Source organism: Lepisma saccharinum, chromosome 7 (genome assembly GCF_977018435.1).
Source record: "Lepisma saccharinum chromosome 7, izLepSacc3.1, whole genome shotgun sequence".
NCBI classification, from domain to species: domain Eukaryota; kingdom Metazoa; phylum Arthropoda; class Insecta; order Zygentoma; family Lepismatidae; genus Lepisma; species Lepisma saccharinum.
The window spans coordinates 1,437-145,615 of NC_139235.1; the positions used below are offsets into that span (position 1 = coordinate 1,437).

General features: G+C 39.0%; 2 protein-coding genes and 1 pseudogene across 3 annotated transcripts; 1 reads left to right on the forward strand and 2 right to left on the reverse strand.

The window, feature by feature from the left end:
• The first annotated feature begins 41,398 nt into the window (after positions 1–41,398).
• Positions 41,399–109,291, forward strand: LOC145990111 (uncharacterized). Of its 2 annotated transcripts, none has more exons than XM_083125765.1 (6): positions 41,399–41,605; positions 75,432–75,542; positions 80,908–81,028; positions 83,362–83,447; positions 104,067–104,220; positions 109,004–109,291. In XM_083125765.1, the coding sequence occupies exons 2-6, from the start codon at positions 75,465–75,467 to the stop codon at positions 109,090–109,092; spliced, it is 528 nt and encodes a 175-aa protein (XP_082981891.1). In that variant the 5' UTR covers positions 41,399–41,605; positions 75,432–75,464; the 3' UTR covers positions 109,093–109,291. The 2 variants fall into 2 exon arrangements, with proteins under 2 accessions (XP_082981891.1, XP_082981892.1); XM_083125766.1 differs by lacking the exon at positions 41,399–41,605 and adding an exon at positions 51,014–51,132.
• LOC145990073 (chloride intracellular channel Clic pseudogene) lies at positions 49,514–50,198 on the reverse strand (annotated as a pseudogene).
• A 1,582-nt stretch (positions 109,292–110,873) lies between the features above and the next one.
• Positions 110,874–127,327, reverse strand: Tps1 (Trehalose-6-phosphate synthase 1). Its single transcript, XM_083124869.1, has 6 exons — positions 127,021–127,327; positions 123,693–123,849; positions 122,418–122,543; positions 120,643–120,792; positions 116,136–116,253; positions 110,874–113,343 (listed from the first exon to the last, which is right to left on the reverse strand). Exons 1-6 carry the CDS (start codon positions 127,125–127,127, stop codon positions 111,614–111,616), a joined length of 2,388 nt encoding a protein of 795 aa, XP_082980995.1. The 5' UTR covers positions 127,128–127,327; the 3' UTR covers positions 110,874–111,613.
• Positions 127,328–144,179: the final 16,852 nt, after the last annotated feature.

A 144,179-nucleotide genomic window follows, 5' to 3' on the forward strand; every position in this document is an offset into this window, starting at 1 on the left:
CCTCCGTTTCGCTTTCGTGTCGCGTCTCGCTTTCGCTTGTCGCTCTCGTGTCGCTTGCGTGTCGCGTCTCCCTTTCGCTTGTCGCTCTCGTGTCGCTTTCGTGTCGCTTGCGTGTCGCGTCGTATTTTCGCTTGTCGCTTTCGTGTCGCTTTCTTGTCGCTTTCGTATCGCTTGCGCGTCGAGTCTCGCTTTCGCTTGTCACCTTCGTGTCGCTTTCTTGTCGCTTGCGTGTCCCGTCGCAATGTCGCTTCTCGCTTTCGTGTCGCTTTTTTGTCGCTTTCGTGTCGCTTGCGCGTCGAGTCTCGCTTTCGCTTGTCGCCTTCGTGTCGCTTTCTTGTCGCTTGCGAGTCGCGTCACACTTTCGTTTGTCACTTTCGTGTCGCTTGCGTGTCGCGTCTCGCTTTCGCTTGTCGCTCTTGCGTGTCGCGTATCGCTTTCGTGTCGCTTGCGTGTCGCTTTCTTGACGCTTGCGTGTCGCTTCGCACTTTCGCTTGTCGCTTTCGTGTCGCATTCTTCTTGCCTTCTGTTCGCTTGCGTGTCGCGTCTCGCTTTCTTGACGCTTGGGTGTCGCTATCGTGTCGCTTTTGTGTCGCGTCTCGCTTTCGCTTGTCGCTTTCATGTCGCTTTCGTGTCGCTTTCGTGTCGCTTTGGTGTTGCGTGTCCCCTCCGTTTCGCTTTCGTGTCGCGTCTCGCTTTCGCTTGTCGCTCTCGTGTCGCTTGCGTGTCGCGTCTCGCTTTCGTTTGTCGCTTTCGCGTCGCTTTCTTGTCGCTTGCGTGTCGCGTCGCACTTTCGCTTGTCGCTTTCGTGTCTCTTTGTTGTCGCTTGCGTGTCGCGTCGTATTTTCGCTTGTCGCCTTCGTGTCGCTTTCGTTTCGCTTTCGTGTCGCTTTGGTGTTGCGTGTCCCCTCCGTTTCGCTTTCGTGTCGCGTCTCGCTTTCGCTTGTCGCTCTCGTGTCGCTTGCGTGTCGCGTCTCCCTTTCGCTTGTCGCTCTCGTGTTGCTTTCGTGTCGCTTGCGTGTCGCGTCGTATTTTCGCTTGTCGCTTTCGTGTCGCTTTCTTGTCGCTTTCGTATCGCTTGCGCGTCGAGTCTCGCTTTCGCTTGTCACCTTCGTGTCGCTTTCTTGTCGCTTGCGTGTCCCGTCGCAATGTCGCTTCTCGCTTTCGTGTCGCTTTTTTGTCGCTTTCGTGTCGCTTGCGCGTCGAGTCTCGCTTTCGCTTGTCGCCTTCGTGTCGCTTTCTTGTCGCTTGCGAGTCGCGTCACACTTTCGTTTGTCACTTTCGTGTCGCTTGCGTGTCGCGTCTCGCTTTCGCTTGTCGCTCTTGCGTGTCGCGTATCGCTTTCGTGTCGCTTGCGTGTCGCTTTCTTGACGCTTGCGTGTCGCTTCGCACTTTCGCTTGTCGCTTTCGTGTCGCATTCTTCTCGCCTTCTGTTCGCTTGCGTGTCGCGTCTCGCTTTCTTGACGCTTGGGTGTCGCTATCGTGTCGCTTTTGTGTCGCGTCTCGCTTTCGCTTGTCGCTTTCATGTCGCTTTCGTGTCGCTTTCGTGTCGCTTTGGTGTTGCGTGTCCCCTCCGTTTCGCTTTCGTGTCGCGTCTCGCTTTCGCTTGTCGCTCTCGTGTCGCTTGCGTGTCGCGTCTCGCTTTCGTTTGTCGCTTTCGCGTCGCTTTCTTGTCGCTTGCGTGTCGCGTCGCACTTTCGCTTGTCGCTTTCGTGTCTCTTTGTTGTCGCTTGCGTGTCGCGTCGTATTTTCGCTTGTCGCCTTCGTGTCGCTTTCGTTTCGCTTTCGTGTCGCTTTGGTGTTGCGTGTCCCCTCCGTTTCGCTTTCGTGTCGCGTCTCGCTTTCGCTTGTCGCTCTCGTGTCGCTTGCGTGTCGCGTCTCCCTTTCGCTTGTCGCTCTCGTGTTGCTTTCGTGTCGCTTGCGTGTCGCGTCGTATTTTCGCTTGTCGCTTTCGTGTCGCTTTCTTGTCGCTTTCGTATCGCTTGCGCGTCGAGTCTCGCTTTCGCTTGTCACCTTCGTGTCACTTTCGTGTCGCTTGCGTGTCGCGTTTCGCTTTCGCTTGACGCTCTCGTGTCGCTTGCGTGTCGCGTCTCGCTTTCGCTTGTCGCTTTCGTGTCGCATTTTTGTCGCCTTCTGTTCGCTTGCGTGTCGCGTCTCGCTTACTTGACGCTTGCGTGTCGCGTCGCACTTTCGCTTGTCGCTTTCGTGTCGCGTCTCGCTTTCGCTTGTCGCCTTCGTGTCGCTTTCGTGTCGCCTTCTTGTCGCTTTCGTGTCGCTTTGGTGTTGCGTGTCCCCTCCGTTTCGCTTTCGTGTCGCGTCTCGCTTTCGCTTGTCGCTCTCGTGTCGCTTTCGTGTCGCTTGCGTGTCGCGTCGTATTTTCGCTTGTCGCTTTCGTGTCGCTTTCTTGTCGCTTTCTTGTCGCTTTCGTGTCGCTTGTGCGTCGAGTCTCGCTTTCGCTTGTCGCCTTCGTGTCGCTTTCTTGTCGCTTGCGTGTCCCGTCGCAATTTCGCTTCTCGCTTTCGTGTCGCTTTCTTGTCGCCTTCTGTTCGCTTGCGTGTCGCGTCTCGCTTTCGTGTCGCTTGGGTGTCGCTATCGTGTCGCTTGCGTGTCGCGTCTCGCTTTCGCTTGTCGCTCTCGTGTCGCTTGCGTGTCGCGTCTCGCTTTCGCTTGTCGCTTTCGTGTCGCTTTCTTGTCGCTTGCGAGTCGCGTCACACTTTCGTTTGTCACTTTCTTGTCGCTTGCGTGTCGTGTCGTACTTTCGTTTGTCGCCTTCGTGTCGCTTTCTTGTCGCTTTCTTGTCGCTTTCGTGTCGCGTCTCGCTTTCGCTTGTCGCTCTCGTGTCGCTTGCGTGTCGCGTCTCGCTTTCTTTTGTCGCTTGCGTGTCGCGTCACACTTTCGCTTGTCGCATTCGTGTCGCGTGCGTGTCCCGTCTCGCTTTCGCTTGTCGCTCTCGTGTCGCTTGCGTGTCGCGTCTCCCTTTCGTTTGTCGCTTTCGTGTCGCTTTCTTGTCGCTTTCTTGTCGCTTGCGTGTCGCGTCGCACTTTCGCTTGTCGCTTTCGTGTCGCGTCTCGCTTTCGCTTGTCGCTTTCGTGTCGCTTTCTTGTCGCTTTCTTGTCGCTTTCGTGTCGCTTGCGTATCGAGTCGCACTTTTGTTTCTCGCTTTCGTGTCGCTTGTCGCTTTCGTGTCGCTTTCTTGTCGCTTTCTTGTCCCTTTCGTGTCGCTTGCCTGTCGAGTCGCACTTTCGTTTGTCGCTTTCGTGTCACTTGCGGGTCGCGTCTCGCTTTCGCTTGTCGCTCTCGTGTCGCTTGCGTGTCGCGTCTCCCTTTCGCTATTCACTTTCGTGTCGCTTTCTTGTCGCTTGCGTTTCGTGTCCTACTTTCGCTTGTCGCTTTCGTGTCCCTTTCTTATCGCTTTCTTGTCGCTTTCTTGTCGCTTTCGTGTCGAGTCTCGCTTTCGCTTGTCGCTATCTAGTCGCTTTCGTGTCGAGTCTCTCTTTCGTTTGTCGCTTTCGTGTCGCTTTCTTGTCGCTTGCGTGTCGCGTCGCACTTTCGCTTGTCGCTTTCGTGTCGCTTGCGTGTCGCGTCTCGCTTTCGCTTGTCGCTCTCGTGTCGTTTGCGTGTCGCGTCGTACTTTCGCTTGTCGCTTTCGTGTCGCTTGCGGGTCGCGTCTCGCTTTCGCTTGTCGCTCTCTTGTCGCTTGCGTGTCGCGTGTCGCTTTCGTTTGTCGCTGACGTGTCGCGTTGCACTTTCGCTTGCGTGTCGCTATCGTGTCGCTTGCGTGTCGCTTGCGTGTCGCGTCTCGCTTTTGCTTGTCGCTCTCGTGTCGCTTGCGTGTCGCGTCTCGCTTTCTTTTGTCGCTTGCGTGTCGCGTCACACTTTCGCTTGTCGCTTTCGTGTCGCGTGCGTGTCCCGTCTCACTTTCGCTTGTCGCTCTCGTGTCGCTTGCGTGTCGCGTCTCCCTTTCGCTTGTCGCTTGCGTGTCGCTTTGTTGTCGCTTTCGTGTCGCTTGCGCGTAGAGCCTCGCTTTCGCTTGTCGCCTTCGTGTCGCTTTCTTGTCGCTTGCGTGTCCCGTCGCAATTTCGCTTCTCGCTTTCGTGTCGCTTTCTTGTCGCCTTCTGTTTGCTTGCGTGTCGCGTCTCGCTTTCGTGTCGCTTGCGTGTCGCTTCCGTGTCGCTTGCGTGTCGCGTCTCGCTTTCGCTTGTCGCCTTCGTGTCGCTTTCGTGACGCCTTCTTGTCGCTTTCGTGTCGCTTTGGTGTTGCGTGTCCCCTCCGTTTCGTTTTCGTGTCGCGTCTCGCTTTCGCTTGTCGCTCTCGTGTCGCTTGCGTGTCGCGTCTCCCTTTCGCTTGTCGCTCTCGTGTCGCTTTCGTGTCGCTTGCGTGTCGCGTCGTATTTTCGCTTGTCGCTTTCGTGTCGCTTTCTTGTCGCTTTCTTGTCGCTTTCGTGTCGCTTGCGCGTCGAGTCTCGCTTTCGCTTGTCGCCTTCGTGTCGCTTTCTTGTCGCTTGCGTGTCGCGTCTCGCTTTCGCTTGTCGCTCTCGTGTCGCGTGCGTGTCCCGTCTCGCTCTCGCTTGTCGCTGTCGTGTCGCTTGCGTGTCGCGTCTCCCTTTCGTTTGTCGCTTTCGTGTCGCTTTGTTGTCGCTTGCGTGTCGCGTCGTATTTTCGCTTGTCGCTTTCGTGTCGCTTTCTTGTCGCTTTCGTGTCGCTTGCGCGTCGAGTCTCGCTTTCGCTTGTCGCCTTCGTGTCGCTTTCTTGTCGCTTGCGAGTCGCGTCACACTTTCGTTTGTCACTTTCGTGTCGCTTGAGTGTTGCGTCTCGCTTTCGCTTGTCGCTCTTGCGTGTCGCGTATCGCTTTCGTTTCGCTTGCGTGTCGCTTTCTTGACGCTTGCGTGTCACGTCGCACTTTCGCTTGTCGCTTTCGTGTCGCATTCTTGTCGCCTTCTGTTCGCTTGCGTGTCGCGTCTCGCTTACTTGACGCTTGCGTGTCGCTATCGTGTCGCTTTTGTGTCGCGTCTCGCTTTCGCTTGTCGCTCTCGTGTCGCTTGCGTGTCGCGTCTCCTTTCGCTTGTCGCCTTCGTGTCGCTTTCTTGTCGCTTGCGTGTCGCGTCACACTTTCGTTTGTCGCTTTCGTGTCGCTTGCGTCTCTCATCTCGCTTTCGCTTGTCGCTCTCGTGTCGCTTGCGTGTCGCGTCTCGCTTTCGCTTGTCGCTTTCGTGTCCCGTGCGTGTCCCGTCTCGCTTTCGCTTGTCGCTCTCGTGTCGCTTGCGTGTCGCGTCTCCCTTTCGCTTGTCGCTTTCGTGTCGCTTTGTTGTCTCTTTCTTGTCGCTTGCGAGTCGCGTCACACTTTCGTTTGTCACTTTCGTGTCGCTTGCGTGTCGCGTCTCGCTTTCGCTTGTCGCTCTTGCGTGTCGCGTATCGCTTTCGTGTCGCTTGCGTGTCGCTTTCTTGACGCTTGCGTGTCGCTTCGCACTTTCGCTTGTCGCTTTCGTGTCGCATTCTTCTCGCCTTCTGTTCGCTTGCGTGTCGCGTCTCGCTTTCTTGACGCTTGGGTGTCGCTATCGTGTCGCTTTTGTGTCGCGTCTCGCTTTCGCTTGTCGCTTTCATGTCGCTTTCGTGTCGCTTTCGTGTCGCTTTGGTGTTGCGTGTCCCCTCCGTTTCGCTTTCGTGTCGCGTCTCGCTTTCGCTTGTCGCTCTCGTGTCGCTTTCGTGTCGCGTCTCCCTTTCGCTTGTCGCTCTCGTGTCGCTTTCGTGTCGCTTGCGTGTCGCGTCGTATTTTCGCTTGTCGCTTTCGTGTCGCTTTCTTGTCGCTTTCTTGTCGCTTTCGTGTCGCTTGCGCGTCGAGTCTCGCTTTCGCTTGTCGCCTTCGTGTCGCTTTCTTGTCGCTTGCGTGTCGCGTCTCGCTTTCGCTTGTCGCTCTCGTGTCGCGTGCGTGTCCCGTCTCGCTCTCGCTTGTCGCTGTCGTGTCGCTTGCGTGTCGCGTCTCCCTTTCGCTTGTCGCTTTCGTGTCGCTTTGTTGTCGCTTGCGTGTCGCGTCGTATTTTCGCTTGTCGCTTTCGTGTCGCTTTTTTGTCGCTTTCGTGTCGCTTGCGCGTCGAGTCTCGCTTTCGCTTGTCGCCTTCGTGTCGCTTTCTTGTCGCTTGCGAGTCGCGTCACACTTTCGTTTGTCACTTTCGTGTCGCTTGAGTGTCGCGTCTCGCTTTCGCTTGTCGCTCTTGCGTGTCGCGTATCAGCTTTCGTGTCGCTTGCGTGTCGCTTTCTTGACGCTTGCGTGTCACGTCGCACTTTCGCTTGTCGCTTTCGTGTCGCATTTTTGTCGCCTTCTGTTCGCTTGCGTGTCGCGTCTCGCTTACTTGACGCTTGCGTGTCGCGTCGCACTTTCGCTTGTCGCTTTCGTGTCGCGTCTCGCTTTCGCTTGTCGCCTTCGTGTCGCTTTCGTGTCGCCTTGTCGCTTTCGTGTCGCTTTGGTGTTGCGTGTCCCCTCCGTTTCGCTTTCGTGTCGCGTCTCGCTTTCGCTTGCGAGTCGCGTCACACTTTCGTTTGTCACTTTCGTGTCGCTTGCGTGTCGCGTCTAGCTTTCGCTTGTCGCTCTTGCGTGTCGCGTATCGCTTTCGTGTCGCTTGCGTGTCGCTTTCTTGACGCTTGCGTTTCGAGTCGCATTTTCGTTTGTCGTTTTCTTGTCGCTTGCGGGTCGCGTCTCGCTTTCGTGTCTCTTGTTTGTCGCTTTCTTGTCGCTTTCGTATCGCGTCTCGCTTTCGCTTGTCGCTTTCGTGTCGCTATCGTGTCTCCTTCGTGTCGCTTGCGCGTCGAGTCTCGCTTTCGCTTGTCGCCTTCGTGTCGCTTTCTTGTCGCTTGCGTGTCCCGTCGCAATTTCGCTTCTCGCTTTCGTGTCGCTTTCTTGTCGCCTTCTGTTCGCTTGCGTGTCGCGTCTCGCTTTCGTGTCGCTTGCGTGTCGCTATCGTGTCGCTTGCGTGTCGAGTCTCGCTTTCGCTTGTCGCCTCTGTGTCCCTTTCTTGTCGCTTGCGTGTCCCGTCGCAATTTCGTTTCTCGCTTTCGAGTCGCTATCTTGTCGCCTTCTGTTCGCTTGCGTGTCGCGTCTCGCTTTCGTGTCGCTTGGGTGTCGCTATCGTGTCGCTTTTGTGTCGCGTCTCGCTTTCGCTTGTCGCTTTCGTGCCACTTTCGTGTCGCTTTCGTGTCGCGTCTCGCTTTCGCTTGTCGCTCTCGTGTCGCTTGCGTGTCGCGTCTCGCTTTCGATTGTCGCCTTCGTGTCGCTTTCTTGTCGCTTGCGTGTCGCGTCACACTTTCCTTTGTCGCTTTCGTGTCGCTTGCGTCTCGCATCTCGCTTTCGCTTGTCGCTTTCGTATCGCTTTCTTGTCGCTTTCTTGTCGCTTTCGTGTCGCTTGCGTTTCGAGTCGCACTTTTGTTTCTCGCTTTCGTGTCGCTTGTCGCTTTCGTGTCGCTTGTCGCTTTCGTGTCGCTTTCTTGTCGCTTTCTTGTCGCTCTCGTGTCGCTTGCTTGTCGCGTCTCCCTTTCGCTTGTCTTTGTGTCGCTTCCTTGTCGCTTGCGTGTAGCGTCGTGTTTCGCTTGTCGCTCTCGTGTCGCGTTTCGCTTTCGCTTGTCGCTCTCGTGTCGCTGGCATGTCGCGTCTCGCTTTCGCTTGTCGCTCTCGTGTCGCTTGCGTGTCGCGTCTCCCTTTCGCTTTTCACTTTCGTGTCGCTTTCTTGTCGCTTGCGTGTCGTGTCGTACTTTCGTTTGTCTCTCTCGTGTCGCTTGTATGTCGCGTCTCGCTTTCCTTTGTCGCTTCCGTGTTGCTTTCTTGTCGCTTGCGTGTCGCGTCTCCCTTTCGCTTGTCGCTTTCGTGTCGCTTTGTTGTCGCTTGCGTGTCGCGTCGTATTTTCCCTTGTCGCTTTCGTGTCGCTTTCTTGTCGCTTTCGTGTCGCTTGCGCGTCGAGTCTCGCTTTCGCTTGTCGCCTTCGTGTCGCTTTCTTGTCGCTTGCGAGTCGCGTCACACTTTCGTTTGTCACTTTCGTGTCGCTTGAGTGTCGCGTCTAGCTTTCGCTTGTCGCTCTTGCGTGTCGCGTATAGCTTTCGTGTCGCTTGCGTGTCGCTTTCATGACGCTTGCGTTTCGAGTCGCACTTTCGTTTATCGCTTTCGTGTCGCTTGCGGGTCGCCTCTCGCTTTCGTGATTCTTGTTTGTCGCTTTCTTGTCGCTTTCGTATCGCGTCTCGCTTTCGCTTGTCGCTTTCGTGTCGCTATCGTGTCCCCTTCGTGTCGCTTTCGTGTCGCTTTGGTGTTGCGTGTCCCCTCCGTTTCGCTTTCGTGTCGCGTCTCGCTTTCGCTTGTCGCTCTCGTGTCGCTTGCGTGTCGCGTCTCCCTTTCGCTTGTCGCTCTCGTGTCGCTTTCGTGTCGCTTGCGTGTCGCGTCGTATTTTCGCTTGTCGCTTTCTTGTCGCTTTCGTATCGCTTGCGCGTCGAGTCTCGCTTTCGCTTGTCACCTTCGTGTCGCTTTCTTGTCGCTTGCGTGTCCCGTCGCAATGTCGCTTCTCGCTTTCGTGTCGCTTTTTTGTCGCTTTCGTGTCGCTTGCGCGTCGAGTCTCGCTTTCGCTTGTCGCCTTCGTGTCGCTTTCTTGTCGCTTGCGAGTCGCGTCACACTTTCGTTTGTCACTTTCGTGTCGCTTGCGTGTCGCGTCTCGCTTTCGCTTGTCGCTCTTGCGTGTCGCGTATCGCTTTCGTGTCGCTTGCGTGTCGCTTTCATGACGCTTGCGTGTCGCTTCGCACTTTCGCTTGTCGCTTTCGTGTCGCATTCTTCTCGCCTTCTGTTCGCTTGCGTGTCGCGTCTCGCTTTCTTGACGCTTGGGTGTCGCTATCGTGTCGCTTTTGTGTCGCGTCTCGCTTTCGCTTGTCGCTTTCATGTCGCTTTCGTGTCGCTTTCGTGTCGCTTTGGTGTTGCGTGTCCCCTCCGTTTCGCTTTCGTGTCGCGTCTCGCTTTCGCTTGTCGCTCTCGTGTCGCTTGCGTGTCGCGTCTCGCTTTCGTTTGTCGCTTTCGCGTCGCTTTCTTGTCGCTTGCGTGTCGCGTCGCACTTTCGCTTGTCGCTTTCGTGTCTCTTTGTTGTCGCTTGCGTGTCGCGTCGTATTTTCGCTTGTCGCCTTCGTGTCGCTTTCGTGTCGCTTTCGTGTCGCTTTGGTGTTGCGTGTCCCCTCCGTTTCGCTTTCGTGTCGCGTCTCGCTTTCGCTTGTCGCTCTCGTGTCGCTTGCGTGTCGCGTCTCCCTTTCGCTTGTCGCTCTCGTGTCGCTTTCGTGTCGCTTGCGTGTCGCGTCGTATTTTCGCTTGTCGCTTTCGTGTCGCTTTCTTGTCGCTTTCGTATCGCTTGCGCGTCGAGTCTCGCTTTCGCTTGTCACCTTCGTGTCGCTTTCTTGTCGCTTGCGTGTCCCGTCGCAATGTCGCTTCTCGCTTTCGTGTCGCTTTTTTGTCGCTTTCGTGTCGCTTGCGCGTCGAGTCTCGCTTTCGCTTGTCGCCTTCGTGTCGCTTTCTTGTCGCTTGCGAGTCGCGTCACACTTTCGTTTGTCACTTTCGTGTCGCTTGCGTGTCGCGTTTCGCTTTCGCTTGTCGCTCTCGTGTCGCTTGCGTGTCGCGTCTCGCTTTCGCTTGTCGCTTTCGTGTCGCTTTCTTGTGGCTTTCTTGTCGCTTGCGTGTCGCGTCTCGCTTTCGTTTGTCGCTGACGTGTCGCGTCGCACTTTCGCTTGCGTGTCGCTATCGTGTCGCTTGCGTGTCGCTTGCGTGTCGCGCTCGTGTCGTTTGCGTGTCGCGTCTCCCTTTCGCTTTTCACTTTCGTGTAACTTTCTTGTCGCTTGCGTGTCGTGACGTACTTTCGCTTGTCGCTTTCGTGTCGCTTTCTTGTCGCTTTCGTGTCGCTTTCGTGTCGCTTGCGCGTCGCGTCTCGCTTTCGCTTGTCGCCTTCGTGTCGCTTTCTTGTCGCTTTCGTGTCGCTTGCGTGTCGGGTCTCGCTTTCGTTTGTCGCTTTCGTGTCACTTGCGTGTCGCTTTCGTGTCGCTTGCTTGTCGCGTATCGCTTTCGCTTTTCACTTTCGTGTCGCTTTCTTGTCGCTTGCGTGTCGTGTCGTACATTCGTTTGTCTCTCTCGTGTCGCTTGCATGTCGCGTCTCGCTTTCTTTTGTCGCTTCCGTGTTGCTTTCTTGTCGCTTGCGTGTCGCGTCTCCCTTTCGCTTGTCGCTTTCGTGTCGCTTTCTTGTCGCTTTCTTGTCGCTTGCGTTTCGCGTCTCGCTTTCGTTTGTCGCATTCATGTCGCTTTCTTGTCGCTTGCGTGTCGCGTCACAATTTCGCTTGTCGCTTTCGTGTCGCTTGCGTGTCGCGTTTCGCTTTCGCTTGTCGCTCTCGTGTCGCTTGCGTGTCGCGTCTCGCTTTCGCTTGTCGCTTTCGTGTCGCTTTCTTGTCGCTTTCTTGTCGCTTGCGTGTCGCGTCTCGCTTTCGTTTGTCGCATTCGTGTCGCTTTCTTGTCACTTGCGTGTCGTGTCGTACTTTCGTTTGTCTCTCTCGTGTCGCTTGCATGTCGCGTCTCGCTTTCTTTTGTCGCTTTCGTGTTGCTTTCTTGTCGCTTGCGTGTCGCGTCTCCCTTTCGCTTGTCGCTTTCGTGTAGCTTTCTTCTCGCTTTCTTGTCGCTTGCGTGTCTCGTCTCGCTTTCGTTTGTCGCATTCGTGTCGCTTTCTTGTCGCTTGCGTGTCGCGTCACACTTTCGTTTGTCGCTGTCGTGTCGCTTGCGTGTCGCGTCTCGCATTCGTTTGTCGCTTTCGTGTCGCTTTCGTGTCGCTTTCTTGTCGCTTGCGTGTCGCTTCCGTGTCGCGTCTCGCTTTCGCTTGTCGCTCTCGTGTCGCTTCCGTGTCGCGTCTCCCTTTCGCTTTTCAGTTTCGTGTCGCTTTTCTTTCTTCTTTCTTTCTTTTTCTTAGTTTCTCTCATCACTTCTTTCTTTCCTTCTTTCACTATTTAATTCTTTCTTTCTTTCCTTGTTTATTTATATTATTCTTCCTTCTTTCTTTCTTCTTTCTTTCATTCTTTCTTTCTTTATTTCCTTCTTTCTTTATTTCTTTCTTTCTCTCTTTCCTTGTCCTTCTATCCTTCTTTCTTTCTTACTTTGTTTCTTTCTTTCCTTCTTAATCTCTTTCTTTCTTCTTTCTTTCTTTTTTCTTTCTTCCTTTTTTCTTTCTTCTTTCTTTCTTACCTTCTTTCTCTCTTTCCTTATTTCCTTCTTTCATTCTTTCTTTCTTTCTTCTTTCTTTCTTTTTCTCTCTTTCTCTCATTCCTTTTCTCTTTAATTCTTTCCTTCCTTCTTTCTTTCTCTCTTTTTTCTCTCCTTCTATCCTTCTTTCTTTTTCTTTCTTTTTTCCTTCTTCCTTCTTTCTCTCTTTCTTCTTTCTTCTCTTTTTGACTTCCTTCTTTCTTCCTTTCTTTCTTCTTTTTTTCATTCCTTCTCTCTTTAATTCTTTCTTTTTCTTTCTCTTTTCTTTGTTTCTCTCATTCCTTCTTTCTTTCTTCTTTCTTCTCTTCTTTCCTTCGTTCTTTCTTCCAGTTTTTCTCCTTTCACTCTTTCCTTCTATCCCTTTTATCTCTTTCCTTCTCTCCTTCTTTCCTTCATTCCTTCTTTCTTTCTTTCTTTCTTTCCTTCTCCCTTTCCTACTTTCCTTCGTTCTTTTTCCTTTTCTCTTTTCTCCTTCATTGTTTCTTTCTTTCTTTCCTTCCTTCTTTAATTCTTCCTTTCTCTTTTTTCTCTCCTTCCTTCTTTCCTTCCCTCTTTCTTTCTTTCCTTCTATCTTTCTTTCTCTCTTTCTCTCTTTCTTTCTTTCTTTCTTCTTTCTTTCTTCTTTCTTTCTTTTTCTTTGTTTCTGTCATTACTTCTTTCTTTCCTTCTTTCTCTATTTAATTATTTCTTTCCTTCCTTGTTTATTTCTATCTTTCTTCCTTCTTTCCTTCTTCTTTCTTTCATTCTTTCTTTTTTCTTTCCTTCTATCTTTAATTCTTTCTTACTCTCTTTCCTTCTCTCCTTCTATCCTTGTTTCTTTATTTCTTTGTTTCTTTCTTTCCTTCTTAATCTCTTTCTTTCTTCTTTCATCCTTTTTTCTTTCTTCTTTCTTTCTTTCCTTCTTTCTCTCTTTCCTTCTTTCCTTCTTTCATTCTTTCTTTCTTTATTCTGTCTTTCTTCTTTCTTTCTTTTTCTTTGTTTCTCTCATTCCTTTTCTCTTTAATTCTTTCCTTCCTTATTTCTCTCTTTCCTTCTCTCCTTCTATCCTTCTTTCTTTTTCCTTCTTCCTTCTTTCTCTCTTTCATCTTTCTTCTCTTCTTGACTTCCTTCTTTCTTCCTTTCTTTCTTCTCTCTCATTCCTTCTCTCTTTAATTCTTTCTTTCCTTCTATCTCTCTTTCCTTCTCTCCTTCTTTCTCCTCTTCATTCCTTCCTTCTTTCTTCCTTTCTCCCTTCTTTCTCTCTCTCCTTCTTTCATTTTTCTCTTTCCTTCTATCTCTCTTCCTTTGTCTCCTTCTATCCTTTTCTTCTTTTTTCTTTCTTTCTTTCCTTCTTTTTCTCTTTCTTTCTTTCTTCTTTTTTTCTTTCTTCCTTCTTTCTTTCTTCTTTATTTCTTTCTTTCTTTCTCCTTTCTTTCTTCCTTTTCTTTCTTCTTTCTTTCTTTCTTTCTTTCCTTCTTTCTCTCTTTACTTTTCTCCTTCTCTCCTTCATTCCTTCATTCTCTCTTTCCTTCTTTCCTTCTTTCATTCTTTCTTTCTTCTTTCTTTCTTCTCTCTTTTTTCTTTGTTTCTCTAGTCCCTTCTTTCTTTCCTTCTTTCTCTCTTTCCTTCTTTCTCTCTTTCCTTCTTTCTCTCTTTCCTTCTTTCTCTAATTCTCTATTTCTTTTCTTCTTTCTTTCTTTCCTCCTTCATTTCTTTCCTTCTATTTTTCCTTCTTTCCTTCCTTCTTTCTTTCTTCTTTCTTCACTTCTTTCCTTCGTTCTTTCTTCCAGTCTTTCTCCTTTCACTCTTTCCTTCTTTCCTTTTTCTCTCTTTCCTTCTCCCCTTCTTTCCTTCATTCCTTCTTTCTTTCTTTCTTTCATTCTCTCTTTCCTTCTTTCCTTCGTTCTTTTTCCTCCTTTCTTTTTCTCCTTCATTGTTTCTTTCTTTCTTTCCTTCTTTCTTTCTCTAATTCCTTCTTTCTTTGATTCTCTTTTATTAATTTTTCCTTCTTTCTCTCTTTCCTCTTTCTTCTCTTCATTCTTTCCTTCTTTCTTCCTTTCTTTCTTCTCTCTCTCTCTTTCCTTCCTTCATTTTTCTCTTTCCTTCTTTCTATCTTTCCTTGTCTCCTTCTATCCTTCTTTCTTTCTTTCTTCCCTTCCTTCTTTAATTCTTTCTTTCTCTTTTTCTCTCCTTCCTTCTTTCCTTCCGCTTAAGGGCAAGAGGTAGCAAAAGGACAAGAGGTCGCATAAGGGCAAGAGGTCGCTTAAGGTCAAGAGGTCGCATAAGGACAAAAGGTTGCATGAGGGCAAGAGGTAGCAAGAGGACAAAGAGTTAGCTTCAGTGCACGAGGTTACATAAGGACAAATGGTCGCATAAGGGCAAGAATTCACTTAAGGGCAAGAGGAGGCAAAAGGACAAGAGGTCGCTTAAGGACAAAGTGTTTGCTAAAGGGCGGGAAGATTCATAAGGTCAAGAGTCGAATAAGGACAACAGGTCGCTTAAGACAAGAAGTTGCATAATGACAAGAGGTCGCTTATAGACAAAGAGTTCTCTTCAGGGCACGAGGTCGCATAAGGGCAAGAGGTCGCATAGGGACAAGATGTCGCATAAGGGCAAGTGGTCGCTTAAGGGCAACAGGTTGCATATGGACAAGAGGTCGCATAACAACAAGAGGTTGAATAAGTGGGTCGCACAAGGACAAGAGGTCGCATAAATACATGACTTTGGAAAAGGATAAGAGGTCGCATAATTACAAGAAGTCGCATAAGGACAAGAGGTTGAATAAGGAGAAGAGGTCGCGTAAGGACAGCATGTCGCTTAAGGACAAGAGTTCGCTTCAGGGCAAAAGGTCGCATAAGGACAAGAGTTCTCTTAAGACAAGAAGTTGCATAAGGACAACAAGTCGCTTAAAGACAAAGAGTTCGCTTAAGGGCAAGAGGTCGCAACAAGAAAAGAGGTCGCATAAGGGCAAGAGCTCGCTTAAGGGCAGACGTCGCTTAAGGACAAGAGGTCGCATAAGGACAAGAGGTCGCTTAAGGACAAAGAGTTCGCTTAAGGGCAAAAGGTCGCAACAAGAAAAGAGGTCGCATAAGGGCAAGAGCTCGCTTAAGGGCAGACGTCGCTTAAGGACAAGAGGTCGCATAAGGACAAGAGGTCGCTTAAGGACAAGAGGTCGCTTAAGGGCAAGAAGTCGCATAAGGACAAGAGGTTGAATAAGGCGGTCGCATATGGACAAGAGGTCGCATAAGTACAAGACTTTGAATAAGAAGAATAGGTCGCATAAAAACAAGAGGTTGAATAAGGAGAAGAGGTTGAATAAGGAGAACAGGTCGAATAAGAAAAAGATGTTGAATATGGGAGAGAGGTCGAATAAGGGCATTCTTTCTTCCCTTCTTTCTTTAATTCTTTCTTTCTCTTTTTCTCTCCTTCCTTCTTTCCTTCCGCTTAAGGGCAAGAGGTAGCAAAAGGACAAGAGGTCGCATAAGGGCAAGAGGTCGCTTAAGGTCAAGAGGTCACATAAGGACAAGAGGTTGCATAAGGGAAAGAGGTAGCAAGAGGACAAAGAGTTCGCTTCAGTGCACGAGGTTTCATCAGGACAATAGGTCGCATAAGGGCAAGAGGTCACTTAAGGGCAAGAGATCGCATAAGGACAAAAGGTCGCTTAAGGACAAAGAGTTCGCTAAAGGGCACGAAGTTTCATAAGATCAAGAGGTCGCATAAGGACAAGAGGTCGCATAAGTACAACAGGGCGCTTAAGACAAGAAGTTGCATAATGACAAGAGGTCGCCTCAAGACAAAAAGTTCGCTTCAGGGCACGTGTTCGCATAAGAGCAAGAGGTCGCATACGGACAAGATGTCGCATAAGGGGGTTGCACAAACACAAGAGGTCGCATAAGTACAAGACTTTGGAAAAGGAGAAGAGGTAGCACAATTACAAGAGGTCGCATACGGACAAGCGGTTGAATAAGGGAAAGAGGTTGAATAAGGAGAAGAGATCGCATAAGGACAGGATGTCGCTTAAGGACAAGACGTCGCTTCAGGGCAAAAGTCGCATAAGGACAAGAGTTCTCTTAAGACAAGAAGTTGCATAAGAACAAGAGGTCGCTTAAAGACAAAGTGTTCGCTTAAGGGCAAGAGGTCGCATAAGGACAAGAGGTCGCATAAGGTCAAGAGGTCGCTTAAGGGCAGACGTCGCTAAAGGACAAGAGTTCGCATAAGGACAAGAGGTCGCATAGGGACAAGATGTCGCATAAAGGCAAGTGGTCGCTTAAGGGCAACAGGTTGCATAAGGACAAGAGGTCGCTTAAGTCCTAGAGTTCGCATAAGGATAAGAGGTTGAATAAGAAGGTCGCACAAGGACAAGAGGTCGCATAAGTACAAGACTTTGGAAAATGAGAAGTGGTCGCATAATTACAAGAGGTCGCATAACCACAAGAGGTTGAATATGGAGAAAAGGTCGCATCAGGACAGGATGTCGCTTAAGGACAAGAGGTCGTTTCAGGGCAAAAGGTCGCATAAGGACAAGAGTTCTCTTAAGACAAGTAGTTGCATAAGGACAAGAGGTCGCTTAAAGACAAAGAGTTCGCTTAAGGGCAAGAGGTCGCATAAGGACAAGAGATCGCATAAGGGTAAGAGATTGCATAAGGACAAGAGGTCGCTTTAGGGTAAGAGGTTGCATAAGGACAAGAGGTCGCTTCAGGGCAAGAAGACGAATATGGGCAAAAGGTCACTTCAGAGCAAGAGGTAGCAAAAGGAAAAGAGTTCGCAAAGGGGCAAAGGGTCGCTTAAGGACAAGAGGTCGCATAAGGACAATAAGTTACATAAGGGCAAGAGGTAGCAAGACGACAAGAGGTCGCATAAGGACAAGAAGTTGCATAAGGACAAGAGGTCGCTTAAAGACAAAGAGTTCCCTTCAGGGCACGAGGTTTCATAAGGACAAGATGTAGCAAAAGGACAAGAGGTCGCATAAGGACAAGAGGTAGCATAAGGGCAAGAGATAGCAAAAGGAAAAGAGGTCGCATAAGGACAAGAGGTCGCTTAAAGACAAAGAGTTCCCTTCAGGGCACGAGGTTTCATAAAGACAAGAGGTCGCATAAGGTCTAGAGTTCGCTTAAGGGCAACAGGTCTCATAAGTAGAAGAGGTCGCATGAAGGCAAAATGTCGCTTAAGGGCAAGAGGTAGCATAAGGGCAGAGTTCGCTTAAGGGCAAGAGGTCGCATAAGGACACGAGGTCCCTTAAGGGCAAGACCTCGCATAAGGACAAGAAGTTGAATAAAGGGGTCGCATAAGGACAAGGGGTCGCATAAGTACAAGATTTTGAATAAGAAGAAGAGGTCGCATAAAGACAAGAGATCGCATAAGGACAAGAAGTTGAGGAAGGAGAAGAGGTTTAATAAGGAGAAGAGTTAGCATAAGGAAAAGAGGTCGCTTCAGGGCACAATGTCCCATAAGGACAAGAGGTCGCTTAAGGGCAAGAAATTGCATAAGGATGAGAGGTCACTTCGGGAAAAGAGTTCGAATATAGACAAAAGGTCGCTTAATGGCAAGAGGTCGAATAAGGACAAGAAGTCGCATAAGGACAAGAGGTTGAATAAGGGGGTTGCGTAAAGACAAGTGGTCGCATAAGTACAAGACTTTAATAAGGAGAAGAGGTCGCTTAAAGACAAGTAGTTCGCTTTCGAGCACGAGGTTTCATCATTACAAGAGGTCGCATAAGGGCAAGATAGCGTAAGGACAAGAGGTCGCATAAGGACAAGAGATCGCATAAGGTCTAGAGTTCGCTTAAGGGCAACAGGTCTCATAAGTAGAAGAGGTCGCATGAAGGCAAAATGTCGCTTAAGGGCAAGAGGTAGCATAAGGGCAGAGATCGCTTAAGGGCAAGAGGTCGCATAGGGACACGAGGTCCCTTAAGGGCAAGACCTCGCATAAGGACAAGATGTTGAATAAAGGGGTCGCATAAGGACAAGGGGTTGCATAAGTACAAGATTTTGAATAAGAAGAAGAGGTCGCATAAAGACAAGAGATCGCATAAGGACAAGAAATTGAGGAAGGAGAATAGGTTTAATAAGGAGAAGAGTTAGAATAAGGAAAAGAGGTCGCTTCAGGGCACAATGTCCCATAAGGACAAGAGGTCGCTTAAGGGCAAGAAATTGCATAAGGATGAGAGGTCACTTCGGGAAAAGAGTTCGAATATAGACAAAATGTTGCTTAATGGCAAGAGGTCGAATAAGGACAAGATGTCGCTTAAGGGCGAGAGGTCGAATATGGACAAAAGGTTACTTCAGGGCTAGAGGTAGGAAAAGGACAAGTGGTCGGGTAAGGGCAAGAGGTCGCTTAATGTCAAGAGGTCGCAAGAGGACAGAAGGTTGCATAAGGGCAAGAGGTGGCACGAGGACAAGAGGTCGCATAGCGGCAAGTGGTCGCTTAAGGTCAAGAAGTCGCATAAGAACAAGAGGTTGCATAAGGGCAAGAGGTAGCAAGAGAACAAGAGGTCGCATGAGGACAAAAGGTGGCAATAGGACAAGAGGTCGCATAAGGATATGAAATCGCATAAGCACTAGAGGTCCCATAAGGACAAGAGGTCGCATAAGGTCAAGAGATCGCTTAAGGGCAAGAGGTCGCATAAGTACAAGAGGTCGCATAAAGGCAAGATGTAGCTTAAGGGCAAGAGGTCACATAAGGGCAGAGGTCGCTTAAGGGCAAGAGGTCGCAAAAGGACACGAGGTCCCTTAAGGGCAAGACCTCGCATAAGGACAAGAAGTTGAATAAAGGGGTCGCATAAGGACAAGAGGTCGCATAAGTACAAGACTTTGAATAAGAAGAAGAGGTCGCATAAAGACAAGAGGTCGTATAAGGACAAGAAGTTGAGGAAGGAGAAGAGGTTTAATAAGGAGAAGAGGTCGCATAAGGAAAGGAGGTCGCTTCAGGGCACAATGTCCCATAAGGACAAGAGGTCGCTTAAGGGCAAGAAGTTGCATAAGGATGAGAGGTCACTTCGGGAAAGGAGTTCGAATATAGACAAAAGGTCGCTTAAGGGAAAGAGGTCGAATAAGGGCAAGAGGTCGCTTAAGGGCAAGAGGTCGAATATGGACAAAAGGTCACTTGCGAGCAAGACGTAGCAAAAGACACGTGGTCGCATAAGGGCAAGAGTTCGCTTAATGTCAAGAGGTCGCAAGAGGACAGGAGGTTGCATAAGGGCAAGAGGTAGCAAGAGGACAAGAGGTCGCATAGGGGCAAGTGGTCGCTTAAGGTCAAGAAGTCGAATAAGGACAAGAGGTTGAATAAGGGGGTCGCATAAGGACAAGAGGTCGCATAAATACAAGACTTTGAATAAGGAGAAGAGGTCGCGTAAAGACAATAGCTCGCATAAGGACAAGAGGTCGCTTAAGACAAGAAGTTGCATAATGACAAGAGGTCGCTTAAAGACAAGGAGTTCGCTTCACGGCACGAGGTTTCATAAGAACTAGTTGTGGCATAAGTGCAAGAGGTAACATGAGGACAAGAGGTCGTATAAGAACAAGAGGTAACATAAGGACGAGATGTGGGATAAAGTCAAGAGGTCGCATAAGGACAAGAGGTCGCTTAAAGACAAAGAGTTCGCTTCAGGGCACTAGGTTTCATAAGGACAAGAGATAGCAAAAAGACAAGAGGTAGCAAGAAGACAAGAGGTCGCATAAGGACAAGAGGTCGCTTAAGGTCAAGAGGTCGCTTAAGGGCAAGAGGTCGCATAAGGACAAGAGGTTGCATAAGGGAAAGAGGTCGCATAAGGGCAGAGGTCGCTTAAGGGCAAGAGGTCGCATAAGGACAAGAGGTTGTACAAGGGGTCGCATAAGGACAAGGGTTCACAACATAATAATTTATTTAATTAAATTTTAAACAGAATTCAGAACATGCTTGCAACACTTACATTTGTTTAATAATTCTACATTTGGTAATTTTGAAGTGAAGTCTATTACTGACAACAAATTATTTCAGTTTATCAGACTACGTAATGGTAATTTAATATCAGGTTCAGGTCAATTTATTGTCATTCAGAATTTGAATAATAATTTGAACACCCACAAATCAGTTCAGATTAACGAGGGGCAATCTATATTTTTTTAATTATCAGGATTTTTCTCAGATTATTGTGGATCAACAAATTTTACATACCAGAATTTTAGTTTTTGAACAATAAAAATAAAGGAAGTTGAATTACCACTTAATATTTCCAAGAATTTGTCTGATTTCACTATTCCCCAATCGACTCAGCTTGAACTTGCCTTAAAGCAACTTAGTCAATCTATTAGTAAGGGCACTTCTTTCAGGAATTAGTTTTAAACCCTTTGCCCATGTCTATATTAGTTTTTATTATTTGGAATTTATTGCTAACTGCAGCACTTGTGTATTATTTTTATAAGCACCGTCATCTTGCAAGACAGGTACATTCAGAGCAGCACAGCAATAATTTATAATTTAAGGCAACACGTCAATCATGGACGTTATACGGTTATATATTTTATTTAAATTTTCCTTATTTATTTTCAAAGAGTTATGGCAGATATTTAATCAATTTATTTTAATCATATTTTATTATTGATGAGGCAATTTAATTTAATTTAATTTTAAGAAAAGGCAATGGAATGAGTTTGGTCTTGTGTGCATACCGTGAATTAAATACACCTATCCTCAGCAGTTTCCTTTCATTATTATAATTTTCCTCTTATTTAACCTAACTTGTCTATACGAAACGACGTGGACGAGCAATGCCTACAACAATCGTGGTCATTTTTTTTGAATGACCTCCGCAGAAGCAGTCAACTACCATGCGGAGAGACTCGTCACCATCAACTTGAAGGAGGCATGCAGACATTTTAGTAATACTACAAGAGGATTACACTTTTACCGGGAAGACTGAATTCAACCATGAATTTCCCAGTTCAGTGGATCACGGATTATTGATTTATCAACCACACTTCGTGAAGGAACCAGATAAAATTTCCCTCCACACTGTTTGCAGTTGGGACAACATCTTGACCATCTCCCAAGTTCTACGGGTAATTTGTTACACCTTTTACATTGCCCCAAACTAAGTTAAGAAGACAAGTAATACAAAAGAAGAAGAGAAGCAGAGAGAACAGATATACTACAAGCAGCAGTTTTGGTTACAACAATAATTACAGAGTTGTTGTTCAAATTGTGCTTCAGTGTTTCCCCACACATGCACATGCAAGCTGATACATGTGTATTTATGTGGATGTTTCCCATGCATCATGGAAACGAATATTTTTCCATAGCCCTTCTTCACATGTTCAGTTCCGTACCATGCATGCTAGCCAGTTTTAACATGCATTATATTTTACATTATAATACAAGGAGGCGACAAGCACAAGTTGTGCCAATTAACCAGCGCTAGCAACAACTAGTGCACTTTTTTATATAAGAAGAATTTTTTACAACGGATAGCCAAACGGACATGCAAGTAACAGCAAAGCATTCCTACAGCACTTTCGAACATTTCAGGAAGTATGCTTTATTATGCCAATGTTTTATACATATGTTTATTCCAAACAGTTATTTTTTGTTTCATCAAGATGGAACATAGTAAGATACACATTTTGTACACAGGAAATTTTATTTCTGATGTTTACAATCAGAGCAGACAGTTTTGGACACTTGTAAGATATTTTTTTCTTTGTGCAGTTATATATAAGTATTTACAAGGCTATACTACAGTGTACATAATAACATAGTCAAGGAAATCGAACGTTAGTTTGGTTATCTAGGGTTTTTGCCTGCAACAGTTTTATTATTCAGTGTAAATAATTATGTGCATCGAATACTTCCTACTCATACATAGGAATAAGCGAAATAGCCAGTGACAGTTTATATATTTGAAGAGGCTTATTTGGCTTGCAACGAAGGGAAGATTTGATATAAACAGTGCATAACAATATTTTTCCTTTCGTTTGGTCATAAGTGAAGTGGCTATAAATTAAGCAAAACGTATTACATTTTGGTGTACATGCAGAAACAATGATATGTGTATTAGTGATAAGTTTACTACGAACACTGGTATACCAAGATTCAATGCAAGATATTACGTCTATTTTTTATGTATGTTCTACATGCTTATTTACGATTTTACTTACATATGTGAGAATCCAAGCTTTCGTATACTTACTTATAAACCTTGTTTCGTTATCGAAACTTATTTGAAGGGTCCACATCGGGCTCAATTCCATAGAAACATTGTGAACTATGGTTTTCCTTGCGAAAACACGTCGGCCATTTGCAGGCCTTGTTTACATTTGCTGGAAGTCAAGTTTTGCCATCGCGCTGGCGATGGACAAAAGACAAACGACCGAGCGCTCGCGACACGTAGGAATGAGCAATCCTAAATCAAAAGGCTTACGTACGCACAATTGTGTTACATGAACTTTTGTAACTACCAGTCATGTAATGATACATAATATTTTTTATATATCATATCGACATGCGTACTTATTATTATCGATTGTATTGTTTTAGGTAACGGGATAATTTTTGGGGGATTAGGAAACCGAGAGAAAGCTATGTTATGTAGTTAATTTTATTTTTGTTGTTTTTATATTTTGTATGTTTGTTTTTTTCTAAGAAAATATATGGAATTGGAAAACCTGGGTCAAGTCAAGCTTTGCGATTTAACTTTTAAATTTTCAACATGGAAAATTTTCTCCACGGCGGTAGAACGTGTCAATCCCTAAGATTATATGTTTATTTTATAAAGCCTCTCTGAATGCTTCACGTTGACCAGGGCATTCACTTGTTTTTCTCAGTTGTCTCAGCCTCTGAGGCATTTAAACAAAGCACAGTGTTGTGCTATGCAAACCTCCTGAGCTATTCAGGAAACAGGTAGTTTCTTCTGCCTATGGAGTCAGCGGTTTGCATAGTGGCAATTAAAAACACGATTCGGCATAGAGGAAGAGCTCCATGTCCTAGGGATATAGAGAGGAGAGAAGCTGAGAGGGGACTGACTTTGGATTGGAGTTGAGAAGGGAGAAGAGGTTAGGAGAGCAGTGGGTCAGAAGTGAGACGACGCTCTGGTCAACCAATTGAGAAGCCAACAGAGGACTTCGTATATTTTATTCATCATAATTCATCAGATAGACAGGTAACTATCCTAACACCCAGCCATGATTCAGGTTCAAAGGTTCACAAAACCCAACGAGTGACCATTGTCTTTTCTGCAGTTTGGTTCCTTAATCTCATTTGTACTTTTCGTATTGCCAAGCGTAACTCGTCATGCCAATGACGAGTGCTCTCATCAGAGGATGAATGATGAGTAACTTACATCACCCAGCAATTAATTGCACAATGACTGGTTCAGATCTTTAGAATGATACGGTAGGATTAAGGGAATGTATCAGGGCAGGGCGTCGCAAGGACTGTCCTATTCCTGGTTGTCCCTCGAAGGAGAAAAGGTTGGATAAGCACTGCAAGTTTGTTCACGGTTACGAGAAGAACGCGATGCCTTTCGGAAAGTTCACGGCCGAGTCGTCGAACTGCTTGAAGTAGGTTGCCAACCACAACTACGAGAAAGAGCAAGCATGTCCCCCCAACCCCGAAATGGACTCGTTTGCCGAATTCCGGGAGTGGTTGAGATCGACGGATGGGAGCACCGATTCTAGGATTGCAGCACAGCACATGTCACAGGCGAAGTCGGTCATCGACACCGCCGGTCTGGAAAGCCACGACGAAATCGCCAAGGAACCGGCAATTGCCAAAGTCGGTCTCTTCTTTCGAGATCAAATACGGGATAGAAGACCTGGGACGTGTCTATCTTATCTAGGTTCCATTTCTCGTTTTCTTAAATTTCTTGAGCTTCGGAGGAAGGCAGACAAGGCAGAACGCTGTCTCGCCAAGTATCGTGAGATTGGAAGATGGTTACGTGCTTCGGGGAACAAGAAAAGATAAAAAACTTTGATATAAAACTTTTTTAAAGGTCGGTCGTGGCTGTAGGCCTTCTGCATTTTGACTGAAATATTTGCTGTTGGTATTTTTAAAATCAGATAATTATAATAATTTTTCAATCTTCCATATACGTTAATGAGGCTGAAACTTTGTATTGTTTTTTTCTCTTGGACATTGAAAACGAACGAATCGAATACTGAAGAAACTTTACGAACTTGTATGTGTATCTTGCAAATTTAATGTGAAGAACAGTGTTTTCTATTTTGTGTATTGTTTAGTGCAGTCAGTTTAAATAAATCACTCATTGATAATAAAAAATGTACTTTCACTATGTTGCATGTAATTTGAAATAATAAATGAACATTTAATTTAAAACAAATATTGAGAAACTTTACGAACTTGAATGTGTATCTTCAAAATTTAATGTAAAGAAAAGTGTTTTCTATTTTGTGTATTGTTGAGTGCAGTTTAAATAATTCACTTATTGTTAATAAAGAATTATGTACTTTCACTCTGTTGCATGTTATTTGAAATAATAGATGAACATTTAATTTAAAACAAATATTGAGAAACATTTTCTTTAATCCACTCTAAAAATGTCTTTCTCAACTGGTTCCATAAGGGTCATTCCATGTCAAATCATCCAGAATTTTGTGAAAATGTCACCCACCATCTCCGATTTTGATGAAATTCAGTATACTTATAGAACTTTTCATGCTGATTACAAAAATGACAACTTTTTTGAGATTGGTCAAGGGGTTCAGAAATTACGCGATTTTAAAAATCTCCCTGTACGCGATTTGCGGCTCCACTTTGAATGACACGCATTAGGCTATAAATTATAGTATCTTCTCTCAGGTTTTCCGTAGAAACTTCAAGTTTAAGTACAATACGTTTTGAGGTATAACATTCAAAATTTCTGTTCACTATGTGTGAAGGTAAGCATAGGCGTAACTTGGTGGGGGCAAAGGGAATCATTTTCCCTATCCAAAATTTATAGATTAATTAAAACCTACAAATAATAATTGCAGTGGAACCCCGATTTCAAGTTCCTCGATTTTACATTTCCCTGCATTTTACATTCAATATTGGTGGTCCCAACATAGCAAATTTTCTTCGGTTTTACATTTTCTCGCATTCTAAGTTTTGTTCAGCTTGGTCCCCTGAACAACGTAAAATCGAAGTTCCACTCTATCTAAGTTAGTTTCAACTGTCTTCATTTTTTAAAAAATATTATAATCATAGTCATTAGCATTCCCAAGCTTAGCAAATTTTCTTCGAGAACATCCTTCTTTTTTGTGCATTTTATCTCAATATGGAATTTTTTTTATACTCTTCACGGAGATACGTAATATGAAGTAAGAATTAATAATACCCATTTGTGCTAATTGAATTTTTTCCAAATGGAGCTTTTCTTGCCACATACCACAGAAAATCTCCTTGTGATGTGGTGGTTGGAACACTTAGAAGACTTGTATAGACATCAACAGTATCAAGTAACAAGTTCAGCAATGAAGTACCAATTCCATTGAAATAGTATTCGAGGCATAAATGTCTTATTAATCACGTAAGGTGAAATGATAACAACCCGCAGTACAATGTGTCAGCGATTGCAAAGTACTATACAACAGCACCAGGAAGATTAAGTATGCACTGTTTTGAACTTAGGCTACAGGTTATTTACAGTGTTCGGTAAGTTACTCATTTAAAAAGTAACTCTGTTACAGTTACTGGTACTTTGAAAGTAACTGATTTACTTTACAGTTACTGTGAAAGAAACTTACAGTTAATGATCATTGATTTGTGTAAAAATTACAAATTGTGTTTCTAGTACATAATCCGTATGTCATCATAAACCTACATTACTACTGCAAATAAATGATGAAACACAGAATCAACTTTGCTTGAACGATTTTAATTAAGAAATCATTTGAATGCTGACCACGGTATTTTGAATATGGTGTCATTTATTCCACTTGCACCTATTTCTTTCTCCTCCATTCCAAGTTCAACAAAATCTAAAGATCCACTCCTTCGACGATGACTGTTTTCTAGCTCGACAGTCCACCTAAAACACTGAAGTTTTCACATACAAGTAGATATGAATTGAAGTAAAGCGTGGATGAAGTTATCATGCAACAAAGCATAGCTTCCCTGACAGGCCAGCAATTCCAAGAAAATCCTTTTACGTAGCATCCAAAGAAGGTACAGATATATTTTTTTTTACAGTTGGGAACAGAAAATGTGAACGCCACAATTTATAGTGCATGAAATTTTGGCAATGCATAGAATACAATCGAGTTTTCGGTACTATCTTCATGGGCGTAACTTGGGAACTTGGGAACTATCTTTGGTAGAGAGAATCAAAGTTTTCAGTCCCATAGAAATAGTGTCAAAGATTATTTGCTAAATACATTTGAAAAATCACAATAATTACTCTTTTTTTGTTTGTTCCTCAAGTGCCAGGAGGTTCACAAAATATATTTAACTTGTAGGTTTTAATTAATCTATAAATTTTGGATAGGGAAAATGATTCCCTTTGCCCCCACCAAGTTACGCCTATGCTTACCTTCACACATAGTGAACAGAAATTTTGAATGTTATACCTCAAAACGTATTGTACTTCAGACTTTGTGCTAAATACATAAGTATTTTTAATAAGATTAACTTTTAATGCAAATGATTTTTTTATCACCCTGTCTCTGAACCGCCCATCCCAATTTTTCCATCAAGCATTAGTACCCACTCTCAGCTACCTGTATATAAAATTTGGGTGAAATTGAAGGGGGGGCATTGCACGAAATTCGCTCTTGAAGTTAGTCATTTATTTTTCTAAAAAAATACATGAAACTATACATAAAATACATGATTATTGATACACTGATCAGAAACCTTATTTATATGAAAGCTTACACTATCCTGAGCAAAAGAAATCAAACTTGAAGTTTTTACGGCAAACCTGAGAGAAGATACTATAATTTATAACCTAATGCGTGTCAGTCAAAGTGGAGCCGCATGTGGCGTACAGGGAGATTTTTAAAATCGCGTAATCTCTGAACCCCTTGACCAATCTAAAAAAAGTTGTCATTTTTGTAATTAGCATCAAAAGTTCTATAAGTCTACCGAATTTCATCAAAATCGGGGATGGTGGTGACATGGCCTGGATGATTTGACGTGGAATGACCCATAAATGAATGGCTTATTGCAGAAAGGGACCTGAGTCACTTTTGCACAATTCTGAGAAAAACAAGAAAAATTGTATAATATTGATAGTGTAAGAAAGAAATGTGCCGTTGTTGGCTCAAATATTCAGCATAAAGAAAAGTTAATTTTGCAACCCTCAATGCGCCCCCCTGCAGTATGCTGCTAGAGACAGTTGAGATGAAAAGGTTGTGACTCCGGTACCTTTCTGCAATAAAAGTGGAAACTTTGAGAAATAAGACGAAAAATATCCTACAAACGCCCGTTTCTCGTTGCCACATAAGCTAGGTTAGGTTAGGTTATGTTATATATGCCACAGAAAATTATAGATTCATCAATGAATGACAGTGTACTGCACTTTCTGGACTTTATTGTCGGTGTTTGAAGTACAATAATGTACGAGGTCATACATGCATGTGTTACTCTACATCTGAGTCTGTTTCATTGCCGTGTGTAGTGCGCCACTGAAGAATATCTTCATAAAATCCTTTAACGTTTTCTGGTCATGGTCTGGTACATATGACAAGGCAGTTCATATGTCTTTTAATTTAGTAAGCTTGATCGGCATAAGTGCAACTGGGAACGTACGTGGCGTAGGAATTACGATTCTTGCACCTTTGGACAGATAGAAGGTGTGAGACATCAAACCTTTGATGACTTTGGAAACCTTGACAGTACCCTTCTGTTCAACACAGTATTGAAAGTAATGATACTTGGAAATCTGAAAATACTGCCTATTCTTGTAGGAACACATGGTAGTTTCCACAGATGCCACATTTTTTTGTAGACATGAGGCTACCACGTTGCAAAATGAATAATGTTACTGGTGTCAATAAGTTTGACAGTATTTTTACCGCCCGAGCTGCATTACAGATTAGCGTACACAGTTCGTAAAACGTATAAATACGGCTAAGTTTATTGCAGAAAAGGACCCGAGTCAGTGACTCTGGTACCTTTCTGCATTAAAGTACACTTTTCACTGTGCATTTTCTTGGCTATAGCCTCGTGTGACTGACCTCCTTTCTGCACTAAAATATGTGTCTGTAACTAGGAAAATAAAAAATACCATTAACTCCGATATCTCAAAAATGTGACTCAGGTCCCTTTCTGCAATAAGCCATTCAAATAGTTCCACGTACGAGGGTCACTATTTATATTTTGAGCCTAACAATGAAAAAACAGGAATTTGGTATTGAAAACTGCTTTATTGTTTTTCGAAGTATTCTCCTTTATGGTCAATACACTTTTGCATTCGTTCGAACCATTTGTCAAAGCAGTTTTTCCAATCTTCTTGAGACACCTCCATAATATGGTTTTTGAACGTATCAACGGCGTCTTCCGCCGACGAAAATCGTTGTCCACGCAATTTATTCTTGACATTCGGGAACAAGAAGAAGTCATTGGGTGCCAAATCAGGACTGTACGATTTTTTGACCGTTCATAAAGTCGGTTGTTAGACGAGATGTGTGACAGCTGGCATTGTCTTGATGAAGAATGATCCGACGGCGTTTGTTTGTTTTCCGTATTTGACCGAAGACCTCTGGCAAACAAATTGTTGTGTACCATTCAGAGTTGACCGTTCTACGTTCCTCTAAAGGCACAGTTGCCACATGATCAGTTTTCCCGAAAAAACAGCCGACCACTTGTTTCGATGTGTTTCGAGCGCGAACAACTTTTGTTGGATTGGGTTCATGTTGAAACACCCATACAGTCGACTGCTGTTTACGTTCCGGCTCATATGCATATATCCATGATTCGTCACCTGTTACAATCTTATATACGTCTTTTGAAGCACCACGATTGTATTTATTGAGCATTTGTTTGCACCAATTGACGCGAGCGTCTTTTTGAGTTTTTGTCAAATTGTGTGGGATCCAACGAGAACATACCTTTCTCACAGCTAAATGATAATGTAATATTTTATATATGCTGGTGGAACTAATGCCTATGGTTGCTTCAATCTCACAGTATGTCACATGACGATCTTGCAGTATTAGGTTTTGCACAGCATCAATGTTTTCTGGAACAACAACTGATTTTGGACGACCTTCGCGAATCTCGCCGGTGAGCGAATGGCGGCCACGATTAAATTCGTTATACCAGCGTTTCACAGTGGCAAAGGATGGGGCTTAATCGCCAAATGTGGAAGTAAGTTGATCGATGCACTCTTGTCTTGATAATCCACGTCGAAAATCGTAAAAAATCATCGCACGAAAATGTTCACGAGTAAATTCCATTTTATTTTTGTCACGCAATCTCCAAGGCAACATAAACGACACAAATGAAGCTATTGACAAAACATTTGAAGTACGTTATGGTCAATAATGCCAGACGATTCCGTGCAAACGTCAAACTTCAATCAGTGTTGCCAAGGCTCAAAATATAAATAGTGACCCTCGTATATGTGCTACATCCGGAGGTTGGATTTTGGTTACCACGATAGAAGCAGATAACCTAACCTAACCTAACCTAACCCAACCCAACCCAACTTAACTTGACCTGACCTAACCTGACGTTAAGGAAAAAAGAAAGAAATTAAGAAAGAAGGAAAGAAAGAAAGAAAGAAAGAAAGAAGGAAAGAACGAAAGAAAGTTAGAAAGGAAGAAAGAAAGAAAGAAAGAATTAAGGAAAGAAAGAAGAAGGGGAAAAAGGAAAGAAAGAAGGAAGGAAAGAGAAGGAAAGAAGCAAAGAAAGAAAGAAGGAAGGAAAGGGAAGGAAAGAAGCAAAGAAAGAAAGAAGGAATTAAACAAGGAATAAAAGAGAGAAGGAAAGATGGAAAGAAGAAAGAAAAATAAAAAAGAAGGAAGCAAAGAGAGAAGTAAATAAAGAAAAAAGGAGAGAAAGAAAGAAGCAAAGAAAGAAAGAAAGAAAAAAGGAGAGTAAGAAAGAAGAGAGAGAGAAAGAAAAAGAGTAGGAAGGAAAGAGAGAGAGAAAGAAAGAAATAGAGAAGGAAAGAAAAAGAGAAAGAACAGAAGAAAGAAAGAAAGAAGGAAAGATGGAAAGAAGAAAAAAGATAAAGAAAGAATTAAAGAAAGAGAGAAGTAGAGAAATAGAAAGGAGAGAAAGAAAGAACGAAAGAAAGAAGGAAAGGAAAAATTAAATAAAGAAGGAAAGAAAGAAAGAAGAAAAGAAAGAAAGAAAGAAAAAGAAAAAGGAGAGAAGGAAAGAAGGAAGGAAATAAAGAAAAAAGAAAGAAGGAGATAAAAAAGAGATAAAAAGGAGATAAAAAGAAATAAAGAAAGAAGAAAAGAAAGAAAGAAAGAAGGAGATAAAGAAAGAAGGAGATAAAGAAATAAGGAATAAAGAAAGAAATAAAAAAGAAAGAAGGAAAGAAAGAAAAAGGAAAGAAAGGAAAAAGTCGGAAAGAAGGAAAGAAAGAAATAATTAAGAAAGAAAGAAGGAAAAAGAAGGAAAGAAAGAAGGAGAGAATGAAAGAAGGAAAAAACAAAGAATCAAGGAAAGAAAAATGAAAGAAAGAAGGAAGGAAGAAAAAAAGAAGGAAAGATAGGAATAAGGAAAGAAAAATTAAAGAAAAAAGGAGAAGGAAAAGTAAAGAAAGAAAGAAAGAAAGAAAGAAGGAGATAAAGAAAGAAAGAAGGAGATAAAAAGATAAGGAGAGAAAGAAATAGGGAAATAAAGAAAAAAGAAAAAGATGGAAAGAAGGAAAGAAAAATTAAAGAAAGGAGGAAAAAGAAAGAATAAAGAAAAGAAAGAAGGAGAGAAACAAAAAGTAAAAAAGAAGGATGGAAAGAAAGTAATTAAGAAAGAAAGAAGAAAAGAAAGAAAGAAGGAAAAGAAGGAAAGAATGAAAAAGAAAGAAGGAGAGAATGAAAGAAGGAAAAACAAAGAAAGAAGGAAAAAATAAAGAAAGACGGAAGGAAGGAAATAGAAGGAAAGATAGAAAGAATTAAACAAAATATTAAAAAAAGGAAGAGAGAAGGAAGGAAAGAAGGAAAGAAAGAAAGAAAAAGAGATAAAGAAAGAAGAGACTATGAAAGAAGGAAAGAAAGAAAAATAGAACGAAAGAAAGATGAAGGAAAGAAGGAAAGATGGAACGAAAGAAAAAATAAAGTAAGAAATAAAAAAGAAGGAAAGAAGGAAAGAAAGAAATAAGGACTTAAAGAAAGAGAGAATGAAGGAAGGAAGGAAAGAAAGAAAGAAAGAAAAAACATAAGAAAGAAAGAAGGAGATAAAGAAAGAAAGAAGGAGATAAAGAAAGAAGGAAGAATATAAAGAAAGAAGGAATAAAGAAAGAAGGAATGAGGAAAGAAGGAATAAAGAAAGAAGGAAAGAAAGAAAAGTAGAAGGAGAGAAAGATAGAAGTAAAGAAGGAAAAAATAAAGAAAGAGAGATGGAAAGAAAGAAAGAAGGAGAGAAAGAATAATGTAAAGAAAGAATGAAAGATAGAAGAAAAGAAAGAAACAAAGAAAGAAAGAATGAAACAAAGATGAAAAAGGCAAGAAAGAATGAAAGAAGTAAAGAAAGAAAGAAGGAGAGAGAGAAAGAAGGATAGAAGGAAAGAAAAAAGAAAGAAAGAATTAAAAAGAAAGAAAGAAGGAGATAAAGAAAGAAAAAGAAATCAAGAAAGAAAGATAGAAGGAAAGAAAGATAGAAGGAAAGAAAGAAAAATGAAAAAAGAAAGAAGGAAAGATTGAAATAAAGAAGTAAAGAAGGAAGAAAATGAAAGAAAGAGAGAAGGAAAGAATGAAAGAAGGAAAGGAAAAATAAAGGAATAAAAAAGGAAGGAAAGAAAGAAAGAAGGAAAGAAGCAAAGAAAGAAGGAAAGAAAGAAAGAAAGAAGGAGAGAAAGAAAGAACAAGAGAAGGAGAGAAAGGGAGAAAGAAAGAAAGAAATAAAGAAAGAAAGAAGCAAAGAAAGAAGGAAAGAAAAAAGAAAGAAAGATGGAAACATGGAAAGAAAGAATTAAAGAAAGAAGGAAAGAAAGAAAGAGGTAGGAAAGAAGGAAAGAAAGAAGGAAATTAAGAAAGAAAGAAGAAAAAGAAAGAAAGAAAAATAAAGAAATAAATAAAAAGAAAGAAGGGGAGAATGAAAGAAAGAAAAATAGAAAGAAAGGTGGATAGAAAAATTAAAGAAAGAAGGAATGAAAGAAACAAACAAAGAAAGAAAGAAACAAGGAAAGAAAGAGGAAAGGAGAGATGATAAAAAGAGGGAAAGGACGAAAGAATGAAGGAAGGAAGGAAAGAAAGAAAAAGCAGAGAATGAAAGAAAGAAAGAAATTAAGAAAGAAAGAAGGAAAGAAAGATATTAAGAAAGAAAGAAGGAAAGAAAGAAATAAAGAAGGAAATTAAGAAAGAAAGAGGGAAGGAAAGTTAGAAAGAAGGAAAGAAAACAAAGAATGAAGAAATGAAAAAGATGGGAAAAGTAAGAAAGAAAGAGAGAAGGAAAGAAGCAAATATAGAAAGAAAGAAAGAAAGAAAAATGCGAGAAGGGAAAAAGAAAGATAGAAGGAGAGTAAGAAAGTTGGAGAGAAAGAAATAAATAGGGAAGGAAACAAAGAGAGAAAGATGGAAAAAGAAAGAGAAAAGGAAAGAAAGAAGGAAAGAAGGAACGAAGGAAAGAAAGAAAGAAGGATAGAAGCAAAGAAAGAAGGAAAGAAAGGAAGTATTAAAGAAGGAAAGAAAGGAAGTATTAAAGAAGGAAAGAAAAGGAGAAGGAAAAAAGAAAATAAGAAAGAAAGAGAGAAGGAAAGAAGGGAAAGAGATAGAAAAAGAAATAAAGATGGAAGGAAGGAAAGAAAGAAGGAAAGAAAGGGAAAAAGAAAGAAGGAAAGAAGGTAAAAGAATTAAAGAAAAAAGAATGAGGGAAGGAAGGAAAGAAATGAGGACAGTAAGATAGAAGAATAAAGAAACAAGAAGAGAAGAAGAGAAAGAAAGAAAGAAGAGTTTGAGTTGAGTTTATTGAGCAATTTTCACACCGATAGTACCCCTGCGGGCATTGGTGCATGTACATTACAAAAGACATGTTGACATCGCACATATATATATCTATACATCAATTTGGCAATTTTTTTAATAATAATATAACATAATATAATAGTAAAACACACAATGACAAATTATTTGTTGAAGTGAACTAGTGCTGTAAAAGTACATGTTATATAGTGTATACAATCTAAATTTATTTTATAAAGTTAGTTAATTCTTGAAATTCTTGAACTGAATATAATGTGTATTCCAATAACAATTTTTTCACTTTACTTTTAAAGATTGTGGTTCTCTCAAAATTTTTGTAACTTTTTGGTAATATATTGTATAACTGGATGCCTGAGTAAAAAGGTCCCGTTTGGAATGCAGTTAGCCGCACTTTGGGATTGTGGAAGTTATCTTTTTGTCTGGTATTGTAATCGTGAGTGTCTATGTTCCTTGGATAGTTCGATTTTGTTTCGTGTATGAAAGTAAGTGTTTCAAGTATGTACAGACTTGGAAGTGTTAATATACGTATTTTTTTGAAAAGCGGTTTACATGTATCAGTTTTATGTGCATTTGCCAAAATACGCAATGCTCTTTTTTGAATTTTAAAAATCCTCTGCGATTGAGCCGAGTTTCCCCAAAATTGGATACCGTACCTCAAAATACTTTCGAAGTTTGAGAAATAGATATTTAGCATACATACTGTATTGAAACTATTTTTTAAGGTTCTTAATTGGTAACATACGGTGTTTAGCCTCTTGCATAAATGATCTATGTGAACTTTCCAGTTTAGACACTCGTCTATAAATATTCCAAGAAATTTTGTATTGTTAGTAGCTGTTATAACGGCATGCCCTACTGTGAAATTAAATTGCTTAATAGAAGAGTTTTTGGCTCTAGATACACCAAATTTTATTATATTCGTTTTTTCGTTGTTCATAGAAAGTTTGTTTGCTGAAAACCAGCTTTGTAGTTCAGTAAGAGCTTCTTCCGTTTTTTGAATTAATGTTACATCGTTAACAGAATCTACCAAAGCCGTAGTATCATCAGCGAAAAGAGTAATTTGGGCGGTATCAACATTTGCTGGAAGGTCATTTATGAACAATAAAAACAACAGGGGTCCTAGTATCGATGCTTGGGGGATTCCAATAACCACATCTTTCAATTCGGAGTAATATGTTGTTTGCGTCCCATTATTGGATATGCTATTTATTGCAACGCTCTGTTTTCTATTCGATAAATAGGATTCTATTAATTTGTTTGATACACCGCGGATTCCGTAGTATTTTAATTTCTCTAGTAGCAAGTGATGATTCACACAGTCAAACGCTTTTGATAAATCACAAAAAATTGCAACAACAGAATACGTTTTGTTTATGGCGGAAAGAATATTATCAATCATTTTTGTTGTTTTCGATTTCACAAACCCATTTTTTTGCTTTATGAGTATCTTTTTATCTTCTGCATACTTTATTATCCTATTATAGATTAATTTTTCGAAAATTTTTGAAAAAATTGACAATAAGGAAATTGGTCTGTAGTTTTCAATTTTTGTTTTATTTCCTTTCTTATACAAGGGTATTACTTTTGATATTTTTAGACAATCTGGGAAGCTGCCATTTTCCATACACTCGTTAATTAATTTAGCCAAGGGCTCCTTAATGTACGTGCAAACCTCTTTGATCACGTTAATTGGCATTGAATCTAGCCCTGTTGACTTTTTGTTTTTCATATTTCGAATTATGTTGGAAATTTCTTCGTCTGTAGTAGGGGTCATATAAAAAGAATGCGTGAAAGATCTTTTGACGTTATTTAACTTTTCTTTGTATGTGTCCGTTACGCTGATGTTACGTTGCAGGTTAAGTGCTACATTAACAAAATAATTATTAAAAGTATTAGCTATTTTTTGCGGATCTGTCTCTATTACATTACCTGTTTCTAATATGATATCTTGATTCGTGTTCGTTTTTTTACCTGTAATATGATTAACTATTTTCCATAGTTCTGCAGTTTTGTTTTCTGAATTATTCAACTTTTTATCAACATATAATTGTTTGCAATGTTTTAATGTTTTCTTGTAATTTTTGTTGAACTGTTTGTAATGATCTTTAAGGGTAGGGCTGTTTGCATATTTACTCTGTTTATGCAATGATCGCTTTAATTTGCTAAGATTTTTAATTTCCTTGGTTATCCATAGGCAATTGTTTTTGTTGTGAACTCGTGCTTTTTTTATGGGAAAACATTTATTAAAATGGTATCTTACAGTATCATGGAATTTTTCGAATTTCTCGTTTACGTGTACAGCCATATTGTTTATAAAATCCCATGTATCTGATTTAAGCGCTTTTCTGAATTTTGAAATGTTCTCATCATTGTTTGTGGGTCTGACAAATCTGAATTTTGCGCGTGGTTTATGATTTCGCTTGTCTTCTATTACGTTTACCTTAATAAGCTGAGAATCATGGTCAGATAAACCTATGCAAGTTTCTACTGAATATTTATTAACGTTTATATTGGTAAAAATATTGTCTATTGTACTTTTTGTTTTTTTGGTGATTCTAGTTGGAGTTGTAATTGTATGAAACAGACCAAAAGAGTTCATTACATCCAGAAAACTATTTTTTTCTGCAGTGTCTTTAGCTACATCAATGTTAAAATCTCCACAAACAACAATATTCTTTTTGGAGCTTTTTGTTACGAGATTTAGTAATAATGTTAACTTATTTAAGAAGACATCCATGTTTCCACTAGGCGTTCTATATATTGATATTATGCATAAGTTGTAAATAGCTATTTCAATTGCTGCGCATTCGAAGTCTTGTTCTACAGAGAACTCAACAGCTTGTTTTATTTCAACTACGTTACTTTTAAGTTCATTCTGAGTGAAAATTAAAGACCCGCCTCTTATTATATTTTGCCTACTGTAACTAGATGCAATACATAAATTATCAATATAATTAAACTTTGTTTCATCTTTCGCTAACCAGTGTTCAGTGCAACAAAAATAGTAATTTCATTGTTGTTTTCTTTTTGTTCCTCGAAAAATATATCTATCTCTGACGCTTTTGATATCAAACCTTGAACGTTGCTATGAAATATGGTGATAGTTTCTAATGCTAGGTCACTGCTCGACGGATTCTTACCTCCCCTTTGACCCGATCTCCCACTCCACAGGACTCACTTGTTTCGGTTCCTCAGCTGCATCCTGGAATCCTCGCAGTTCGATAGCCGCGGGTGACGTGGGAGGAAAGAGAAAAGAAAAAAGAAAGAAGGAGAGAAACAGAGAAGGAAAGAAAGAAAAAGAAAGAAACATGGAAAAAATGAAATAAAAAATTAAAGACAGAAGGAAGGAGAAAAGAGAAAAAAGGAAAGAATGAGAGAATGAATGAAGGAAGGAAAGAAAGAAAGAGCGATAGAAGGAAAGAAAGAAATTAAGAAAGAAGGAAGGAATGAAAGAAAGAAGGAAACAAAGAAACAAGGAATGAAAGAAGGAAAGTTAGAAAGAAGGAAAGAAAGAAAGAATTGAAGAAGGAAGGAAAGAGAAGGAAAGAAGCAAATAAAGAAGGAAAGAAAGAAGGAATTAAACAAGGAATAAAAGAAAGAAGGAAAGAAAAAATAAAAGAAAGAAAGAATTAGAGAAAGAGAGAATTAAAGAGAGAAGGAAATAAAGAAGGAAGTTAAGAAAGAAAGCAAGAAGTGAAAAGAAGGAGAGAAAGAAAGAAGGAAGGAAGGAAAGAAAGAACGATAGAAGGAGAGTAAGAAAGTAGGAGAGAAAGTAAGAAATAGGGAAGGAAATAAAGAGAGAAAGATGGAAAGAAAGAAAGAAAGAAGGATAGAAAGAAAAAAGGAAGGAAAGAAAGAAGCAAGGAAAGATAGAAGGAAAAAGGAAGGAAAGAAAGAAGCAAGGGAAGAAAGAAAGAAGCAAGGGAAGAAAGAAAGAAGGAAACAAACAAAGGAAGAGAGAAAGAAAGAAGGAAAGAAAAGGAGAAGGAAAGAAAGAAGAAAAGAAAGAGAGAAAAAGAGAGAAGGAAAGAAGGGAAAAAGAAAGGAAAAAGAAAGAAAGAAAGAAGGTTGGAAGGAAAGAAAGAAGGAAAGAAAGTGAGAAAGTGAGAAAGAAAGAAGGAAGGAAAGAAGGAAAGTAAAAAAGAAAGAAGGAAGAAAGGAAAGAAATGAGGAGAGTAAGAAAGAAGGAAAGAAAGAATCAATGAAGAAAAAGGGAAAGATAGAAAGAAGTACTGAAGGAGAAAATAAAGAAAGAGAAAAAAAGAAAGAAGGAAAGAATGAATAATGTAAAGAAAGAATAAAAGAAAGGATGAAGAAAAAAGGCAAGAAAGAAGGAAAGAAAGAAAGAAAAATAAAAAAAGAAGGAAAGAAAGAAAAAATTAAAGAAAGCAGGAAAGAAAGAAAGAATAAAAGAAATATGGAAAGAAGTAAAGAAAAAAGGAAAGACAGAAGAAAAAGAGAGAAAGAAAGAAGGAACGAAAAAGGAAGGAAAGAGAGAAGGAAAGAAGGAGTTAAAGAAAGAAGGAAAGAAAGAAATAAGGAAAAAAGAAAAAGAAAGAAAGTAGAAAGGAATGAAAGAAAGAAGGATAGAAAGAAAGAAATAAAGAAAAAGGTAAGAAAGAAAAATAGAGTAGGAAATAAAGAGATAAACATGGAAGGAAGGAAAGAAAGAAGGAGAAAAAGAAAGAAAAAGAGTAGGAGAGAAAGGGAGAGAGAAAGAAACAAATAGAGAAGGAGAGAAAAAGAGAGAGAACAGAAGAAAGACAGAAAGAAGGAAATATGGAAAGAAGAAAAAAGAAATAAAGAAAGAAGGAAAGAAAGAGAGAAGTAAAGAAAGAAAAAAGGAGAGAAAGAAGGAAAGAAAGAAGGAAAGCAAGAAAAAAGGAGAGAAAGAAGGAAAGAAAGAAGAAAAGAAAGAAAGAAAGAAGGAGGGTAAGAGAGAAGGAGAGAAAGAAAGAAAAAGGGTAGGAGAGAAAGGGACAGAGAAAGAAAGGAATAGAGAAAGAAAGAAAAAGAGAAAGACCAGAAGAAAGAAAGAAACAAAGAAAGAAGGAAATAAGAAAGAAAAATAAAGAAAGAAGGAAAGTAAGAGAGAAGTAGAGAAAGAAAAAGGAGAGAAAGAAAAAGGAGATGGAAAGATGGAAAGAAAGAAAAAATAAGAAAGAAAGAAAAAATTAAGAAAGAAGGAAAAATAAGGAAAGAAAGAAAAATAAAAAAGAAGAGAATGAAAGAAGTAAGAAACAGAGAATCAAATGAAAAAATGAAAGAAAGAAGGAAGGAAGAGAAAAAGAGGAAAAGATAGAAAGAAGGAAAGAAAAATTAAAGAAAGAACGAAGTAAGAAAGAAGGAAAGAAAGAAGGATATTAAGAAAGAAGAAAAGAAAGACAGAAGGAAAAAGAAGTAGAAAGAAAGAAGGGGAGAATGAAAAAAGAAAAATAGAAAGAGGGAAGGAGAGAAGATAAAAAGAAGGAGAGGACGAGAGAATGAAGGAAGGAAGGAAAGAAAGAAAGAAATTAAGAAAGATAGAAATAAAGAAGGAAGTTAAGGAAGAAAGAAAGAAGGAAAGTTAGAAAGAAGGAAAGAAACAACAAGGAATGAAGGAATAAAAGAAGATGGGGAAAAAGTAGGAAAGAAAGAAAGAAGCAAATATAGAAAGAAAGAAGCAAATATAGAAAGAAAGAAAGAAAGAAGCAAGAAAGGGAAAAGAAGGAGAAAAAGAAAGAAAGAAGGATGGAAGGAAAGAAAGAAAGATAGAAGGAGAGTAAGAAAGTTGGAGAGAAAGAAATAAATAAGGAAGGAAATAAAGAGAGAAAGATGGAAAGAGAGAAAGAAAGAAAGAAAGAAGGAAAGAAGGAATGAAAGAAGGAAAGAAGGAATGAAGGAAGGAAAGAAGGAACGAAGGATCGAAAGAAAGAAGGAAAAGGAAAGAAAGAAAGAAGGATAGAAGCAAAGAAAGAAGGAAAGAAAGAATGAATTAAAGAAGGGAAAAAAGGAGAAGGAAAAAAGAAGAAAAGAAAGAGAGAAAGAAAGAAGGGAAAAGAAAGAAAAAGAAAGATAGAAGGAAGGAAGGAAGAAAGAAAGAAGGAAAGATAAGGAGAAAGAGAGAAAGAAGGAAAGAAGATAAAAAGAATTAAATAAAAAGAATGAGGGAAGGAAGGAAAGAAATGAGGAGAGTAAGAAAGAAGAAGAAAGAAAGAAAAAGAGAAGAAGAGAAAGAAAAGAAGAAAGAGGGAAAGAAAAAATAAAAGAAAGAAAGAATTAGAGAAAGAGAGAAGGAAAGAGAGAAGGAAAGAAAGAAAAGGAAAGATGGAAAGAAGGAAAGAAAAAATTAAGGAAAGAAAGAAAGAAGGAAGGAGAGAAGAGAAAAAGAAGGAAAGAACGAGAGAATGAAGGAAGGAAAGAAAGATAGAAGGAGAGAAGGAAATAAAGAATGAAATTAAGAAAGAAGAAAAGAAAGAAAGAAAGAAGGAAGGAAACAAAGAAACAAGGAAAGAAAGAAGGAAAAAAGAAATATAAAAAAATTAAAGAAAAGAGGAAAGACAGAAGGAAAAAAGAGAAAAAAAGAAGGAACGAAAAAGGAGGCATAGAAATAAGGAAAGAGAGAAGGAAAGAAATGGAAAAAGGAAAGGGGGAGTTCAAGAAAGAAGGAAAGAAAGAAATAAGGAAAAAAGGAAAAGGAAAGAAAGTAGAAAGGAATGAAAGAAAGAAGGATAGAAAGAAAGAAGAAAAGAAAGAAAGAAAGCAAGTAAGAAAGAAAATAAAGAAGGAAAGAAATAAAGAAGGAAAGAAGGATAGAGGGAAAGAGAGAAAAAAGGAATGAAAGAAAGAAGGAATTAAAGAACGAGAGAAAGAAGAAACAAAGAGAGAGAAAGAAAGAAGGAAAGAAACATATAAGAAAGAAAGAAGGAGAGAGAGAAAGCAGAAAAGATAGAAAGGAAGAAAAAAGGAAAGAATAAAGGAAAGAAAGAATGAAAGAAGCAAATAAAGAACGACAAAAAGAAAGAAATAAAAAGGAAAGAAAGAGAGAAAGAAATAAAGAAAGGAAGAAAGAAGTAAAGAAAGAAAAAAGAAGAAAAGAAATTAAGAAAATTTTAAAAAAGAAGGAATTAAGAAAGAAAGAAAAAGAAAGAAGGAAAGAAAAAGGATGGAAATAAAGAAGGAGAGAAAGAGAGAAGGGAAAAAGAAAGAAGGAAAGAAAGAAAAGGGAAAATAAAAAAGAAGGAAAGAAGGAGAAAACAAAGATGGAAAGAAAGAAAGACAGAAGGAAAAAATCAATTGTGTTTTCAAACAAAACTAAAAATGTGGTTTTGCAGATTTAGACAGCTCGTGGCACTACTTCCGAATAACCTGTGATAACCGTGAAAGAGAAAGAGGATGACAAGAATGTTTCTCAGCCATTGTTCGAAAGCAAATGTGGAGAAGACCAAACAAATTGCTGTTTTAAATGTAATTATGAACGTTAAATCATGTCAAAACGTGTTTGTTTGTTACAAATAATACAAACATTTATGTCATTAGCCAATTTTAAATGAAAATAAGACTCTTCCTGTAAAGCAAGAGAGTAAGGTCGTCAAAATGACTAACGGCTTAGCTTTAGCGTTCCTGATTTTCCACCTTAGCTCTCCAGGGTTGATAGAATAAAGAACAAAAGAAGGATAGAAAAACAGAAGAACAAGGTCCTGGGAGAGGAAGAAGGAAAGGAAACGAAAGGGAGGGGTACAAACAAAGAGAGAGAGAGAGAGAGAGAAATAGTGAGAAAGAGAAACAGTAAGAATGAAAGATATAAGAAGGTAAAAGAGAAGCAGAAAAAGAAAGATCAAGGAAGTGAGAGATTGAAGAGCAAAAGTCGCTGTTCGGACGACGCAAGTGAATCGAAAGACGTGGCCAGGACCGGCGGAAGAGAAGGAGGCAGCGTGCCACAGCATAGAGCGTCAAATTTCCAGGGCGGCAAAATTGTAAGAGAAGTAAGCCTATTGAAAACTTTGGAAGGTATAATATTACTCTGTACAGCATGTTCGAAATAGGCTCAATAATAAGTAAATGGTTACAGGAAAACGACGTTAGATTACTTCGATGTGATCAAGGAATTCGCTAGTGCCAAAGCAATAAGACCTTACAACTATAGTTCATTATCACAATATTTTAGTACAAATTAGAAGAGGATATGTTGTTAGTAGTTACACTTAAAACCTACGTTTTGTAGTTTTATTATTTTAAGGACTGTATTAACAATCAAAATTGATTCCATTTTATGCAAGATAGCATTATACGAAAAAGAATATTAGGGCTACATGTAATTATTTTTAAAAATCCAATTCAGTCAACAGTAATTGTACGACGTGTATTTTCTCACAAGCATATGGATCGTTTATCTGTGTATGTGATGAAAAGCACGTCTGATATGGAGGCTTCAGACCGCGAAACGCTACAGCGAGGTTTCGCACCGAAGTGACAAGCGACACAGGCCCATTTACCGCGCATTTACCATTGGGAGTCTGAGCGGCACGTGCAGCTTGTCGTGTCGCTTCGGTTCGAAAGATTTCATTGATTGCTGATGGTTTGCTTGCAAGACATACGTACGTGAGCTTGTTATCATGTTATCAATAACATTCAGTGTTGGTGATAGAAAGATAGATTAAATAATTCGTATAATTTACATACTCAGTAACTGGGAAACATGTATATCTGGTTGGGATATTCATAACCAGAAGGTAGAATTATAATTCAAAACTGGGAGGGGGTTCTCTACTGCAATCACACCCTGGGCCTGTTGTATTCTGCATCAAGACATAATTTGAACTTCCCTCTAAGTGTGGCTGTCATTCCACAAGAGAAACACATGAAATTGTTAATTCTCAGATATAAAGTTTCATGATGATTTTTCTAATTTTTTGGCAGGGGGAGGGGGCTAATGTCTGGTCCTGGGGAGCTTAGGCCCCTCCTAACTAACTACGCCCATGTTCGTGCGTTGAATTGCTGACCCGGTCCGACACCACGAAAGGTCAAATTGAACGCATCAGGATTGATTGGTCGCCAACATTCCCGTCTCTATAGTAACACGTCTCGAGTGAAACACACGCCGCGAATCGATGGCTAGTTTCCGCTCACCGAGTGATGGGAACGCATCGCCTCGCCGTTACCAAACACCGCGAAGGCATCTCGGTTCGAACCTGCTTCCAGAACTGATGAATATATTCGCATCGAAAGAGAAAACACTTTTTTGGCGAGAGCTTCAAACTCGGAAACATCACTCGTCCTCTCCAAGTACGTTAGTTCTTCAAGCGAGGTTGCAACACTGACTAGCACGTTTCGTGCAATAGGTAAGTTACCTAGAGGCAAAAAAAAACATAATATTTTGCACTCCTTATGTCTTTGTTCCTTAAAAGCACATTTATATTGCAATGAAATAAAGTCGCACGGGACATGATACCGTAAATTTAACTATACTTTTTTTTAATAAGCAGCCTACTTATCTTAAAGTAATTTGTAACTGAACTGACAATATTTTATTACTCTAGAAAATACTAATGATAGTGCAAATTAATTTAATCATGCACACGCTGAAAAATATATTTTCGATTGGCGTGTATGTTGTCGAAACTGTCCAGCAGTGGCAGCGCCAAAAAATAAAGAGTGTAGGGGTACAAAATATGCATTTGCCTACTTGCTTTATGTTGGTTAATTTGCTCCCTCCCTCCACGCCCAGGCGCGGATCTACAGGCAGGGCGACAGGGGTGATCACTCCTCCCAACTGACACGTTTTTTGCATGTATTATTATGCGTAATACTTTTGAAGTCTTTTATCACCAAGTTTAACAGGTTCGAGCAGAGGCGCGAAATTAAGATATTTTTTGGAGGGGGTGGGGGAGGATAAGATTGGCATAAACAATATTTAATATGTGTAAATATATGTAAAATGTGTTCTTCTAATTTTAGTGGTACAGAAAGTGTCTTGCCGCTATGGGCTCGAGAACATATTTTTTAAAGTTTGATTAAAGTCTTCACATGATAGACTGATCGGAATTGGACCTACAGTTTAAAATACTTTCTCGTGAATATCCCTCTGAGAAGGCATATAATTTGCTTCAATATCTAACATATGTACATATTTTAACATCCTACATGACTGGAATTCATTCTCAGTTATGTCAGTATCATGCTTCAGACCAGATACAAGCTTGTCAGATTCAACACTTATCGTACTAGAATCCTTATTATCTAATGTTGTACACACTTCCTTTCCTGATGGAGTTATTAAACTTATATTCGTAAGAAAGGAACACCTAAAATAATGTCTGCATTAAGTTCTTTTAAAATGAAAAATTCCATTGGAAAGTATTCGCTGTCAATCTGAATATTTATCGTCTTACAACCGACAATTTTGCACTTTTTATTTCCAGCAAATCCAGATAATCCAATTTCATCCACCTTGTCCAACGTAAGATTACCAATACATGATGATATCTTAAACCAGACCTCATAATTCATAACATTTGCTTGGCTACCACAATCTATTATACAAATGATAGGCAATTGACATATAATTCCATGTACAATTGGAACTTCTGTTAAAGGTACAAGAATATCTTCATCGTTAATAGCCCAGTCAGGTTCTTCCTCAAACCATTCTAACAAAAAATTAATTTGCAAGTTACTTAATGCATTTTCATTCGAAAATTGCATAGCATCACAAACATTAAATAAATCATTTGACTCTTCCTTGTGCCTCTTGTAGGTAGTGCAGAGGGAAAGAGGCTCTTCCGACTGCCACTTTAATTTAAAGTAGACTGCCTTTCGAACTGCTGTTGCCTAGCATCATTAAATTGTAAAGACTGAACACCAGAAGTTGGATTTCGAGTCAAATTAGGATTTACACCAGTAAATCAGCATATTTCTGGGCTGATTCCACACTGTATCGCTCACCACTGGCACATCTAGATTTTGTGGTGGACAGTTTTCGTAAACAGAGGGAAACAAAGATCTGTTACTATTATAGTAACCATTCCTAGAAAATCTGTAATTGGAATTCTCATTCGGGATATTTCTATTATTATTACGGTAAAACCTGCCAGTATTGTAAAAATTCCTAGGAAACATCTGATTTCTATTTCGTCGGAAATTTCCAAAATTAGTAGCATTATTTGCATTATATCTTGAACTCATAGATTGGTTTACATTGTCTGAACTATTTCCAACAGAGGCATCCAACAGAAGGCAGAGTTTAAGTAGAAGAAGAACTAGTACTTCTTGTTTGTCGAATATTTACTTGTCCTACATTTAATCTTTGATGTTCATTCTTCTTAAGACCTTTGTTAGACTTGTCGCAATCTAAATATTCAGGTAAATACATAAGTCCTTTCCTACTAGTTCTAATAACATCTAATTTACGAAGCATATTTGTAAGCTGATCCATCGTCTGAACACTATGACAAGCGATATTGTTAGCAACATTATCAGGCAACTGGCTCATTATCAATTGTATAACATCAACATCATTCGGATTGTTTACTAAATTACAATATGTGGAATGTGTTTTTAGTGCAAAGGTTTCTAAACTTCCATGTGCAGTTTGGTCGTATTTTTTATTCCTTAAAACAGCTAACTGTGACTGCAACATTTGAGGCGAAGCAAACTGTTGAATAAACTTACTTTCGAAATCAGTGTAAGAACAGAAATATCTTTTGTGCGTTCTAAACTAATAAGCTGCTCGATTTGTAAAACAATTTTGAATGCTCTGCAATCGTTTATCAGCAGGCACTCCTATCAGATCTAACGTTGAGTTTAATTGTTCCAAGTATTCTCTTGCAGATTGCTTTTCAACTCGATCTGAGAACTTTGGTAATATAGACAATTCATTTAACTTCAAATGTCTATCTTTCCTCATGTACAAGGGCAAAGAATCAGAGTTCGGTCTTGCATTATAATCTTCTTGAAAATTATGTGCACCATTACAATTTTCTATTCCATTCACAAATGAACTATCATGAATGTTTGGTGACTGTTGATTACCAGCAAAATATGTGCAAGGTTAAGAACGATTAAACAGTTTCATTCTAGACTCATCGTTATCATTATGAGAATTAAATGCTCTCTGTGTATTATTCATTCTTGAAGCTGTGTTATCAGACCTGTCTGGATGAATTTGAGTATAATTAGTAGAACCGGAACACCAAGTGCAAGGATAGTTTGTGTAATTCAAATTACAATATCCTCCATAACTGCGGAAGTCCTCTGGCCTACCTAACATATTTGATGTTGTTTCAGGAAATGCGTTATTGAAGGAAAAATCAATGTTATTCTCAGTTTGTACTCTGTGTTCCTTTAAAATACAACTAGAACTATTCATACAAGAGCAATTAGAATTTACTTGCGTCTTTCTAGCATTATGTAAACTAGATTGTTTGCGATTTTGCTTCCAACTTACATGCTTAAGATGTGGTTCCCTTACATAAAACGTCTTTACTTTAGTAGTATCCTTAGAGTTAATAGAACTTCCATCTGAATCACTCAAACCAGAATCATGATTATGACCAGTTCCAGAATCACGCCTTACATTTAATCTTCTCGATTGGCGATTTGCAACATTATCAATACCATGAACTTGAGTGTTCGTATTAGAATATTTGTTATGAGAAGTACCTGTAACAGTACAATCAGCACCACCATAATTTACATTAACTGGTTTCTGCATATTATTCTCAATGACATCAACACGCAATGCAAGCTGTTTCAAATTATTATCGTACTGATTAACAATTTCGAAACACTGTGAAACGTTGGAATCCAATGTTTCAACTTGCGAACAACAATCATCAAATCCACATTTGAGTTTACCTATATCGTCTTTTGCACCTTGCAAAGAACCTTCAATTTCATTTATTTGTTTCTCACGAAGATCTTGTATACTAAGAATGTCTGATATTTTACAGTCATAATTTCGCATGCTTTCTTGCAACTTCTGGTTTAATTCTGCATTTGAACTTACACACGTTTCTGCTAAAGATTCTATTCTTATTGCTACATCAGAAGCCAACATGTCTGCTCAAAATAAAAATTCATATTCAATTTTAGACTGTAATTCGACATTGGAAGCTTCAATTTTGGATTTCAACTCTTCGTTGGAAGCTTCAAGCTGAGATTTTAATTCCTCGCTGGAAGATTTCAATTCTCTATTGGAAGCTTCAAGCTGAGATTTTAATTTTTTGTTAGAATCTTCAAGCTGAGATTTTAATTCTTTGTTGGAATCTTCAAGCTGAGATTTTAATTCTTTACTAGAATTAACTACCACGAACTGAATGCTCTTGATTGTTTCTAGCAGATCGTTAAAATTAGGACTAATACTCTCTTTGTAAGCTGACAAGTCATATGGATTATAACTAGGTTCACAAGATTTACAAAAGTAATTCTCTACTGTAGTAGAATAAATAGACCAATGAACAACTGACAACTTAAGACAAGAAAAGTGAAACCATGAAAGACATTTATAGCACTGAACAAATCTGATGTCAGCTTTCGTATCACCCCAACATTACACCTTGCGAGTACTGGTATCAATCTTATCATCAGAATTAACTTCTTGACCTTGAACGTTTGTAAACGTTGCTAGATATGTGCCCTCGTATTGAAAAACCGGTTTTCTTTCTGCTACGAGATTTAGATGAATCTCTGGAAGACATTTTTCATTAACGAAAAAAAAACTTACACACTTAAATACTTGAATATCAATCAAATGCAGTTAGAATCCGCTTCAATCCCAGACCTTTCACATCATTTATCCGAAGAACTGCTTAACTTCAGAGTCCTGTCACACGGTCGCCACTTTTTGCTAGTGTCGTAGAGGCTTGAGCATTTTACATTATACTCAGTAAATCACTGTTCTACCACACAGCAAATTATGAAATAACAATAATGTTTCCTCCTTCCCTTATTTTATTATTTTAGTACCGGAATCTAATTATAGGGTGAAGAAAAGGGGCTAGCGAGAGGTTGTGTAACAAGGCTCAGACCTTTATAATTTCGGAGTGACGCCTCCGTCCTCCAGGTACATACCTGCGCTCTGTCTTCCTCGATGTTGACTCACTAAAATCAAATCCAAAACTGATCCCGAAATTTCCTTCCGATCTTCTCAGATCGGTTCGGTTGCTTCGCTATACAAATTCCAATACCTGTCGATTCAGATCCATCTGCCAGGCTGGTACCTTTCCACGGACGAGGCAAGTAATGGAATTTGTAAGGTCTGCATTCCAAACCGACGAGAACATCCTGTCTCCGTAATGTTTCGTTTCAAGTACACCTTCTAATTTTTACCTACAAGTCAACATACCCCCCTGTCAAGAAGCGTCATTTCCGATGGTTGCTTGTCTGAGTGTATCATTTATTGGTTCATACATGTTAGAAATTCCTTTGAAACGATATAGAAGTACATCAAGAAACTATCAAGACTGGTAAGCAGAAAAATTTTACCAGTACCAATCCATAATACTTATTATTATGCATAAATAATGCATAAACAACTAAATACCCATTAAGAACCAAAGAGCAGTAAGTTGATTAACTAAACATATGAATATAAAACCAAATTAAACTGTCAAATAGATTTGATGTTTTGCAGGATTTAAATGATGATGAAAATATAAATGAAACAGACGTAAATAAGAATTGGGAGCACATACGTAATGCAATAGAATCAGCAGCTAAAGAAAGTATAGGATACCATAAACCAAGAAAAAGTAAGCCATGGTTTGATAATGAAAGTCATAATCTAATAGAAATAAGAAATCAGGCTAGACTTAGGTGGTTAAATAACTCGGATGATACAAATCTAAGCAATTATAATAGAATAAAGCGAGAAGTTAACCGCACGTTTAGAAGTAAAAAAAGAGATTACTTGAAAAGCAAAATGAACGAAATTGAAACAAACAGCAAAAATAAAAATATCAGAGATTTATATAAAGGTATAAATGAGTTTAGAAAGGGGTGGCAATCTAAAGTAAACTTGATAAAAGATAAAGACGGTGATTTTCTAGCTGACCCAAGCGATATTCTAAATAGATGGAAGAACTATTTTAATGACCTTTTAAATGTCCATGTAGGAGATATATCAGAAGTGAATGAAGTACACACAGCAGAACCTTTAGTTCCAGAACCTAACTTGACTGAAGTTAAAGATGCTATTAAAAGGCTAAAGAATAACAAAGCACCTGGCATTGATTTAATACCAGCTGAGTTAATTAAATATGGTGGAAATTCATTAATATGTCAAATTCATAAATTAATTTGTTTAATATGGAATAAAGAAGAAATCCCTCAACAGTGGAAAGAATCCATAATTGTTCCTGTGTTTAAAAAAGGTGATAAAATGAACTGCAGTAATTACCGTGGAATTTCTCTACTCTCAACAACATACAAAATATTGTCTAACATTCTTTTAACAAGACTAACCCCATATGCTAATGAAATTATAGGTGATTATCAATGTGGATTTAAACGTAACAGATCAACTACAGATCAAATTTTTCACATCAGACAGACACTTGAAAAAAAGTGGGAATATAATCAAAATGTCCATCAGCTATTCATTGATTTCAAAAAAGCATATGATTCGGTCAAAAGAGATAAATTATATAATATATTAGTAGAGTTTGGAATACCTAAGAAGCTTGTTAGTATGATAAAAATATGCACCAGTGAAACAGAAAGTAAAATTCGTGTGGGTAATAATATGTCTGACAAATTTACAATTCATGATGGGTTAAAACAAGGAGATGCATTATCTCCATTGCTCTTTAATTTTGCCTTAGAATATGCTGTTAGGAAGGTAAAAGAAACTAAAGAAGGACTAAAATTAAATGGTGTGACTCAGTTGTTAGCATATGCAGATGATGTAGACTTACTGGGGGATGATGTGAATACAATTAAGAATAATGCTAAAATATTTTTCAAAACTGCTAAAGAGATAGGTTTGGAAGTTAACAAAGAGAAAACTAAATATATGCTTACAGGCCGAAACCAAGTGTTAGGTAATAATCAAAATCTAATTATTGATAACAACTCGTTTGAACCAGTTTCCAAATTCAAATACTTAGGAGTAATATTAACAAATGAAAATTATATTAAAGAGGAAATAAAAAGTAGGCTTAATTCAGGAAATGCATGTTACTTCTCTCTTCATAAACTTTTGTCTTCTCGTTTAATATCTAAGAAACTAAAGGTTAAAATATACAAAACAGTAATTTTGCCTGTAGTATTATATGGGTGTGAAACTTGGTCCCTTACATTAAAAGAGGAACATAAATTGAGAGTATTTGAAAACAAGATCCTTAGGAAAATCTTTGGACCTAAAAGGGATGAGGAGACAGGTGAGTGGAGAAGGTTACATAATTTAGAACTACATAATTTGTACTCATGTCCAGATATTATTAGAATAATTAAATCAAGAAGACTTAGGTGGGCAGGCCATGTGGCACGAATGGGAGAGGAAAGAGGAGTTTACAGAATTCTTGTTGGGAAACCTGATGGTAAGAGACCTGTAGGAAGGCCAAGACGAAGATGGAGGGACAACGTTGAGATGGACCTAAAGGAAATCGGTAGGGATGGAAAAGAGTATATAGAACTTGCTCAAGATAGGGAAAGATGGAAGGCCTGTGTTGCTGCAGCCATGAACCTTCGGGTTTAAGAAGGCTAGAGAGTTAGTTAGTTTATGAATATAAAATTAGTATAGTTCATTATAATACATAACCATAACCATTACCAGCACAAGAGCTTTTTTTACGATGTTTTTGTCCCTTAAATTGATTATTTTAATATTACGTTATCACTGGTGTTCTTTGCATCGACAATAAAAACGTAAATCATGATGCACTATACGCTATAATACCCAAATAGTCAAATCCTTGAACCAAAGTTTATAATTATTTACAAATCTGAATGAAATAATATTCACTTTTGATAAGGCATGCCATAATTACACTATGTAATCACTTTGAGAATATTCACCGTTTAAACACATTGTGTTCAAACCTTAAGGGTTCAATACGACATTATTTCGTATCATTGTGTATATTTTCACTTAATCACTTTGTTTTATCATCTTGAGAGTACCAGTTTCTTCTAAAATAATTCACGCAATGATTGCAGATCAGTATCATTTCGATTCCCCATGTTCTGAACTGTTCACGTTTGTCCATGCATAGAAATGTATCTGACTTCGTAGCACAATTGAAACGAACCTAGTTCCTGTACTTTATGTAGTCTATTGGGACTTCAGTAGGGATTGAAGTGGTGAACGTTGGCGTTTCCAGTTCTTCGAACTTCTTCATTTTCACACCTTCTTGCAACTTGTAACGATTGATGACATCCTGGGCAGCTGGGATGCTCTGGTGAATTGGCATTTGGAACATGTAATACTACTAATTGGTCCTGCTGAGAAGGATTTCCAAGTTCGTGAAATACTTGCCTGTTATACTAAGGTGTTGTAAGCTGGGAATCAGATCACAGTGGGAGAATCACATGTTGTCCTAGGTGAGAAACCTCTTACACTTCTTCTCCAACTTTCGCAACTGGGACAGAAGGTTATTCTTGGATGCATTGTCCTGTCTTAGCAGTATCAATTTGAATGTAATAGACACACATTCAATTAATGCTGATCCTTCTTTGTCCTGTCCAAACAAAGTGTAGCCTCCGGGAACATTCTTCTTGGCTTGGTTTTTATCTTTCTATTCTCCAATACGGCAAGTCCATCGTCCATCAAAATCTGGGGGGAGGGGGGATTGCTCCGAAATTGGATTTAAATCTGGAGTTGTATTCTGTATAAGGTTGAAGACAATTTGGTGGCGTTGGTCCTCGAGTTTTCCTCTGTCGATCTTCTATGATGCTCTGGTTTTGTAGGTACCTGTTAGAGGTGGTCTGAGCCATTGAAAGGAAGGAGAAAGAGAAAATAAGGATAGGAATGTAGTAGAGATTGGACATACACCAGTCGACATGTACTCAGCCAAGTGTAGGGCGGCTTTAGAAGTTCACTGTCTGCCTGCTGGACAGGGTGTCTAATCCATTGGCTAAGTGCAAGTCGGTGGTGATGTGCCTTAACAGATATTGTCAAAGTGATGTGATGGGATATCGATACAAGATTGTTTAGCCAGCGCTTTGGAAGAAGAAGGAATAGGGGGGGGGGTGCCGTTGATGGTCTGATATGTCTATTTTGTGCTATTCTTACAGGAATTATTTGTTCTTCATTTGTGACATTTATACTGCGAGCTTGTGGGGTAGGTTTTTGTCGACTGGGTGTTTGTTGTGCAAGGGGACGACAACAAAAACAGGATTTAATTTTACGAACAAAACATGCCGTAATTAATAAAAATAAGATAGTCCCTACAATTATTAAAGATATCGCTGTCGCTGTATGAGACGTAGTTTCGAAGGGCAGTGCATTAGTTCGAGGTATGCAACATAATGCGAATAGTCTCTTATGGACATTTAAAACGTATAAGAGGGTGAAAGTAAGTAATAGATTCCAAACGTACAAAAATATTAGCGGGGTCTCTTCGTGACAGAAAAATGAATTGAATGAAAGAATTTCCACTGTTTTATATTTGGGAAGATGAATATGGGGTATTTTTGTCGTCCATTGCGTATCGTACAGAGAGGAGACATTTCTCTGAGGTGAAATGGGATATGTCGTGCGAAGAAACAACTGCGAGTCAGCGCTCCACGCTGAAGGGAGAAGGTGGATCTGTCTTGTGACAGTCGCTGCGTTGTGGTCGCATGGATAAACAGGGTGTATTTCAATATCGGAAGTGATAGTGATTTTAACGTTACATTCTACATGGAGTAAGATAAAACCAGGGTCCTTGTGAGTTATAATATCTTCTATTATTTTCGATCCATTTGGATATTGATATATAATTGTGGGGGAGGGCATAAAGCGTTTCCCTTATTTTAATGGCGTCGGTGTGATGAGCGTCGTGGAATTGTAAGTGCAAGAGTTTAATGTTTCTTCAACTGTTTTAGCCTGAAGTAATTTAGAGATGCAATATGAATAACCTTCATGGCGACTAACGTGATTTGGAATTCTACATAATTTTCCGTTTCGAATTTGGCATTCATGTAAATCGAATCCTGCGATCGTGGAATTTTATTATTGTATTTTACTGCTAGTGCTGGTACTGACGAAATCATGCAAGTTAAATTGTTATGAGCAAATGGAATTGGTATTATTTCATATATTTCAGGTTTTGAATGGATTTGTTTAATAGGTACTTTCAGTTGGATATATATCCTTTCTTGAGATATCTTACATTGCACTAAAGGGGTTTGATAATATATATCAATTAAATGATCGGGAATTGCTACTTCATAACCGTCCGAATTAATGTGGTTCTGCAATTTTGTGGGATCCTTGCGTAGGACGTTTGTCGGTACTACTTGTTTCGTCAAGAAATGATGCCTACAGTTTAAAACTATCTGTTCATAGTGATAAATTTGTAATAGTTGCGCCAATTGTAATTGCATTATCATCAGTTCTGACAAAAATCCATGAGTTACAGTCTTGCTTTAAAATTCCCCCTATCGTCTAGAATTATTTCTTGTTGGGTTGTTAAAATGTCCATTTGTATATCGCAGTGTTGAAATACAGAAGTTAGTTGTTTCTCGTACGTTTCTATTTCGGATGAAATATTTGCGTAAAACAAATGGTTAGATTCTAATTGATTACGCATAGCCGCGATTGTATTGTCAATGGTTGCAACATGATCGAATAAAGGTGTTATCTGATCTTGATCAACGAATCCGCAACAATAGCTGCTGAATTTCCCTATAAATGATAACAGTGCTCTTTTTGCTCGACATGCGGCAGTAGAGTTTTGACTATACGTGTGATTCCTTTGAAATATCGAAAAATGATCAAACAAATGTTCCTGAAGTCTCTCTAATCCTTTAGCTAATTCGGAATTTGTTTCATATTTCAATGTTCCATCGCACGTAGCGTTTATGATACTTGTTTTGAATGTTTTGATGTGAGGCATGGTAATGGATACATTGTAAAAGAGTGGAATGGAAAAAGCATAAGGGAGAATTTGGGGCACTTCTTTTAGGTAAATGCCAGTTGAGATTTCCATCATCGGTGGTTGTGGATGTGGAAGTGCTTGGGAAAGAATGGTTGTGAATAGGAAAAAACAGAGCATCATGATTGCCGATCCTGAAAGTATGAACGAAGAAGTATTGCTGGAGTGATATCTGTTAAAGCATTTACTTTATTTTATTTATCTTTTTTTTTTGCAATGAAACACAAGAATTATCAATATTTATGAAAATTAATTCATGTACTGTTCTCAATCATATGTATTATGAGGAATTCGTTATATATATGGAATTACCAGAATTCCAGAAATTGTGTACTAAGGGATATCAGATACGCTCAAGTGCGCACTATACTTAAATGGCTATCTTTGAAGATAAAACCTGTCCCTAGCCTCATTAAACTTCACATAAGTGAATTATTATTATTGCGAGCGTAAATTCATACATACTGTATATAAATATAACTTGTGCACTATTTCATTAAAATTATAACAGGAGTGTATACTCTGCAATATACGTATGTATATTGTTGTAGAGAATTTACACTAAATATCTTAATGCTCGTTATTATCTTAATGTTCTAATTTCTCTATTATATAAGTTTCTTGCATAATCGTGTTTCACTGTAACCTTCGAATGCAGATGATGTGAGTTTTGGACAAACTGCTTACATGCGAAACGTCTGTCACTTCTGCTAGTTGCTTGTTGTTCGTTTGATGTCACTTTCACGATGACCTCACGCTACTTAGTTCCTTGGGCGCTGTAATAGGAGATGTATGTCTTTTGTTGATATCGCTCTCTTCCAAGTCGAGGAGGCGAGTGTTGCAATCTTCATGAAAATAAACCAGTTTATTCAACGAATGACAGTTTGGCGTGGTTATCACGAAATTCTTTTTTTTTTTTTTGGAAGAGGACAGTTCCTGTATATTTTGATAAGATTTAACAAAATAAATGCATTTAGGGTTTAATTAAACATGGATGCTTCGATTGGATTGCTTGTTTTGTAGCGTCGCTTTTCTTCCCCTTTGACTAATCGCGACGATGACGATGAAATGATGGAATGACAACGTTCTTTCCCATTTGACTTTCTGTGGAATTATGTCCCTTTGACTTCTGTCTGTTCGGTTTCTGACTGTTCTGCAGACATTTCGTCGATGTTATCATTTTCTTCTTGTATTTTCTCCTTTTCTTCGAAGAAGGGTTTGACTCTTGTTATGGAAAATGTGTCAATTTTATCCTTTCCTCGGCCGTCCTTGTAGCTTATTCGTACGCTGTTGGCATTTTCCATTTCAAGAACTGCTTAGGTACATTTCTTTTCGGTACTGTGTCTAAAATTAGCACTTTTTGTCCAGGTTCAAATGCAACGTGCCGTGTGTGTTGGTCTGAGTACTTTTTCTGTGTTTTCAATTTCTTCTGGAGATTTTCCTGTGCTTGTTCACGCATCGCTTGCAATATGTCTAGGCGTGCCTTGTTAGAGTGCTGCAACGAATTTGGATCTATTCCTAGCAGTGAATCCATCGCATTTTTTGGTTCGTAACCGTGCATAAGGTAATGTGGAGAATATCTTGTTCCTGTGTGTACTTCTGAATTTATCGCAAACGTTATGGCCGAGAGATACAGATACCACTGTGCACATTTTTTCATTACATACGGTCTCAGCCTTTGCTTTAATTTCTGAATGTGTCTTTCGGCGAGTCCAACTGTTTCGTGGAAATCTGTGTTTGCGAATCTGAGTCTGACGTTCAATATTTGACTTAATTGTTCCATGATTTTTGAAGTGTTCGCTGGTGCACGATCAAGCGTGATGTTGTCTGGCACACCAAATCGCAAAATGATCTGTTCCATTAATGCATTGTCGATCGTTTCAGCGTCAACTGAAGGTATAGATGTCGTTACCATGTACCTGGTCGCTTGATCAACGCAGATGATGTCCGTGGTTGGCTGTGGCCTGCAGTGGACCGCACGTGTCGATGACCCACTTCCTGGCTGGGGTGGCGATCGGTTCGAACGTCTGAAGGGTGAGCTTCTTTGGTCCGAAATCTCTCTTCGACATCTGGCATTCGAGGCAACTTTTTGATTTCATGTACACCCATCGTTTTAATCCTGGGATGTAAAATCTTTTCCTGAAATTTTCATACATGGAAGATGGTGAAGCATGAGCTGCAACCTGCGCAACACCCTCGCTTGAGCAGCTTGTCTGACCACCTGCCCAGATCGTTCTTGGCAGGCATTGTAGACCCGCCGGGTACCCGCAGTCTTACGATACCTAGTAGGTCTCAGTTCGTTCTTTCCATCAACTGCAGACCCCTCCCTCTGCATGACGTAGTTGCTTCGAGTAGAAACTGCACCGGGCACACACCGTTGTGCGGTGTTGCCAACTTAGATTTTCACTACTTAAAAAAGGGAACTCAAAGCTTCGTAAGCCACATCACCAATGAAATGAGATTTACGAATGTTGCTACCCCCCACACACACACATTGAAATAGGTTTTCCGTGGCACAGGATCCATAAGTATATGTCGTAAACAACCAATATACGTATATATAGTGATATAGGGCAGGACTGAAACATGTCACGTTCGACGCTGAGGTCGCGAGTCGAACAACACACTGTTCTACTGCGAACACCAGGGCCGTAGCCAGCCAGGGGCATTGCCGTTACCCTCGTTTGGGGAGGGGGGTTTCAAGTACTTGGATAAACGTGCCAACAACAACATTCACAATAATAGTAATAAAGTAGCATGAAAGGCATTATTATCCTCATAAATCACGCAAAAAGGGCACGCAAAGAGGGAATAGAAGTCCGTTCTCACGTATTTGTGTTGAAACAGAGGATTAGAAATATTTTTTTTCAACACGTCAATTTCACATTAGCTAATAATGGAAAACAAGCACACAAACTGTTTTTGAAAGAAAGAAAGTGCATGATAAATGCATTCCGAATGTACATACATATGTGAGGTAAAATTTCCATCTACAATATTTTCTTTTCACATGGAGCGACGTATTACATAATCAATTCATCCAACCAGTAGCGTACGCAGGATTTCATCAAGGGGGGTGTTATTTCTAAAACTTTTTTCCAAATTCACAGTACCATTGTTTTATTATACTTTAATTAAATAATAATAATCACAATTAATTAATAATACTTATAATTAATTAATTAGCTAAATTAATACTAATAATACTACTAATACCACTACTACTACTATTAAGTAGTAGAGATCTCCATAAATATAGTATTTATGAAAACATTAGAACGAAATTACTTTCTAGTCATTCGATTTTTAGCAAATCCTGGGAGCATTTTTTTTGTTTCTTTGTTACGAAATAATTGTCTGGTCAACGAGGTGAGACATTTCAAGGGTGAAGAAGATCCATAAATACAAGAAAATATATTAAAATAAATTGAAATAATCAAAGTATGAAACTCATCCAAGGAGCTGCGGTGATCTGGTCGGTAGAGCGTCTGACAAGTGACAATCACGCGGGAGATCCGGATTCGATTCCCGAAATTGGTTGGAATTTTTCCGGCTTCTTCCCCGCATAAATGTCCCCGATAATTCACAACTGGATTGTCTCCCTGTTCTTACCAATAAAACATTTTACAATAGTTAAGCTTATTGTCGTTTGAATAATTGTCTAGTCAAAGGTGACACATTTTAAAGAGAGACATGCAAACGTGCTGCGGTAAACAATACAATGGGAAGGCGAATTGGTGACGAATTGACCGCCTAGCCTTTGTCTATACATTAGCCTCTTACAACGAACCGAGAACTTTATTTAGTTAATTCTCATTGTTCACACAAAAAAAATACATGTTCGTTGAACACTGGCGTACGTAGACGGGTGGCCGATGGTGTTCCAGCCCCTACCGAAATTTTGAGAAAATCAGAATTTCCAAATAAAAATCAATTAAGAACTTTAAAAAAATCAAAATGTGTAAATGCGAAACCTCTGTTACAGTGAATCCCGATTACCATTTTTCTCTTTGAATACAATTTTAATAGACTGAAAAGCTCCAAAAATACGAAATATTTTATTATGCATCCTGCCCTCCAAAACGAAGCCATGTGCTATCCACATTTACTATTCCAGCCCCTCCCGAAAAAAAATCCTGCGTACGGCAGTGTATTGAACATTGTTGCAACTGAGATACAAAACAACTTTTTTCCCTCTTAAATCATAGTTACCCTAACCTAACCACATAAACTGGTTTCAAGGCATCACTCTGAAAGACGCGTGTGTTTGGAATGCTGTGCTTTCTCCATGCTGCATGGAAATAATAATTCAAATTATTATTATTATTAGTAGTAGTAGTAGAAGAAGTAGTAATTGTAATATTATTGTCCCAGATCTTTGACTGTGAAAAATTGACTAATTTTTTTCATAATATTTCACAAGCTCAAGGGGGGGGTTTAAACCCCGTAACCCCCCCCCCCTTGCGTACGCCACTGCATCCAACTCGTAACAAACCAACATTAATAGCAAATAATATCATGGGCCGCCATAGCATTCTCTGTTTTAAAACTTTTCTCACTTAGATCGTTCGGCGCTCAGGGCCGACTCCCGCTACCCCTTTGCTACGGCATTGAACTTGATGAGACTGCATAATATTTCATGGCCGTAGGCAGGAAAAATTTTCGGTGGGGGTTCATTCATAATTGTTCCCAGGGCGTCACCAGAAATTTGAATAATAGAAATAATAATAATAATTGTACAATAATAATGAAAATTTCATAATAATAAAACAATTTTATTCCATAATAATAATACTAATAATAATTATTATTATATTATTGTTATATCCTTGAGGGGGCTTACTCAATCCAGCAGATGAGTGAATATCCAGCATAAGTTTCTTTTTGTTTTTTTTTACGTTTCATACAGTGTGTACTGAAATGCACAATTATTTTACTTCGTCATTAAGGTTTAGATACCTTCAAGAAAAAACTTTAAAAGTTAGATGGAAATTTTAGTCATAAAGTTTTCGTTGTTTGACTTTAAAATTAAATTTTTGGAATTTTGAAAAGTGTGGAACCAGTTATTCTCTTTAAAAGATTAGCCTGGTGCATGGATTGTAACCTCAATCGCGAACGTAATGCGCTACGAAACTGGAGGTACTAGGTTTGAATTCCTATCAAAGGGGATTTATTTTCGACTTTATCGGACGGGGAATTTAAAAGCTGGAAAGGGAATTTTGGGACAATCATAAGGGAATTTTCAGTCTATATTCCTTGTGACGCAGGAACAACACTAGAAAAATGACAGCAGAAGTGATAATGGAGGGGCCGCGGGTGGGCTGCGATTCCGAGAATAAATCCTGTTTCACTCAACTTTCAGAATTCCATATGTATGAAAATTCTAGCTCGATCGTTTCAACATTGTCTCCTTGTATTTTTGTGATGCTTCGAAAAAAAATTGAAAATTTGTTACAGATTTTGGTTTCTAAACATCAATTAATCCAACATGTCAGAAGTTTCGGGGGGGGTTGAACACTAGAGACCCCCCCTAAATACGGCCATGTAATATTTTATAACATATTTCTACTTTCGTAAAATTTGAAATCAAGGGGTTGCAATTACCCCTCCATCCCCCCCCCCCCCCCCTGCAGGTGCCGTTGGCCGTCTGGAATGAAAATGCAAGAAAAATATGAAAATTAATTCCATCTTGAGTACCCTTTAGCCCTGCTACTCTTAAATTCTGCTAGCCTGTTTTTTCTTGTACTTTAATGTTTGACCCCCACCCTGACCCCTCCGCTAGACTTAATTTCCGTCCAAGGTTGTGAGCAATGCACCCTGCCCCCTCTGGTTGCGCCACTGCGTGCCTGCAATGAAAAACAATTAGTTTTCAGTGAGGATATTTTTGTTTGCTCGATCATTCATTTAGATAAATGAAGCTGTAATACTGCGTGCATTTCCTGGCAATAAGATAAAAACTGCTTACGCTGAACTGAAATTGCTAAGTATATAAATTCTCCTTGGAGGAGAGAGCTCCTCCTAGGACTTCGTAGGATTTAGGAGCTACGTAAGTAGGCAACACTGGCTGCAGCCGTCCACGTGGTGGTGAAACACCTGGAGCGACACGCTGCCGGAGGGCTGTTTCCTTCCAGCAGGTTTTGCAGGCGTCCGGGTCTTGTTGAATGCCCAGTTACCTTGTAAGCGCAGAGCGCCTTGAAGACCAAGAACCCGGGTAAAGACGCAAGTCGACTCGTTGCCGTGGGCAGGCGAGCAGGTATACCTGTCCTCGCGGGCAAGCGGGCAGTGGGTAGGTAAAAGGCAGACTATGCAGCCCTCTAGCTGCATTGTATGCACTGCAATGAATCTTCTCGAAAATTTCATCTTCTAATTTGTGTGGGATGCACAAGAGAAGTTCCTCTGTCTTGTTGTATCGATGACGTCTGTACAGTTTGTTGTCTTTGATGACGTAATACTGTGCTGTTCGTACTACTCCTGGATCTTGCATCGGATCGTTGTTGATGACTTTAATGATAGGGCCGAATAATGGATCGTCTTCTTGATGTTGTCGAATGCTGAAGTTTTCGTCCTCTAGGTGGAAAATTAGTACAGGCTTGTCTTCACTGTCGGCAGGAGCTTCCTCTGCTGGATAGCGGCTTAAAGTGTCTACAAGGGCATTTTCTGATGACTTGACGTGTTTCACATCGAAGGAAAACTGCTGTAGTTTCAGAGCTCTCCGTGCGAGCGGACCTGTCAAATTTGATGCTTGTCGTAAATATGATATGGAGTGATTTTCAGTTATTAAAGTAAAATGGCTGTTTAGCAAATAATATTTAAACGCTTTTACTCCATAGACCACTGCGAGAAATTCTAGTTCAAATATTGATTTCTTCTTCTCTGTGTCGGTTAATCTGCGGCTCGCTAAGGCAACAGGGTGGCGTGAGCTTCCGTCTTCCGAATCTTGCCAAATGCTGGCTGCGAGGCCATATATAGTTCAAAATCACAACACTGTTCTCTGAGGAGTATACTTATTATTTGCACTGAATAAATACATTAAATAATTCACGAATTACTATGATTCGAACTATATGTTTCTTACAACTGGTTGCTACGCAACAAAACAGTATGCTACAGTGGCGTATGCTGGTTCTAACGAGTGGGTAATCTCCGACCCTTGATCCTCAAACTCCAAAAGTTTCCGTGCAATTTATGTCAGGATCCATATTGGATTTAGGAATATTGTGTCGGAATGTTTGTCTTATTGCTACGACCACAATCAATTAATTCTCGTTATTGCAGTTTAATATACGTGTAGAATTTCAAATAATAAAAAAGACAGTATTATAAAGCTATAAAAAAACAACCTGTAAAATATAAAATGAAAGACGTGCACTAGTGAAATAAAAACCCGCAATATTAATTTAAGTGCAAAATTCAACTTACTCCAGGACCCGATTATTTGTGCTGTACCACATCCAAAGCATGCTGTTTGTCCAGTTGCACGTCAATACGTGTCTGTGCGAAAGATTGCAGATTAACAAAGGAAGTTATGTGACTTTTGGATTTTTCATGTTTGGCACAAGCGTTGCAAAGATTACAGTATCCGCCACGCGTCCATACATTCTTTTCAGCCCCGAAAAGTAAGCACAGCCAACAAAAAAGCAAAGCTTATTAACACTTATACTTCCTGTCAACCATGGTGTTTTGTCATAATTTGCTTTGCGAAAATGCCTCACATATTCCCGATTTTTGTCTTTCTGTGTGGAAATAAGTTCAAGCAATGACACTGGCCTACCTGTATTTACAATTTGCAACTTCTCCTGAAAATATCTTGTTCCAAAAGGTTTCACCAGCAAATCTTGTATCGCATCCATTACCCTTTAACACAGTACTATCACGACAAACACTAACACCTTAATAAATAATAAACACGAAGCCAACGACTACACGCATTCACTTTCACGCGCCAAACTTCTGTTGTTGTGTTCCTGGCTCAGAATGAAATTCCCTATGAATGATAAAAAAAAATCCCTTTTCGAGCTCGAAATCACAGGTTTTCAAAGTTCGAATCATTGCAGGCCAAAGCCAGAATTTTATTTAGGGATGGGGATCATCCCTTATTAGCAGCCGCCACATAAAGTTGAAACAGTGGGGTTAGAAGTCCTGAAGATGAATCTCAGATTATTACAACGTATTATGCAAGGTGTTTAATCCTGCTAATGAAGTAAAATTAATTACCACTATACACTTTTTAAATCAGATATTTGTAGGATTTCGGGGAGGGGGATTTCAGCCCCCCCGAGTCCTCCACCTGGCTACGTGCCTGATGTGTTTTTTCGTTTTATGTTTAATTCGTTCATCTTCATCACTATTAATCTAAAGAGGCGGAATATAGCAACTTAAAGTAACTAATATATATATATAATTAATTTATTTATTTTTGATATCTTTCCCTTTCCCTTTAAAAAATATTCAGTTCCGTGAAAGAAGTATTATCGCTGCTTTTGAAGATTAGAGAGGAGAAACAATCACTATTTTTGTAAATACAAGGATAGGGGGAGTCAGCAAATAGGTGCTTTAATTGTTTAAGCTTTGAATTTTATTTTAGTTTGCTTCATCTTCAATATTGAAGCTTTTTCCTTTTGATAAATTTATGTTCAAGTAACAGAAATCAGCAAGACAGAAGCAAATGTAAAGTGAAAATTAGAGTAGAATTGGTTTGCCCATGTTATTCAATTTTCCTGTTCTTCGCATTCTACCAGGAATGTTTTCCCTAGTTCAGCGGAGGGAACGGTAAAGGCTCTGAAGGTTGAGAGTGCGACCGGTGGACTCTCACAAGAAGGAGCTTACCCTGGGCACGGAATCACCGCGCCTGAAAAGAAGTGTTTCCTCCCCCTCTTTCCTCTCTCCTCCCTCCTCGCCAAGGGTTGTGAGGGAAGCGGGAGGAATGACGTCAGGGTGAGATTCCCTAACGTCATTCCACCGGCTTGAGAAAGGTTCCCGGACATTCAGCGGCAAACGGTTGGAAGCATTCGCGCGCTGGAAGCAAAGAAATGTATGCATCGAAATTGGTTTGGAAGAATATTGCGAAGAAATGTATATATATTTTTTTTAAAAAAAAAATCTAGGTAATCTGCAATTACCTAGATGACCCAGAGTATACGCCGCTGGTATGCTATAACATTTCTTTCTTTTTCTTTTACACAAGAAGTGATTATACATTTTACAATTTGAAAACAGTCACAATAACTATTATTTTTAGCTATTATCAGGGTTCGAAAAATCCCTGTCGCCAGGTCGCCATTGCGACTAAAAATTTCAGCCTGGCGACTGTGATCTTATGCTGTAATATGTACGAAATTTTGATGATTCTAAGTTCAAATTGCAGTACAGCGTAAGTCAGCAAATTATATTTTTTTCTAAAAAACAACATTGTGAACATTCCAGAGTCAGTAATAATTTCTTACTCTTTGTCCCCCAACACCCCATTTCCTTTTTCTCGAATGATTTAGAGCCTCCCCGATGGCGCAGGGGTAGCGTCGTCGCCTTGTAATCAAGGGGTCCCGGGTTCGATACCCAGTGGAGGCACATAGTGGTTCGGATCCCACTTTAAACCGTAGGTCCAGTCCCTATTAGCATTACTGTGCATAAAGTGGACTTAAAATACCAATTCAATTCGAATGATTTAGCGATGTTTTGAATTCCGTGATGCTTAGCTTCTTACACAGTGTTTCAAAAGTTACACAACCCAAACTTTGAAAATGTATATCATGAAAACCTTAAGAGATATTTACACCGGGTTTCCGCATTGTAAAGTCTCATCCATTGAGATTTTTTCAATGCTTAAAATTATCAGTTTTCTCCATACAGAAAATTTAGATAAATTAATAACTGGCGGAAGGCAGCGTTACAATTTTTCCAGAAATGCACTTTTGAATGAGAAAAATACGTAAGAAATTATCGAAGGGACATAATTAGATGTCTGATGACCGATGCCATGTCAATCTGTCATTTGCGACCAATATTGGTCATGTGCAACATTTGATGGATTTTTTAATGGCGATTTTATGGGTTGAGTGATAAAGTGCCATTTTTGGGACATATATGGCAATGCTAGCAGGTCGAAATATTGTCAACAGACGCACGCCACATGTGCCTAAGTATTGGCTATACATGTAACGTGAAAAATCATAAACCAAGATTTTGTGCCGAAATTGGAATCTTGAGAGAATCCTGGTCTGCCTCTGGTTACACTGAATTCTCTTCGCTCACTTTCGACGCTACTAAGCCTGTTCTTTTAATTGATTCAGCATGGCGTATTCTATGGAGCAGCGCGTGTGCATTGCTGAAGTTTTACTTCTCATTCTTACACTCGTGTGCAAGAGGTTTTCCAAGAATAATCCCCTGCTTCTGCTGTACCTCACAAAGAAACTGTTTTACGACTAGTCAAACACCAAGAAATGATCCCACAAATTGTTAAGAGTTGGTATTATTATTGAAGATTAGGCACACGCAGAAAATGTACTACGTAGAAATTTTGAGCGAAAAATGCAGGCTCGACCAGGACTCGAACCTGGGTCTCTGGCATACCGTACGATTTCTCTAACCACTGAGCTACTGAGTCGGCCTGGCCTCGCAAGATTTCTCTCTGTCGCTGTTTTACCTGTGTAGAATCGTCTCTGCCAGTGCTACCGCAACGGGATCTGTTGCCTTTGAAACATTGCCTGGTTCCTCCCAGCGTAGAGATGTTAATGCATTTTTCGCTGAAAATTTCTACGTAGTACATTTCCTGTGTGTGCCTGATCTTCAATAATTAACATTGGTAACATCTCACAGATAACATTGAAAAGGGTTTTCGTCGTGTCCGCTTGTGTGAAGAACAAAACGGCAGTCACTTCCAGCACTTAATGTAAAAAATGTAATAAGAAATGTTTTTCCATAAGGTTGCGTAAGTTTTTGAACACCCTGTACGTTTTAAGCCTAGTAAATTACATATTTAAGTCCAGAAATAGGTAGTTACTCATAACAATAAACCTGCAACACTCGGTTATGAGCCAAGCAATTAGGTTACGGAGTCTTTCCATATTGATGGAAAGATGAATACACAGAGCAATTAATCAATGTCGTTTCCACCGCCGGTTTTCCGTCTCGTAGTTCTAGCAGACACTTAGGCTACACACAAAACCATGCTGACAATACATTCTCAAACTCCATGCGTAATATTATTAATAATAAAATTGAAGACTAAAATTGGTAAACGATGCAAGTTCCACATTAATTGAAACACCGTTTTCCACGTTAAACTGTGAAACGTGCCATGCTTTATAATGTGGTAAACGTGAAATATGGCTCGTAGCCCTGTAAGTAGCTCAAATGTTACAAAAGGCGTGTAAAAAGGCATTAGTGTGAACGTTCTTACGTGCTGATTTCCCAAAACTTTCGCTTTTGGCACTTACAACGTTTACCACTTTTAGTCCTCAATTTATGGGGAATTTGAAAAACTATTAGTATTTGCCGAATCTTTCATAATTACAGAAAAATGCTCATCACATAAAAAATGTACTTTCATCATAAACTGTGCTACTACCTAGGTTTGAGTTTAAACTTGTGCACAGCTGGGCTAATCGGGACTGCACTATGTGCTTCCATGTATCGACCCAGGGTCCCCCTTGATTACAAAGCGACGACGTTTCCACTACGTCATCAGGGTAGTATACTTCACTTAGGTGAAGTACTGACTTCATTGATTATCATATAATCTCTTAATAATTTATATAAGAAGTGAGATAAAATTGTGATATGAAAATAGGTTTATTAACTATTGTTTAATGTGTGCCTGATGCACGAAATTTGATGCACGCAGTTACTTTCCTAGCCTTGCACATATTAGCGTATTTGGTGAATTAAAATTCATATTCTTGCCAGAAGTCGAAAATTCCTAAACTCTTTCAGTGTCTTAAAGATCAAGAATTTCTTCGTCTAATCTAAGAATCTGGAATCCTTCATCCTATTGGTTAATACATTGAACTGTATATATAACAGTTATACAGGGTGTAACATAAATATATGTCAATACTCGGGGGACATATTGCTCACATGGAGACGACGAAATAATGTTATATGAACATGGCTCCGGAAATTCGTCATTGACGCATTAGAGTGCAATTTCGAAAGCGTTTCCTGACTACGATGTGTTTCTCGAGCCCCCCCCCCCCCCCAATTTCACCCGGGGTCAACTCCAATGTCTCCCACATGTTTCCAGGCAGTTCAGATGTGGGATATGTGGCATCTGACAGCTTTTTCGACATTCTACACTACACCGCTTTCGCATCATACACAGTGTGCAACATTTCCGGACCAATGTTCATATAACATTATTTCATCGTCTCCATGTGAGGAATATGTCCCCAAGTATTGACATATATTTATGTTACACCCTGTATATACAGTTCAATGGGTTAATATGACACATTTTTAACTTCCACCGGCTTATATTTCAATACTTTATTAACACGCCAAAAACGTTTATAGAAAGATTACAAAAATCAGAAACATGGGTCAAGAGTTGTGGTTAAATATTAAATGTAGCGTTGTTGTAAATGTTCATGTATGCACGCGGGAATGTTCTTTGGAGAAAAAATGATTTATTTTGCCATCAGGTGTTGCAGAAAATCAATGCGAAGATAAGCATCATTGCACGCATATGTTTAGAAGTTCCAACTAGTCCTGAAAAGGCATCGATTTTGGCTGCCTTTTCACCTGTCGCGTTGCCCGTCCTTAATGGCTTCAACTTCATCCATCGACGAGAAACATCGATTGACCCCTCCAACAGCAACTCTTCCGCTGGACCTATTATTTGTTTAAGTGTTTTGCAATCATGGGAGAGGTGGTTTTTAACAGGGTTGTTAAAGGTCCAGGTACCCATAAATTCTAATGGGTTCTATTGGGTTCCGATGCAGGACCGGAACCTTTTTTCTCGCACAATTTAAATTCGGTCCAAGTTGCGTATTGTTTCATTCGAAAAAGGTTCCTGGACCGTATTATAATTGTTCCTGAAAAAAGTTCCTGGACCGTATTTAAATTGAAGTGGGAAAAGTTCCTGGACCGAATATAAATTGATCAGGGAAAAGGTTCCTGGACCTAATTGAAATGCTTTAAATATGAAAAGGTTCTACACTGTCTAGAACTCATTTACGTTTGCTGATTTTCTCTCCCAGTCCGGAATTGAAATTATTTACAATTCGTGGGCCAGGGTTGACCGATTAAAAGTTGCCTTCTAAAAATGTCCGCAAGTACGTTTTACATTGGAATGTCACGCTGCTGTTGTAGAAAGCGTAGCACAGGGAATAAATAATAACGCTGTTGTTCTCTCGTGGGCCAGGTTCAAAAACTCCCTTGTCGAAGAGTTACTGTACATAACGCAATGGACTATATTAGCGTGGCGTCACATTGAGTTCAAACAAACCCGTTACGTGTTGCTCCGGCATCCGATCCAGGAACTGCAGCCAATAGGAGCCCTCAGCAGATATCACAACAGGGACAGGTAGTGTTGCCAGAGGCGTTGCTACAACCAAGTGAAGGAACACGCGCGAGAGAATGGGGCTAAATGGGGTGGGGTAACGTGACTGCAGCATTTGCGTGGATAATTGTTTATCGTCAGGTCCATAATCTATCCAAGCTGCGTATTGTTTCATTTCAATACGGAACTTGGACACTATTTAAACTGATTCGGGAAAAAAGGTTCATGGATCGTATTGAAATTGAACCTGGAATAAAGGTTCCCGGACCGAATTTAAATTGGTTCGGAAAAAAGGTTCCCGGACCGTATTTAAATTCATCCGGAAAAAAGGTTCCTGGACCGTATTTAAATTCATCCGGAAAAAAATGTTCCTGGACCGAATTGAAATACGTTACAGATAAAAAGGTTCTTTTCGGTCCAGAACCCATTTACGCTTGCTGATTTTCTCTCCTGGACCGGAATTGAATTTATTTAAAATTCCAGGAATTTTCACAACCCTGCTTTTAACACATTCTCCTCGGTTGCTGCTATGCTCCAACAAAATAAGGCTCGAGGAGATTGTCAAATCCTCGCGGGAACTACACTGGAGTCAGTAGTGTAGGGCAGTCTTCTGTGCCTCTGTAGGTCAAATATCGCCGAGAGTACTGCAACATATGAAAGATCCGACGATGCCAAAGGGTTGGGCGGATGTAAAAAAAAGTTATCGAGCGACCACAAACAAAATAACCTTCGATCAAAAGCCTTCACGCATCTTCTCCTCCATCTGATTTTCTCGGAAGAAAACACAATCACAAATGCACACGCTGATTCTTTTAAGATATCTATATTCTACCTGTAAAGCACTAACTACATTAAAGAATAACTTGAAAGCAATACTGATCCATCAGACGACGATTGTTCTTGGTAATGTCCAGCTGCATGTCACCCCGATTCGCGCCATGTTGCTTCTCACTCACTAACCGTTTTCTCCGTTTAGCGCCCACGCAAACAGTTGATACATGGACTACATACGCCATCTCTTGACAACAAAAGTAATTTAACCCACATCATCAAAACCAAATAATGAAAACAAGAATAAATGAAACACATTCCTATACATATTCCCCCCTCTTGATTGGATAAATTCCAATCAACAGATTTGCTAATTCAATTGTCATTAGGTAAGGGAATCAATTTGTTCACTGGTCTTTTAGTAAAACCAGTTTTTGATCTAATTTTTGCCACACGCACTACACCGTCTTTACCAGGAAACGTCTCTTCCACTACTGCTATTTTCCATGTAAGTGGAGGTGCGTTGTCTTCTTTGACCAGAACCACCATGCCTGGTTGAAGATTTTCTGTTGAAGCCGTCCATTTACGGCGCTGTTTTAGTTCGTGGAGATAATCCTTCGACCATCTCTTCCAAAAGTGTTGTTGTAATTGCTGAATGTGTTGCCATCTAGAAAGACTGTTTTGGGGCAGTTAGTTAAATCAGGCTCAGGTATGGACATGAGAGGTGACCCTATAAGAAAGTGACCAGGTGTTAAGTAAAAGGTGTCACTGGGATTATCAGATATTGAGGTCAGGGGTCGGTAATTGAGGCATGCTTAAATTTGCGTTAACAATGTTGTAAGCTCTTCGTATGTCAAAGTAGCATTTTCCACTATCCTCTTAAAGTGATATTTCATAGACTTTACAGCAGCTTCACACAATCCTGCAAAGTGGGGCGCGTTAGCTGGAATGAAGTGCCAGTTGATTCTATCTTTTATTGCAAAATCTTCAAGTCCACCTTTTAGTTGTTCTGCTTTGAAGAGTTGACTGAGTTCTCTCAGTTCTCTATTAGCTCCAAAAAAATTAGTCCCGTTGTCACTGTATATGTTTTGACATTTTCCTCTTCTAGAAACAAATCTGCGTAGAGCAGCGATAAATGCTTCTGATGTTAAGGAAATAACTGCTTCAATATGCACTGCTTTAGTAGCCATGCACACAAATATAGCTACATATCCCTTGGTAGTGATTCTGCTTCTTCTGTTTGTTCTTATGATGCAAGGACCAGCATAATCTACTGCTGTATTTAAAAATGGACGTGATGGTGTGACTCTTGGGCTTGGTAATTGTCCCATGAGTTGATGTGACGCCTTGGCTTGCAACTTAAAACATATTAAGCATTTATGCAAGACAGATCTTACTGTTTGTCTGATATGTGGAATCCAGTATTCCTGTCTTAAAGAGCTTATCAACAATTGAGGCCCTGCATGTAATAAACGACGATGTTCTGATTCAATTATGAGTTGCGTCAGATGATGTTTGGTAGGCAAAATTAATTGATATTTGCTCTCATATGGCAATTTTGAATATTCGAGTCTTCCACCAACTCGTAACAGCTGTCTGTCATCAATAAATGGATGAAGGTCCTTGATAGGACTATTTTTGATACTTGTTTTCCTTCTTCTAAGTCATGAATTTCTTGTGGAAATTAAATGCGTTGCACAATTAAGATACATTTCATTATTACTGCACGTAATTCAACATAAGAAAATCTTCCTGTTCTCTTCGAAGTAGGATTCTTAACATTGTAAATGAATCTGTAGCATGTTGCTACTACACGAAGCAATCTCTGTAATGTGGAAAATCTCAGCATGAAATCTGCTTCTGTTCCATGTATCTTGCTAAACATTGATGTAACAATCTTCCTTTGTTCTGTTATGCATTCTTCAAGTTCGCTATTTTCCATAACATCCAATGGCCAAGTATCTTCTTTTAACCACGTAGGTCCACTCCACCAAATTTCCGAATCCTTGAGGGCTCTTGGTTCTACTCCCCTTGTTATCAAATCTGCTGGATTGCACTTAGATGTGACATGATGCCATTGGTTAATCACAGAAAGTTCCTGGATTTGTGCGACACGGTTACTTACGAAGGTTTTCCATCGAGTGGGGGACGCTGCTAGCCACCCAAGTACAATTTTAGAATCTGTCCAAAAATATGTACTGTCAATTGGAATTCTGAAAATTGGTGTTGTTTTCTTAGCTAGTTTAGCTAATAGAAGAGCACCGCACAATTCTAGTCGTGGCAAAGTAACCTTTTTTATTGGCGCTACTCTTGACTTTGCGCACAGTAATTTAACATTGATTCTTCCTGACTCATCTCTTGATCTGATATAAATGCAACAATCATAAGCTCCTTCTGCTGCGTCGCAGAACCAATGTATTTGAATGTCATTTGTATTTTCTCTTGTCAATACAAATCTCTCTATTTGAATGTGAATTATATCTGGTAGTTGTTGATACAAATTTGTCCATTGGTTTCTTAAATCTGAATCTAATTGTTCATCCCTCTCCAATTTACAACTCCAGAGTTTCTGCAAAAACATCTTGTATAAAATGACAGTTGGACTGATAAGTCCCAGTGGATCAAATATGGAGCTAACAATTGACACAACTTGTCGCTTGGTTATGTTCGTTAATGGTGAACAAAAGTCTCCATCTTTCGCTACTCTGCACGAAATTAAAAATTTGTCTGTAGATGGTAGCCAGATAAGACCTAATGTGTTTATTTCTGCTTCATTATTGAACTGAAATGGTAAATGAACTTCTTTGTGTTCTTCTGGTACTGCTTGCACCAATTCCTCACAATTGGAGCACCATTTGCGTAAAATGAATCCACCTCAATTCAAGAGTTCATTCAGTTCAGATTGTAATTTGAGCATAGTTTCAATGTCATCACCTCCTGATGCTATATTGTCGCAATAAAAATCCCTTAATAATATGCTGGATGCATTGGGAAAGTTTTCGTTTTCCTGTCTTGCAAGCATTTGCAATGCTGCAACAGCTTGGTACGGCGATGAGGTTAAGCCATAAGTTACAGTTAATACTTCATAAGTTTGTATTTCTTCGTTTGGTGATTTTCTCCACAATATTCTTTGATATTTAGTGTCATCAGGATGGACTCTAATGTTGCGAAACATCTGGGCTATATCTGCTGTAAAAACTATCTTGTGCGTTCTGAACCTCAGTACAATAGAGTATAGATCTTCTTGGACTGTAGGCCCTGTCATTAGAACATCATTAATGGATAGTCCACTGTCTGTTTTCGATGATCCATCAAATACAACTCTCACAGGTGTTGTAGTACTTTCTCTAATAATAGCATGATGCGGTAGGTAATATGACTCCTTGTTCTCTTCATCAGTAGTTTTAATTTGCTTCATGTGGCCTAATGATTCATAATTGTCCATGAATTCAAAATAGTTCTGCCTGAGTGTTGGCTGTGCTGTTAATCTTCTTTCCAACTGATGATGCCTTCTTGTTGAAACGAATTCCCTAATTCAGTATGATTTGGCTTGAATGGTAGCCTAACCATAAATCTACCATCCTTCTGCCTGATGGTTGTTTCTTGAAAATGCCTTTCACAATCCATTTCTTCTTTGCTCTTGGTCTTTGTGAATACTTCCTCTAACTCAAAAAACCTTTGTAATTGTAATTGAAGGCTATCTTCAGTACGAACAAAACATGAAGTAACTGTTGCAGGTTCTTCACATTGTTGAGGCATAGCTCCTGCTAAAATGTATCCTAACTCTGTATCTTGAAGTACAGGATAATTTCCTATTCTTGTTCTTCTATCTGAACGTAGTAGCAAGAAAAATAGTTCAGATCCAATCAACAAATCTATGCTGCCTGGCTGATGAAATGAAGGATCAGCAAGCTGAATATCCTTTGAAAGATTCCAAGTGCTGCAATCGATTGCCTGTGTAGGCAAATCGCCTGTGATTTTTGGTAACACAAGACACTTCACTGTTGTTGTATAATTAGATGTTCTAGACTGGATTACAACATCTACACAATGTTTAGTTTCAAGACACGAATTGTTTATTCCCTGGACTGGAACAACATAGTTTTCTTTCTTCAGTCGTAGTTTTTGCACTAATGATGTAGTTACAAAATTTGACTGACTCCCACTGTCTAAGAGAACTCTGCAATAATTAAATTGTCCATTGTTGCCTTTTACCTTCACTAAGGCAGTTGACAATAAAACTTGTGAAGTGTGTCTTGCTTTGACTGTACAATATGAAGATTGAGGTGTTTCATCTCTTGCCACATTGTTGCTTTCTTGGACTTCAATTTTTGTCTATTGCTTGTATTGTTACTGACACTCAACAATCTTGGTCTTTCAGATGTGTCCCTATGCAGGAGAGTATTATGTTTCAAATTACAAATTTTGCAATTTCCAGATTTACAAAATTTCACTGAATGTTTTGAAGATAAACAATTAAAACAAAGACCTTTCTTCTTCACGAATTCTTGCTTCTGTTTATAACTTGCCTGTAAGAAAGTCTCACATTGGTACAAAGTATGATTTGCGGAACAGTACATGCACTGAATGTTAGTGGATGTTGCTAAATACGTGTTGCTTTGTTTCATGAATTTACCTTGTTTATCATGTGATTGAAACTGTTTAGCATTGGTGTCACTATGTGTCGGTTTCATGTTTTCTAAAGCTTGACACCTGCGCTCTACAAATGCAAATAATTCTGACAAGGTAGGAAAGTAATCATGTTCTTGTGATAGTTCAAATTCCTTACGAGTATTGTGATACAAATGAGATACAAAATGTTGTGATAAAATGACTTAATCCAAAGGCACCTCAAGTTTAAGAGCCTTTAAAGCATTCAGATTTGAGGTTGCTGTATTTACAAACTGTCTCAATTCATTTGCATCTTCTTTACGCACTGACTTTATGTGTAATAGTTCACTAACATAATGTGATGCAATAAGCCTGCTATTATCATATCTTTCAGTGAGCAATTTCCATGCTACTGTATAATTTGCCTCACTGACTTGCAAGTTTGAAATGAGCTTACTGGCTTGTCCCTTTAAAGAAGAACGCAAATAATGAAATTTTTGTATTGCTGGTAATGTGACCAACACTTTAAAATTGTCCTTGAATGGAAGCCAGTTTTCATAATTTCCATCAAATGATGGTATGGAAATCTTTGGAAGTCTAAGTTGAGACTGAACTGACGTAACTGAACTAGTACTAACACTGGGCTGATTCATTTGATCATGCCGCATCACTATTGTCTCCATTTGAGACCTAATGCTGTAGTACCTTTCTTCAAATTCTATTCTGTGAACTTCCTCTTCGGTTGCTTCCGATTGAAGTTCCAAACTGGTTTGAACGTCATTGAATTTGTCCCACATCTCAGTCAAGTGACTTAATCTCAGTTTAATTTCCTGAACACTCTGTATATTGATGTCAAATGCATCGACGAATGCTTTCATACGGGTCAATTGCCCTTTGTAGCTTCCTCGCATAACTTTTAAACGTTTAATCTCTTCCTCTGTCATGGTGAAAGGATAACTGATAAGGTTTCACAACAATGCAATTAATGAACGTAATGTAATGTAAAGAAAGGAAAAGGAAATGGTACTAAAATGAGCCTGATTACCTGCAAACTTCAGCGCTGCCGATGTTGGACACACAATCGTCTCGCCGGTTGGAAACACTGCTGCACTGCTCGCACGAAGAATCAGCTGATTTCCTTCCCCGCTTTCTGCATATGCTTGCTGCGCAATAAATTTAGTATCGAGATTATAGAATGTTCTTTCTGCTACCCGTACGAAATGTTCAGTTCTTCACGTTATATGTACGCTAAGCATTATTGTACATATACACACTTGACGACACTATCCTTGAAGCAACACAAAACTAATGATATAGCTTACTGTTGTCCCACCGACAATCAAAATGAACGTTATACTTCTCGCGTTTGTTGGCACGCACGAATCACTGCCATGTCTTGTCTGTTGCAAAATATCACGAGCTGTCCGTTACTCCAATGTTGGTTTCGATATCGAATTTACACAACTGGACCACGTAATGTCAACATAAAACGAGAACACACCGTTGCACGTTTTCTTCGCCACACAGTTCACTGTTCACAAAGACAGGTAGAGATAAGACATCCTAGGCTTGGAGGACCATAAAATTGTAGGAGTTGCGTTGATTCTCGGAAGAAAACACAATCACAAATGCACACGCTGATTTTTTTAAGATATCTATATTCTACCTGTAAAGCACTAACTACATTGAAGAATAACTTGAAAGCAATGCTGATCACATCAGACGACGATTGTTCTTGGTAATGTCCAGATGCATGTCACCTCGATTCGCGCCATGTTGCTTCTCACTCACTAACCGTTTTCTCTGTTTGGCGCCCACGCAAACAGCTGATACATGGACTACATACGCCATCTCTTGACAACAAAAGTAATTTAACCCACATCATCAAAACCAAATAATGAAAACAAGAATAAATGAAATACATTCCTATACACGGACCATAAAGCTTGACGCCCTCTGAGAGGCGGAGAAACGCGGCAACGGCAACAGATCCGTTTCCGGGGTCTCGGTGGGTGATAACCTTTAAGATAACAAGCAGACTTCTAGCACGGAAATTCCCGCTTCGGTCCCGTGCTTTTCCCAATAGTAGGCGTTACTCCATTTGATTTTAAGAGAAGCAGACAACAGAAGTTCTGTTGCTTTCTGTTGCCGCGTCTCAGTGGGCGCTAAGCTTTAGGAAGCCTGCTCCACTCTACCCCTCCTCTTCACGCGCGAGTACGATGCAAAGGACACGCGGTTCTGGGCAGTTCCTTCCCTGTGGTTCCTGTGGTTCCTTCCCAGCGAAAACAGACAGGAAATTCATTAATTCCACAATATGCTCCACCCTGCCTGGTGTGAACACCAGCTGACAGTTTTGCAATGCAGGTGTCGTTAAGTGCGATGTAGTGACGTAATGTTTCAAGAATTATAGAAACAAAGAAACAGGCAGAGAGGGAGAAGAGAAATAAAGATTAGAAAGACGAAGGATGATAAACAAGTGATATGAAAAATTGATTGATTAATTTGGTGTTTAAGTCTAATTTATGATATGCACAGTAAGGCTAATCGGGACTGGACCTACAGTTTAAAGTGGGATCCGAACCACTATGCGCCTCCACCGGGTATCGAACCTGGGACTCCTTGATTACAAGGCGACGACGCTACCACTGCACCATCGGGGAGGCCACGAGTGATATGCAAAAAGAGATGTAGAAGCAAGAGAAGAGAAAGAGGAAATAAGGAAAGAGAAATATAAGGAAAACTAAAAGAGAATAAGAAGGAAATGAGGCAGAAAATTGGAGAGGAAAATATGTCAAGTACAGAAGCAGGATAAGCAGATCGAAAGCTATAAAGAAGATTCAAGGAAAAGAGTTTCAAATGTAATGGAAAAGAAGGAAAAGTGCAGGTCTACCAAGATGAGAAAAACCTCTGCAAACTGACTAACTAAAGTGGAGAGCCATTTGTCCTCTCGCTTCCTTCGCTTATGCTCAAGTAATAATAATATAAACATAATTAAAGAAACAACTTTATTACTTAATTATAGTCCCTTGCATGAATTATTATAAATTGCCGTGGAGATGTGGTAAAGACATTTAACCAATTCAATTTAAAGACAAACAAGAAGACAACACATCTAAATGAAGAAACCCCTTTTGTTATTTATACAAAAATCTATGGCAAATATGTCTAAAAGAAACAACAACCATTTCTACTCACCAAGCTGCGTCTGGAACCTACGGTTGCCCATTCGGTCCTCTGCAGGGTAGTCCAGTCCAGTCTCCAGTCCGAGTTGTGTCTGTGTGCTTCCTTGGCAGCAAGCTGTTCTTGGCACTGGACCTACAGTATATGCCTTCACAGACCGGAGATTTTCATAAGACTGCGGAAGTTTATTTTGATGTTCGAGCATCCATGTTCAAAATGCTGTCGAATATTTGGGGACTCAATTTGCAAGTGTGTGTATTGAAATCTTTAGTTTAAAAAAAGCAGTGAATTTGGTTTATTTGTGGCTTTCCTTTACTTGGAGAGGCATGAAAAAGGCACATGACAGCCTCCTTGCCTGTACTAAACAATGTGTTCTTATTTTTATTTTGAATTATGTAATAACTATATGTACACTACTCTGTGTTTGACATTCCCAATGTCCTTCATCAAGGTTATATGGAAGGAAAAAAAATCATAAATAAAATAGGAGTTCCATTTCCACAAGAATAGAATTGTGGGGTCCAGGCCCATCCTAGATACACTCCTTTTGTATGCATCAATACAGTGTTTGTAAAACAGTGGAATCACTGGAGTTTCATCCAGGCTCCCACCCAGCAATCAGAGGGTGTGCATATGAGTATATATATAAGCCATGGTAACTTATGAGCCTAGCTACATTCCTTCCAGGACTTCCACATACATAAATCCAGGCCTGGGCCTCAACGTGGATCTATTCAGTACTTATCTGGGTTGCTTCCAAAAAATTTTGTAGCCAATATTGGTTCACACATGCATGCTCTCCTCCTACAGGTTATTTCATCACGTTCGTAGACACACGGATCTTCTACTACTAGTCATGTGATTTTGAAAATTATGGAAATATATTGATAATTATTACAAGTTACATGCTTTCCTTCATGGGGTGTTGGCTTTGTATGAATGTATGCTGCTTTGAAAACTGAGATGTGCCAGTATAATTCCAGAAACTACTACTTTTTAAAATTTAATTAATTCAACTTTTTATGAAAACAGGATCAAGACAAAAGGGAAAACAGGAAGACCAAAATGGGGTTGTTGGTGGAGCAGTGCTGCTGTGGCTGCTCATTGAAACAGGGAACTATAATCATTGCAGTCATATTTTTGGTATGTATCTTGCTTGCAATTATTAATTTGAGCTCTTAAACACATTCGCAAGGAGTGAATTATAGATCTCATACTTTGAAATTAAAAATTTATATTTCACAATTAATTTTACGATCACATACTCAGAAAATACTAACTTCACTTCAAATGTACAACCTACAAGCTCCTCCCCACAAACATATTCATAAATTACACGATATACACATTTATAATGTTATTAAAAGTAAAAATAAATTACTAAATTAAAAATATATTATTATTAATTACATAGAAATAAATTAATTTGTTACTTTTATATATACACATATATCAGATATCATGAAGTACCAAATTAAATCCATCCACTTTGAAGTGGTTTTATTATGTAGATGTTTATATTTAGTTATTGCTTTATGTTAATATAAATCAATTACATTTTATAGTTATTTTTGTCTTGCATAGATTTGTTAATGATCTCTTGAGAGAGAAAAAGCATTCAACACTCACAACCACATTGCTTTGTGTGTGTTTTCGATATTTTTCTTAGTACAGTATATTCAAAATTAAAAGTAATTGCTTATCTTTTGCTTGTTATAACAAAAACTCTCTCTCCCTGGAATTTTTTGGTGGGGGGGATTTTTGATGCCAAGATTGTTGGTGGGGGAAATCCCCCATTCCCCCCCCCCAGGATTTTGCACCCTACCAAGAGGGTGTTTATGCAAGTGACACATGATGCCATGCATTACAGGCGTGAAAAACAAAGCAGAATTAGTTGATGCAAACCGACCTGTAGTAAGGTGTGTGGTCTCCTTCAACTGCTAACACTGTTTGGTATTAAATCAATAAGATTATTGACAAGTTCTTGGGGGAACCTTCGCCACTCCTCCAGGACAGCCATTTCCAGCTGTTGAAGAATTACAGGAGGTCCCGGTCTAGGTGATATGCATCTTCTCCCAGGGCATCCCAGACATGCTCTATTGGATTAAGGTCTGGGGAACGTGCAGGTCCAAAAATCCTCTTGATGCCCTCATCCTGAAGCATGTCGGTCACAATCCACACTTCGTGGAAGCAGGCATTATCATCCAAAAAAAAAAATCAACGGTTTGCCAATTTCTGCAGCCAGAGGCAGAACACGAGGCCTCAGGATCTCATCTCGATACCCCTGGACTGTCAAGGTACCTACCCACACCATCATTCCACCACCACCACCATATTGGGATACCTCAAGCACATTAGCTAGACAATGATGGGCTCCACTTCCCCTCCAAATCATCATGCATAGAGAGCACCTTGCCATAGTCAGTTGCAAATGGTTTGGGTTGATACCCTGTATTGAGTGGTTGTGAGAAGCACACATTACAGGTCAGTCGCAGTTTGTTGCCTATTCCGGCGAGCCAGTAACAGTACATACAGGTCATCCCTTGTTGTTGTTGCCCTGGACAGCCTTGTGCTGGCCTCCCGTCTCCTGTAAGCATGTACACAGGCAGGAAATGACACTTCGATATACGCCAGCCAAAGGCTTCTGCCTTTGCACCTGTCCTGCCACCATCCTTCCAGTGGCTCTCCAAGCGATATATATTCTTTTAAATCATGCTCTGGCCCACACACTCTCTCACACAGTCAGAAACACACTACTGGGGTGTCCTTGTCATCATCATCATCAACCTTTGCCGTTTCCTACCTCTGACTGGGTCGGCATAGAAGTCAAGCCTCTCCATTTTTCCTAGTCCTCTACCACTCATCTCTTTTCATGGTGTTCCAATCTTGTCCTGTTCTCCTAACACTCTCTGCTATCTGCACTGACATCTTGGTCTTCCCCTTGACCATATTCCAACTCCTTGTGCATTGTAAGCTCTTACTGGTAGTTTTCTGCATCCATCCTCTTCATGTGTCCAAACCATCTCATCTATGCCCGATCTATCCTGTCCTAAAGCTTCACCACACCCACTGCCTGTCGGATCTCCTCATTCCTTATTCTATCCCTTCTAGTCTTCCCCAATATACTCCTTAAAAATTTCATCTCCACTGCCTGGATCTTTCTTTTGTCTCTCTCTGCTCCATACATAATTATTGACACAAAGTATGTGTTGTATATTACCTTCTTGCATTTCATAGTTACATCCCTGTTCCATATTAATCTTCGAACACTTTGATATAGTCCACCACCCATTTGTCCTCTTCTGTTTACCTCCTCATCTATTCATCCACTTCTCTCAATTATGCTTCCTATATATTTGAAGCTCTCCGCTACCCTCAACTCTTCCGTGTCCATCCTTATTCTTGGTTCATTTCTGTTTCTGTTTCTTGTTGTTATTAGCACCTTGCTCTTTTGATTTCCTCATTCCATCTATCAATCTGTCTCTGTACTTCTTCCCTGTTCCCCCATATTACCAAGTGATCAGAAAACAACAGGGCCTTCATCTCTTCCTCTCCTATCTTCTTACCCACCTCTTAGTTAATTGCAACCATTGTAATTATGAAGAGCAGTGGGGAAAGAGCACTTCCCTGTTTTAGTCCACTCAGTTCTTCACACTGGTGTCTTCACACACCTCTGGTTGGCCTTGTATGTGCTCTGCACTCTACACACTATCTCTTCCTCGGCTCCTTTCTCTGTTAGAGCCTCCAAATCTTTGTTCTGTCCATGCTATCATATGCCTTTACTATACCTAGCAATGCCATAATGAAATGATTTCCATATTCGTAGTGCATTTCCTGCATTTGGCTTATGGTGAATATCAGATCTACTGTTGATCTGCCTCTTCTAAATCCATACTGTTCTTCTCTCATGTTCAGCTCTGTTACTTCCCATGTTCTTTTCTCTAATATTTTCTCACACCTTTTCTGAGTGACACATTACTGTTATTCCTCTGTAGTTTTTACATTCCTTTGTCTCCCTTCTTGAATATGGGAACTATTAGTCCCTTTGTCCAATCTCTTGGCACTTCTCTCTCTTGCCAAGCTGTTTACAACACACTGTACAGCCACTGCACACCAATCACTCTAGCTCCTAGAATCATTTCCACTGGCACTTCATCTACTCCAGGTGCTCTACCTCTCTTCATTATCTTCAGAGCTTCCTACACTTCTTTCCATGTGAGATTTATTTTTGCCTTCCTGTTTTCCCTTTCATGTTCATTTCCTTTCTTCATGTTCAGTAATTTCTCGAAATGATTTCTCCACAGTCTCCTTATTTCTTCATCCTCTTCTACAACATTTTCCCTTTCATCCCTTAGCTTACAGCTGTCTCCTCTTTCTCTTCTCCACTCTCTCACTAATCTATACAACAATACTTTCTTGTTCCCATCTACATCTTCTTCTAGCACTTTGGCCCATTCTTCCATCCACTTTCTTCTTTCCTCCTTTACTACTGTTCTTGTCTCTTTCTTCTTTTCCATGTACTCTTTTCGTGCATTTTGTGATTTAACTTTGAACCATTTTCTAAATGCATCATTTTTGTTTTTCACTACCTCTCTAGTCCTTTCATTCCACCATGGTGTTTCTTTCTTCTTTCTTTTCTTGCTTGTCCTTCAACATACCTTTTCGACTGCCTCTACTAATTCTGTTTTAAATCTTGTCCATTCTGTTTCTATTCCTTTGGGTTCATCTCTTGGCTCTTTTGTTTGCAATATTTCTTGATATTTCTCTTTCATCATCTTATCCTTCAATTTCTACACTCTAGTTCCTCCTTTCTATCTTTTATTATCCATCTCCTCACATCTCCTACTAGTAGCCTGTGGTCACTGTCCTTGTAGCTGGTTCATTTCATGTCTTGTCATTTTCTGCGAGTCATGCCTCATGACATCACTCCTGAAGCTTCTGCTGCCCACACTGCCATCAAATGCAAATAAATCATAGTTCACAGTCTGTTTGGTTGTGTGTGCAGTTTCTGACTTGCCCCCCTATTTTTTTGACCAGTGTGGAATACTTCACATGGGACGCTGTCTCTTAATATATGAATGACAGTTGTGTTTTCACTACTGTTCAATTGTGACCTTTCTTGAGCCGTGGACAAATTTACGTATTTGGATTGAATGAAAGGATATACTTGTATGCGATTTTGTTCTATGACATAGTACAATACTATCAATGTAAACAATTTCTGCTGCCCACACTGCCATCAAATGCAAATAAATCATAGTTCACAGTCTGTTTGGTTGTGTGTGCAGTTTCTGACTTGCTCCCCTATTTTTTTGACCAGTGTGGAATACTTCACATGGGACGCTGTCTCTTAATATATGAATGACAGTTGTGTTTTCACTACTGTTCAATTGTGACCTTTCTTGAGCCGTGGACAAATTTACGTATTTGGATTGAATGAAAGGATATAATTGTATGCGATTTTGTTCTATGACATAGTACAATACTATCAATGTAAACAATTTAAGATTGAAAAAAATATTCTAAATACAAACTGTGAAAGTTTGAAAGTGTCACAAATGTGCACAAAAATTTCAAATAAGTTTAATACTTTTCTTATGAACCTGACCTAGACCCAAGGAATTTTTGTTTACAATAGTAGAAGAAGCTTATTAACGAAGTGGTGTGTGAAATTTAAATAGTTTCAGCATGTTTATCTTCTATCTATTTAATCTGCAAATAAGTTAGATTCATTAAACAAGTATAATCAGTAGAAAATTTGTACTCCCTGACAAATCTAAACAATGCATTTTAAAAAATTCACTTAAAAATGTTGATGTAGTATCTTTGAAAGTTAGGTAAATTAAAATAAAATTATCATGGTGGCATGGCCATCATGTCCGCTTGAACATAATGCAAAAGTAGGAAATAGGGCAATGAAACATACATGATTTAACGAAAAGGGGTTAAAGCCAGCAACTTCTCACTTTTTATTAGACAGCATTTGTGTCTAATCATCTGCGTCTATCCTAGTTCATAAATCATCATAAATATTATAATAAGAGGCAATTTAACTTGTCCCCTCCCCTCTTAATTACCCATAATAAAACTCTGTTACAATCCTTCTTCCAAAAAATGTTTTATTCATCCTGACAACAGTGGCATCTGTAGGTTCTTATTTTCAAAGCAGTTTACCCTTGTTGCTAAAATTTTCTACAGGAAAGTTTAGTGGTATTTTCAAGGAAAGATAAAATAAACTGTCCTGCACAATAGACATCATTTGAAGCAATACAAACCTGAATAAATATGTAAAAATGAAACTTGCATTAGTTTGAATACATTGCAATATAGTACCAAATCTGTGTGTAGGATGAAGCAATAAGAAAGATTCTCTGTTCACATAAATATACTATTTGGGTTATTTGTAATAATACTAATCCCTCAAAGAAACACTTTCTTGTTTATAAATCTCCATAATAAAAAAAAAACCTACTGTACATTTCCTATTCTTATTTTGGGGATGTTTCAGATTTCTTCAGGGGTGGTTCTCATCAGCATAGGAGTAAGTTTCAAGGACCTTGACAAAGAGTTGTTGAAGGCAACCGAGGAATCCATCAAAGATGAGGAAATGAGAGAAGAGACCAAGAGAAGTAAGTGTTGTTACTTACAGTAATGACATGCTTAACTGTTTGCTTGTTTAAAAAGAAGAGTTTTGCTAATTAGAACTGGACCTTACATGTAACATGGGAACCCAACTATTGCACGTGCGCATCCTCACGGAATTGAACCCAGGATGTCTTGACAGCTAAATTCACGGCCATGAAAATAGGAAGCTGGGCAGAATTGCGCCAGTGCCACATATGGGAAAAGCAAAGCGAGAATGGGACAAAAGTCGCTGGTTCCTGCAAAATGTGTGGGAATGTCAACTGGGCTGCATTGCCTAGTTCGAGCCTCAGACCGACCTCTCTCCGGGGCACTTTTGTGTCATCCCTGACACTTCAAACAAATACTGTCAGTTTATATCACATGGATTACCAAGTCCAACTTTACAACGATGCATTAAACCTCAGAACACACGAGGTTACGGAGTTATGCTCTGACATGGCAATATCACAAACTTCTGCCACCTGCCTAATTTCATGGCCGTGCGTTTCATTCATTTGCCTCTTAAACCCCCCCCCCCCCTTAATTCTACAGGGTGGTCCGAATTAGGGATGGCCAAATGGATCCGGATCTGAAAGTTCTGGATCCGGATCCGAGAGTTTGGTATCTCAATCCCTATATTATATTATTACCACACCTTAAAATGTATTATGATCTTCGATTACAAAGAAATTTTTCATTAGTTAGTCCTTCAAGATTTTTTTTCAAGTGTTGTTCCTAAAATACTTTGCTACACATCGGCTAACACACTCGTGCACAAAAATAATCTCACTTGTTTAACATAAAATGTCAGAGATGATTTTGAAATCGGAGGGGGACACAGGGGTCAATTCCCACTTCAATTTGTCCTCATCTTAACATTTGAGGGGGGTTGCTTCCTAAAACAGTTTTTTAGCCAAAACAAAAAAAACACGTATTTCTTCCTTTGCGCCCCTCTATACACCTGCCAAGTTTCATGGAAATCGGAGGGGGAGACTTAGACATCCCTTGTAAGTGTATTAATTACAAATTGCGCACGCACACACACACACACACACACACACACACTATAATATATACAATGTTGTATATTAGCAGGTAACAATATGTTATAAACACATTCTTACTTTTCAAAGAAGCGCTCATGTGGGATAGCAAAGTGGATCCGGATTTTTCAGATCCGGATCCGAAAAATTTTAGGATCCGGATCTGGCCATCCCTAGTCCGAATGACTTGTTATCGCAGTGGATCCAATTAAATTTGTTCTCTGCCATCTACATATGGCTGACACAAGTAACTATAGTATGGATGAATGGTGTATGGACACAGACCAGTAAAACAACAAAGGAAGTGCAAAATGACTTCACTGCAAGATTCAACAAAGGACCAACCAAGCCAGACAGTAATCTCGCACACAACAAGAAGACAAATTATTGTGCGTCAAGAAAATGGTGGACCGGTAGCTTTGTAAATTGTTATGCAAGGACTTGGATGCCAGACCACCCTGTACTTTAGCAACTCACAAACATTCAATCATTTGCTGTTAGAAAAAAAAAACTACTGCTGTAGAATGAAAATTGCTATTACAATTGAATTCACCAATAAACTACTTTACACACTGCTAACTGAAAGAAAATTACTACCAACAATTTTACTTTAAATCTACTTTTAATTAGTCAAGTAGAGGACCCAAATTTTCCTATCTGACGTTTTTCTTAAACTTCATAAGCATCTGAAAATATTCATATGTTAAAACAGAGAAAACTGGAAAATGAAAAATACTGTTCAAATTTAGTCATCCCTTAAAATATTATCCTAGGAAAAAATGACACAAGAGAGAGAGAGAGGGGGGGGGTGCAATATGAAAATGTACAGACTGTCTGAAAAATAAAGTAAATGCAAAATTATTAAAAATAAGAGTAAGAAAATGAAGTAAGATTTTCCAATACGAAGCCAAGGTAAAATGTCAAATATTTCAGACATAACATGCATTTTAGAATATGAAATTATACATTTACTATTATAGTTGTAAAAACAATAACAAGATCAAACTTGTTTTTAGAAACAAAGAATTAATGAAATTATAATAAATTTTGGCTATGATATGATATGGCACTAATAAGCAGAAAATAATAAAACCCAGTTCTATTACATGCATTCTGTCAATATATACAGTATTTTGATTAACAGCATAGAAACCTTCTCTCATATTGATCTGGTGAGTGCTGATATTTTAGAAGTTAAGTCATGCAAAGATGGCACACACAGATACATGTACCAAATTACTAGGCATAAATATGAATGGAAGGAAAATCAACTGTTGGCTTGTTTGCTTTTCTAGTTGCCAAGGGGATTGCAATTGCTGCTTTGGTAATCGCAGTCATCACCTTCCTAATAGACCTGGCTCTTCTCTTCGGTGCTATTCAGGTAAGAAGTGGACAAGAAAATGGAATAGGCATAAGTAAGTAACAATATTTCACATAATCAAACTTCAATGTCTTAATTATTCTGACAACTCATATTTATTTACAAATTTTCTGCCTAGCGTTAATCTGAAAATCTAATTATTTATGGTTCATATACAGAGGGCCCAAAAAGTCACGCAAACAAGTCTTTGAACATATGTAACTTTTGTACAAAAAGCGATACACACATGAACCTTGCACTGGGTATTTAAACATTAAACCAAAAAAAAATGATTCCCTACATGAACTTTAAGTATGGGGGAAAAGTTAATTGATTGAGTTGCTTGATTGATTGATTTGTTGTTTTAAGTCCACTTTATGCACAGTAAGGCTAATCGGGACTGAACAAACAGTTTTAAAGTGGGATCCGAACCACTATGTGCCTCCACCGGGTCTCGAACCCGGGACCCTTGATTACAAGGTGACGATGCTACCACTGCGCCATCGGGGAGGCCCGATTGAGTTGGTGTTTAAAGTCCACTTTATGCACAGTAAGGCTAATAGGGACTGGACGTACAGTTTAAAGTGGGATTCGAACCACAGCATCATGGTTACATTCCCTGTCACCTCAACAGAATCAACCCGCCGTAGGGCTGCAATGTTCATCCCTTTCCGATATGGGACCATCCACACCCTCTCATGGCATGTTGACAAAACATCTGCCCCGGGATACATCGCCCTGCCTGCTTGTAGTCAGCGCCAGCAAGAATCCCCAAGAGAAACAGGCGACCTTGAATCAGCCAATGGGAGGCTGTTTTATGTGGCGGGAAACTTTGTATTCCAATTGGTAATTGTCGGGTGCTATCAGTGCTATCAGTGAAGTCCACTGATGGCCTTGGTGTTGTGAACTGCACGATTAAATGTCCATGCCAGCGTTGTAGCATATCAACCTAGCAAGTTACAATTTTAATATTTTTAAATAAACTATAAAGTTTTAAAGCACACGAGAGACACAAAAATATGATTGCTGACATGCGTGGCTGCGGTCACGTTTTTTCCAAGTGCTTTGCGAAGAGCGTGTGAATTTATATTTGTTTTGTTTGCTTTTCCGGGATGTTCGAGTGGTTGTGTGGAAACAGAAAGCTTCAAAATCTTTAGTACCGTCATTGTTTACTATTTTCTATAGAAAGGAACTATGTGGTATATTGGAACTATTGGTATATGTGAAAACTGTTTCAATCATCTGCGTTCATCTGTTGCATTAAATACGTTTGACAACAGACCAAATGAGGTTCGAAGAAATGAAAAGCTGCACAATGGCATTCACCTTTCCCTTTCAAAGACTCTGTGATTGAAGACAATTTTGAAGTACTAGAGACGTTAAGGACACAGTATCAGGTAGTGTGTTCATATTTCAGTATAACGTACCATGTAGAAGCAATGACTTCTTGGTTTTCTTAATTTTTTGGGATCTGCTTCCCCAACGAAAATGTCACCACATGGCACTGCACTTGCAATACTTAATGTGGGTATTTATTGAACTGATAAAAGAAGGGCATATTTGTATGCATTTTATGCATTACAGACGATTTATGGCTTTCATTATGGCATATTCATAAAAAAAGTATTCTTTTTATGAAATGACAGGTTGTACTGGCAACGTTAGTTGTGTCAGAGCGCAGTACCAGTTGTGTCAAATATCTGGTTACGTTATTTAATCAATGCCCAGATGAAAGAAAAGATTTGAAATTTATTCTACAAAAAACTAACCTACCTATCTTTTGTATCAATAAAGTATGAAAAATAGTTAAAAGTTCATGTAGAGACTATTTTTGTTTATTTAATGTATAAATACCCAGTGCAAGGTTCATGTGTGTATCGCTTTTTTTAAAAAAGTTACATATGTCAGAAACCAATTACAATCATTATTACAAGTCTGGATTCAGTCAGCCCCAAGACTTTAGAGAAACAAAAAAAATTGGTTCCAGGAGGGTGGAGATAATATCAAGATGGTAGATTCATTGATTTGGCTTATTTTACTTTGCTTTTCTGCCCCTTTTGGCTAATTGCAAAGATGAGTATGGGTGTGATATGATGAAAGTGATGCAGGGACACACAAAGAACACCCATGCCGTGATTCGAACCTGGGAACCCTAGCGTCCTAAACAAGATGATGGAACTATCTACTGACCTGCAACTTGCACTTCATCTGTAGCAAAGACAATAAAATGATAATCTCATTATCTCATTGTGAATCCATGATAGGGGTAAGCAAGTAATTTTCCTCTTCAAAACACTAAGTTAAGTTCTGTGTCAGTCTTACTTGCAAATTTATTTATTTATTTGCCTTCTACAGAGAAAGGATATCTCCAATTACAGAGGCATTAATATAACATAAATAATGTGAATATGAATATAAGTGAGATTAAATAGCATGCATACATATGACAAGAAATAATACTTCATTCATCTTCATGTGAATGGAATCAATGAACAATACAATTAAAGAACATTACACGTCTTGCTCAAAGTGGACACCTCCGTTACGAATGCAGGCACACAGGTTTTTAAGGACATTTGGTCTCTTAACTCGTGATGTGATGGTGTCCTTGATGTGTTGACCAGCTGTTAAGATCCTCTCCCTCAGCTCTTCTTGCAAGTTTACCAGTGTCTTGTCATGTGGCTCCAAATGTAAAAGTCGCAAGGCGTCAAATCGATCGGGGGATCGAGCTGGGCAGTCATCATGCTGATAAATCATGTCACGTCTTGTAGCTAGAGGCACATCCTCCAACAACATTGCCATCCTGTTCCTCAAAAAATGTTCATAAGTGATGCCACTTAAGATTTGGGGCAGGATAAATAGCTCGATCAAATGATTGTTGATGACGCCCATCCATACTTCTGCCTGGGCGTGCGACAGTGGCTGGATGAAAATTAGCCAAAGAAATGGATTGGCTGAGGCGGCCCGATTCCCTGGCTGGCTCGATCCCCCGATTTCACGATTTGCGACTTCTACATTTGGAGCCACATGACAAGACACCGGTAAACTCGCAAGATGAGCTCAGGGAGAGGATCTCAACAGCTGGTCAACACATCAAGGACACCATCACATCACGAGTTAAGAGAACAAATGTCCGTAAAAACCTGCGTGCCTGCATTCGTAATGGAGGTGTCCACTTTGAGCAAGATGTGTAATGTTCTTTAATTGTATTGTTCATTGATTCCATTCACATGAAAATGAATGAAGTATTATTTCTTGTACACAAATGTGAATGTTAGCAACATTTGTACCTTGTTGGATAGCAGATGTCACAAGGAAGTAATTTAAGTAATTTGTACGCTTCATGTCATACCATTTTTGTTATTAATACGTTGCCAAGTAAACTAAGAGTGCATTTTTTTATCATCACTTGTAAGTTTAGACCCAACCATTACTTACACGTGATTGTTATTTGGGAAAACCTTTTTTTTTCAACAAACCACTTATTTGTTAGATATCAGAAAACTCTAAAATAAGTTCCATACAATGAGCAGTTTCTTCTCAATTCATCTTTTTATGTGGAAAATTGTCATTTTAAAAAAAAAAACAATTGAAATTCGATTATCTAGAAAACTACTAATTTTCGGACGGGGTATCATATGGTCAAATTTATTGCAAATTGTCTCTACTTTAACTCCTTTCAGGGAATACATCTAATTACCAGTCACCAGGCCTCCCCGATGGTGCAGTGGTAGCGTCGTCGCCTTGTAATCAAGGAGTCCCGGGTTCGATACCCGGTGGAGGCACATAGTGGTTCGGATCCCACTTTAAACTGTAGGTCCAGTCCCGATTAGCCTTACTGTGCATAAAGTGGACTTAAAACACCAATTCAATCAATCAATCAATCAATTACCAGTCACCCTGTATATATGTATATATACAGGGGCGCCGACTTGTCAAAATTATTGGTTAGGCTCTGATCACTGAAATAAATGAATGAATGACTCACTCCCTCCCTTTTTTAAAAACAAAAATTACGTCTTCGTATAGCAGTTTTTAAGCAGCTATTATATTATATTCCTCATGCAAATGAAATGTAACATGAAAAACGTTTAGAAAATGTTTCAAATCTCCTTATGTCTTTTGTGTCTGCTCATTTGTTTTTTAGATAACAATTAACATTTTTATTTAAAAGTAGGCTATGTATTTACATTAATAGGCCAACATAACAGTTTTATGCCAGCCTCGGTAGCCGAGCATGTTGAGTGGTCGACTCAACTCGCTTTGATCCGGAGGTCTCGGGTTCGAGTCCCGGTGAGGGCATGTGTGTGTTTCAAAGTACGCAACAGACGTGTAGAGAAAGGACATGTGATGGGTGCAAATAACCTTTGTGTTGACTTACCCATAAAATAACGAATATTTACAATATTTAACAGTTTTATTTAATTATTTACATAAATGCTAACACAAATCGAAGTAAAAATAGTTTTACTTTTTTGTTCTTGCTACAATATTTTACTTTTTAAATTTAATTTTGCAATAATAAAAAAACACACAGCACGCCGTGCTTTAGCAATAATGCCTTTGATCATAGCAGTTTCCACTTTCGCAATACAGACTTTTCATAAGCTTTCCTTGCGTAGTGTTAAATAAACTCAAAGACTTTAGAATTATTTTCCCCTTATTCTTTGGACTAGAGGAAGAGATTTCGAGGATAACTAAATATCGTACATATCAATATCGCCTGAAAGTCGTGTTTACGACCTTAAATTGTTCAGAATTCACTAAACAACATACTGGTATAATTGTCATATCACTTCGTTATTTTGAAGCTCTTTTTAATAAAAATGTACAAAAATAGTCATAATTATATACTTAGTATATAGTAATAAGTCATGTGTTTTGCTGTCTCCGGTCATAGATCCTCCCCCCCCCCCCAGAGTTGATGGTTTAGCGGTCTCAACCCCCCAAAGTTTGGTCTAGAACATTTCAAATGGGTGTAGCGTCAAATCATCGCCGACAAAACATCGCCAACAAAACATCGACAGTACAAAACATCGACAGCACAAAACATCGACAGCACAAAACATCGACAGTACAAAACATCGACGGCAAAAACATCGACGCCAAAAACATCGACACCAAAAACATCGACGGCAAAAACATCGACACCAAAAACATCGACACCAAAAACATCGACGGCAAAAACATCGACGGCAAAAACATCGACACCAAAAACATCGACACCAAAAACATCGACACCAAAAACATCGACACCAAAAACATCGACGGCAAAAACATCGACGGCAAAAACATCGACGGCAAAAACATCGACACCAAAAACATCGACGGCAAAAACATCGACGCCAAAATCATCGACGGTAAAATCATCGACGGTAAAAATATCGACGGCAAAAACATCGACACCAAAAACCGACGGGAAAATCATTTTTTGACAAAGTTTTCCACACTAAGGAATTCAAATCTAAACCCGAATATTTTGAGATGGCTAAAATAAATTATAAAGTGTTTCAGTGAAACGAACAATGCGTAATGAGCGAACTCAAGTTGCCAACTTATAGTGCTACCGTGCTACCAATGTACAATGGTCATTGTTGTAAGAACGGCCCGCGAGTTCGAAACACGCCCTCTCAATAAAGACGTTGTTGTTGTTATTATTATTATTATTATTATTATTATTATTATTGATAAAATTACAAACAATGAGATTCCGCAGTGAACGTGATTGTTTAGTTTCTGGTAACCATTTATGACTTCTCGCCGGCAGCGTTTGTCGTCGGGGGAAAGGGAAAGGAAGGCTCCTCCGTGTGAAAGATGAAAAGACCACCGACTATTGTTATTCCTTGTTTATTAGACGCAGGAGACCGAAAGGACCAATATACAACTTGACTTTTCCGTAGTGACTTTCTTTCGATTCATGCACTGGTATACAACGTGTCTTGCAATATTGTCTTGCCACCTTCCCCTCCAGACATTTTCCCTCGGTGCCGCACCACGAAGCGCCGTCACTGTGTATCGGTACCGCTGTTGTATTTGAATCAAGGGGTCCGAAGTTCGATCCCCGGTGGAGGATAGCTGCATAGTGGTATGGATTCTTTAAACTATAGGTTCAGTTCCGATTAACCCTTCGTGGGTCACACGAGAAAAATTACCTTGTTGATCGCTCACGGTGCCAGAGACCGGGCTCTTAATATATGTTAAATTAAAGGTCTAAAATACCAAATCCTCAATTATTACGATTAAATATATATTGTTTTTTGTTATAAATATATTTGCAAACAATTGAGATTGTATAAAACTACGAATTGCATGTTTCACTTTTAAAAAAATAAATATACAGTACAAAATAAATAATAGGCTATTCCAAATATCGAAAATTTCAATGTTACATGTGCACCCATAAAATAATGATAATAATAGTAATAGTTTAAATCCTCTTTATGCACAGAGAAGTTAATCGGGACTGGACCCACAGTTTAAAATAGGATCTGAACCAACTTGTGCTTTCACTGGGTATCGAACCCGGGACCCATTGATTACAGGGTAACACTGCGTTTATTGCAGAGACAATTGAAAAAATTAGTTTCTTTTGCAAATAAAGTAACCGGTGATTGAAAGTATTTTTAAATTTTTCACTGCACTCTTACAAATGTTATAGTGATGGGTATCAATGACCATCTGAACCAAACTGTCCATCTAGTGAGTCACTTTCCCTCAGAATATTTGCTCTTATTCCCTTATGTCCACCTTATCAGGGACGGCGTTCCAGGCGGGCTAGGGGACTGAAGCCCCACAAAACATCTCTGGCTCCTTTCTCCCCAAGATTATTATAGTAGGTTAGACGCATTTCGACCAAAAATTTGAAAAACTAGAAGTTTTCTCACTCAATATTTTCCATTAAAAAACTTCCATTTGACCAATCATAATTCACCAAACTTGCTACAAAAATTGAAACACTATTTTTAGGAATAGGTCTAAAAGGTGCAAAAATATTTTTTTATTATGAGTAGGAGGACGTTCAACACCTAACGAACCTTTAAGCTTCATTTTCATAGACGTGCGCACAGGGAGGTAAGGGTGGCCGACTGTCCCACCCCTAATCCTTTACTTATAAATGCAATATAATCTTATTGCAGTTATAATATTATACTCTAAAAGAATGTTACCTATTTTTAAGCCGATACATGTCCAAGCAACACGGGAGAGGGGATTGCTTGTATTACTTTGTATATAATTGAACTACTCCACTCCGTTTTCTAGGAAATTTCTTGTAATTAACACAACGTTAGTTGTGAGTTGTGAGTTGTGAGCTGTGTAGCTTAATATGGCTGGCGAATAAATGGCTCATACTTGGAAATTAATAAATTATGTGTAGTTGTTTTGAATCTGAATCTGAGAGATTAATTTAAAGTCACATATAATTTAAACAGTGTGATCTTTTTTTTAATAATGCAATACATATATAGCTTAATTCCAAGTAGCCCAACAAGGCATATTATCTTCGAAAGCATCTTAAGAGATGAAGGATAGAAACTTATTCCTTTAAGGATCCTATCTGTAACAAGATGGGCTTGCTGTGCGAATGCTCTGACAGTCATAAATTCTTTCCATAAATATTTGACATCAGGAAATAGTATCAAATACAAAAGTAACTGAAGTGAAGGCAATAGAAGAGGACTGCTTTCGCAAATGAGAATGGCGGAAGCAAGGGGGGCATTGGCCGTCTAAAATTTTCAGGTTTATTAAAATTTACAAGTCAATGGTACTTTTATTGACCTCTTCGGGCCAGAGGAGCAATTTTTATGATTTCACAAATGTGACAGTTGTTTCACAAAATAGAAATAATCTTGGACGCTATTTTTATGGCCTAGAAAACTTTTTAATCCTCCCCAAAAAAGTTAAGCGGCAAGTTCGATTGTGACCCCCTACAGTTAGATTGCAAGTTACGCCCATGAACTTGGATAGAGAAATTCCTCGTCAAACAAAAAAATAGATAATACGTGGCAAAATGATGTCTAAAAGTGGAGGCGATTGGTTTCCAAAACGGGGGGGGGAGGGCAAGGACAATTTACTTTCCCCGAGAGAAAATGTGGCAAAATGTATGGGGGGGTGCAACTTCCCCCCCACGCCCCCATAATCTCCGCCACTAGTTAAATGTGAAAGAACATTTTTCTACTTTGCAGCAAATCATGGGTTACCTTCGTAATGGGATTGGTAACTAGAAGTTGAGTGCTGTATTTATTCCCTCAAATGTAACAGTTATTTAACAAAATAGTCCTGGATAATATTTTTATGGGATGGAAAAACTTTTTGATTCTCGATTAGTGCAGTGGCGGCGATTAAGTTGGCATGGAGGTGCAGATGCCCCCACACTTTTTGCCGCTTTTACCCCCGCATTATGCTAAACCGTATGTACCAAGAGAAAGTAAATTGTTCTTGTCCCCCCCCCCCCCCAAAGTTTTGGAACCCAATCGCCTCCACTGCATTTAACTGTTGCATGCAGTTGCTGAAGGGTTATTATTTCTAATTCCCTTCCATATCACGACAGTAGTGAGCGGCGAAAGATTGTATCTTTGCGTAGTTCATAAATTGGGAACTTTCTGAATTGAAACGGCCAAATCCAATTAACACATCACTTAGTGTCCTTAGTAAAGCTTTCCTTTAATTTAGAAATTAAAAAATCATAATTTTAATATTCTCTTCAGTTGTTGCCCACGAGACGAGGCGAGACGAGACTTTGGTCTGTCCCGTCCCGTCTCGTGAAAATGCTGTCTCGTCTCGTGTCTCGTCTAGAAAATATTCGTTTGTCCCGTCTCGTGTCCCGTCTCGAAGGGTTCTGTCTCGTCTCGTCTCGTCCCGTCTCGTTTTGTCCCGTCTCGTCTCGTAAAAGTGATCCGGGATATCATGCCAACAAAAGTCAAAAGTTTCAGAAACACGAAATATTTTTCCGGAAAGTGGGATAAAGCTCCAAATATTTTACCCATTGCGTGGTGAGAATAAATAAAGTTCGTTAATCATGAGGACATTAATATTAAAAATGCAGTTTGTTGGTTACTGATTGCTAGGTATCTTATGAAATCTACCTTGTGGTTTTTCTCGCTTCATACAACTGTCTATCCATCGTCCATTTATATCAAGTTTGTTAGAACCTGTCCCATTTCCCGCGCTAGCGATCGCTCGACAATTTTGGTGCCAATGAGAAACGAGAAAAAAGTCGTCTGCTGGGCAGCGTGGAGCGAATGGAAGCCAGAAGAGAGGAGCTTACGTAGACGTTGTTGCCACGTTGCGTATTTTAATTTGCTGCCTGGCTTTGGCTTTCCCCAGCACGGAGTTCAGGCGGTCTTCAGCAGCAACACCGCTTGGTTTATGCTAGAAAAGCCAGCGATCAGCTACCGCGGGAAGCCGGACAGGTTGTAACAAACACGGTATAAGTGAGTGCTCTTTTTCATTACTGCTATACCTTTTGGAAGTCTTGAAATGTTTTCCAATAGACCTTCTTTCTTTCTGAATGTCGAACTTCCGTGCACTATGAAAATGTACATTTTTTCTTTAAATTCTAAGCTTGGCGCTGGGGAGCAACAAAAAAGTTTTTAAATGTGTAGTACGAACACAAAAGACTATTTAAAATTTCAATATTTAGTATATTACAAATAGAAAGCATTTATTGTTCTTAATATTGTTAAACATCTTCTATGACATAAGTTTCAAAAAGTGTTTCTTTGTGATATTGTGCTGTTTCTTATGCTCAGCTTATGACTCACATACTTCTTTGTTTTCCCTTTAGCCTCTAAGTCCGGTACCACCACCGCTTGATCTAATTTATCCTTCGGCAGGCACGCATCTAGAAATAGATGTCGGGGGAGGGTATCTGAGCCAAGTGTTTCAGAAAAAAATATAATAATAACATTAACGACAACAATTAAGCAAATGTTTAAATTAATGCATTAATATAATTCATAGGTCTATTCACTTGACTATGTAAATTAATCAATTCTATTATTGTTATTGCATGACATGTTACAAAGATGGTAGAAGAATAGTAATATAACAGCACGAATATTAGCTAATATCTAGCTTACGTGTAGTTAAGATCGTCAAAATCTGCATAAAAACAGCTGTCCTGGCAAGAAAATTAATGTCAAAAAAGGTGATGAATTGAATATTTGCTGAATAAGAAAAAAAAATGTTACATCCAGTTGACGAAAAATAAAGTTCCTGATGAATATTTTATGCTCATTATTATAAGTAGTAGCGTACATAAAACTTCATTGATACTGTCATTCAAAGCAGTATGATCCCAATAGAATCCTTGTTTTCTAGTACGTTCGGCAGAAATATGTAACCCTCGATTATGCTAAACAAATATATTTTTTGTTTAGCTAGAGCAAGGCCCCAGGAGGATGCAAGAAGCCTTTCCTGCAAAAGTGTATGTTTTACGAAGCGAAGAAACGTGACAAAACCACCACGTATGGAAGGCAAACCTGCATTAATTTTATATCGCACGTTTACAGAGCCGTGCCTCCTGAAGTTATAAAAATCCCAACTTCAATGATTCTTTTAGACAAGCTATAGTTGAAAAAATATGTTTAGATGCACCAAAAGTGCATCATTATCAGATTATGCATACATGTATAAGTGTTATTGGAATTAACATATTTGTGTAAATTGGGTGCCTCCCCGATGGCGTAGTAATAACGTCGAGGTCTTGTAATGAAATGTCCTCACGTCGATACTCAATGGAGGCACAAAGTGGATCGGATCGCACTTTAAACTGTAGGTCGGTTCGCGATTTAGACTATTTGCGAATCACGTGGACTTAAAAAAAAAAAAATTAACCTTAAGAATATTAGAATAAACTAATTCACCCGCAGGTAAGTCAAATTTCACATATCCTTCTTCATCCTCGTTCATAGACTTCATGCAATACTCTTGTGTTGCATCCCAGCAGGTGCGAGAAATGTGAAGTTATTATTTCCCCGTACTGCGTTATTTCTTTTCATAACAGTAAGGCTAAATTCTCGTTTTATCTGAACTTTTAAAAAATGTGCAAAATACGTCTCTATCTTTAAACAACCACCCTTTCCCATGTATGTGTAAAATAATCCCACTCTGTCTCAGAAAACCTCTTCCTACGATCAAATGAAGGAACCAACTCTCAAGTCTCAACAATTATAAATTTTTGCTTAAATTTCCTATCATTTATACAAACAGTAGCACATATCACGTCCTTTGGTGCAACACTGTCAACAGCTAATGTTACTTTCCTCGTTCTAATAAATTTACTTCCAACCAGTGACGGCGCCAGGGAAATTTGACTGGGGGGGGGGGGGAGGCTGGCAACAAAATATTGTAAGGGGGCAGCCACATTAAAACGCCCGAAAACACTACACATATATATACTTATATAATAATAATTATAATAATTATTATTATAATTATTATTATATTCATGTATGGTGTTTTGTGTGTGTCTTTTATTTAGAGTGGACGTTTACTGCCTAAATTTACTTCTTGATTACGAGTTTATCTCCACATGATTCGTTTTAATAAAGACATTAATTCTTTTTTATTGGTAAGTTGCGTTGTCTCTAGTGGCCTATTTCAGTATTGAAAGACATTCATAATTTTATAATTCATCGTCTTTCTTGAGATGAAATTACTGATATAAATATTTAAGTTATAAGATAATAATATAGATGATGAAAATAATGCTTCTAAGAGTTTAATTTTCTTGCAAAATAAACGTGACGTTGGAAGAAATGAATCTTCTTAAGTATTAGAAACAATGTGAGGCACTTAGTGAAGTGCAATTCTCCTGTAGGAGAATTCTGCTCTATGTGCTTTGGAGAATTCATTGCGCACCTTTGGTACGTCCAGGACTTGACATTTCTTCTCAATGGCAAGAACAGCCAAATGAGGCAGTTTGCATCCAGTATCCTGTTTCGAGCAAGCCTTTTCAAAATTTTAAGGACAACCATCTTCGTAACGCTGAGGAGTTTTGGGCAAAATTTGTGTTTCACCTTTCAGGGAAATGTTATCACAGGATAAAAAATCAGACAAAGGTTACAGTTATCTCATAATTCAGGAAATATTCTGACCCTGGCAATACTTACTCTTACTCTACCACTCCAACGTATGTCTGTGCTACCCAATTACAGGCACCTATGGAGTTCGTGGGAAGAAGTTCTTCGATTTTGATATGTACGAGAAAGAGCGAACCTGCATCTAATGATTGACGAGTGGCAAATCCTAATAAGCGTTCTTTTACCTGCCCGCGATATGTTTTGAATCGAATTTTAAGTGTAATTTGCATTTTAAGGTTCACGTTCAATACATTTCCAAATAATATCCCCTCATTAGCTTCAAGAGTATCGAAGAAATCCCCTTTGTTAAGGTATCCTCAGACTCATCATCTCGAAATTCAAGTCCCTGAATAGTAAGAAACCGCGATGAATCCACAACAACTGACATGGAGTATCGTTTTTTCTTCGATCACCTTTGGTCCTGGGTTCGATACCCAGTGGAGGCACTTTAAACTATAAGTCCAGTCCCGATAGCCTTACTGTGCATAAAGTGGACTTCAAACGCCAAATCAACCAACCAACCAAATCTTGAATCAACTTTGAATGTCTTTTAATAATTAGCGTTGTCACTAACGAAAACGATTAGAATAATTTGCCGTACTACAGATGATGTCTTGTGGTCCTGAAAATATTCGTGATGTTTTAAAATCATCCACATTCAACACTTTTTCCCAGTTCTTAAGACTGGTTAAAACTTAGGTTAATCTCTGCTATTACAGGACATAAATGAATGAGAAATGACCTATGCTCAGGTCGGCGCTCGAATCTTGGACGAAACAAATTAATATTTGTTAATCAAGTTGGTATTATAAGCAGGAAAGTGATATCATGCAGAATACACCACTTTGAAAAGGTGAAAATCGTCATACTCTTATAAATGAACTCTCTTATTATTCGATATTTAATTTACTTCAGTTGGGGGGCCAGGGTGGGGGGCGAAGTGTCTGACATGGGGCGTCTCTCTGCCCCTCTGGCGTCGTCACTGCTTCCAACCCTTTAATAACTTCGCTGCTGATAGCCTCACCTTCGAAATGGAAGCTTGTGTGTCGCGAATAATACAAAGAACTTGTGTTCACTGTCCCTCTTTCATTCAAAGTCTGCCGTTTTCCTTTTCAGCTTTTCCTGCAAAACTTCCTGTCAGCAAGCAAACCAAATTACAGAATTTTTATTGCCCCTCCCTTGCATCAACTTTCATTCCTACTTTAGGCCTGGATTTATGGCACGTACCCGCTACTGCAGGTCAACCTCGCCCTATGTGTGGTGTTTGCCCCCTGAAGCAAAGGTGTCCATTGTTCAAAGCGAAACCTTTGTCAGTGGGGAACGGCGAAAAGTAGTCTCGGAATACACCCTGGTCGTAAACAAGCTCCCGCCACCCTGACATTGCTGTCAGCTTCCCTCTGAAGTTCGATAAAACTACTTTGTGAAATGTGTTTAATAACGAGTGAAAATGTAGACAGTATATACTACATGTATTTTGCTCATAAACTTGAAGGCTAAATTTACAGAATAAAAAGAACAGCTACAACATTCCTTCATCTGATTTACAGAAAGGCTAATCGGGACTGGACCCACAGTTTAAAGTGGGGTTCAAATCAGAATGTGCCTTCACCGGGTATCGAACCCGGGACCCCTTGATTACAAGGCGACGATGCTACCACTGTACCATCGGGGAGTCCCCTCATAGAACAAAGTTGCCTTCTACGACGATTATACAGAACTTAGTGCACTTCCTTCATTTGAAATCTATTCTATATTAGCCTCAGTATTTCGTTATTACAATCCAAGGAATAGTATTCTCCTTAAATAAGAAATAAAGAAATAAAAAAAACATTGGAAATAATCTTCAAACGGACGTAAAAAAATCGAATCCAACCACCTGCAGAATGACTGAGGGAAACAAGAATTTTCTCAACAAAGACATATCCGAAATTTCCATAACATTCTAATAATTTCGCAACCCGTGCAAATAATCATGTGGTAAAATCTTGTCGTGGTTCCCTGTAAACACTAAAATCACCAAATTACTTCCTTCCATATTTCCCGTATTTTCTCCTCCTCTTTAGCTCTCAGCTGTTCGGAGTGGGATAATGCCAAATTATTTGTCCCTAATTATCTCCTTCTCTTAGTCTTCCTAATATCTTGGACTCCTTAATAACTTTCCCAACAACTTCTTATCAATTTGTACTGCCATGTTTCCTACAATGCTTTTCCTACTTCCTAATAACAATCACTTCTGTACACCCTTTGATGTAAAAATTAAATAATAAAAATAAACCATATCCGTCGGTCCGTTTATCTTTCCAACCTATAGAGCTGAGACTATTTTTACAAGATAAACCTCGGACGCAGACATTCCACGATCTTTTGGCCACTCCTTCCACCTTCTCTACCTGCCCTTTTACTTGATGTTATTCAGAATTGTATTAGTATCTGGAGTACTATCGTAACATCAAGTTATTTTTTTAAAAAAAATGGGGAGTAACACTGTGTTTCGAAAGAGTATAGGAAATAAGTTTAGGTATTCATTCATGCCTCTCTCTAGAATAGGCTTCTTATTTTAACTTAATACACGCTTATCAACGTTTCTAATTGAAATACTTTATTCCAAGCAAACAAGTATTTGCAACTGATTAAAAATTTTGCTTTTATTTTTTCGAGACATTCGAGACGAGACGAGACTTTTCAAAAGCCGTCCCGTCCCGTCTCGTGTCTCGTCTCGAAAACGAGACGAGAAAGGCATTCCGTCCCGTCCCGTCTCGAATTTCAAAAGGCTTGTCCCGTCTCGTGTCTCGTCTCGTTTTCGAGACGAGACACGAGACGAGACGGGATATGTCCCGTCCCGTGAGCAACACTACTCTTCACATGTAGCTCTTCTGCTTTCACATGCTGGAATCGAAATGGGCTACTATGACAGTGCACAAATTATTTTCTAACCTCAGAAATGAGGTTAATATACATCCAACCAACTAAATACTGCAATACGGTGCAAAAATCAGCACGCTTGGGGAATGTAGGCATAGCTACTCCTAAGACTCCGAAGAACATTAACTTGCCCAAGCGTGCTGACTTTTGCACAAATTGCAGTATTTTATACTGGAATTCGAGCCACTTAATGAAATGTACCACCACCAGGGATCGAACACGGGTACACTTGGTTACAAGGCAGCAGTCTTATTGCCAGACTACCTGGGTCTGGAACTCAATTTTAATATTTCTAATTCATAGTTTGTTAACTCCTTGATTTCATAACGTTGTATTTCTCTCTCTCGGAATTTTTAGCGAAAAGGATATATGTATACGCTGCCTTTCACGGCTGAGGTGGCCGTTGGAAGGCGGCTAGCGCGTCGGAAAGTAAGAGCACATCTACCGGCATTTAAACCCACAACTGTACGCTGACCTTGGTATTGGACACGGCTTTAGTATCCAGACAGCTGGTGTCCAGTTTGCACGTGTTTGTGAAGTCTTAAATTGTTAACAAGTGTTTTAGATTGTTTTGTTTTAGTTTACGTATTACCAGTTTTTTTCTGCAGTCTAATAATAGCACGCTATCCGTAAAATTTTAAACAACGAATTTTTATATACGACTCTTACGTCATTACGAATTCTTGTAGGGAAGTTAGAATGCATTTCGGAGCAGAATTCCCAGATGTTCCCGTTTCACACAGAGACAGTGATCTGTTACTTGTGAACAAATTTAGGAAAATAGGGTCTGCTCTTGTTAAGGTAAAACGGCATGTGCTTGCTGAGGATAAACTAGACGACGTTGGAACACGATTGAAACATATTCCTCAGAAATCTCTCCGACGCCTTGCACAAGAAACAGACATATTTGTAACGTCATCGTGGCGAGCTACCAAGCTTTTATACCGGAAGCCATATATCAGAAGAATTGAAAGAAAATATGAAGAAATAAATTGAAGCAATTTCGAAAGAGGAACTGATACGTGTTAGTGAAAATTTCCTATAAATGTCTGGATGCAGGAGTACATCATTTCAAACACCTTTTGTAACACGGTATGTGTTCCTTTTAATTGTAACTGTCAATGCAATTGTACGAGCATATTTAATTACATAGCTAGCGGTTCCAGTTACGCGGATGTTGCACCCAGTTTGCCGGAAAACGCGTTCCTACTTCCCGGCGCGCTTTTCGTCGCTCCACGGCCACCTCGGCCGTGAAAGGCACTTATGACACGAATGCGAGAACATTGCTAACACTAATATTGTCGGTACTCGAATGAGGAACTAACTAACAAACAGAAATGTAGCTTAAAGGTTCTTTAACTGTTGAACGTCCTCCTGCTTATAAAAAAAAATTTTCTCACCTGTTAGACCTATTCTAAAAATAGCGATTCGATTTATAGGGGAATTATACACATTTAACTGTATGCGCATATTCTTCGTCACCGTTTGAACCTTCAACAAAACAACAACCCCACAACCACCAAATACATCCAACTATTAAAAAATTGTACCAGTATATAAATATATGTGTTAAGGAATCGCAAAATATAGTTTTCTCATTCAATATTGGCACAAAATCAATGGAAACTTAAATTTTGCTGAACACCCAAGAAACTTAGACTCTGTGAAATTGTTGCATGGTATTTTTATGGACACGCCAACTCTCAAACGCAGAAAAAGTATCGGCCAGTATCTGAAAGTAAAATCCAGCCAGTGGCGGCGATTAGGGGGGAGGGCGAGGGGGGCAATTGCCAACCCATTTTTCGCCACTTTTGCCCCCGCACTGTGCTGAACCTCATCTACAAAGGGAAATATACTGTCTTTGCTCCCCCCCCCCAGTTTTGGCACCTTGCCCCACGGTTTTGGAACCCAATCGCCGCCACTGAATCCAGCGGATACTTTCTGATATCGATACTATTGTTATCAGCCGATACTGATACAACGACATCGGTATAGTCTCAGCCCTAATAGGTATATATTATTTTTGTTAATTAGTTTCACTTTTCTGCCACATTTGGCTAATCGTGACGATGAGGATGAGAGATATTATGAAATTGATGGACACTCGCAAAGAATGCACATGCCTAGGCCAGGATATACGTGTAAATATATATATTCTATATTCCGTGCCATTCCCAGAAACAAGTTCTAGACAAGTGTATGGCGACAACCTGTGTATTTATGTCTAACACAAACTAGTAGCAAAAAATTACAACTAAATAAATTCCAATCGACGGAATTGCTTAAATTATTCTCGTTATTTTCTTAAGTTCATATAAGGCTGTGTATTTTAAAAAATAAAACACGTTGTTTGTTAAAAACACTTCATGCACAATCTACATTTGTGACAAAAATTCTAGCAACCCTTCTGGTGTGACTGGCAGAATTGATATCAGTTGCAGATAAACCCTGATGTTTGTGAGAGAGGATGTTTTGAAGGCTTCTGTCCAGTGGCTGTCACAAGGGGTCCGCAGTTACCGCTGCGTGAAGGTGGGCGGGGGAGGTAAAGCAAAGGGGGCCTCAGTCGGTTTCGTACCATAGTCATAAAGGAACATTTCTTCCACGTCCACAATATAATGAGCATACAACTATCCCGTCTATGAAATTAAAAGCAGATTGCTAGAAAGCAGAAGGAAACATGACACTTCGCATTGTTTAAGATTCCATTGTTTGAGCTTTGGGGCAAGAATCAAGTGCTAATAATGATATTGTTTTGATGTCAGAAGGTGCGCGTGCAGCGCGAAATTATCGAATCAATGAAAATACCGCTCTTGCACAACAACCATGGCTGATAAGGAATCTAAAAACAAGATCGACCAATGTAGGCATGTTTGGTCGAAAGAAAGAAGAGCTGTAGCTTCATGATGCTATTATCACAACACTAAATCCAATTCATGGAACGAATCAAGATATAAATTTCACCTGGGCGAGTTTGAGTTTTAGCGCCCCTCAACTTTCCACCCTGTTACTCACCCCCATAGACATACTACTCTCACCCCAGTCTTTCTACTGCTCCTCCTACTTTCCGCCTGACTGCATTATAAATTAACGGTTTTAATGACAAAAAATAGCGATATTTTTGGTGTCTATGTTTTTGGTGTCGATGTTTTTGGCGTCGATGTTTTACCGTCGATGTTTTTCGCGTCGATGTTTTTGATGTCGATGTTTTTGCCGTCGATGTTTTTGGTGTCGATGTTTTTGCCGTCGATTTTTGGTGTCGATGTTTTTGCCGTCGATGTTTTTGGAGTCGATGTTTTTGCCGTCGATGTTTTTGGAGTCGATGTTTTTGGTGTCGATGTTTTTGGTGTCGATGTTTTTGCCGTCGATGTTTTTGCCGTCGATGTTTTTGGCGTCGATGTTTTTGGTGTCGATGTTTTTGCCGTCGATGTTTTTGGTGTCGATGTTTTTGGCGTCGATGTTTTTGCCGTCGATGTTTTTGGCGTCGATGTTTTTGGAGTCGATGTTTTTGGTGTCGATGTTTTTGCCGTCGATGTTTTTGGAGTCGATGTTTTTGCCGTCGATGTTTTTGGTGTCGATGTTTTTGCCGTCGATGTTTTGTACTGTCGATGTTTTGTGCTGTCGATGTTTTGTACTGTCGATGAAATGTAGGCGATGTTTTTGTTATCGATGTTTTTGCGTCGATGTTTTGACGTATAACCTTTCAAATGTGTATTTAAAGTTAAGTTCATGTTGCACAATTCAGAGTAAACTTTACAAGATAAGCAAAATAATACATTAGATCCTCTTAAGCAAAATTATTTGAGGGGCTCTGCCCCCACATCATTAACATTCGGGGGGCTCGAGCCCCCCTAAGCCCCATGGAGTCGGCACCTATGTATATATATATAAACACACAACACACATAAATTATCCATATATCCACAGCCAATATTATCACATTTCTCATGAATGTACAGAATAAATATGACCATAATAGGATAGAAACAATAATGAAATAAATACATACACATATTAATGGACACATATCCTTAAGCTTATCCACATACATATAATTACACACACACACACATATTTATGTGGATATAGGGATACATATATAGAACATATTCTACAATAAATAATAAATACAATAAATAATCAACCATTTGTAAAAGTATCTCTGTTAAGTGTGGCTTTTATAGCATTTTTATATTCCAAAATGTTAAGATTAAAGTCAATATTTGGATTTGTGGATGTTATTCTATTATACATACTACTCATTCTAATTAATGGTGATTGTTTGTACTTTTTAGTTTTAGGGATATTATATAGCAATAAATTTCTTATTCTTAAATTACATGTGCTAGCATTGAAACATATTTGGTGAAGAAACTCTCTATTATCCAACAACCCAGTTATGATTTTATAAAGAAATATCTGTTGTCCTAATTCTCTTCTGTTGCTGAGTGTCATACATGAGAATTCCTGCTGTAAAATGCCATACGAAACTCTGTTTGAGTATGCACACATGTTGAACCTCTTGTAATATAGATATCTCAAAAACTTTTTTTTGCACTTGTTCTATTTGTCTTATGTGGGATTTTTAAATTGGCGACCAAACAATAGATGCATCTTCTAGTTTGCTTCTAACTAAGGCACTATACAGAAGCTTGATAGAAGCAGTACTGCTAAAATTAAGACAGTTTCTTATTAGTAAACCCAAAGATCTATACGCATTATTTATTATACGAGATATATGTTCATGAAACGCTAGTTATAATCAATTATTACTCCCAGATCTTTAATACTTTTCACTTGTTTCAGTTTTTCCTGATTAATGAAGTACTTATAATGTATGGTATGTTCTCTATTTGATATTATCATAAAACAGCATTTCTTGATATTGAGTCCAAGATTGCTTTTAACACTCCACTCACATAAGCTGTTTAAATCTGTTTGTAGTTTCATAACATCCTGGGGCTCGTTAATTTGTTTATATAACTTTACATCATCAGCATACATTAAACAATATGAATGTTTAACATGTAACGGTAAATCATTTATGAAAAGAATGAAAAACAATGGTCCTAAGTTGGATCCTTGAGGTAGAGAAGCAGGAGAGATATAGATCCCGATTATATAATACAATTGGTTACATATAGAGACTAATACATAACATATCAAGATTACTTTCTAGTTCAACAACATTTGAAGGTATTTTATTTTTAACTGCAATAAGACCACCACCTCCTTTATGATTACCAGTTTTATCATGACAAAAGACCCTATAATTATCAGGAAATAATTCACTGCTTAGGACCCCATCATGTAACCACGTTTCTGTTAAGACAATGATATAATATCTACTTGCTATATTATTTACATAAAACTCATAAGTTTTTGTATTGAGACCCCTTACATTTTGATAGTAAACCATAATATCAGACGAAGCCATTTATTGTTTCAAGTTACAATGCAAACTACTTTCACTGAAATGAAATTCTATGTATGAAATATGTAATTTTAGGCTCTGAAACATTTTCCTGTAGGAAGGGGGTCAATGTAACTGATATATGCATCAATATAATTTTGAAAACAAAGTTCTCCTTGCAATTTTTTTTTTTCCGTTCATAATGGTAAATTTCACATCTTTCAGGAGAAACCTTTGCTTCTGATACCATGGATCATCTGGTACACAATTGCAACAGCCATCGTGACAATTCTTTACATTCTGCTGGCTGTGGTTGCATTCAGGGAAGGGAGCAGCGCATTAGGTGCTTTCTCCATAGTGGCTACGATAGTGGGAGGAGGTAAGGACACGAGAGAAATATTCCCTACAAGAATGATTAGCACTCTTACCTTTGGTACGTGTCTCCACCAACCTGAAATATTTCTTCGTCCAGAAATTGTTAATGTGGAAACATAGATCTTGAGCACCAGCAGACCAACTACACTACAGGCCCCTTTATTAGATTGCTTGAAGAATGTAAGTGAAGACTGTAACATGTAGTCAAACTACATTCCAACATATTAATATACAGGGAGGTTATTTCAGTCGTTCACCGCCAGCGTGACGGCCGTTCCGCGGACTCTTCATGCAACAGGTCCCGGCAAATTGCGTTCAGGAAGTCCGTAACAGAAACCGCTTGTTTTGTAATGTTTCCACTTTTCACAATTACAGTTACAATTACAATTGAAATAAGCACGTACCTTGTCGCACGGATGCAGGAAAAGGTGTCCTCCCAAATACAAATATTTCCGGCACCTTATTTCTGACATCTAATCTTAGATTAGACATCGCTACTTTATCCTCAGTTGACAGAAAGGGAAGACAGCATCCCGGCGCATAAAGCAAACCGAAAGCGTAAAATGATATTTAAAAGTAATAATAATGATGATCACTAACCTCCTGTGTTATAAGAGATGTTGAAAATGACTTCCTTCAACAGCAATACAACGCGTTTCTTAGGTTCAAGAGATCCTGTCTATCGTAATCCCTGACCACTTTTCTGCAAGAATTCGTTTTCACGTAATTATCGTACATAAAAACTCTATGTTCAAGACTATATTTGTTTAACGACATAAGTAATGAATGAATAACAATTAACACACAATAAAGCACTGGCCACGAGTAAGCACATTACAATAACACAGTATAAGCAACACGCGTACTGATAAATGAACAGAAGTGAACATAACGTACACTGACGTCTGGTAGCCGACAGTGTTGCTAACCATTTTTCGGCAATGTCCCTACAGACGTAGTCAAAATGTCCCTACAACTGACCAAATGTCCCTACGCCAAGTAAAGTGACTAAAAAAAAAAACACCTCATGAGCATGCAAACAGAAGATAAAATATACACATTTACTTACCAAATCTTTCTGCTCGGTGCTTCCACAATTAATGAAGGAGCGAATTTACAATACAGGACCTCTCCCCGATTTTTTGTAATATTTCGCATACTCACTAATTGAGGCCTCCTAATCACGAATTTGAAGTTAAAATTTGGGGGGTCACGTGTAGAAATTGCAAAATAAGTGACATTGAGTGGTCCGCGATCGGCACGATTGCTTATTATTTACCGGAAGATTTTGTGTTTCCAATACTTAAAAAACGAAATATACATTCCTGATATTACTACGACCCCAAATTTTAACTATGTTTGCCTATCCTAACCTAACCTAACCGTACCTGAATGGTTCGTGGGGCTATCCGTCAATGGTTTGTTGGGCTACCCGTGCATGTTTTTTTCGAGCCCAAATTTTAACTATGTTTGCCTAACCTAACTTAACCTAAACTTACCGAGAATGGTCAGTGGGGCTATTCCTGAATGGTTTTGCGGTAATTGTGATTACGAACCGATAAAAAATATTATTTTCGTAGCACTTTAACGGCAAACGTTCATCATCGAAGACGCCATTTTCGTATCCTGCAATTTTATGATTGATGTACTGTTGCCAAATTTACCTGTAATCAAATCAGTTCTTCTACATCGTGATTGTCGCTGTCACATGTAAGCACGTTCTTTGGGCAATATACTGAAATCCATAAGTTTATTAATTAGCCCACAGCCATCCTCCTGCACACTCCACCTAACAATCTGTACAACATTAACAACTTTTTTTACTGTTCTCTTCCGCCATTCTTACACGATCCATGCTCTCCAAGTATGAAATCAACAGTGTGGCAACGCTGTAGACAGCGTAACTAATTTTAATTTGTTCATATCAACAAATATGGCTACCATACTTGTATACGGAGAATCATTGCGAGAATTGAAAAGCTTATTTTACAACTTCTACACGTTAATGAACATTTTTTCCCCCTCACCCCAACATGTTAACTTGAGATAAATAATCACGAATAATTATTTCGTGAGTATAAGACGTAGCATAGAAATTACAGAAGGGTCCGGTATTGTAAATTCTTGCCTTAATGAATAATAGGGGTGTGCTGGACAGAATTTTTTGGGTCGGGACGGGATCGGGACGGTAATTTTTTTAAATCCCGACATTCGGGACTGAAAAATTTGCAATTTCCCGACCAAGTCGGAAAATTTTCTGGACGGGAAATGTTCGAAATTTCCCGAAGCACTGGAAATCTCGAATTTTACAAGTCATTTTCACTTTAAGTGATTGTTTTTGCATTTCTAGAATAAAAACTTACAACTTTCGATAAGTTCCAGAAACTTACAAGGCAGAAAACGTCGAGAATTAACGACTTTTTAAAGTAAAGAATCCAGCACACCCCTAATGAATAACGTTGAGTCGTTTACTGTTGATTATGTTATTTGAAGTCATACATGCTGCTGCTGTGAAGAGATAGATGTTGGTTGGTGATGCTGTATTTCCTGCATTCTTTAACAATTTTGGTCCCATTTTATTTCCCTTTTTTGTTTTTGTATCACTTAACATTGAAAATATTCTTTCCGTTTCCGCGTTAGAATGCGGCAATGTTAGCACTATTTTCGCGAGAGTGGAAATGTTTTCAAAAAGGAACTTGCCTTGAAAGTTTTTGGTAACCGATAACATGTTCCAAAATTCTGATGGAGATCTGTTAGTTAGTTCTTTTTTCTCCTCCTCGCTAAAGTATCCAGATAAACTAATTCATAAAATGTAATTTACCAAGATTGAAAAAAGTACCTACGTTTTCCCTCATTTGGCAAAATCTGTCCCTACGTTCCTACGCGGGCGAAATTTAGTGAAAAGTCCCTATGCGTAGGGACATGTCCCTACGGTTGGCATCACTGCCGACACGTGCAGTATGAAGCGCCCTCTCGCGGCTGACAACTCACCCAACCCCCGATAAGCTGCAGGCGCTGTCGCGACAACTGAGAATAAAGTAGCGATGACTAATCTAAGATTAGATGTCAGAAATAAGGTGCCAGAAATATTTGTATTTGGGAGGACACCTTTTCCTGCATCCGTGCGACAAGGTACGTGCTTATTTCAATTGTAATTGTAACTGTAATTGTGAAAAGTGGAAACATTACAAAACAAGCGGTTTCTGTTACGGACTTCCTGAACGCAATTTGCCGGGACCTGTTGCATGAAGAGTCCGCGGAACGGCCGTCACTCTGGCGGTGAACGACTGAAATAACCTCCCTGTACAACAAAACAGAAAACTAAATATGAGGAATAATGTTACACAATATTTGTGATTCTGCATGTTAAGTTAGAAGCAGAGAAATTTCAGAGAGGTTTTAAACACCGGAGGAAATCACTGGCAAGTCTGACCAGAGAATTACGAATAGTTTAGGTGAAGTATGTTTAACACGTTGACTGCCACAATAGGAAAACCAATCCATGGGCCACAATGTTTTATGAGAATATAATAAAATCGTTGAAAGCAATGTGTTACTTGATGATCAGATGAAAAATTGTTATTTTTAATTATTTTATGTGCGAGTGTGATATAAAACTCACACAGCATTACTTCTTCGAGCATTGTCAAAGTTTTTTGAGTATTATTGTTTTTTCTGAGCATTGAATCTTTTATTACTTGTAGAATGACTCTTCCGTATACTATTGTATCAATATTGTTTGAGGAGCTGGCCAGCAATAATTCAAAATAAATATAAAAGAAGTTAATGTACTTTGATCCATGCGTTTTAAATTGTTTGTATTAGTTGTAACAATAACAGCAGCACTAAATAAGATTTTCACGAACAACCTGCAAAATTTTGTCCACGGGGCCACTCTTCACATGACATGTTATAGATTGGTAGCGTACGTTACTGGTGCACCACGAGGCTACCAAGGTAGAGATGTGGGAGTGAAATCTGCTTCACGAGACCCCAGGGATAAAACTAGCATGAGTTAAATACGAGGGTCACTACGAAAGATAAATCATTTTCATTACTGTATTTTCTCAAAGTACTCGCCAGAACATTCTATTCATTTTTGCATTCTTGTAAACCAGTTTTTGAAAATAGTTTTTCCACTCATTTTCATCGAGTTAAGTTCACATTCATAGAAGCGAATAGCTTCTTCAGGGCTGGAGAACCTTCTTCCACGCATGCGATTTTTTACTGTAGGGAACAAGAAATAATCACATGGGGTCAAGTCAGGACTGTAAGGTGGATGAGTCATAAGTTTAACCTCTGTGGACTCCAGGAACTGAATACTGATGTTGGCTCTGTGGGCATATGCATTGTCATGGTACAAGAGGATCCCTTTCAGTCTTGTCCTTGGTTGCCGTTCTTGGAAAGTGGTTGCCTGCATATGTTTCAATGCATGGCATGGCATTAAGATTGGTTGAGTATAAAGTGTAGTAATTAAGTGAAATAAATGTGTTTCATAATAGTTTGTAATAAATAACTTGATGTATTTATTCCGTAAGTCTCTTGAAACTATGCTACTGTAACCTTGCTTGCTACGAGATGCACTCTCACATGTGCAAAAACACAGCACCTTTTCACTATCAGACATGCACATACCCTGAAAATGCAGATGAAACATTTGCAAAACACTTGTTAAAGAATTGTCTGCAGTGCTTTTCACTTTGAAAGAAAAATTAAATGTAATTTATAACAATGTAACTCCAAATTTATTTCCTTGAATGTCTTAATATTCTTTTTCATTCCTTCAGGTATCAGTGTGTACTTCATTCTCGTGGTGTTCAGTTACTACAGGGAATTAAGGAACACCACCTCTCAAATCAATCCCGGATATAAATAGACAATTGCAAAGGACATTCCAATTTAGAGAAACCAAACTATTTATTGGAGGCAACTTATTCTAACACTGCTTGATGATTTAGTAATTAGAGCAGTAAACTAGAATTCAATCATATGTAGTTGAATTTATGTTAGCAAAAGATTTAGTAAAAAATTAATAAAAATATTGTAATTTCAATTTGTGCTGAAGTAATTCCACTTGAGGCAATAAAAGATTGTAAAATCCCATATATTGTTTCTTGCATCTTCTTGGAATACTGTGTACATGTTAGAATATTTCTAGTGAGAACTAGAAACTGGGTGATTTACAAATATGTAGTATATGTAATGAGGTACTGTATATGTTAATGGTGAATGGTATATTAAACTTGAATCTTAATTTTCTCATTTGAGATAAGTCACAAGCCCGAACTTACGTTATTAGCCAAGATGGCACTGAACATGCAGATGCAAGTTAGAGTTGCTATAAAATAAAAGATAAAACAGCAAATATTCATCATCTAGCTTACTCGTAGTTAAGACCGGTAAAATTTGTGTATTTATGTAAAAACAACTGTCATGGCAGGAAATTAATGTTAAAAAAAGTGAAAAATTGAATATTTATTAAATCCAAAAAGAATGATGATACGTCCATTTGATGATGTAAAGTTCCTGATAAATATTTTCTGTACATTATTGTATGTAGTGGCGTACATAAATCTTTCGAGGGGCCTCCCCGATGGTGTAGTGGCATCGCCTTTGCCTTGTAATCAATAGATCCTGGGTTCGATACTCAGTAAAGGCACATAATGTTTGAGTTAGACTTTAAAATGTAGGTCCAGTCCTGATTGGCCTATCTGTGCATAAAGTAGACTTGAAACAAAAACTCAATCTTCCTTAGTACTGTCACTCAAAGCCGTTAAGTTCCCAATCTAATCTCGGTGGAAATGAATAATCCTCATTAGCTGATACCGGCAGTCACACAAAAGACCGACACAGAAGGGAAGAGGACAAGAAGAAATTGTTGAATCCACTTGCCGCTTGAACATAGATAAAACAAAGCTAAGTTCACAGTGATCTTCATCCCTCTTTTCCAAGAAATTCGTAACTATCTGACCCGGCATTAGTGTGGCGGGGGGTTAAAAACATCCACCTACCTTACCACGAACATCAAGCAAGAATTGGCAATGAATGGTTTATTTCCCACAGCGTTAACTAAGCAGTTACATGCCTTCATAGTAACATTTGGGTTCAGCTTTCACTTACCCATGCCTTTAATCTTGTCATCTGCTTCCCAGGAGGGTGGGGTTTCATCCAGTCTTTCTAGGAAAATCTATGGTTCTTCCTGTGCTGGTCTCCCAACCTGTCACAAGGAAGGGTGAATGAACTTTTAAAACAGACAAATGTTGATACGAACTGTTGCCTTTGCCCGCTTTTCTAGCCACTGAAATCTTTGGTATCTGATGCTATTGGTAAAAGAAAATCAACCGATACTCAAGTTTATACCCAATTTGATGGGCTAAGCCTAGTTTTTCGCTTGAGTGGTTCCAACAGGATGGTACACTAACCCATTACACCATAGTGGTTATAACTAGTTAAACAATTCCCCAACTGGAATAGAAATTTATGGAGGTTTATCCAGTGATATCCACAAAGCACATTCAATGATTGAGACAACCATGTTGAAAATGTCATTTCTTAAAAAAATCTATGAATTTGCCTTACCTCACCCTGTACATGTGACAATATGGACCCAAAAGGATATTATTTATATACAACATACATAATTAAAAAACTTGGAGCTTGAAAATTGAAATTATCTTTTAATATAAGTATTCAGTATACAGTAATAACAACTTTGGTTGTAAAAAAATACATAGAAAATATCTAACATTTTGCTTTGAAAAAATATCCAGACATAGCATCTGAACATTAATATTAGTTTGTGTACTAGAGTATTAATGCACTTTCGTCACTAGCACTCAAAATCTCTCAGTGCATTTTGAACTCTGTAAACACTATTACATTCATCAAAATAGACACTGACAAAGTTCTGTAATTTCAAGTCAAGATTTCCTTCAACCACTTCTTGCAAACTAAATACATGCAATGCACTGGAATGACTAGAAACAAAAACTTTCAACATTTAATAAATGTAACAAAAACAAAACAGAATCAAGTACGAGTATTTTCATCTCATGCCTCAAAGAAGTCTGATTAGCAAAGAAACAAGAGTGCTACCATCACAAGTGTTGATATACTGTATGTATTATTCCTTCATTATTTCATCTGTAAACACTGGTCAAAAATTGTACAATAATATGCAAAAATAATGCCCATATACGACAAGATTATTTTAACAAACTATCAACTATAATACAAATAGTAACATCATCCTGGTCAAAGGATGCCCCAAAATAGATATACAAATATCAATACAAAATCAATATACTGCTCTGCCGAATGCTCTACACAAACTTTCAATTATCACACAATCCTGACAAAACCCAACACACTGGATTAGAAAGACTGCTAGAATGCAACTACGGCACACTCACCTCAGACTTTACACCGTTTCCAAGATTACTTCTCATGTTGCAGTGACTGTTGTTCATGATCTTCGGTCCACGCCTGCTGATGTGCCTCTCCACCCACTTCAGCAATGTAAGGACAGAGTCGGTGCTGGGCAAGCGCTTGTCTGCAGCCGTCCTGATGCTGTGAGACGTCGTGACGCGGAACGTCGCTGCCATGCCTTTCAGTGCTAGAATGGCATCTTCGTCCGTCACGTCGTCGCCTGCAAAGATGATCCTTATCCTTTCGCTCCAGTCGACCCCAAAAGCCGTCCTCAAGATGTAAATGGAAGCACGGCCTTTGTCCCACTGCACGGGCGGTTTGGCTTCGATGGCGCAATGGGCAGAACCTGCATTGAAGCCATTTTCTTTAATCAGCTGCTTGGCACGCTCGATCATCGCCGATCGCAAAGGAAGAGGAGTCTCGCGATAGTGGAAAGTGAGGAGGGCACCTTTGTTCTCCACCCACGCTCCGTCCCTGCACACTTCCTCCTGAAGGGCCCTCAGCAGGTGACGAACCTTCTCCTCGTATTCCATGGGCATCGGGTGAACAAACTTTGTGCCGTCGGGATGAAGAATCTCCAAGCCGTGGTTGCCAGCGTACGTAATATTCTCGATGCCGACCATTTCTTTCACGTTGTTCACGTTTCTGCCAGATATGATGGCAATGTACACATCGGACATGTTGACCAGCCTTTCGAGCACTCTCTTAGTTTCCTGAGGTAATATCGCAAGGTCAGGGTGAGGAGCCAAGGGAGCCAGCGTACCATCGTAATCTAGAAGCAGAGCAAGTTTACTGGTGTTTCCCACATACTTAGTCAAGTATTCATCGAAATCATCTATTGTAACCGGAAGCATGGTGGTTGGCAAAACTTCATCGCCATCTTCAACTATAAGCGAGCCCATACCCTTCAAAAAGGACTTCATCCAGTAATCGACATCGTACGTCTTTTCTCGCCTACGGAGGTGATTCATGCGCACCTCTCGCTCATCCTCCGGCATCGTTAGAGCTCTGTGGATAACCTGCGCAGCATCGTCGATCTCGTACGGGTTCACCAGGAGAGCTTCATGCATCGTCTCACCCGCACCAGCAAAAGGAGACACTATGAGAACACCAGGTTTCCTGATCTGGCACGCAACAAATTCTTTGGCAACAAGGTTCATGCCATCACGGAGAGGCGTGACGAGAGCGACGGCAGCATCACGGTAAAATGCAGCAAGCTCATCCTGACTAACACAACCATAAATGTAGCGTATCGGTGACCAGTTGGGAGTTGTAAATCGTCCATTAATACTTCCTACTAACTGATCTATTTCCTCCTTCAATTCCTTGTACTCCTGGACGTCCGTGCGGGAGGGAACTGCTATCTGAAGCAAGGTCACCTTTTCCTTATGCTCCGGGTGCTTCTCAAAAAGCCTTTCAATCGCTCTCAGGCGATGCACAAGTCCCTTGGTGTAGTCCAGCCGATCCACCCCTAAGATTATTTTCTGAGAACCTGTAATCATCACTTGGGGTGCATCCTTAGCTAGTTGAACAAACCTCTCAAAAGGGATGCCTATAGGCAGTGGGCGCACTCTGACCGTTCTCCCACCATGCTCCACCAGCAGATTCTTCCTGTCCACGCGGCAGCCCAAGCGACGCTGGCAGCAATCTACGAAGTTTAGGCAGTAGTCCTCTATGTGGAATCCAACCATGTCACACCCTGAAATTCAGAAGTTACAAGCATTTACAAAAAGGTTACATTTTCAACCATTTAACATCACATTCGTAAAATGCATCCTTAGAAACTAAACAAAATAGTTAATGAACTGAGAATCATTTTGGCAAACTATAAATAGTCTTATTAATTTAAAATAAAGATCAACAAGAAATGAGAGTAACTAAGTAATGAGAATTGCAGAGAGTTACAATTTTCTAATATGCTTTAGAATTTTAAAAAAGAGTACTACTTGAAGTACGTATTCTACAATAGAATAAGCTTTCTTCATTATAAATTGCATAACAATGCTGCACAGTCATAATACGTAGAAGACTAGAAATTGCAGACTTGCTGCTTTTCTTTCATTACACTTTACCATTGATATTGACAAAACTTAAGTTTTACCTTTTGCGTGATTGTTATGTACTACACGTTATTTCAATTTTTAATTTTCATAACAGGTTACATGTGCATTGATCTGTTAGAGCTTTCCGACTTGTACGTGGACAGCGAACAACTAAAACACTTACGTAATTTTTTATGCAAAAATATATTGCTGCAGATCAACTGATTTAAAATGAAACCAGTCTCAACACCATATGATCAATAGTTACGAAGTTGTGACAATTTTAACTTCTCAAAATATTAGACAAATTTGAGCTTTTTTTTTGTTTTTAAACCATCAGTAACAATTATTGACCCCAAAAAGTACAAAATTTGCAGTTTTTGGTCCCTTTGTGAGTACTTTCAAATAAAAAAGATATCCTGAAAAGCCAAAATAATGAGGTCGAAAAGTTGGCTGTTGTGGAATGACCCCAGCTCTATCTCCATTCAAAGATGCTCAGTAAGTCAAAAGATATTACAAAATATTACACGGTTTGTGAATAAGAGTGCCGAGACCTATCAATTACAAGACACTAAGTTTAGTAGGGTGTCAGATTTCCACAAGTTTTCGTTTCCAGGTGGGAACTTCTCCGACAATGGGCACAGTTTTATGGCCTTTCCTGGATGCAGAGTTGAGAAGTAGCAACATTACGGCTGATAACAATTGAAACTCACATTGCGTTTGCCCTGTGGCATCTGCAGTGAAAATGGTACGCTGTGATGTGCTGTTGAATTCGGTGCCACTATTCATGGATTATGAATCGATGATGATGTAGGTATAGATGCCATTTCCTAAATAAAAGTGTGTGGTAAAGCTCGGTGTAAAATGTGCGTAGATCTAGCGATACAATTGGGGGGGAAATGTTATATTTCTAATTTCAGAGCTTTCGTTACAACAAATTCTCTGTGGTTACAATTTTCACTCTCCAAATTAATAATAGCTATGTAGGGGTGACATTGAGTGTAGAAAGGTTGTTGCCACTTTTATTTAAGGATCTATGTTTAAATTAAAAACATTTTTTGTTTGTTGTGTCACCTTATTGGTTGTAGCTTTCCTAGCGACGTGATTCGAACAGGTGTTCTCGGGTTACCAACCACGTTAGATTGGAGTTAGCTTCCAACATTTTGAGCACATACATAGCTCATCATCAGGAATGAACCCGAGAACACCTGTTCGAACCTTATTGGTTGTAAACCTTCGATATAACATACTAGAGTAAAAGTGAAAGAAAGATTGATTGATTTGCTTTATTTTACTTCGCTTCTTGTGCCTCTTTTGGCTAATTTGTGAATATGGGGATGAGTGATGAAATTGATGAATGGACACACACAAACATCCATGCCCAAGCAAAGATTCGAACCCGGGACCCTGCTGTCGTAGCATGCTGTACTAATTAGTCAGCCACAGAGGTCGCTTTAAGAACAGAAATGTTAATCAGTGAGCATAAGTTGCAAAATGTGTGCAAAAGTGTGTAACAGTGTTGTGTTTATAACTAATCATCTTGTTTTCACGTACTAATGTTTGATATAGTTAAAATAATTATTTTGCAGTGGAGAAAAAATCTGTAGATGGAAGCAATATAAATAAACATGCACAAACTGGCCTTTATACAGGAATATGCCACAATTAAGTTATTCCAATGGATTTTCAAATATCACACTTCTTATATTAAAGAAGTATGTATTTCCCTTGAAAAGTATATATTCCACACAGGAGGTTAACACATCACACTACGATGCCCGAGGTCCCAGGAGCCTGGGCATGGGTGTTCTTTGTGAATGTATTCATCAATTTTATTATATCATCACTCATCGCGATTCGTCAAAAGTGGCAGAAATGCAAAGTAAAATAAACCAAATCAATCAAATAACATCGAGCCTCGAACTTTCGTATTAATATCAAAAGTCGACCACTCTACGCTCTAGGCCTCAAGCTGGACCATGATCACCAGTTTCGCCAAGAAAAATTAATGTTGTGAACAGTATCTGTGTTCATTATTTTTTTAACTTTGGTATTTGGTTGGTGATTTTAAATATACTCCAGTTGTAGACCGATGACTGATCTGAGAATATGATAGCGGAAAAGTTATTACCATTTAAGTCTATCGTATACATAACCTAAAAGTACGCTTGGGCTAAATAATCAAACTTGCATCTTAGTTTTGCAGTCTTGCAACTAGCAGACGACTGTTGACCACAAGTATCGCGTGAAATCCTTGCAGCCTGAAGTAGCAAGTTGCTACCTCCCAAATCCCAGTTAGCAAGTGCCTCCAGGGGATTTGCTAGCTCGGTGTGCTCCAATGTTGAGCGTTCATGGAGGTGAGGCTCTGGGGCTCACCCAGCATGGCAAAGATCAGAATGCGTGGGGTTCTAATCGCAGTATATTTCACAGCTAATGTTTAAGGCCTTACCTAGCAGGCCCTGTAGAACCTCATCATCCCAAGGGAAAAGGCGGAAAATATCCCATGGTGGGAAAGGAATGTGCAGGAAGAATCCCAGTTTGCACTTCAGATTGGCTTCTTCTGCAGCCTGGAAGAAGAACAAAATGTATACTTATAATAAATTGCAGCCTCAATTTTGCAACAAAAATATCACAACTAGAAGTACTTAACCGGAGATCAAAAACTCTATAGAGCTAAGACACAAAATGCAATTTTACACCACAAAGTTTTTATTATTACAGGGTGGCTACTCTAGGCTCATGATAAAATTCAAGCACAATTCCCGGTTTTCAAGGGGAAGTTTCCAAAAATTCAATTCTCTATTTCAACCTTACGTATTACCGCCTCCCCCCCCCCAAAAAAAAAACACAAATATATTAACAATATAAAGGGTCAGTGCAATTCCAATGTATCCAAAAATTCTAATTTAATTCAATTTAACTGAAAGTGTGGAGTTTACATTTGCCAATTTGTATACTCAGACTAGAAAAACACATGTCACGGGATATAGTAGTCTACGAAAAATTGTTAATTTTATAAGTATTTCAAATATACCTAATCAACTTAAATATACAGGGTCTGTATAAAAAGTAATGATACCAAAATTTTCTAGACGCGACTGTACGTCACTTACGAAGCTTACATCACTCAATAAAAAAGCCAACTGAAAGAATTTGTACTTCAAAACATTGTTGCAACATACACACAGAGTTTACTTTTAATGCAAAAAGGCCATTTTTTATTATTATATGATAATAAAAACCCTCATAATACACTGCAAAAGAATAACTTGTTCAAAATAAATTCCAACAAAATTTCAATATGGAAGAAAAATGAATATCACAATATCCCTGTAATTATGGTGGCATTTAACTCATATAATAAAAGAGGACCACTGCTACTGAGTTTTGGGGCCACTATGGAGAGAGTAACAGTTACAAAAAAATCAAGTACCTTGTCACAGTAATCAAATATAATGTGCAGCACATAACAAGCCTGGAAAATGTGGGAAATTTATCTTATCTTTTATGGCTCTCCTTGAAAATAGGTTGATTGCAAGTAACATTTATAATTCTCACATGTAAAAACATTGGTAAAAGTTCATGAATTACTAAGTTTGATTTTTTACTGGGTGGAAATTGAGCAACCTAAACATAGACAATTTACACTCAAAATTTTTCACAAACTGTGTATAAAGGTACATTGTAAGTGTTTTCTCCCTGTTGCTGGTCATCTGTACGGAGGAGATCCTCATGTCACGCTGGCTGGGCCCCTCCGCTTATTATCCCAGACATTGTCTCATGATATGTCACAGGGAACCCAATCGAGCACCTCACACATATTAGAAAAAATAATAACACATTTTCAAGTTATATTTATGGTGGCCGTTGACTAATACAATACAGCTAACTCCAGATCTTGACATGTATTCATCAATAGTTTAAAAGAAAAACTTTCTTTCTTCTTATTCAGTGCCAGCCTAAAGTAATTTGGAGGTCAAATAGTGTCACATATTTTGTAAATGGATTGTTTTCTACACAAGCAACAAACACTACCTGTTGAACTTCTGAGATTATACAAAATTTCAGGAGCATCGAGAGAACATTGTGGGCACCAACACCTCTGTCTTCTGCGAGGCTTTATGAAGAAATATATATCTATTTTTGAAAAAGCAAAATTTTGCAACTTGCTCCAAAGTTTGTTCTCCCTACATTTATCAATATGAATTTTCTTTATTATGAAACCATCAAATTACAATCATTACAAACAAGCACATGGAAACTAAAAACTGCAGTATATTGTATTTTTAAAGTGAATAAAAAAAACTACAGAAACTCCGAACTCATTTAAACTTCAGACGTATAAGTCTAACCACAGACCGTTTTTCAGTGTACAATTTGAAATTATATACTACTATAAATAATTTTGTACAGCTGAGCCACACATGTTACCTCACTTTGTTCAGTGGCTATAGTGTCGTGCTAATTAAAGATACATGTGTGTTGGTAACACTGGTCTACAAAAAAAATATTTGTAAATGTTACAAGAACAAGCTGTTTCTAGAAGTTGTTGAGCCCCTGAATGCAGATCAAATTTCAGAATTTCTCCATTGGGCTCAGATTTCCTGTAAAAATGTTTTTTCTATTTTCCTACCTCAGCCTATGTTCTATATGTATTGGTCGAAAGAACTCTCTTTCCCAAAAGTGCTACAAAACGTAAAAGGTAATAAATCTGTGTCAGTATACAAAGGAATGAAGTAAATGAGTAACATGAAAGTGTATAAACATATCTAAAAATGTTTCCTCCCCAATTTCCTACGAAACTTTGCCTCAGGAACATCTCTTCGTAAGGTCCAGCAGTAGTCGGACAGCATTGCGGCACTCCATTTGCCTTGATACCGCTTTTCCATTAGAGCAATGTCTTGGTGAAACCGTTCACCGTGTTCGTCACTAACGGCACCAAGGTTAGTTGGGAAGAAGTCCAGGTGATCATTCAGGAATGTAATTTTAGAGACATGTTGCATCCCATACGTTGGTATGATGTAATTTGTTCACGTACAATATCGCGATACTTCTCTGCTTGACGGTTGCCTAAAAAGTTTTTACATACACTTGTAAAAGACAACCATGGCATTTTTCAACATCTGTTAATTGTTGAATGAGATTCTCGTCATTCATCAATTCCCTTATTTGAGCCCCTACAAATATTCCTTCTTTAATTTTGGCATCGCTGATTCTTGGGAATTTCTGTTGCAAGTACATGAATCCACGTGAAGTTCTGTCCATGGCTTTCACAAAGTTTTTAATTAGTCCCAATTTTATGTGCAGAGGAGGGAGATACACATTTTTGGGGTCAACAAGAGTAGTGTTTGCCACATTCTTCTGTCCAGGCACTAATTCACTGCAAAGAGGCCATTTTTCCCAGAATAGTGATATTTGTCTGTCTCTGCTGTCCCACTCGCATAAGAAGCAGCAATGCTTTGTGTACCCAAGCTGCATGCCAAGCAGAATTGCAATTACCTTCAGATCTCCGCATATATTCCATTTGTATTTCTCATATTGGATATTTGTCAGAAGCTGTTTCAAGTTCTCATACGTCTCCTTCATGTTAACAGCATGAGCAATTGGTACTGATGGGAATTTGTTTTCATTATGGAGAAGTACAGCTTTCATACTAACTTTGCTGGAATCTATGAAGACACACCAATCGTGTGAACTGTATTCATGGCCAAGACAATCCATAACGGATGAGATGTCATTACAAAAAACCATGTCTCCTTCGTGGGAGAAATATCCTGAGAAAATAGTATGGCGGTCATGGAAAAAAAAAAAAAACTTTCGTATCACAAGCGAGGAGATTCCAACCTTTCAGTCGCGAAGCTAAAAGTTCAGACTGTTGCTTAGACAAATTTAAATCCCGAGTAAGATCGATCAGATCCCCTTGTGACAATAAGTGTGGCTCCATTGATGAACCAGACAGACACTTTAAATGTTGGGTCAGCAGTTTATTCACCTCTTGCACTTTCTTCCCCGTGTTGGTCACGACAATCATCTTCACTCAGTCACATTCTCTGGAGGCTTTGGTATCGGCAATTCTTCATTGTGACATACAGGTCTTATAGCTGATAGTAAATTTGGGTACTGCACAGTGTTCCTTGTTTTCAACGTGATTCCAGCTATTTTGGTCAGGCAGAAATAAGTCTGTTGTGTGATCTGATGGTTCCCTCCAAACCATGGGAACAGCAAACAACATGTTAAAAACCAGCTTGTCAAAAGTGTAACACAGGTCAAACAGCATATGTGGGGGCCCATGTTTTGTCTTGGTCCCCAACTTTACACCCAAAATAAAGTTTGTAGCACTTCTTTATAAGAGAGGTAATTCGTCGCTTTTGTGACTTAAATGTCAACTCTCCACATATATAACAAAACGAATTGGGGCTATTTACGCAGGTATGAGGCATTTTCTTAAGCACTAACACTACACACAACTTCTGAAACTTCGAATCACAACGTAATCAAAGGCAGTCACTTCCCACTCCGTCAGAACTCACAATGCTGAGATGCACGTGCCAACAAACAACACTACGATTCTACGTGTTCGGACATGACTCATTGACAGTGTTGCCATGACTCTCTCTTATTCACGATTTGCTTTGTTGCAATTGGAGGAAGGTCCTTTGCCTTAGGAACGTGCTGGTCATTCTATGGTCATATAATGACTGTTATTCAACAATATCTGTAGAGTAAATATAGGTTAAACCACAGCCCAATAGGCAGAATTTTCATGAATTGAATTAGGTACAGGTTAGTATGTAACAAGAAAACTGAGCCCGATAGGAAAAAACTGATTTCATTTTCGAATTCAGCACCATCGACTTACCTTAGAATACCATTCACATTCCTTGTAACAAATTTCATGTTGACCAGTGTAATTAGACTAAAATTAAACAGAAAACTTGGATTAAAAATGAAGTTACCTGTCTGACAGTGTTTGAGGCCAGCATGAGATGGTAATCATGGATCCATATGAGAGGAGGGGGCGCATCGTGAGAGGGGTCATCTTCGGTTATGTTTCTCAGAGTGTCTATTGTCTTCTGTGCAAAATAAGAATTCACTTCCTGATATGCCTGTAAAGAAAATGGCAAACATGTATAAATAACACCTTATTTTCTTCACGTTACCATGCTACTCATTTTTGTTAGTTGAAATTTCCATTTGACTATATAGGGCATCAAGCCGTTATCTGTATCAATGTTCTTTTAAATTAAATAGTGTATATCTTTATTGTAACCCACTAAGATTGTACACATGCAACGTGCTTATGATTCTGTGTAACAGCGGTCACCAAAATTACTTGCATTAAATAACCAGATACATAAGCCTTTTGTACCAATTAAGAAGTTTACAGCAGGAAGCCATTGAAAATTGTGGACTTTTAGTCCATGAAAGTGGTTTGTTTCCAAATAAGAAGAAGAAGAATAATAACCTGCATATATCTAAGCTGCGATGACAGAAATTTGCTGTTTGAATGGCAAGACCCTAGTTGAGCAACCCCTAACAGTTATAGCAGATTTTGTGCTTTGACCAAACATGATCTATTTTAAATAATAGACTCTACTTACCGATTTTATTGCTGTTTATGGCACATTTAAATTATTTTAACAGCTATTCCAGTTTGAAAACAAGAGTCCCATTTTAATCTGAATAACCTAATGAGATTCCACATCAAAAGGAAGTATCCGAACTGAAGAAATGAGATATTCACAACTTCATTGAGTCAAACTACTGTGAACAAACACCGTACCTGCATTAAACATGCATAGGTACCTTTTACATTACAGCAGTTCTGTTTACAGAATGACGACTGGTCTCAAATAATTTGCATCCATTAAATGATTCTTAATAGCACTTTTCAATGATGGAAAAGACAATGGGGTGTCAATTTTGAAGTAAAATATTTGGAAAATTGGTATTTTGAATCTTTTTATTTAAATGGCATTTTAGAGAGTTACTTAAGCAGGAAAACACAGCTTCTCAGAGCCACTTAATGCTTGCTTAAAAATTGTTGAAGTACGGAGCAAGTTTCCTGATGGTTACTTCAAGCCAATTAATGAGCTAGACTTGTTAAATGTTTCAACTTTCTGCAAAAAATTCAACCAGGACATCAAGTTTCCATATCAAGTGTAGACATGAAAAACCTGATGATCTATCAGAAAAGCGATCCATTCAAAGCGAAATGGAATACCTCATTTGGACTAGAGTTGTCACAAAGAGGGTGTACCACCTTTATTTTCAACACTACGATCGCTATGGCTGAATGCTTCACATGGACAAACTTTTGGCTGTGCTACTAAAATGACTGTCTCCATAGCACATTCACTGTGTGTCCATATCAGGCAATAGAGGGTACACCCACTACGTGACCACTGTACATATACGGCCTGTAGGCATTCTGTGCAAAATTTCATTTAAAATTAAGATGGCAGAGCAGGTGCCCCTGGATCACACAAGGAATGTTGCTTACACCATAGGTTGGGGATGTTTCGATTTCAAAATTTTACTCGTTTGGGTAAGCGATGGATTCAACTTCACAGACAGCCATACTCAATTATTCCAGGTGAACGGTAGGACTGTTTCATTATGAAAAACGAGACTTCCCACAATTGTTTATCCTGCCATCTCCTTCATCACGATTAACATAACAGTACAAAAGAGAAACAAGTGTATCCATCTACCAACTAGTTTCCCTCACCTGCCAGTGTTCTTTTAAGAACACTGCCCTGTCAGGCATCGAGTGAAACAGAGGCCAGAAGGTCCCGTTGCAACATCCATTGTAGTAGCTGTTGAACAACTTTGGGTCGACATGAACTGCAATCACCTGTAGAATATAAACAAAGTCATTTTTAGGGCAACAAGTATAATAAAAACTACTCATGTTATTCTAAAGCCGCGGTGGTCTAGTCTGTAGTGCATCTGACTACCACGTGGGACACCTGGGTTCGATTCCCTCGTTGGTACTTTTCCGACCTTCTCCCTGCATGAAGCAGCTCTGGGGTTCACTCAGGCTAAAATAAATGTGAATCCCGGGGCAAGCCTGGGGGTTTGGGAGAAGCAGCCTGAGAAGGTGCTGATAACATCACCTCCTAAGAAGATAAAAATATTGTGGCACCCCCCCCCCTCCCCCAACTCCTAAATGTGCCTCCATGACACGGTAAACTTTATCATATTATTGTACTGGTGATGTTTCATGTTTGAGCATTGGAAATTGATTTTTCTCTTTAACTGAGGTTACGACATCTGGGATGGCGATGGTAGTGCACCATGAACTAATCAGGATAATCATGACTAAAACGAAATGTAAGCACGTAAGACAAGCTACTTGAAAGTAATGAATAATATCTCCTTCCATAAAAAAAGATCAAAAATGTTTATTCAATCATGTTATTCAATACATGATTCAATGGCAATCTCTTTATGCATATATTTGTTTCAATTTGGTTTTAAGGTTCACCAAATGCACAGAAAAGCTACAGTTTAAAGTGAGATCCAAACCACCACCTGCCTCCATCGGAAATCAAACCTTGGCCCCCTTGTTTACAAGGGAACAACATTACCGCTACACGGCATCAGGGAGGCCCATTTAAAACAAACTTAAGTAAAATTCTGTAGTATGGTACGCATAATCACCCTACTGAATCGCCTCATACCTTCATAACCTAAAATGTCTCCTAATTGGAAAAAGCAAGTGCCATACTTTGTTTTGCAGAGTTTTCCTATTTAAAAAAATCCATTCAATAGTTAAAATGTCGGCCCCCGTGGCAGAGTGCACGATGCCAGATGTCCCAGGTTCTAATTCTAGCCTGGGCATGAATGCTTGCGAGTGTCTTTTCATCAAATCATCACTCTCGTCCCCATATTCACAAATTAGCCAAAAGTGGCACAAGAAACGAAGTAAAATAAAGCAAAACAAACAATGGATCAATAGCTAAATGTTGAATATGATACGAAATAATAAAGGAAAACCCACCTGCTTGGAGAGAAGTCCCGCTGTGGGCGTTCTGTCACCTGGGTCTGATTCGGGGATGGCCTCCGAAGCATCAGGTAGGTGCATGCCTGGCCATCCAACCCAGTAGCCTCCACACTGGACGACGACTGGGGCAACAGCTGTCACCAGGCCACCAGCACTGGAATTCAAATTTGAAACCACAAATGTTAACCAATGCCTTGGCCTCTGCACAGGACAGGTTCACTTTGCACAGTTTACAATCAAATAACATTATTTGTAAGTACCTTATTTTGTAGCCAGCCCCCATGGTGGAGTGGATAGCACATCACACTACAACACCAGGGGTCCCAGGTTTGAATCCCAGCCATGGCACGGATGTTTGTGAGTGTCTATTCATCAATTTCATATCACCATCTTCGCATATTAGCAAAAAGTGGCACAAAAAGCAAAGTAAAATAAAGCAAATCAACCATTCAAAATCCTTATTTTTACTTATATAAAGAAAATTTCTTGATAGGATCTTTCAAAATATCACTTTAAAAAACATTTTTGAATAACACGTAACAGGTCAATTTTTCATTCAATTTCATAAAATTTGGGAGCCACCTCTTCCATAGGCTCAACCAAGACTCAAACCCACATCCTTGACACCATGCCATTCTTCTAGCCTTGATTTTGGCAAATTTTTACCTTGCACATGTTTATCTGCATAAAAAGTATCCCAAGCAGTTGCTTTTGAGTTGCTGGTGATTAAATATTGCCTTACATGTTGGCGCAAGCAGCAGTAGGATGGAACTTGACATCTTCAAACTCACTCGACAATTCAAAGGCAATCAGGGTGGCTACTCTAGGGCCATGATAAAATTTAAGTATAATTCCCGGTTTTCAAGGTAAATTTTCAAAAAATTCAAGGCCACAAGCAGATGTTTTCTCTATTTCAACCTTGCGTATTACCACCTCTCAACACCAACACACATGCACCAGAGGCGCAACCACCAACTTTTGTCTGGGGGGGGGGGGGGCAAGTACCAGGATAAACGTACCAATAATAATGACGTTATGATTATTATTATTAGTAGTAGTAGTAGTAACTTGGGGAAATTATATTGTTAAACTTTCTACTTCTTGCAAGAATGTCTTACAACATGAAATTAATTTCATGGAGTTTGAAGTAAATGGTTGTATCATGTAACTATACAGTTTTTCTTGGGTTGGGAAAACATCAAATATCTTATCTCAAAAGAAAAATTTTCCTGCAACTGATGAGATTTACTTATATAATCACAAATAGTTACATAACACAAGAACGTGAGGTACTCTTCTACTTTCACTCTTCACGAAACATGCTAGAAAGAATTAGTTTTCTGGAAGGATAACTTGCCCACTGACTATAGCCCAGTAGTAGTATTTTTTCCTCTGACTGACAGTACTTTCGAATGCCTTACTTTGTAAAGAACTAATAAGTTCGACTTTCCAAACGTAACAAATACTAAATCAAAAATGTTTGTTTTAAGCACATTTTATGCTCAGATAGGCTAAGTGGCACTGGCCATACAGGTTCGTGCCTCATTGAGGACCTAACTTGGGACCCTTTGATTACAATGACAGCGAGTTGTTATTATTACTGTGCTATCAGAAAGGCGCTAATATATGATAATGGGGTATCCCAGCATTATGTGTGTCAGGTGTGACATTTTACACACAAGGTTCTAGACATGAGATTGGATTAAAATATTCATAATGAACTGATATCATAGAACTATGAATGCATGAAAAACAAAAGTGTGTTATGTGTGAGACGCTTTAAAAATGCAGCAAATTTTTACTTCATTTGTCTGTCAAGCATATAGGCTGCAGATGGCAGTAACTTTTATTGGTGAAATGTGCCAATTACATGCATTCACAAACATCTAAACCTTAAACAATAATAATTTCCATATTAATTTTGATATTGGCATGGAGTAGGACCACATTTCATGGAATGCCCCTAATATAAAATTGCAGGAACCAATTGCATCACAAGATAAACAAAGCCGCTAAAATTTTGTTATCCGCAAAAACGTATTTCTTCAATTTTACAGGAGAAAGTACGGTACCGACAGTACTTACCGAACTGACTTTCTGTATACTTTTGAAAGGTCGCGGAAGTGTTTTTTCCCCCCTCACTTAAATTATTTCGCTGGTAAATCATGTATTTTTGAAGATTAATGTCTCTCCAATGCACGAAAGCTGTTACCTCCATGTCCTTCCACTACGTGAACCAAATGGTGCGTGTGTTCGATGATGTAACCCCCAGTCAGTGTTTCCAACCACGCCGTTGTTTTGCAAGAACATGACAATTTTAACTGTTTGCCTAACCTAACCTTGGTGTACATGGTTCGTGCGGCTATTTATGAATGGTTTGTGGGGCTACGTGCATGGTTCGTGGGGCTATCCGTGCAAGGTTTGTGTGGTTTTCGAACCCGGAAAAAAATACAAAATCAGTAACACGAAAGTATGTATTTTTCAGTGAAGAAGGTTGGAAACACTGCACACTCACTGATGATAGACAACGCTAGTCAAGATTTGCCCGCCATATTGTGTGTAACGCAACCGAAAACAAACGAACAATAATTACTCTATATGTGGAAAATTGAAATGATTGTCGTGAAAAAAAAAAAAAAAATCCCACCTTCAAGAATCCTTAGCAATGGAGAATACGTAAGTACCAATGTGAAAAAGAAGAAAATAAGGTAACAGTTTTAATGTGTTTCCGATATATGAAACTGGTACCAAGGTAAAACTTCGATAGCGTCCCAACGGATTTCTTTTACACAAGAAACTACATACCGAAATGAGTTTCTATAGCATTTAGAAGTTCTTGTTGATATTTTCTTTCATCGAGAAAAACCGATGTTGTCCGTATATGCTAAATTGAACGGAATGAGTGCTAATGGAACCTAACCTAACAGGCCTAACCTACTAATCTCGAAGGCATACCTCGTCCCCCGTGATGGTTCGTGGGGCTAACGTCAATGGTTTAATAATTAGTCTTTATGTCAAAAATTGGACCTTTTTTGGTAAAAAAAAAAAGGAAAATAGCACCTTGAAGAATCTTTCGCAATGCAGAAAAGGTAAGTACGAATGTTAAAAATGACGAAATAAACGAGTAAGAGGTGTTAGGACGCTATCAAAGTTTTACCCATTAATGACACTTCGTTGATCATGTACATACTTTTTGCTTTGGATAATAATTCAAGGATTATACACATTTGCACATTAGTTTCAAACTAACTTTCTCATTTTTTGAAGACGCTAACAAAACCCTCTCAAACAAGAAACAAATTTAACAATAAATTATTGCCCATACCTTGCTTTCCTCTCAAGTTTGCCAGTTTCCTCATTCCTCTTCAGTATAAAAGGAAGCCGGTTGGACACTACAACCATTGTCCCCGATGCACTTACATGATCGGACATTCCGTCTGTAGTTACAGTTTATTATCAGCTTGATTTAAAGACTTAATGGAGTCGAGATATTCCGGCTTTCTTCCACTACAAATTTGAGAACACGGAAAAATGTAACTACTCGAATGCACGACCTTGACTCTGATTGCATACGCACCAACTAACCCAGCAGACTATCCCAGCTGAGTTGCCTAAAGGAAGTGGTGTTAGAGTGGGAGGAGGGATAACACTCCAACAGAGTTGCAAACTATTAGCAGCAAAATATCAGTAGCCATATGGTTTTTCAACATTTGTTAGCTCGTCAAAAAATTGGTTTTATTGCACGTCGTATTTATTAACTTTAATTCTATGATATCTGTGCTGTACGTAGTGTGTCGCTGAAGATAAATATGTCCCCAATAATCCAAAGCTATTAATCTAATGCTTGTTATCGCTGTCGTTCTCTTTCAGAAACTGCTCTCACACGTCTCACTCCTTCTCTCCACTGCGAAATCACACCTGACAATTCCATCAAGATAAAAAGACAATTATGAAATGCATAGTTTTTTAGAACAGAAAAGGAGCTCAGCGAATTCAGGAACGTGCGCACAGCACAAGAATTTCATAACGTGGGACTGGTAGATTACATGGATGAAAAAAGAGGACGGAGGATTAAACATTCCCAAGTGTACAATTCGATTCGTATTCTGGAAGACACAGGTTCGAATCCAGTTGTCGATCATCCTGACTTGACGTTGACAGGTCTTCACTATTTTATTCAGATGAATGAAGTCCCAAGGCGAGGAAAGGTGTTGCATTGAGTGGCGCCTTTAAACGTGACGTTGCAATCTGCCACTTTCTCTGCTCATGTGTATAGCTGACAATAGCAGTTCTAGGATCATGAACAGCTGGATTTCTTTGATTGTGTTATCTAACAAGGAAAACTCAGTGACAAGTCATTACAACCACAGTCCTGAAACTTCTCTATAAATTTGCCAGTTTCGTGAAAATCTTGTGTGTTTTGAATGGAAGTAGTACAAGCATTTTGTATTCCATTTTCATCGTTTAACTTCGGTTGTAGCTTTCCTGGCGACGTGATTCGAACCAGTGTTTTTTTTTTTTGTTTCTTTTTACGCCCAATTTATGCGAAGTAAGGCTAATCGGGACTGAACCTCCCTCCACCAGGTATCAAACCCGGGACACCTTGATTATAAGGCGACGACGTTACCGCTGCGTCATCGCGAAGGCCAACTCGACGGACGCTAGCGTCCAACGTTTCGAGCGCATACATTGCTCTCATCATCTCAACTTTACGTGTAACAAATTTGCATAATATGTATTCATTTTCGTATTAACCTTTTGGCCTCCCTGATAGCGCAGTGGTAGCATAGTCGCCTTGTAATCAATGGGTCCCGGGTTAGATATCCGGTGGAGGCACATAGTGGTTCGGATCCCACTTAAAAAAACTGTAGGTCGAGTCTCGATTAGCCTTCTTGTGCATAAAGTGGACTTAAAACACCAAACTCAATCAATCAATCGCATCTACCTTATTTTTCTGCATTGCAGAAAAAGAAAACGTTTGGAACCTTACCTATGTCCGTGTATGGCACGGTGCGATACACAAAGGATGAATTTAACCTGTTAGAAATATTATTCTGCAATTTAGACAAAATTTGTTTGATCGTTTTTTGTCTCAACGATCGTTGGAATCGCAAAATGCCCGCTCTAAAGAAAGCCTTGTCTCACCAAGAATCTATCGTTTGTTCATCTAGCAACGCGATTACAATTATTGACGTCACTTGCATTAAACGCATGACTTTAGGTGAAGAGTGTCATTAGAAGAATACATTTGCTTACAATATGTATGCAAATATATTGAAATATTATCCGAACCACGTAAGCAATTTTCATTTCCGCGTGCGAGAAAACAACCAGGGGTCGACTGGGAGCAGTACATTGGAATGCAAGGAGTATTTCTGTTCGTGAATGATGTTAGTGTAAAATTGAATCCGGATCGCGAGGTGCGTTTTCATTTCAAATCTCTAACGGTGTGTTGCTGGTTCTTTATATTTTTTTAGCAGTGCACCATGTAAGTAGATAAGTTCGTATAATATTTTATTCGGTTACAAGTTGAATTCTGTATATTTTCTGTAGTTCTCTTTCGATTATTTTACGTTGGTTTTCTACCTCTTGGATTATCCGTGACGATTTACTGATGAAACAATTACGCTAACCACTCCGCCACAAAGGCCATTATTTACTGAACAGGAATGCTATTGTATCAAATTATCTCTACATATAAAGTGTATGCTTCAGTTCACAACATGAACAAGCTTTTTACTTTGAGACACAGGAAAAGAGTCTAATATATTGAACGAGGGGGATGGAGACGAAAATATGCTGGAAAAAGAAAGAGCTCACACATGTGAAATTACTTGAACTTGATGCAGAATGCTCTACGTATCGCAGTGCTATTTAATTTTTGAATGTTCTTAAATTTCACCCAAAGCAGAGTGTTATGAACTCCAGGGTGGAAGCTAGACCTACACTATGTCCCGGGAATATCTGAAGCGTGCGAACGAAAGCAAGTCTCTAAAGAGGACTCGACCAATGAAAACGTGCGAGGGAACGGGATTGCGTGGAGGCGACTGCAGTTACCAGCAGCAGCGTGTACTGCTTCGATCATTCCACTCGGATTCTCCCTTCTACCCATGCTCGAGAGATTCATTGATACCAGTCGAACAGCAAGTAGGCTTTCTACTTGCGTCACTTTATGACTAAGGTCGTACATAATGACACAGTTCCCTGGACCTCCGCGATGGAGTAGTGGTATCGCTGTGTCACTTTGAAATCAAGGAATCCCAGGTTCGATTCGCATTGCGCAGTAAATATGATCCCACTCTAAATTGTAGGTCCAGTCCCGAGTAGCCTACGTCATAGGCGTAGGCAGACCCTCTGATTAGGGGGGGCACTTTATCTCGCTGTTTTTAGTTTTATTGCATCGATGGGGGTGTGTGTATATATATATATATATATATATATATATACATACACATACATACAAAGCTATATATATACACACACACACTCACACACACACACACACACACACACACACACACACACACACATATATATATATATATATATATATATATATATATATATAATGCAGTAACAAAGGCGCACTATAACGAATAAATAAATTGTCTCTGAAATGTTCCGCGCTTTTTTTTCCTACGAACAATTGTGTTCATGCATTTAACACAAAACTGATTAGCAGCAACAGTCTGAAGTACTTAGTACTCATAACTTCTCTCTCTGGCAATTTGCAATGCATCACAGAAAACAACAAAATTGCGAGCGACGCGAGCAAGAAAATTTTATGAAACTTATTTTCATTTGTATAAAATTTGATATCGAGGGGGTAATTGCCCCTCTGTGCCCCTGCAGGTGCTCTTGGCCGTCTGGAAGAAATTATGCAAGAAAGGACGTGAAAACTAATACCATCTTGAGTATCCTTTTGACCTGCTACTCTTAGATTCTACTAGTCTTGCTTTCTTTTACTTTAATGTTTACCCCCGCTAGAATTGATTTCCGTCCACGTTTGGGGAGGGGCAATGCCCACTGCACCCCTTCCCCATAGTTGCTTTGAACTTTACTCGGCTTGAAAATACTTAATTTTCTTTAAGTGTAAATATCGTTTAATAAAGATTCTCCTACACTAAATTTCTAGGTGAAAGTATAATAAATAGAACATGGACGAATGTCAACCTAAGAACTATATATATTTCACACGTATAATTTCATTTCAGTCACAGTAATTTACATTAATGCGATAGTTTCAAATTCAAGTGGTGTTTTTTGATGGGGCAACACTATAATCGGGGTAATATGCCCCATGGAAAAATACCTTGTTTGACCCTCTGTGGAAAAAATCTGCGGGACGTCCAGTTGCCCCCCCCCCCCCTAGTGTGCACGCCTATGGCCTACGTGAGCGTTAAGCGGACTTGAACAAATAAGCATAATACACGCGCACACGGGAGGCAGAATTGTGAAGAAAGTGATCACGAAGTTCATCGCCTGACTGGTCAAAGGCAAGGTTAATAAATAAAGTGAACGAGATCTAGGTCCAGCGAAAGGTGTAAGCCTTAGCTTTGCTGCGTGATGCATTTTATTTTTGGCATTGGCCTCGACAAATGAAGCGAGTATTCGACCTTCAGGTTTTTGGAAGATTCGTATTACAGCATATTTGGCTGCTGTCCACGGGGCATGACGTAGATCTCCTTATCTCTCTTTCACGTATAGATTGCCTTCTGTTCCAGCAGGATCAGCCACAAAGGAGTTGGCCTGTTCGTTGTTCGCTGCTCTGCATCACGTGATGTAATAACCTGTAATCCCTTCTTGACTTTCAGTCTCCAGTCTCACTGTTCTTCATGGAATTCGACGAAACAAAATGGATTCATCGATGTGTGATGCATATTTATAAACACTTCTTTCTTTTCATTGCTCGGTCAATTTCTAAACATATTATTTGCACAGACAGGCTAATCGGGACTGGACCTACAGTTTAAAGTGGGATCGGAACCACTGTGTGCCTTCACCGGGACCCCTTTGATTAGAAGGCGGCGACGTTCCACGGGTTCCAATACGCCACCGGGGAGGACGCGGACTGGAACCACGATTTAGTTGAGATTTTGATGAAAACGTTTCACGACCGGAAGTAAGCGATGGCAAACCTAGTATCCTAAATATGAACTCTTGTTCATAAAAACCTTGGACGAAATGTTCCCGCGCAGCTTTCCCTTCTTCCCTTCAGCTCGCACCATAAGGAAGCATGATCCACTCTCCCCCTCCCCTCGTCGCGGGAGTACGGTGCACAGGAGCCGCGGGTCTGCGCAGGTTGTTTTGCTTGTGGTTGTGATTCCACTATACTTGAACTATTTTCGTTGGTTTTTGCCTCTAGGTTAACAAACGAGATCAAAGTCAAGGTTTCCCAGTATTACGCACCGCCAGATATACATATCCTGCTTCCTTCTCGATCAGTGTCAGAAAATATGCGAATCAAACCTTTGCGGGGAGTGCCAAAGGATGTCGAGCATTGTGGATCTACGTATGTGTTCTGACCCACAAATAGCACTGAAAGAAATGTCATCTTCTTCGATCCAATCTTTCTCTTTCTTCCAGCTTTCTTGTTTTCTTTCTCTCTCCCTCTCTCTCTGTCTGAAAAGGTTTATTTCTTACTCTTTATATCCAAGTTTCCTTCTCTTAGCCTATTTCCCTTCCTTCCATGCTCTTTTGTTTCCATCCACTGTTCTCCCTTTTTCTGTTTCTTACTATTTTTCTGTCTGCCACCTTTCATACATTTCGGCCTATTTCCCTTTCATCTCTCTATCTCCCACCGTTTCTTCCTGTTTTCTCCTACTCTCCCTCTATTTTTCGGTTTCTCTCATTCTCACACTTTCTCCTCTTTCGCTCTCTCTGGTTTCCTTCCTACTGTCTCTCTTCTTGTACTTCTCTATCAGATTCTCCCTTTATTTCCGTTTCCTCCTGGCAGATGTAGCCTTTTATCAAGAAATGCTCGATGATATTATGAGGACGTCATTGTTGCCTAAAGAAAGCGATTACTCCACTGCAGGGTGCCTTGTTTCGTTATTCTCACATCAAATCCTTTCAAAACTGCTAATATCGGGAGTTCATACATAAAGGTTTAACAAATGTTATTTTATATATTGGTTCAATAAATTTGTTGCGGAACAGGTAAATTACTATTACCCAAAAAGATGTACGTGTTTACCTCTCTTTCTCATTGTGAATGTATACATTTCTCCCTGTAAGAAATGACCGTAGAAAGAAAACGCCAAAAGCCACCAGAGGATTCGTGTAACACTCACAATAATTGGACAAACAGAAAGAAGTAAGGAGATAGGCAATAGAGAAACAAAGGACGATAGGGAGATAGAAAAAGAGACAAAGAGAAGGAGAAATAAAACAAATTAAAAAACAAGAAGAAAGGAAGATAGAAATAAACAAACAGAGGAAGGAATATATTGATTGATTGATTTGCTATCTTTTACTTCGCTTTCTATGCCACTTTTGGCTTATGCAAAGATGTGGATGAGTGATGACATGATGAAATTGATGAATGGATACTCACAAACATCCATGCCCAGTCCGGGATTCGAACCCAGGACCCCTGGCGTCGTAGCGCGATGTGCTAACCACTCCGCCATGGGGGCCGGCAGATATATATACAGAGGAAGAAAGATACATAGAGAAACAAAGGAAGAGTGTGTGTGTGAGAGAGAGAGAGGAAGAAGGAAGAAAGGAAACGCGTAGACAGCAGAATCTACCCGACACCCTTCAGATTCTGTAAATCGAGTAGCGTTGTCAATTTCGAATAGAAAAAAGATTGAATGCAAAATACCCGTCATTTTAAAGGGACAACAAAAACCTTCGGGGCAGTGAATTCATTTATTAAAGGCCTCCCCGATGGCGCAGTGGTAGCGTCGTTGCCTTGTAATCAAGGGGTCCCGAGTTCGATTCCCAATGGAGGCACATAGTGGTTCGGATCCCACTTTAAACTGTAGGTCCAGTCCCAATTAGCCTTACTGTGCATAAAGTGGACTTAAAACATCAAATCAAATCAAATCATTTATTAAAAACCGGAACTGTCCCGGTAAACCAGAACGTCTGGCAACCCTGCTGTGGCGGCACTGATAGGGAATCCAGTGCAAGAACTGCTCCCACAGCATTCCATAGCACCGATTATATGCTGTAATTCTCACGTCCACGCGAAAATTCAACCAGTTAATTTTCATTGTTTGAAGCTGTTCAGTGTTGAAGCGAGTTATCGCAACTGAAGAAATTCTCGCTAACTGACTAGGCAAATGCAGCAAGCAGTCAACCTGCAGAAAAGCATGAGTAGTTTGGAGGTCAAACTCTCTGCTCTACGTTGCTAAGGTTTTTTCGCGGAAGGGAAGACGGCAAACTATTAACTAAGTCAAATTAAGGAGAGAAAAAACTATTCCACGAACTGGAATCGTGAAGAAATTTTAGTACCGGCAAACGGGGCATCTACTGCGGGGATACACTCTCTTCCCATTCAAAAGTCACATGATACCATTCATTGTCGTTATTTTCCACAAAGTGCAACACGAATTATAAGACATAGTCTTTGTAAACCATATTTATTTATATTTTGTACGTTGCCTCTCTAGCCTCTTCTCTTTGTCGCTGGTATTCTGAGAAAAGTAGCCGCGCATTTCTAAGAAAGTAGTAAATATATTTATTTATTCGTGAGTACTGAATTTAGCGAGGTAACTTAAAGTAATTATCATTACTTGAAAAAAAAAAAAAGTAACTTCCTAGAATCAAGGACGTGCCTTAATGATGTCTAATTCAGCTGTTTGAGAATAGTGCCAAGGCAGTTTCTTAGATATAAAAAACTACTGACTACTTGATTACTAGTTATTTTTGAGACACCCTGCTTTGCTTATAAATTGTATATGTACTTTGACTATTTAGTATTAAGAAAAGTGGATATTGTTTTAATGTATCCTGTAGTATTGTTAGAACTGAGTTAAAAGTTCAGATCAGACAGTAGTATTGTAGTCTAGTAAATAAAAAGATTTTTTAGCAACTAAAATTGTTCTGTGACTCTGTCATTCTTTACATCGTAAACAAAAGTTTTCTCTGCAATAAGAATAACACTACATAAAGTGTTGTTATAACATTAAAAGTTGTTATAAGCTTAAGAATGAGCTTACTGCTTTCGTTCAAGCTAAATAGGATTTTCAGCTTTTTACAAAACCTGACTTGCTGTATAAAGCAAAAAAGAAAATAACCTTTTACAAACTTTTATTTCTGAAGTTCTAATTAACATTAAACAATTATGAGGAGGTCCTTGGCAAGTCTCCTTCACCTGATTTATACTGAAAGGTTCAGATACAGGAATTTACGGAGAGTGCCCCGATTGTATCGGCGAAGATTCAAAAATGTAACCATACTTAAAAACTAACACAAGATAGAAGCTAATATAACACATTGAAAATTATTACTCACGGTTGTATAGTTCAGCGCTGTACTTTTAACTTTGTAACGATCGACGCTAAAAAGGCCATATATTTGAGAGCTCTCAACACTTAAAGAATACTCACTATCAAATCACTGAGCACTAGTATTCTTCAACTTCTGGTTAGCACTTCCACTTCATTCCTCCTGTCTGTATCCTTAAAAAGTCCGGTAGAAGTCACCTCTCGCCGATTCATCACACTACAAGTCTTTTCGTCTTTTAAACTACAAGTTCACCATTCGTGTTCTCCTTTGGGCTCGAACTATCTATGCACTTTTGGGTCTCGCGGTGATGAAAACTAAAAAATGTCAACAGCTCGAACAACTGCAAACTTTTTCGCGTTTTTCCAGCAACGCACGCGCGGACTTCAACCACAAAGACCAGACGCTGTAACTCTCTTTCGCCGACTGCCCTCTTTGTGCGCCAAAAGTCCCGAACAGTCTATTACTTAAGAGAGGAGTGAAGTGTTCTTTCTCCTCATTCGTTCCGGAGGAAAAGTCTTAACAATAATCGGTTATAGATGCCCCTTCCCCCAAAAAAGGCATTAGATGGACTGATCAAGGAGAGCTAATGTCTTTCCAAGTATCTTTATCTCCTTAAATATTTGACCAGCCCTCGTACATACATTTTTTAAAAAAAAAAAATTCAGGTTACAATTTCAAAATATCTTATAACATAGTAAACACATATAGATTTTCCTTCAATTTCACATATTATTTCTGTTCAATCATTTCTTACAATCACATAGTAAGAATAATCTCAAGAAAGTATACACAATTACAATTTGTATACATTGAAGCATAATAAACATATTACTCAATTTCTTTTCATTACATATATACCTTCATACATTACATAAAATCAACTTTGAATCTTTACTACCTAATTTATCAATATACTACAAGAAACTTCAATCATTTACATATTGTCTTGCAGGTTTTCAAATTCTTTCCACTGACTTACATAAATTTCTCTCTTACTGTTACTACAATTCCATAATTTTAAATTTTCCACATGTTGTGATTCAAGTACCTCTCCAGAGCAACAATCAAGTAAATCAAAACTTCCAGCATTAATTTGCTTTTTACACAAATAAGGACCCTTATAAAGTAAGCAATATTTTGCTATAACTTTATTAATTAAAGAACTCTGATTTCTAGCCTTCAGGAACACTAGGTCCCCTTCTTGAATTTCCCTTCTACCTTTCTCTTAATTTGCTTTCTTCTTCATATCCTTTTCCCTAATTGTTCTGGTCCTTGCTTCCACCATTATCAGCCGTTTCTCCCTTTCTTCTGGAATCTCTTCTAATTTTAAAGCAACTTTCAGTGGGTTATCTATTTGCTCATTAAGATGAATTGTGACTGGCGCTTCCCCTAAAGTGTCATTGATAGAATAATTTAGTAAATTTACAACTTTCGCCACCTGTTTAGGCCAACCTTCGTGAGCTTCATTGCAAAGAAGTCGCATTAATCTATTAATTTCTTGATGGATTCTCTCCACGAGATTAGTCTGTGGATGGTAGCTATTACAGTAATACACCTCTACTCCAAAACTGTTCATTTTCTCCTTAAATTTTTTACTAATAAAACAAGGTCCTCGATCACAGATGATTCTCTTAGGTATCCCTAGGTGCACAAAATAGTTATTTACAAGTTTTTCCAGCACCTTCTCAGTTGTTGCAGCTGTCATAGCATATGCTACTAAATATCTTGAAAAACCATCCAACACCGTTAGAAGAAAATTTTCTCTTCGGGAACCTCTAGGTAAAGGTCCTTGCAAATCCACGAACACTTGTTCTCTCATTCTCTCTATGCGATGTTGCCTCAAATTAGACTTCGGAGGGTGCTTGTCAGCTTTACTCCTGGCACAAATCTCACAGTCATTAATCCAGTCTTTGATGTCTTGCCTCATTCTCCTCCAACTAAACGTCTTCAAAATTCGATCAAACGTTTTCTTCAATCCAAAATGTCCTGATTGATCGTGATAAACGAATAACACATTACCAATCAAATTTCGAGGCAAACATATTTTCCACACTTGTTCAAAGTGAAAATCTCTAATCATCAACACTCCAGACTCAACTTGGTAATATTTTAGTAGCGGTCCTTTTCTCTTAACATTTTCTACATTTTCGTCAGTTTCTAAAGCATCAATTATTTTCCTCATTTCTTCATCTTTTCTCTGTGCTATTACCAAATCTTCTATTTTCAGATTTAAATCTGATAAAGAAATATTTCCCACTACATTAACAAACAATTTCTCCTTTTCAACTTCAGGCTGAAAACGGGACAATAGGTCAGCTAGATGATTTTCCGAGCCCTTTATGTATTCAATTCGAAAATTAAATTTACTCAATTCCAGCGACCATCTGCATAACCGAGGGTTCCAATGTTTGGCCGCGGTCAGCCACTGAAGTGTTTTGTGATCGCTCAAAACAACAAATTCCATGCCCGCGACATATACTTCAAACTTTTTAATGCAGAATAGTATAGCTAGGCACTCTAATTCTGTAATTGTATACTTTCTCTCAGCCTGATTTAGTTTCCTACTAGCATAGTGTATAATTCTCCGTTCACCATTTTCAAACTGGAACAAATATCCACCTAAGGCCATAGTAGAAGCATCACAGCTGATGTAAAACGTCTGTGAAAAATCTGGATGGTACAAAAGCGTTTCCTGCGCTATAAGAGTTTTCATTTCATCGAAACTAGATTGCTCCTTTTCTCCCCAAGTCCATTTTTTATTTTTCTGTAAAAGTTCCGAAAGTGGAGCTATTACTTCCGAATAATTAGGTACGAACCTTTTGACCCACACGAAGCTTCCTAATATCCTCTGTACTTCCTTTCTGCTACGGGGGATCGGTAACTCCACTATACTCCTGACTTTATCGGGGTTAACTTTTATTCCTTCTGCAGAGATAATATGTCCCAAAAACATAACTTCAGATTTTCCAAACTCTGTTTTCTTCAATTTCACTGTCATTCCAGCGTCCCTTATGCGTTTTAAAATCAAACACACGTGATTTACATGATCATCAAAGTCTGAATCAAAAATTAAAATATCATCAACATACACAATACAAAAATCAGATACATTGCCCAAAACATGATTCATTGCACTAGTAAACGCCGATACTCCAGTCGAAATTCCAAAAGGCAGCTTCTTAAATTTATACATTTTACCATCAAAAATGAAGGCTGTACAGTCTCTACTTTCTTCTGTTAACGGTATTTGAAAATACCCTGCACATAAATCAAGCGATGTAAAATACCTCTTGCCATGAAAGCTCGCCAATATTTCTTCTAAACTTTTCACTCTATTATGCTCCAGTCTGATTTTAGCGTTAGTAGTACGAAAATCCACAACTATCCTTTTCTCGTCAGAACGCGGCTTGGGTACCACTAACAAAGGGTTGAGGTAAGCAGAATGTCCCAGCTCAACAATATCATCTTCTTGCCACTGACCTATTTGTTTTCTAACTTCCTCTCTCAAATTAAACGGAACAGGGTAATACTTTCCCACAGCTGGATCATTATCAATCAGTTTAATATTATAAGTGAATTTATTGCAAGTCCCAGGCCGATCCGAAAATACATCTAACAAAAGAGCAGTTCTATTCAACATTTCTTCTTTTTGCGTCATCGTCAGAGCAGTAGACATTTCCATGCGAGCTTTCAGGTCTTCGATACTCGCGTCTCTAACGTCGCCAGTTTCTAAACCTGCTACGGTCACCAAATCGGACATAGTTCTTCTCTTCTCTTCATAATCACATCTTGGCAAAAATCCGACAACTACTTTTCCACTATTAGTTTGAAATAACATTTCTTTCTCTTGAAAATTAAGAGTAGCTTCAACAGTAAATAAAAAATCGTTACCCAGAATGGCAGACACATTCAAATCTCTAACAACAATAAATTCCATGAGCAAACTAGCATTTGCCAGAACAGTCGGTATTACTGTTTTCCCCATCACTCTGGTTTTGTTTTTTCCACTATAATCTATTAACATAATATTATCTACCTTTTCTAGAGAAGGCCTAGTCACGTCAGAAGTAATATTTTTCCATGTATTAGCAGAAATTAGCGATACCTGAGAGCCGGAATCCAGTAAGCAGTTTACAGCTTTACCATTCATTTTCACTTCTACGCAAATAGAATGTTTAATTAATTTTCTCTTTTCCACGCTGTTCAAAATTTCATTATTACATTTCAAGTTTTCAACTTCCAGATTTTCATACTCCCTTACATCTACTTCACAAATATATACAGGTTGCAACTCTAAAAGAGTCAAAAATTCCTTCATAGCCATTTCATTCCAGTGAACCAAGTCTTCACGTCTGCCTTCTCTCTTTAGTAGGTAACGTTCATATTTGCTTAAATCTATCTCTCCATTCTCCATATAAAACATCTTTTCTAGATCCACAACCTTCACATGATCACACTCTTGATTTTTTATTACTCTATTAAAATACAACAATTTTTTCCAATGACCATATTCCGAAATATGAGCCACAGCCGGAATAGGTGGAACAGTACACAAAATAATTTCATTACTTCTTTCTTTCAAATACGACACTAAGTAGGAATACATTTCCTCAAAATGTTCCTTTTCAGTGAATCTCATGACATCATTGGTCCCTTCAAGAACTAGAACTTTCTCCCATTTACAACTTGCACCTTCCTTTCTTTCTTTTTCTTCCAAAGCATGAACAAGCTCAGAGACTCTACTTCCACTTTTTTCTCTCTTTGGCATTTTTCTCTTATTACAAAGTTATTTTCAAATTCAAATTTTCATTATCTAACTGCTCATTGACAATAATAGATACCAGAGCCTTTATCAAAACCATCATTAAACTTTATACATTGAAGCAAAACTGGTTTTCACATAACCTATACAAAATAACTGACATTAAATAACCTTTTCTTTTCATTTTCTCAATTTTCAATATACTTGACTCATAACAACATATACGCATTTTTTTAACAGCTTATTTACATTTGAACAATTTCCATCATTTTATCAAGATTTACATAAACTAGTAATTTTCAAAATGTTCATCAAGAGAAATGGAAAATTAGATCTTTCCCTAAAATTTACTAACTTAATAATTACATTTTATTATATTACCCAACAAATTAGAATGTCTTTCATCTGTAGATTTATCAGTCCTTGTTGTTTCTTCAGTTTCTGAATATTCCTGTTTGTCGTCACTATCATGTATCTTTTCCGTATTCCTCTTCTTCTTTTCCCTCCTCTTTTTTCATCTCTGTTCTCTGCTTTTCAAATTTCTTCTTCTTCCTCTTCCAACTTTCGTCAAGTAGAGAAACTGTTAGTCTGCCAAAACTATTTGTATTTTCTCTTATCTCTAAAGTCTTTTCTTTTCGTTTCCGGTTGTCCATAGGTTCAATTTTCTCACTATGAGAATCATCTCTAGCAACTTTCTTCTTTACTTTCCTGTCTCGTTTCTTTTGGGACTTCCTTTCACGCTCATCAGATGAATGCATAGCTCTGTTTTCTTGTTTCATCTTTTTCATACTTGTGTCTGATCTTTCTGCGCTGACATTCTTAGATCTTTTACGAACTTTCTTCTTCGTTTTCACTGACGCTTCTCCAATTTTCCTTGCAGCTTTCAATTTCTTTCTCTTCATTTTCTTCACTTTCTTTACTGAACTATATCTAGGTTTCATTCTAATTTTCTTCCGTTTACTGATCAGAGTCATTTCCGGTATCGTCACGGCTAAAGTTATACATTGTTTAACTTTAGGGCACAGATCACTTTTCTGGGATTTTCCATGAAAATTTTCTTCTTTGCTTATCACTTCATGAGATTGCTGTATTCCGAGTGACTCATCTTCAACTTGTTGCCTTTGCATTCCCAACACGCACACTCGTTCCTCTAGAGCCTGTACTTTCCAATCTGTCTCTTTTTGTTCATCTTCTATATCCACTTGTACTTGATCAGAATTATCCTCTATCATTTCGCTTTTCTCACGGACCTCATTACAATCATCTTTCACGTCATCTATCACGGCGTGACATGATGCATTATTATCCTGAATAACGTCCTCCATTTTTTCTATCATAGTGACTTCCACTTCCAAAACGCCTAATCTTCCATCCATCTTGTCATTTATTTTTTGCATGGAAGCATTTATTATTTCCTTGAGTTCCAATTTATTCTGTTCCTCTTTCTGCTCCAATTTTCTGTATAAGTCTTCCTGCAGGAGCCTATCTTTTTCCTCTTCCTGTCTCCCTTCTAACCTATCTTGTTCCATTTTTTCGTATAATCTCTCCCATTTTAGCTCATCTTGTTCCTTATTTTCTTCCCATTTTAGGCATAAGTTCTCCTGCGCTAGCCTACTCTGTTCCATAAACGTCAAAACTTTATTTAAAATTTCATTTTTCTTTCCCCGATCAATGTCAACTTGACAACCAAATTCGTCACTTTCTTTCGAAACACCCTGTTCTTTTTCGTCTATTTTTTCATTATCATCAACTTCATTTTCAGCTCCGTTCTTGCACTGCTTGCAGGAAAAATCTTTCTCAACGCAGTCTTTATGCACCCATTGTTTACAGTCTGAACATTGTACAGCAGCGTCTGAAATCAACAATCTGCCGCAACAAGGAGCTTTCCGTATTGTACGAGCCATGCTGCCGACAAACACGAACGCAGGTTGCAACACTCAATGTTTACATAAACATCGCCGACAACGACGCAACACAATGCCTGTTACCCCTTTAATTTTTTTTTTCACCAAGACAATCTAAGGCAACTCCCGGGAGTTTCGGACACCATATAACATTAAAAGTTGTTATAAGCTTAAGAATGAGCTTACTGCTTTCGTTCAAGCTAAATAGGATTTTCAGCTTTTTACAAAACCTGACTTGCTGTATAAAGCAAAAAAGAAAATAACCTTTTACAAACTTTTATTTCTGAAGTTCTAATTAACATTAAACAATTATGAGGAGGTCCTTGGCAAGTCTCCTTCACCTGATTTATACTGAAAGGTTCAGATACAGGAATTTACGGAGAGTGCCCCGATTGTATCGGCGAAGATTCAAAAATGTAACCATACTTAAAAACTAACACAAGATAGAAGCTAATATAACACATTGAAAATTATTACTCACGGTTGTATAGTTCAGCGCTGTACTTTTAACTTTGTAACGATCGACGCTAAAAAGGCCATATATTTGAGAGCTCTCAACACTTAAAGAATACTCACTATCAAATCACTGAGCACTAGTATTCTTCAACTTCTGGTTAGCACTTCCACTTCATTCCTCCTGTCTGTATCCTTAAAAAGTCCGGTAGAAGTCACCTCTCGCCGATTCATCACACTACAAGTCTTTTCGTCTTTCAAACTACAAGTTCACCATTCGTGTTCTCCTTTGGGCTCGAACTATCTATGCACTTTTGGGTCTCGCGGTGATGAAAACTAAAAAATGTCAACAGCTCGAACAACTGCAAACTTTTTCGCGTTTTTCCAGCAACGCACGCGCGGACTTCAACCACAAAGACCAGACGCTGTAACTCTCTTTCGCCGACTGCCCTCTTTGTGCGCCAAAAGTCCCGAACAGTCTATTACTTAAGAGAGGAGTGAAGTGTTCTTTCTCCTCATTCGTTCCGGAGGAAAAGTCTTAACAATAATCGGTTATATTGTCAGGCAGAAGCTCATGGAATTCACATATAATTTTGATATTTGTTCTATCATTGACTACCACTTGTTTTCATTTTGATGTGTTGATGACAAACATAGGTCTGTGTGCCTTGAATTCGCTGGGAGTATAGTATACATCTATGTTTCCCTCAGTCACTCTTTTGTAAGCAGTGTATGCTTCATATAATTTGAGATAGTCATCTTGTGCTATGTCCAGATTATAATTTTCACGGGGGAAAATGTCATTACGTCCATTTTTCAGATAAATATTTTTAATCTTGCAATTATCAAATTTGCTAGAATCTTTTTCTTGACTGTTCTCTCTACCAGTCTGGAGCAGTACAATTACAAAATCTGGCATATCATACTGTATACTACTGGATTGATTAGTAGCATCAAATTCGTAATGTCCACCAGAGGCTGGTTTTTGGACACACTGGTAAGTGTAAAATCCAATAGGAACTTGTGGATTTTTCAGAATATTTGCTTTGTATTTGAGAGCATAATTAGTTTCGTATTCCACTACTGGTATTCTCAGCTCCATGGTCTTGATGATACACTTGTGTAGGCTGCTGGGGAGTACTGTACCATCTGCATTCAAATTACTGTAACGCATCAGAGCATCATTATCATTGGCTGCCCTGCGAAAAGTAACCCTCAAACCACCTTTCCATATGATGTCCTTGTAGTCTGAGAAGAAACCTGGCAGCAGACGCATGGGGAACAGTACTGTGTGGCTTTTTGTCAGGATTTTGGTTCTAGATTCAAATCCCCCTGCCTGGTAATAGGTTGCATCTACTTTGGAAAATTTAAGTGTTCCTTTGGCAGTAGAAGTTATACCTGGATAGTCTACTCTATCTATGACAGTACCATGTTTTCTGATTTCTACTTGAGGGAACAAGTGTGGCACAAAATTATCTACTAGTTTTATATTTGCACCAGAGGGAAATGCCTCACCATTCTCATTTTTTACTACTTCAAATTTGATATACAAATCAGCCCTGTGAGGGTGTACAAAACTGTCCCGAACGTCCAAATCTATCTCAATCTCACGGTTTGGTTCATTGAGATTAGCAAAAGTACAACGATTGGGAGGAAAATACTGTAATTCGTAATTCTCAATATCCTCCATGTTGATGGTTATTTTATATATTAATTTCTATGATTGCTGTTGTAGAAGCACCTGCAAAATCTACTACTTCACCTTTTTCGTTGGTTACTACTAACTCTGTGTGGTCTATACGATTGTGGGATACTGGAAAATAAATTGGTGAGAATTTGGTTTGAAGGTTGCTATTATTCCAGTTTGTTTATGACTGCCTATGTTGCCTATGCTACATTACAATGAAT

What these genes read in the sequence shown, in the direction of transcription:
- LOC145990111 (XM_083125765.1), top strand. Translation starts at nt 75,465, where the DNA reads ATGGGGTTGTTGGTGGAGCAGTGCTGCTGTGGCTGCTCATTGAAACAG. An exon ending in TCATTGCAGTCATATTTTTG is followed by an intron (nt 75,543 to 80,907) that starts GTATGTATCTTG and finishes GGGATGTTTCAG; the next exon opens with ATTTCTTCAGGGGTGGTTCT. An exon ending in TTCTCTTCGGTGCTATTCAG is followed by an intron (nt 83,448 to 104,066) that starts GTAAGAAGTGGA and finishes CACATCTTTCAG; the next exon opens with GAGAAACCTTTGCTTCTGAT.
- Tps1 (XM_083124869.1), bottom strand. Translation starts at nt 127,127, where the DNA reads ATGTCCGATCATGTAAGTGCATCGGGGACAATGGTTGTAGTGTCCAAC. An exon ending in AAACTTGAGAGGAAAGCAAG is followed by an intron (nt 123,850 to 127,020) that starts GTATGGGCAATA and finishes TTTGAATTCCAG; the next exon opens with TGCTGGTGGCCTGGTGACAG. An exon ending in GGTTCTACAGGGCCTGCTAG is followed by an intron (nt 113,344 to 116,135) that starts GTAAGGCCTTAA and finishes TCTGAATTTCAG; the next exon opens with GGTGTGACATGGTTGGATTC.